The sequence below is a fragment of the Epinephelus lanceolatus genome, chromosome 4, assembly GCF_041903045.1.
Source record: "Epinephelus lanceolatus isolate andai-2023 chromosome 4, ASM4190304v1, whole genome shotgun sequence".
Classification (NCBI taxonomy): Eukaryota; Metazoa; Chordata; class Actinopteri; order Perciformes; family Serranidae; genus Epinephelus; species Epinephelus lanceolatus.
Window position 1 is genome coordinate 9,812,870 of NC_135737.1, and position 144,179 is coordinate 9,957,048.

Genomic DNA, 144,179 nt, shown 5'->3' on the forward strand with positions numbered 1-144,179 from the left:
TGTTAAACAGTCAAAGTATAAGGTGTAAGAAAACCCAAAATGTAATGTCCTCATATGAGGACACAGGGTCACAGGAGGTTTAATATTGTAAACATGAAGGTCATTTGCAAATAGATTTCACTGGTTTTGCATTGTTGATTACTGAGAGGGCATCAGGAATAAGTGTCATTTCATCTACTTAATAATCACCATCTACCAGCTGTCCTGAGTGTTCCCACCCCTCTTTGTGTCCTGATCCTTCACCTGTGTGCACATCTTCCCCTCATCAGCCCTTTAACCTCCTCAGTATAACCTGTGTACCTGCCCAGTATCTCTCCTTTGCCATGTTTTCTGCTGTAGCTCCTGGCTTTGTTTCTTGCCTGTTTTTGATCTGCTTGTGTGATCCCCTTTGGTTTCGTTTGCCTCTGCTGACTCTGCACCTCGAATCAGAGTATCTGTTTATACTGACTACTGATCAGGCACCAGTGGTCTGTTCTTCCCAAATTTGACTCTGTATTTACAAGGGATCGCTGTGGCAGTAGAGCTTAAAACAGTAGAATGTAACTGATAAAAGAAAAAGGAAAACGTGTTTAATGTTGTCACATTTTGCCTAAAACCTGATCTATGTAAAAAGGTCTGTATCAGTGCCATAAGTGTTTTGGTGTTTGAGATCAGTGCGTACTACTGACAAATGAAAGCCTGCCTTTATCCTACTTGAGCTGTCTTCCCAGCCTCAGTTTTGAATTGTAACACTGACTGGGTGCCACTAGGTGGCAGTATTGTCTAAACATTTGATAGCAGTGTTCAAGGATACAGGAGGGAAGTGGACATGTTGTTGGTTAGACTACAGATAATCCATGCAATGCCATGTATTTTGTAATTCATGTCAAAGGTATTTGAAAACTGAATATAGCTGAAATGTGCTTCTAGACTCTCTTTAGTGCAGTGTCACATTGGTGTCCAGCCACTGCTATGTGTGCGTATCATATCACTGGGTCAAAATGGACACAGTCTGGGTCACTACAGCACCAATGAGCCACAGTTAAAAATTGATTGTTGTACAAAACAATGTGTACATGTTCAAAACAGCAAAGGAAACAGATTATATTAGCTAACAATAACTGACATGTAAATTAATTAGATTATAACAGTTTGCAACTGGAGCTGCAATGATAAGTCGATTGTAGTTGTAGTTGTTGTTTTCAATTATTACATTAATTAACTAATTTGATAATCAATTAATTGGTTTAAGAGATTTTCAAGAAAAAAAAAGCTAAAATTCTCTGATTCCAGCTTCCTAAATGTGATGTCAGACCAACGAGAGAGTGAAAAAGAGAAATGAAAGAAACAATAAGAGGCAAGAGCTGGAGAGAGTATTTCAAGGTAATACAGAGAAAAATGGATGTGGGAGAAGACTGATGATGAGAGAGAAGATTTAAGGAAAGTTGGAAGAGAAAATGGAGAGAGGGAAATGAGGGTGATGAATATAAAGGGGGCAAGAGAGAGAAGGAAAAGCAGAGGTTAGACAAGGGGTGGAGGTAAAGGTGAGGATGAAAGAGAGACAGAGAGGTAGGGAGAGGTGGAGGGATGGATGTAAAAAAAAAAAAAGATATCAAAATGAGTGAATGAGAGTTCCAGATGTAACTGGGGCTGTCAACCAGGCTCAGTTTGTCAGTTTGTTGCTGTGGCAGCAGCAATGAAGCTGAAAAGCACTGCAAGACTGACATCTAGTGGAAAGGAAACTAACAGCAGCTTATCTGTATTTATGGGCTGGGTGGTACCACTCTGGTCAGTCTTGTACCATGAAATCTGCTTTCTCAGGCATGAAAATAAATGAAACTTTGCACATAGTCCAATGCCAAACTTCCTCAACTAAAAATTTGCTTATAGTCCTGATAGTGGCACTACTGCAACTAAAGTCTAAAATGTACTGACTACTAAAATGTAGTCCAAATACAGCCAAAATTTTACACACCTGGATCTGGCAGGAATGATGAAGCTTAACAGCCTGTTTTTGCAGAAACTGTAAACAAATTACATCCATCTCATCTAATATTTTTTGTTCTGTCAACACCAAATTCACAACCCAAAATCTTTAGACTGTCCTCTACAAACGATCCAGCCAGGTTTTTGCAATATCACAGATTGATCCCACATTACAAAATGTTTTAGTACAAACAACATAAAGAGCGACAACAAATTCTCATTACATGAATCTCCAGTGTTCACTGAAAAACAGGACAATATTTTGACATCATGGTAGGACTACTTTGGTCAATTTCAAAAATATATCTCAAAAGCTGAATTTTTGACAATATTTTGACTTTTATCCTCATGTAAACTATCAACATCAACGGGAATAAGTGCATCTTTACACATCAGTTTGTGTATTATGAAGCAATCAGTCCTGTCGTCCTGTTAACTGATTTTTATTTATTTATTTTTTTTAACAGTAGTTTAAACTATGTCTTTATATGCAACCCTTGTGTCATTGTGAAGCCAGTATGTAGTTTCTCACCTGGCAGGAAGCTCAATAAAATCTTGATTTGCCCTTGGGGTCTAAGGTTGTAAGTTTGAGTCCTGATGCCTACTGAAGCATTGTCCTGTGTTGGTTAGAGATAAGTAATTTCTAAGATATTTTTAATTCAATAAGTTTAAGTTATGGCCAGGATTGGTGCATCTCTGTGATCTACTTGTTTACTGCCCAGCTACAATGTATGACAATAAAAATGAAGTAACTGAAGCAACAAATTTTATCTTCAGATCAGACATTTTATTCCATACAAGTGCAATTTATTGTAGAAATTTAAACAAAATTAATTCCATGATCAGATAAAGTAATTGTAGTGAACCAAGTAGATTAAGACAGTGTCAGTACATTAAATCAGCCGTCTCATGGTGCATAACTATAACACCTGCTCCACAGGTCGCATCTGAATGTCGCCAATCTAAAAGTAAAGACATGTAAAGGTTATCTCAGTATGTGTCGATTAATGATATGTCAGCAGTGAAATAGCAAAGGTTGAACACGTGTGATAAGTCACAATAGAAAGCACATGAACTGACATACCTGCACATGGGGAGGGGCACTTAGGACATATGTTACAGCATTTGCAACATCTATTGCTTCCAAAGGCTGTAAGAGAAGTGAAAGGTGAAATAAAAATATGTACTGCTTAAATGGTTCAGATACTTCTTCTATTCTGGTGAGAATGTAGGAATAATATTTTACCCTAAATTTAGTGTATACAGCAGCAGCTTTGTCAGCATTGTCACTGTAGAGACGTGAAGCAAATTCTGTCACCACCACACCAGGAGAAACACACTGCAAAAAGAGTGGATCATATCAGACATGAACAAACTTTCTGAAATACCGTGCTCTTATAACAGCCAATACTGGTGTTAATGATGCTGTGGTAGATTTTAGATTTATCTTTAGACATGTTAATTGTTTGATAAAGCACAATGCAGAGTTGCAGGTGTGTAAATGTGTAGGGTAAAAAGTATTTTTTAGGATCTCTTACTGTGGCCCTGATGTGGGTGTTTGCTTCACGCAGCTCCTGTCTCAGACCCTCCGTCAGGGCCATCACAGCGAATTTGGTGGAGCTGTAGAAATGTACATCAGTACTGGGGACAACACGATGTCCGCTCATGCTGCAACAGAAGAAGATACATGAGATGCAGGAAGAATTAACCAGCACCAGCATTTATTGATATGATCTCAGTCTCTAGTAGTTGTAAATGTAAAAAAAAAAAAAAATGTAAATTTGACTGATTTGTTCTCGAGAATTATCATTTAAAGTGACAGTTAACCCCAAATCAAAAATACATACAGTCCCATGCAAAACTATTGGAACGCAGGGACATTTCCTCTGTTTTTTGTTGTACACTGAAGACATTTGGGTTTCAGATCAAAAGATTAATGTGCGACAAGAGTTCAGAAATTCAGCTTTTATTTCCTGGTATTCAAATCTAGATGTGTGCAGAATGAATTCAGAAGCCACTTTACAGAGAAATGCATCCGAACTAATCGGGAGGAAATTCCTAATGCAGCAAGACAATGATCGAGAACACAGTGCCAACACAACAAAAGTTAAAAGAAAGGTGTAGACTGGCCAAGTCAGTCACCGGACCTTAACCCTGTGAACCCTGAGCAAATTAGCTTGAATTTCTTTTAAAAACATGGGATGAAAACAATGAGCAACGGAAGAAGAAATGACCCACAAATTTGCAAAAAAAATCAGTAAAAAAGAGAAAATTAAAACAAGAAAAATAGCTTAAAAAAAGGAAGAAAATAAAAACCAAACAAACAAGGAAATGACATAGAAAGAGTGCTAAAAAATTATAGTAATTCTACAACATAATTTTAAAATGTAAAAATATTAATTATTATAAATATTTTTTTTTCCAATTTTTTTATTTTCAAAAAATAATTTTCTGAATCTATTTTTTTCTATTTCTATATTCTTTTTTTTTTTTTTTTTTTAACAATTTGTGACACATTTCTTCTTAAGTTACTCATTGCCTTTTTTCCCATGTTTTCAAAAGAAAACCAATTTGCTCAGGGTTCAAAGGTTTAAATACTTGTGGAAGGCACCTGAAAGCAGCACAGGATAAGTGATGTTGCTCCAGGTTTCAAAGGGTTAACCCAATACAGCATGCTCTTCACTTTCTGAAGAGGAGACTGGGTTCAAACAAAAGGTACTATGTCCTCCTGAGTTGTTGAACACATCTAGATGTAAATACCAGGAAATATATATAATATTCTGAACTCTTGTCTCATATTCACCCTTTGGTCTGAAACTCAAATGTGTTCTGTGTACATGAACAGCTCTACTTTGGTCCATACATGGGTGATGCTTTATTATACTTATCAGAATAAGATGATAAAATACACAGCTCTATTGAGTAATGTTGCCATAGTGGAAATTTGAATAGAGATGATAATAATATTTGAAATTTTAGTCTAAAGGAAACAGATTGTGGGACAGGCCCTGAAATATTAATTAAACTTACTGTACTTCACAAAAACTGTACCTGTTTAAGTTTATGATGTGCCCATCGTCAACATTTCTTTCTTTCATTGACTGATACGCTTCACGGGTGCATATAGACAATGCAAGAACATTCACCTGCAAGACACAGAGAAGGAAAGCAACAAGTTAAGACATCAATACCTTCCAGTAAATGGCCTCTAGTCTGATGGTGGAGAACAACTGGCAACAGAAATTCCAATCATACACAGAGAGGTAACTCAACCATTCGTTAACATACACAAGAAAACTGCTATTTTAGCCATTTTGAAAACTATAAATGAGTCAGCCTAAAGGTGTAGGAGACATTTCCCTTTTTTCAGTTGATACTGAACTCAGTTAAAACCTGTTCTGCCTGGGATAGGCTCAGGTTACACATATGAATGAATGAACTCAATGTTTCCTTTTAGATTTGCTGCATGTTTTCTTTGTGTGCAATTTGTTTTGCTTAGAGGTCACTGTATCTGAAAACGTGAAGCTTTACTGATCTATAATCTTGTCATGTTTCCCTATTTTTGACTTGTCATGGTGGAAAAAAACCAAAGATGTAACTAATAACATTAACAATGTCTCTGTTCAGTTCCATGCAAATGTCCCAGTGAGTCATGACAGAGACAGTATGACCAATACCAGAACCCTGAAACTGAGGCAGCTAAATTTGTACTGTATTTTACAAACATATATTTTTATCATATTTGATTTCTAAAATAAAAACACTTGTGATGATCTTACATCCAGCATGTTCTTCCAGCCACTGGTTTTGCCATCCAACAGTGACTCTGGATGAGCCAGCCCAGCGTTGTTGATGCACACATCCACCCCCTTGTGCTGCGCCTTGATGGCAGCGAACATGGACAGAATCTCTTCCTCGTTGTTCAAGTCACACTTGAAAGGCACCAAAACACCACTGTGGCCTGCACTTTGACACTCGGCTGCCAGTTTCTGAAATCAAACACAAATAAAGTTGACAGACAATCAGCTTTATAGTCACCTCAGCTGATTACACAATCCACCTCATGTGTCAATCAAAGGTTTATTTTGACATGAACACGATTACTGTAGATCTGTAGATTTAGGGAAAACCTGGCTTTACATCTAATGCAACTGCAAGAAAAGTAGGTGAATACATAATCACCTTTTGGGATTTTAGGGGCTCCAGAGACTTAAATATATAGGCTAAAGTTGATCACAGAGTCTTTGGAGTGTGTGTGTGTGTGTGTGTGTGTGTGTGTGTGTGTGTGTATGTCTTTTGTAGCCAACAAAGATACATTTTACAAGTTTTAATTAGTTAAGCTACTTTGAGTAGGTGAAACAACAGATGCATTTATCAACAGTCACTTCCGCTTTGGAAGTTTAGCTAGACAAGTTAAACTTAACTTGGACGGACTGTCTCACCTCAGGGTGCAGAAAAGTATGCACTATGAAGTTCAGAACAAACCTGTATTTTTTCGACGTCCCTGGCACAGCCCACCACCTTCATACCGTACCGGACCAGCTCCTTCGCTATGGCCGCCCCGATCCCGACCGAAGCTCCGGTCACCAGAGCCACTCTGCCCCTCCAGCGGTCCATCACAGTCCACACACCGGTTACCTGCTGTGAATACAGCCTCACGTTGAATGAGGAGAGGGACACCGAGTTTGGCAGCAGAGACAGAGGCTATCCTAAACTCCTACAGTGGGGGGGGCTCCTGAAGGCAGCAAAGCGGAAGTGGTTCAGTTCCGCTCATGCTCATTACGTCATTGTGCTGCATTCAGGGAAAATGCGCGCTGTAGGATTGCATGTGGCGTCTCATATAAAACCCCTTGACAGTTCCTACAATTTTATTCCATTAATATTCTATATTTCCATGTTTGTTTGTTTTATTACATTTGATTTATATTATTGCCCTCCCTGTAATTTTACTCATGCATTTAGCATTATTTATACTTGTATTTCCTTTATTCTGCATGTACAGCAGCCTACATGCTTTTTGTACTTCTATATTATTTTACTTCATCTGTATATTTCATTTCAGCATGAATTAAAATATAGTACATATGCCTACATAGTTTACTATGTATATATATATATATATACATATACATATACATACATACATATATATATATATATATATATATATATATATATATATATATATATATATATATCTTTATTTTACTATATATATTGAGTATCTTTGGCACGCACACACACACACAAACAAAATTATTTCGAGATGACTGTATTTTCTCGTTATTGCTTATTTTATCATACATTCATAGTGCACCTATATTTCATGATGCAAAGAGAGTTTTTTTGTATGTAAATGTCTCCATATGTGTATATGTGTACATTGTACATCTGTATTGTATTTGTACATTTATGCCACTGTTTCCTTTCTCTGTCTTGTGCAGTTGTGGCACACGAATAACCTAAACTTTTGTCCATCTCCCAAGACAGAACTAATTCAATTCAAATCAACAAACTATGATATGTAAAGGACAATAAGCTTAATCATTTTAATATCCAGCCCTTGTGACAGATGCTTAGAAATGCAAATCATTCATTACACACACACACACACACACACACACATATATATACTAATTATATATATAGTTTTTTAATGTTGAAACTACATCCACTTTATATCAGATACCAATTACTGTCTTCACTTAACATAAAGATTCAAGTGGGAAAGGCAATTTTTTCTTAAAATAATTTGATAGTGAGTTCCTCAGCTGGTTAGGCTCTGTACATAGATATTAAAGGGACTAATTTAAGCATGCAGATCTTATGAAACAAGTCATTACACTGAGGAATATGATGTATCATGTATATAAGTGTCATATTAGTGAAAATGTTCTACTATATGCCGTCATGTAAGTGCTAATATTTGTGCTACACTAAAATATCATTAATGATATAGAAATACAGACAGAACACATTGCAAGTTAAATGGCTATATGAAATTTAGCACAAATACATATAAAAAAGTAAAAATAGCAATACCAAAAACAGCAGTGCACCTATACTGACAGTATTACTTGTACAAGGAGTAGCAATAACAAGTAATTTAAGATGAATCACCATCTGTCATTTACTGATAACTTTAACTGCTAGAAAACATCAAAGAAATAGTTTACCCACAAAATGACATTTTGCAGATCTATAAGTCATGCAGTGTTACCTTGATTTCATAAGGAAAACTATTTTTCTCACATGGCTCCAAGGAAATATTGATATAGAAATATTGATATTGATTTAATGATTGATTGGGGACTGTGTTTAACAACAGCAAAACTGTATCAAAACATCCACCTATAAAATCTCTGACAACTCGTGCAGTACAATCCAAGTCTCATTTATCCAGTCGTACACTCAGTAGTTCCCAATCACATGCATTTTGTTTTGGGTGAAGCATTCCTTTAAGTAAAGAAAATCCATGCTGCACCTAAATAAGTTCACCATACTGTATCTGATCAGGTGGAGATTTTTCTGTCAAACAAATCTAAACTTCATCATTCAAGCTGTGAGTTTTCAGGCCAAACCCCTGTGAATAAGGGTCCATTCACTATCGTATGGTTATCCGTCTTCTTCAGTGTTTGCTGTGTATCAGCGGTCATAGAGAAATCAGGAGTCATAGAAACTAAAGCATGCGGTGTGGGCGGGATTGATAGGTGGGTCTATCTGTCTTATAAGAGGCTGATTGAACTCTCCCCTGGCATCATCCTTCACAACCCTCAATTTTATTAAGGCACACTCTGACAGCTACAGTACAGTCACAATGTTGCTTGCACCTGTTTTATTTTTGTTTGCATCTTCCATGACGATTGTCTCAGGTATGTTGTCTAAGAAAGAAAAACAAATGAATTAATTCAGGATTTTAAAACTGTATTCAGTGTGCAGAGGCTTTTTTTGGTAGCATTTTGTTTGTTAATAAGTTACATGATATGAGATACTAATGTTTGGGCTTTTTATTTACAAATGAGAAATTTCAAATACATATTTTCGCTTAGTTTGCTCTACGGAGTATTCTGCAGCTGCAGGTTTGGATTTGTTCTTGCTGTTTTTATTTTTAATTATGACTTATTTCAAACCTGTTCTTGTAGATTGGTGTTACCAGTCCCTAGTTACATGCAGTCACGCCTGCACAGGTACACCTCAAGATAAGCTGCTGACCATAATATTTTTAAACAAAAGAAGAAAACATACAGTAGTAAAGTTACCTTTTTCACCCTCCTGCAGGTCCAGCGGTATGGGAAGTGGTTTCACAGCATTGCAATGGCAGACGTCAGTCTCTAGTTAATATTGTTACAAGGAGAATGAAACCAGATGAATCTCTCACTCCTTTTGAGTTCATTGGCTATCAAGAGGCTTTTCATGGACGCCTCCTAAACACCGGCCACACTGGTACAACTTTGTAATAAATGTAGTATCATTTACAGAAGAAGATTTGGTAAAAGCACAATAAGTCAACTAATGATTTTAAATCAGCTGTAAAACTGTCATAAGGCAGTTACCTCAGCCATAAACCACTGAGATAATAATCTTATATGGTATACAAGGCAGCAAAAAGGATAATAATATGATAATGGTATAATAAACTAGAATTCCCGCCTTACAGTTGTATGCCTCCAGACTCATATGTAACCATGACAGTAGACAATGCTTCAAATATGGATGTTGCTGCAAAGTAGTTACATCTTCTGAAACATGGATGCTTCACACACATCTTAAATATGGCAGCACAGAAGGTCTATACAATCTGCACAGTTTTAAGGTGGACACCCATGATTACAGATTACAGTCACTAATCCTGTATCTGACCGAATGTCTCCCCTTCTGTTCCTGAGTTATGATGTTGAATTATGGCCAGAAAAGTGTTTCTGCAGAACATTATGATGTTACAGTGAAACTGACCTTTGACCTTTTGGATATAAAATGTCAGCACTTCATTATTTCATTCTATTAGACATTTGTGTGAAATTTTGTCATAATATATAAATTAGTGAGTTATGGACAAAAACATTTTGTGAGGTCACAGTGACTTTGATCTTTGACCATGCACACTGATAATCTTTCTTTCGTGATTGCTGCAGCAGCTCTATAATGTCTTCCTGAGGGCAGTTTTTTAAATTCTTTAAAAGGTGGATGAACAGGATCAGCCCCAATTTGAACTATTGTCTATTTGTTTTACCCATGTTTAATGTATTGTAATATTGTGATTTCTGAATATTTTACCTGCATTTGTCATTTTATGTTCAGTACAATGTTTACTGAGTGATCTTATAAACTCTGGTCCCATGTGATCTTTTATGTGTTCTTTTTATGTTCTTTCACAAAACACTACAGTTAATGGAGTGGGCCATCTGATTAATTGTAGACCTTTACAGCTTTTGTTTTTAATGAAATAACTGATAAATACGATGGTCCTGAGGGTCAAAACACATTTCAAAACATGCAAAAAGTGGTTTGTTGTGTTTTGTGAATGTTGTTTTTTTTTTGTGAAATGTTTTGTGAAATGTCATGTGTTTTATGAAATAGAATAGAGTAGAATAGAATAGAAAAAACTTTATTTATCCCAAAGGGAAATTCAGTTGTCCAGCAGCTCATAAAAGACACAAAAAACCCCATCAAAGGACCTCAGTGTCCACAGGAAAAATAGGCAGCTCTGTCAGTATTAGAGAACCAGTCCAGCTTATCATCCAGGAGGACCCCCAGATATTTGTAGGTGTGCACCACCTCAATGTCCTCACCCTGTATGGAGACTGGTTGATGGGGTGACCTCTTTCTTCTGAAATCCACCACCATCTCCTTAGTTTTGGCTGTGTTCAGGTTGAGACAGCACTTACTGCACCAGCCCCTGAAGGCATCCACAAGGTCCCTGCTCTCCTGTTCCTGAATGCTCCTGATACAAGCTACAATAGCTGTATCATCATAGTATTTTTGTATGTGGCAGGATGCTGAGTTGTACTTAAAGTCCGCTGTGTAGAGTGTGGACAGGAACGGTGCTAAAACAGTTCCCTGTAAAGCACCAGTGCTGCTCCTGACCATCCCAGAGACACAAGCCCTTTTTTAAACAGGAATTGTGCAAATTTGCAGGAAAGCCCAATCAGTCTTTTTCAGCATTGGCAGTATGAAAACAAAATTGGGGAGTGCAGCAAAATGTCGCCTGCCTACTTTTGTTCATACAAAATGTGCATTTTTGGGGGGGCATGAGCAAGTAACAAAATGTGTAGCTCAGCGTGTGATGTAAACAGTGACGTACTCCGAGAGAAGCCGCGGCCGGCCAGTCCTTCAGCGATTCTCTCATAAGTTGGCCCGTCCTTCACCGTTCCCGTCACTTGACGGTTAATGGCCTCTTCATTTGCAAGAGCAAGGAAGGCACGCAATTTCTTGTCTCCCCAGTTGCTCATCTTAACAGCGTCTTTCAGATTTGCGTTTCCCTACTAGCTGCTCATTCCTGCTATCAGCTGTTTCCTGTTTATCCACACCAGTGGGTTGCATGTGCAGCATCATCAACAGCTCCTCCCACAAGTCATCAACAGCCCCTCCCTAGGTGGAAGGGCGCCTCATTCTTTTTAAACCAAAAAGGTTATGCCAATATGACTACCCTACGAGGCGGAAAATTGGGCACCTTGGATCAATTCGCAAATCCGGCTCTGTGTGTCTAAATGCTTGCAGCTTGCCGGCAAAACGGCCCAACATTCACTGAAAATCTGGCAGTGTCAAAGGGGCTACAGCTTCCAAGCCTGACTTACTGAGGCCGCTCTATCAGGTAGTCTGTTATCCAGGAGGTCAGGAAGCAATCTACTCCCATCCCCTCCAACTGGTCTCTCAGTATGGGGGCTGGATAGTATTAAAAGCCTATGAAAAGTCAAGGAAAAGGATCCTCACGCGACATCCCGGCTCCTCCAAGTAAGTGTAGGCCCAGTGCAGCATGTAAATGTGGCGTGAGCAAGGGGAGAAGGAGGACTGTCGACAACGCCACCTAGGGGTATTTCCCCCCCAGGAAATTATGAAACTGGGTTTAACCACTTAAGCACAGGACACACAGGTTCATCGACACCCAGGACGGGAGACGTGTTCCAAAAAAGTACATTTAAGTAAATTAAATCCAAATTCATTTAGAAGTGAGAAATGAGTAAGAAAAAACACAAAAGTTAAAAAAACAGAATGAATTTCAGTAAGAGGCCATCATTTGTTTTAATTTAAAAAAAAAAAAAAAAAAAAAAAAAGCAGCAGCAGCAAACATTGGAGAAATGTATTCAGTATATTTAATGTTACTTAAGTGGTTGAAGTAAATGTTTTGTTTTGTTTTGGTTTGGTTTGGTTTTACACAAATGTATTGATTGATGAACAAATGAATAAAACATTCATGCTTTATTTTAAAGTGATGAAGATTTTGACTGCAAAGCACACTATTAGGGACTGCTGCTCTATACAATACACTATGTGCACTATCTAAAGGCCTAGGCCTGGGTCAAGCAAAAGCTCTACAATTAATACTCTGTTGCTTTAAAGCAGCATTCTGTACAGATGACCTTGCAAAAGTCAGACATGCACCACATTGGTTCATTATCAGTAGTCATGGGGACTCATTGATACAAAGTACTTCTATTTGCTGAGTCATGTCTGAAAGCACAGATTTTTCCATGGCGTTTAGATCTTAATCCTGAATTGTTTGTTGACAGCTCATTTGCACAGCCATGTTTCAATGCACTGACTACAGTTCTGCGACATGCTTTAAACAAACAACTGATTGTGACTTTCACCATTCAAGAAGCTGAATTGCCTTGTCATAGTTAGTCTCTGATAAATGATTTCAGATTGCCTGAATTGCTGCTTCCATTTCCCAACAGAGACCTTTTAATAATGACAGGCAGCGCTGCATATCATTCCCACCCTTCAGAAAAATCTCAAAAATGTCAGCTTGTCACAAAGAAAAGTTTGTCTTACATTTATAGACATGCATTTTTGATGTTTTGGCGAAGAACTTATATTGTTTGGCTTTGTCCCTGCATAATACTGGACTTTCTGGGCCTTGGAAATAATACAGGCCTTCAATAAGACTTTGAATAGTTTAGATAACCCTTTTACCGGCCATCATGTGTTGAAGCAGAACCCTGCACCTACATGTACATCAGGACCTCAATAAATCTGCGTTTATGTCTGGAACCTCCCGTCTACAACAGGCTTGAGATGTGCGCTCATTGAGGACTTGGCTCAGATTCTGGAGTTACTCTCTAATCCTGAAGCAATCTGATCCCGTTTGATTAGGCGACAGGAACCTCTTGCGACCATATGCCTTTGCTGATGTCGACCCCAGCAGAATTTGAACCCTGGAAGACATGGAAGACGAGTGCTCTAAACTAGGGAGGCCCCAGCTCCATCATTGAGACCCAGTAATTCATTTTTGTACACTGAAGTATACATTCAAGTTTTACACATAACTCTCATACTATACATGCCACTTTACTAAGTCCTCTTGTTTCTAAGAGAATACAAATGTAGCTTTAAAATGATGTCCCATGTGTGGGGGTGTGGCCTTGCCAACTTTCCGTTTCCTGTCTTTTCAAAATGGCTGCCATCAGCACAAGAAAGGAAGAAAGGTAAGCATAAATTTTTTATTTATAGCAACACTTTCTTTGTTTAGGTTAAAATGCTATGAATAAGCTGATGGCACACTAAAATGTAAGTGAATTCCACCAGAGATAAAAAATTATACCATTCTCATATGGTTCTAAGAAAACTCCGACCGCAATGATGCAATGATTGGCTGAGCATCCTATCTGTCTTCCCCACGTGGAGGCCTCCAACTTAACGTAACCGCTCCCGTAACATCTCTCCTCGCCTCTAATGTAACATATGCTATAATGTTATATGACAACACAGCATCCAGTTGCTCATGGCTAACGTTAGCCTACTGTAGCGTAGCCTCTGAAACATTAACATTATCTTCCTTGTGCGTTTCCACTTACTAGTAACGTTAACACTACTATCTATGGGTCCATGTCATTGGTCCGACAGCCCATTGGTCCGACATCCCATTAGTCCGACGGCCCATGGTGCTGAACGGCTCCCGGCGGGCATATTTCTACCTTGATGGTGCGCCGCGACCGGCTCTGGGTCAGCTGGGAAAGGCTTGAAGAAAAGCAGGCTCACGGCTTATGTGTTTGTCACTTTCTTTTTCATTTTAACCCACACCATGATCTTTTCCTGACCCTAACCAAGTGGTTTTTGTGCCTAAACCTAACCAGACCTTAACCACAGGGCATCATGATGATTTCGGAACGGACTTTGCAACAATGGGTTTAATATGGTCAGAACAATGGGATGTCGGACCAATGGGCAGTTCCCCTATCTATATCGTTAGCACTGTAACCTTATTCTAAAACTCATAAGTCATCACTGACTCCCGTTTGAACTCCGGGGTTGCATTTGACTGTCTTGGTTGTAACTTTACACTTGCTCTCCTCTTTGGTGTATCTAACGTTACCTTGCCAACACCTACGTCTAAAAGTGTGTATTGTTAAGGCCCTGTCTATACGTAGGCATATATTTTTTTAATCGATATTTTTCTGCTCCATTTTAAAATAATAATTTTGTCCACACGACTTTCGTTATACAAAATATCTGTGTGCACTAGAATGCAAAAAAAAGAAGAAGAAAAAAAAATCCAAATGCTGGCATTGCAGTGTCCATACAGACAGCATTCTGCTGCAGCGCCACATCAGACCTGCCTGCTGCTCTGACTACGTTATTTCCATAATTAAAAGCCACTCATTTATGTAGCCATGCAAGCCACTGCATTGTCAACACCATGGTTCTTTCACAATAGAAAGACTTGTGTTATCAAAATGAAGGGATTTTGTCCACAAAAAGGTTGTCAGGGAGCTGTGATGCTCTTGTTATGCAAAAGTTTTCCTTCTATTCCTCACTGACAGCAATCCCACTCTGGAAAGTATGCCACCATCTGCTGGTTTGACTGGAGGCCTGTACTACAAAGCAGGTTTTGCTGTTAGTGAGGTAACTTTAGGGTTAAAGGAGCTATATGTAAGAAATCTAAAGCAAATAGCCAGAAAATCATCCTAGTTCACAGAGACTAAGGAATAATGTTCATATAACATACTGATCTCACGGAAGACAATAGTATAGCCAGAATATTCGCATTTAAAAAACATTTTTACAGTCCGCAAATCATGTTTATGTTTTGAATTTGTGTTTTGGCCTGTTGCGCCACCCACCGCCATCTACCAGTCACACAGTCAGTAGAGTCTCAGCATCAGTTACAGTTACGACTGAGCTACAGCAGCACAGCAAGCAGCATTAGCAGTGTCTTGGTACATAGCATTAGCAGCCGGCTCCTCCTCAGCTGTATCCCGGCAGCAGCGTTAGCAGTGTCCCGGTACATAGCATTAGCAGCCGGCTCCTCCTCAGCTGTATCCCGGCAGCAGCATTAGCAGCAGAGAAGCCGGACTTCCTCGAATGGTCTGCTGGAAAATCGAAGATCACAGCAAAACACAGCCCTGCCACGGCAGCCACCCGTGGGCAAACAAATCAGTCTCCAGCGTGCTGCTGTCCAGCAACCTTGAATCTGTAGGGGAGGGGGGGCGGACACGACTCGCGGCAGTATTTTGAATTTGAGTACAGTAACCGTTTTGGCCACATTCTTACATACAGCGCCTTTAACTCTGGGTTGTCAGTACTTAAGCTGGTTCAGTTTTTACACGAATAAATCACGTGATAACTTGTACTGAACAGCTAACCTGCTCCTGAGCAGGTTCTGGAGAGAGAAAAGGCGCCCAGCAAGATCCTGAAGCTAGGGAAAAAAATCCATTGGAAGAGAAAGCAGAACCTTGGCTTGGCCAAAATGAAGAGGGGGCCCTTGGGTAGTAAAGATATTCTCGTACACACACACACACACACACACACACACACACACACACGCACATACATACACACAGTTATATTTAATTTACCACCATCAGCAGTTCTTTTCTAAAGTAATTTGCCTTTAATTTAGCAAAAATCCCTGCAGAGCTCTGGTACCTGTTGCACTGTCTACGTGTATAGCGTTACTGACAATCAGACTAAGCTAAATCTGTGGCTTCTACGACAGTGTTAAACATGCACCCAGAACAAAAAGGGATTGTTCCTGTAACCAATGGTATAGGTTCAATCGCCCGCACTATACTGGATTGTCCCGTATTGAGAGGTAAGATGCACTGTCCTTTATTCAATCAATACAGGAAGTGATCTGTCCCGAATTTTCTTGTACACCCTACTCTTAACATATACACTGTTTTCACACGCTTGGAATGACATAAGAAATAACACAGCAAAAAGTGTTTTGAGAGCGGAGAAGTATTAAATCAGAATTTGTGGAAGAGAATGACATCCAAAAGGCAGGTTTGTCACTAAATGTCAGTTCATGATATTCCTCTTTCCCTGTCTAACTGCTTTTTAGACCTACATTAGAAAATTGCCCATTATAAAATTAACTCATCAGCTTACACTGAATTATATATTTAACATGAATCATCTTGGTTGAGATTGTGTTACTGATTTATTGTACCTCTCTTTCCTGTCATATAAAATAAATGCCTTAAGTTATTTTACTACTACTTTATTAAGTATATTACTTATATTCCTTTTCTAAATTTGACCTAATGTTTCATTCGGTACAATTCAGATTTATTAATTATGATCCCATCACGGTTATTCATTTTACATGGAGCTAAAGTTAATACTGAATTATGTTAAATGTTTGCCAAATGTGTAAGTGTCTGTGAGTAATGACAAATCATAAATCATCTTTTTAGAAGGAGTAGGTCTTACCTTAAGCTAGCCTAGGCTGTGTTAAATTTAACATGTTAACATAGGAAGGCAAGCTAATCGCTAACGTGTTTTGTTAAAAAGGAAAACAACCAATACTTTGGTTTGCTGTCAGTATTCCCCTTCTATTGCTGTGATTTCGCTGCTTAAGTTCCACCAGTTGCAGGCCGACACACCCAAGCTTCTACACCGCTCTCCTAGGAGGGTGCGGGATGCCTATGGCTCGGCGACAATTGGCTTCTATCTTAAGGCAAATTTACACAGCTTCCTCTTTTTCTTCCCCACAGAACACGACCACCGCTCAGGCACTGAGAGAGCAGGAATTTGAGTCACCTCTAATAGACTCTACACAACTCTCTCGCCCGTAAAATAGCTGGTTGTTGGTAAGCCACCCACACAACACTTTTCCCTTATTTAAAATACTGTTTTATTTACACTCCCAATATCAGGGTGGTTCTGCGGACCATTGAATAGATGTCTCAACATGAGCGATAGTATTCAGTGTTAGGGATCACATGGAAAACGCTCCCCTGCCCGCAGAACTCCGTAACCTCTTTTTTGTGTTGTAGCAATCTACACAAAGGTCTTTCAACCTCAGACAACCCGTGTCTTCAGACTATATTCTCAGCTGTCCAAGGAGCAACCTTATGGGTCCCCCCCGAGCTTATCGACCTCAGGACACTCGTCTTTTTCTTTTTTAGAGATTAGATGGAAAACCTAGTCTCAGGGCTTTTCACCCGACTATGTTTTATATTTAGGAGTCAAATTTATGATTTGCTCCAGGGCCTTGCACCCTGTCCTGTCGAGGTGTTGACTATGTTTCGTATTTAGGAGTCAAATTTATGATTTGCTCCAGGGCCTTTCACCCTGTCCTGTCGAGGTGTTGACTATGTTTTGTATTTAGGAGTCAAATTTATGATTTGCTCCAGGGCCTTTCACCCTCTGCCCCGGGGCATTTCACTTTTGTGTTTTGTTTTAATTTTATTCCTTTACATTTTAGACTAGGAGACTTTAGTACAATGACAACACAAGTTTTAGCATTTCAAATTGCAGAACTTCGATAAAACAGGCGTCTGCTTACCTTCTTTTTAGGCCGCGGCAAGTGTTGTCACAATACCGCTGTCCTCCGCTGTTGAATGTCTTTTGTCCCGTCACTTCTCTGGCTTCATCACGTCGGGGTCACCAATTGATGGACTCGAGGCTCGTCCTACTCTCCAGTGTGCTATGTGTGAGCTCAGTCCTGCGTGTTCTTTAATGAAGCAATAGGAGAAGATATTCGGTCTCAGTTAATGTAGTTTATTAAGCAGTAAAGGAATAAAATTACAGAGCTCTGGGTCTCAACTTCACGTCCCCGACGAACAACAGAGGTGTGTCAGTTCACGAAGTCTGACCTCCTGTCCTTTCCCTGACCCAGTATATTTGAGCGTAACAGAGTGTCATTGTGCACGCAAGGCGTTGTCCTCTTCTCATTGGCAGTTCCACTTCCTCCTTCACCACACCACGCCCCTGCCTCGTGTTAATCTGACTCCTTCCCGCTGGCGGTGGGGGCGTGGTTCCTGTTTTGAAAGACAAGAGAACAACACAACTCCCTACACGTGCTGTACCTTACTATCTGTATATCACTTTCTATTCTTTTTACCATATATGAAACTAATTATCTAAGCATTGCGGTATGTGCTCCTCAGACTTCATGTCTCTTCCTCTCCTGTACTTCTCCACTTCTGCAAAGCAAACACATTCAGATCAGCTGAAATCATCTCAGTATTCTCATTGTTCACACATCTAAAACTTATATAGTGAAACATAACTTATAGTAAAACACATAAAATCATTCTATTCCCAACAAGGACTTTTTAAAAGTGAAGATCTCACTGTTTTCCATGAGGCACAGCAAGCACTTTGTCATGTAACTGCTGTATTTTAGATTTTGGTATAAAAAGCCTCCAGTAAAGCTGTTAGTCCCAGTGGCCCCCAAAAAACAACATTTTTCATAGGGCTCCCAAAAAGTTAGAAACAGCCCTACTAGCTGATGGGTCATTATACGAAAACGTGCCATTTTGTGTCTCTCGAACAAAACTGTGCTATAAATGTCAATAAACAATAAATACACTATAATCATTTTAGAATTTATTTTCCATGATATCTCTTGTAACATTAAAACAATGTAAAATTTTATTTATTTTGTTTTCAAGGAGTTTTAAACACCTTTTTGTATGAAGCATCATTCAAAAGCTGTAAAAATGGCCTGTCGCTCAATATGATTGTTCTACTTTTACTAGTTATTAAGGCCCAAAAAAGTCAAACTATCATAAAAACATAAACTTTTATATAAAGCCTCAAGTGTCCTTTCATTACTCATGAATGGGTTTTATTCTTAATATATGTAAAATGTTGTAAAAAAAACCATCAGTTTAGCTGAGTCGACAGGTAGTCGTCAACCCTGTTACTTTTAATGAAAACACCACTGTTGCCAACCCCTCAGTAAGAAAAGTAGCTATTGGCTGTCCTCAAAGTTGCTAGAAGTCGCTAAATGACGTCATCGCCTAATTTGCATAATTGTCCATATGCATGTAATTGTAATGGCTGCTGTAGGAGAGAGGAACAACGTCGTGAGAGAGACAAAAACTGAGTAAAAAAACACCCTGAATATGTTTAGAACTACAAATGAACCTTCTTTCAGTGATTTATATTAGACAAAGAAAATTTTACATTTACATTCTGCCCTGACTGTAAGCCAGGTCGGGATCATCAGCCAGCGGCGGTTCCGCGCATGCGTGATTCACTTGCAGTCTGGACGTGGAGGGATTAACATCTCCTGCTCTGACTGCTGCTGGGAGGGAGGACTGGACCGCCTTTGAGTGCTTTGGGGCGAGAGAGGAGCCCACGGCAGCATCTGCTGCTCGCTGAAAAGAATACAAACGATATGTGCTCTCACGACAGAGTCTCCAGAAGTCTCCAGTAACATCAGAAAAAGTCACTAGATTTGTCGCTAGTCGCTTTTTTGAAAAAGAGTCACTAGAGGGGTCTGAAAAGTCGCTAAATGTAGCGACAAAGTCGCTAAGTTGGCAACACTGGAAAACACCCCTTTTGAGATAATGGACTGCTCCGAAAGTTGCATCATTTCCTTGGAGTCAAATCAGCTTCCTTTTGTGAACATGATGAAAAGACAATTAAGTGTCCTCTTATTTTCATGATTTTTCTAATAGTTATATAATGTTTGACAGAAGGGGACAAGCTTATTGTGTCAGCCCTGTTTCCACAAAAGGACACGTTAAAAAGATTTTTAATGTACATAAATAACATGATAGAAGCCTCTAATGAATGCACACCATGTGGTCTCATGACCTTCACCGCATGGCTAGTAATGGCTGCCAAGAACATTTTTCGTCAGCCCTGTTACCATTCTATTCTATTCTGTAAAAGGGTTGATGGTAACAGGCTTGACAAAAGTATGGTTTTGTGAGTACATGAAAATATACTTTCCTTATCAATAGTATTTACATGATATTCATGGTTTTACAAGTTTAATCGTTAGCTGAGAGGGAAATCGAAAAAACTGTGCACTTGGTGACAAGTTTTTGAAATTTGGCATGGTGTTAAACTTGGTGGAGAGGTATAACATGGTCCAACATGGAACCCATTACAATTTGGAGCAGATCCAAATCTCCGGTGAGAGCCATATTGAAATTTGTGGCTATCCCAGCTTGGTTTTTGAAAACCTTATACCCATACCTAAAGCAGCGTTCACACTGGGCGCAAGTGACGCGAATTAATCGCGCGTGACACAAGTAACGCGCCGCTCGTAACGCACCGCTCGTAACGCGTGTGTTTAGACGCCGGACCATTTTGTTAATTTGCGTTATCGCGTCAGTCGCACGAGTAGCGAACCCGTCCATTTTCACTAGATAAAAACATCTTGCCTGCCATTCTCTCCTCAACCATGGCTGAGATAACCACCATCGCTGCGTTGTACCTGCTCTGGAAGTCCCAAATGCGTCGGAGGGCCAAACGCCGTCGTTTTTGGGTTCACCCTATCCTGCAGAAGCGCATCCAGCTCTGCGAGTTTCACCACCTCCTCCAGGAACTCTGTCTGGATGATAGCCGCTTTCAGCGGTACTTCAGGCTGACTGGGGCCCAGTTTGAGGACCTGTTGGCGAGGGTTGGCGCCAGGATCTCCCGGCAGGACACCAACTACAGGCGCTCCATTTCAGCTGCGGAGCGTCTGTCCATCTGTCTCCGGTGAGTAGCAGTTTATTGTTGTGTCAAAATCAGTAAATATTCACTATATCTAGCAAGTCATACGTCGGCTTATCTGACACTATAGTGGTATGAACCTACATTTTGCTGTGATTCAATTTCAATAAACAGATCAAAAGTATAATCATGTAATAACGGCATAATATAATGATAATCTTTATTTGTATAGCACCTGTCATACGCGAAATGCAGCTCAAAGTGCTTTACAACAAAAAACTTACATGCACTGTGTGCTTCACTTTAAAAATAGACATAAAATGAACAAAAAACGTGTTAAAAATGTAATGTTACATAAAATTACACACACACACACACATATACAGTATATAAGATAACAGCATGTTAAAGGCTGATTAAATTACTAGTCTACTTCATGATGTCGATTTATGAAAAGTCTGAATTCATGTGCAATTTGTACAATTTATGGGTAAATCCTAGATCTTGACCTGCTTGTCATGCATTTCAATAGACAATTAGCTCATTTTATCCACTACAATAATTCAATTCAATTTTATTTATAAAGCCCAATATCACAAATCACAATTTGCCTCACAGGGCTTTACAGCATACAACATCCCTCTGTCCTTATGACCCTCACAGCTGATCAGGAAAAACTCCCCAAAAAAAACCCTTTAACGGGGAAAAAAAACGGTAGAAACCTCAGGAAGAGCAACTGAGGAGGGATCCCTCTTCCAGGACGGACAGACGTGCAATAGATGTCGTACAGAACAGATCAGCATAATAAATTAACAGTAATCCATGTGACACAATGAGACAGAGAGAGAGAGAGAGAGATGCAGGTAATGACAGTAACTTACAACAACATTAATGAAAGTAATAATATTATAGTTATAGTTCTGGCTACTGTGGTACAATATGTTGAAAGTATGTATTAATATCTGGCAGTATACATGTGTGACAATAGTCATATGTGTATAATAACAGTAGAAGTATGACTAATGACTAATGATGGCAGCAGCAGCAGGAGGAATAGCATAAATACTTGACTACTTTCACCTGTTCAGCCATATCAATATAATAGTACAATTAACAACAGATTTGATGTAGACTGCCACCTACATTCACTTCAGCTCAGCTAAATTTAATGTTTTCTTCTATGCTGCAGATACCTGGCCACTGGTGACTCATTCAGGACCATTGCGAACAGCTTCCACGTTGGGGTCTCCACTGTTTCTCTGATTGTTCCAGCTGTAGTCACAGCTATTTGGGATTGCCTCGTGGAGGAGTTCATGGCTGTGCCCACCACAGAGGAGTGGTGGTCCATCGCAGAGGGGTTTGAGGAGCGGTGGAATTTTCCTCTCTGCTGTGGCGCTGTGGATGGGAAGCATGTGGTCCTGAAAGCCCCTGCACATTCGGGATCCCAGTACTTCAACTACAAGGGGACATTCTCGATAGTCCTCCTTGCTGTTGTGGATTCCCGGTACTGCTTCAGGGTGATTGATGTCGGGGGCTACGGCAGAACCAGTGATGGGGGTATCCTGGCCAGCTCAGCCTTTGGTCGAGCGCTTCGCTCTGGTACCCTCCAGCTGCCTGCTGACCGGCTGTTACCTGGAGCTGACCACAGAGGACCCCAGCTACATGTGTTTGTCGCGGATGAGGCCTTTCCTCTCCGGAGAAACCTCATGAGGCCATTCCCCGGGCGCACACTTACCAGAGACCGGCGGATCTACAGCTACCGTCTGTCCCGGGCACGGCTGGTGGTGGAGAACACCTTTGGGATCCTTGCATCCCAGTGGCGGATGTACCAGCGTGCCATGGAGCTCCAGCCCGACATTGCAGAGAAGTGTGTGAAGGCGACCTCTGTCCTGCACAACTTCCTGCGGAAGACGACCCCAGCGCCTGCAATGAGGGGGAGCATCTCCGATGGTGTGGTGGAGCCTCTGCCAGGTCTGGGAAGACTGGCTGCAAACAACTTGGCAAGAGAGGCCATCAGGGTTCGGGAGACCTTCGCAGCTTACTTCTCAGCAGAGGGAACAGTCCCGTGGCAGGCCAACGTCTAGTGTGCAAGCACTCACAAAACGGCTCTTTTAAGAGCCACCTACACATTACTACTGAGCAAACATCATGCAATATTTATTTACTTTTGTGTACTTTATGTTAAAAGCTTCTGCACAGCTGGAACCTACACAATACAGTACACAATGTTCTGTGTGTGCAATAAATATATGAAATCAGATGAGAATTGTTTCTGTAGGAAAGAAGACGAAAGACAGCTGAGTTAGATTATTTTTTTTTAATATATATATATATATGTATATATATATGTATATATATATATATATATATATATATATATATATATATACACACATACATACAAAAATAAATAGTCACCTGGTAGTTTTACTTTAACAAGCACATGCACACACACATACATACATACACACACGTACACTCACACACATTGATTGACAATAGTTAGAAAATATCTCAATGTATAGTAAACATGATACATAATATGCCACAATGGTTAATGTTCTGCGAAGTAGATTTTATATGAAGTAATGTATTATTGTGTTCTCCTAATAATGAAAACCTGTCACTAAGTATTGTTTTGTTGGTTGACTCAAAGTTTCTGCTATCACTTAGACTGGCTTCGGTGGCTGGGCTAACATTAGCCATGTTAGCTAAAGTTAGCGCTTTCATTAGCTTTAAGTAGTTTATAGGCTGACATTTAGACATATTACTTAACTATCATATTGTAAGAGTCCCACGTGTAATTACTGTCTATATGCGTACATCCCAACAACATAACATACATACGTTCCTTTACTTGCAGTAAAGTGTTAAGTTAGCATTGTCAATAAAGACAAAAAAAAATGTATACATTAACAGCAGTACTTGTCGTCAAACCAGCCCAGTGGCATTACATTTGCATATTCATCAGGGGACGGTACCCATCCAACAGTCTCTCAGTGCCGTAACAGTTTCAAGTGGCACATACTGTCGTGTGTCGGTGGAATAACAGCGGCATAATAGCAGCATACCACTCCGAGAATCTGTATGCCAGTCTGGGGATTGGTATATACCAGTCTAGGGATCTGTATGCCAGTCTGGGGATCGGTATATACCAGTCTAGGGATCTGTATGCCAGTCTGGGGATCGGTATATACCAGTCTAGGGGTCTGTATGCCAGTCTGGGGGTTGGTATATGCCGCGGAGCAGCAATCGACATACCTTCAGCCACTTTTTCGATCTCGGCGCTACTGATAGCTGCAGAGACCAGAGAGTTTCCGAGCTTCTCCAGGGAAAGCCTCCTCCTGAACAGCTTTCTCTGGTTCCAGAAGGGATCCACAGCCACGAAAATGACATATCCATTATATGCCAAGTTGTCCAACATGTTGAAAAATAGCGCCCGTGGCCACCGATTGGTCTTGCGTTTGCAGGTGTATGTGCCGACAACCTGCAAAGATAAAAGAACAAGAAAACAATAAGTGATTTTATTCTAAAGCTGCATATGAATAAAAATAATCATGCAAACATTATCAAAACACAAAATGTATCTTCTAAATGTATCTCTTATGAATTCAGTAAAAATTAACAGGAATATGATGCATGTAGTAACAAATTTGTAATGGTACTGTATATACCTTGTCTAGATTGTCGACAGCACCCTTGCAGCGGTTGTAGTCGGTGTTGATCTCTGGCTTCTTCTTTGACCCCTCTGTCACCGCTGCCTCCCGGTACCTTGTGCTTATAAGGGTCACATTCCTCCCCCGTCTTGGGATATAGCTTATGGCCATGGTGTTCCTCGTGAAGGCGAAGACAGAGGAAAACACACCTTGTCTTTTAGCTCGCACAAGCTCAGGTGGCAGTTCCGGTTTGCTTCTGCAGATCGTCCCAACCAGGGCTATCTTCTTTCGCAGAAGCTCCTGGGCAAGTGGGTGTGAGGTGAAAAAGTTGTCACACGTACAGGGGTTAAAGTTCTCCAGTACAGTGCCGGATTTCCGGCGTGGCGAAGTTTCTGTCCGGTACGGGCAGAAGTGCTCTGCAGTGCGAGCATTTCACTCGCATTTGCCCCTAAAAATATATATATGTGTGAACCGGGAAATGATTTAGACGTGTGAGTAAACACAACCTACTGTTTACCATAATCGGCATCGGATGTTTTTTCATTGATAACTGATCAAATAAATGTATTTTAAAACTCGCTCCTTTGGCTCTGATACAGCCATCTCGCTCCCTGCCTGCAGTCCCCACTGCACTGGGCTTTGTAACAATGTCCCGCCTACAGCTCCCTCTGATTGGTTACACGGCACAAGTGATAGCCAATCAACACTGATGCCTGTGCATGCTTTCACATCATGTCACATTGAGACACAGAGCACAGATGGAGTGGGAGAGGCTCCGGTAAGCCAGCGGTAATTTTGAAGGTAAGCTAACAGAAACCAGACAGAAACTAAAGTTGCAATAAAAGTCCTCTATGCTCAAGTTTTAAAGTCACCACCACAACGTTATATGATCCATTTCAATGATGACATGCTTGCCCAGAGGCGAAATTTTGACGTAACTGCCTGTTTAATTCACATCAAGTGCGATACAATTTTGCAAACAGCCTAAATGATTTAGCTTAACAGTGACGCGGAGTCCCTCTGTCATTTGCATGACCACGCGCTTGCCCTGGCCCACCTCTGCAGTACCACCTGTTTTCCCCAGGTATATCTCAAATCTCCAGGCGTAGGATGTCTCCAAATCAGCAGTGACCCAAATTTTCAAGCCGTACCTGGCCATTTTTTTCAGCATGTACTGCCGAAATTTGCATCGCCCTTTGAATGGCACGAGCTGCTCGTCAACAGTGACGTCTTTGCCAGGGTTGAACAGGATGGGGAGGCGATGTGTCTACATTTCCCACAGGGACATGATGGGGGCGAGCTTGTCATCCCTCTGACGAGCTGGTTTCTGCAGTTTGTCGTCAAAGCGCAGAGCTCTGCTGATGGCGTGGAATTTCTCCTGGGACATGGTGGCTCTAAAGATCGCACGGCCGCTGTGATCGTCCCACAGGTAGCGCGTGGACTCGCCTTTGGACCTGTAGACTCCGGCCAAAATCAGGAGCCCAATGTAGGCGCGGAGATTGATGGTGTTCACATCGGTCTAGTTCCTCGCTGTCCAGCGCCGCTGAAGACTGGACATATTGACCAGCAGGTCAATCGTTTGGGCAGTAAAAAACAAACTGAATGCGGATTGGTGGTTTTGCACCCTCACGGTGGCATGGTACGTCGGCCCTGGATTCACGCCTCTGGCTGGCTGGAAAAACAGGATCGTCTTTGTGTTGGTGGGGCACCATACTTCTCCATTTCTCCCAACCCACCCAGATCCAGGATCCTCTGTATCCTCCTCGCCTTCAGTTGCAGAGGCGGTAGAGGATGATGAGGGTGCCACAGCAGAATCAGGATCTGACTCTCCTGAGTCGGTGGTGTTAGACGAAGAGGAAGAGAGAGACTCTTCCTGCAGTTCGCTAGAGGAGTCAGACACCATAATTGCTGAACCATTCTCGGCTGAGAGCCTGTATACAGATAATATAGATGAATAAACAGGAGAAAAATGAGACAGTCGGTGTTACTACTGTCCAGTTCAGCCTCGCTCAGCAGAATGCTTTATTTACAAATATTAAAAAAATGAATCTCATCATAACTCTTTCTGTATTTTTTTCCAGTTTTCACTGTTATTCCACACAAAGATCCTCAATATCAAAAACAAAAATGATGTAAAAATACAAATAAAATTAGTATTTCTAATCTCTTTTTCCAGATAAAACACACTTTTCATTCACTATTTAACAGTACAATAATCCTCTGTTCAATCAGTATACTGCTGCTTTAACAAATTATCATTCAGTCCTTTCACTGAGCTTACATTTGCATTTTAATTGACATCCAACAAAAGAAAACACTCAAATACAGTTTCTCTCATACGAAAGCGTATTGCATTCACTTGACAATAAAAAAAGCCCTGTTTTTCTGAGTAATTTTTTCTGTTTTTCTGAGTAATTTATTTATTTTTCTGTTTTTTGGTGTAATTTTTTGCTTTTCTGAGTAATTTTTTCCCTGTTTTTCTGAGTAATGTTTTCTGTTTTTCAGAGTAATTTTTTCTGTTTTTCAGAGTAATTTTTTCCCTGTTTTTCGTGGTAATTTTTTTCCGTTTTTCTGTTGTTGTCTTTTTTGGGGGTTTTTTTGCGGTAATTTTTTTCTGTTTTTCGTGGTAATTTTTTTTCCTGAACGAGGAGACGAGATACTTCAAAATCTCGCGAGAAGCTCCCACCTGGCAACTGCAAGTGACCGGTGCCTGCGTAAAGTCGACAAATTAATGATAACACCATCTATATGACTTAAAGACAAGAGTATCTCTCAGTGTCTCAAACCCAAAACAAAGTAAAACTGGATTAAACTAAACAAGCGGACCATATTTGCTTCCATTATATCGAGCTCTCAAGAAAGGAATGAAAGCGTCTGTTGTTCTATTGCTCTCTTAAGTCAGAAAAAAATACTAAAAAAACAGAAAAAACCCACGAAAAACAGAAACAAAATTACCGTGAAAAACAGAAAAAAAAATACCACGCAAAACAGAAAAAATTACACCAAAAACAGAAAAATAAAAAAATACTCCGAATACAGAAAAAAATTACTCAATAAAACAGTTTTTTTTTTTTATTTGTCAAGTGAATGCAATACGCTTCTGTACTCTCTACCCTCTGTCAGTGTGAAATCAAATAAAAAAATAGCAAAATACTTATAATGTATCAGTTAGCAAAAACTCATGACCTGCTGCCTGGCAAAGTTAACTTCTCTTAACAACACTTAGATTATGTCATATACTTAAGCAATATCAAACGTGAGGGAGTGATGTTGTACTGTATATCGTCACAGCTGTGATTTGGTAGTAGGCACTCGGCCTACGTCCTCGTGCCGAAGACAATTACATCCGTGACGATATACAGTACAATGACACAATCTCGAGTGTGATATTGCTTTTATACAACATTTCAACAACAGCTTAAACAGCAATGCTGAGTAAGGAAATGTTAACAAAAGGTGATGAAATAAATTATTTAAGTATGTTATGTAGCTCCGCAAAAAAAAACAGTTCCCCCAGTCTGTTGCCAGGCAACGCAGCACACACGCCAGGAAATCACAAGCTACTTTGTATTTACATTGATCTGCAACTGTGTAACTTCGTCCAGTTCGGCTACTGAAACGTTGGCAAACCTGGATGTTGGCACGGCCGCATTCAGCTTCCACTCTCCCTCATCCTCATCAGTACCTCATCAGATGATCATTGATAATTCCTGACCGCGTTCGCTTAATTTTTGCTCCTCTCCAGTTTGTCGAGCTCGGCTGATGTTACACAAACACACCTGGAGGTATGCACAGAAGAGTCCTGGCCTTTCTTTTGCTCGTCCTCTCCTGACGACCACTCGTAATTTAATTCAAATGTAATTTTGGGGAAAATAGCCATCTTCTTGGTGTAACGCTATAGTGTCAGTTTGCGTCAATGTAGCGAGTGTGACAGTTGGTTAATTAACGGTTGTATTTATAACACTTGTGAGCGGAGTGATTTTACTGTTACAAGTCCCAGTGATGTTGTACTCTATATCAGCACTCATGGAGAGTAGCATCCAGCTGCAGCCCCAGAGCAGAAGCCTCTGACGTGACACAAGCCCCTGCAGGGCTCGACAGTGCGAGTTTTTCACTCACATTTGTGACTAAAAATAAGTGTGTGCGAACTGTAAAAAATATTTAGGGGCACATGTGCACATAAAAAAACAGCCGAAGCAGCCTATATTTCTGTCAGTAAAAAAATATGATAATCTAACTGCAAATGTTGGAGGAACTCCAGCTGCCTTCCCTCTTCCCCGTGTGACACGGTTATGGGCAGTTTTCCAAGCCACTGTCGGCACAATGAATATAAGTCCCACTGTCGGCAGCGTGGAAATAAGTCAAAGTGTGGAGGAAATGGCGGACCTCTGGGGAAGCCTGCTGGGTGGGTGGAAATAAGTTCTGCAGAGTTTCAGAGGACCTGGAGAATGTTTTAGGATAGTAATAACCAGTGTTGGGTAAGGGTTACTTTAAAAGTAATCAAAGTACGTTACTGCGTTACTTTTTAAAAATGTAACCAGTTACTTTACTGCATTACTCCCTGAGTAAAGTAACTCAATTACTTTAAAAGTACTTCTAATGTTACTCCCTGAGAAAAGTAACTAAAGCACTTTTAAAGTACTTTTGAGTATTCTACATTTCCTATTGGGCAATGGACCACAGGGCGCTAAGCCTACATTTTTTTGTCTCCAAAATTAAAGTTATGGACCACTTGCCCTTCACTGAGATCCAGTTCTCCCATCACAGCACATCACATTCTCCTGCCATCTGCTGACGCTTTTAGGTGACTACAACAACATGTCGGCTGGCACATGAACAGACACAAATAATAGTAAAAGTGATAAAAATAGGACAAGAATTTAGGATAGTAATAACATTATATAAGATAACCATATTGCAAAGATAATATATATAAGATAATAACATTAAGGACAAAATTAAATTGCAATACTTTTCCAAAACTTGATGATTTTACCTTTCTGTACATTTTGTATACAAATTCATTAAATAATTTTGCTTGTAAATGTCTATTTGCATCACGTTTATTACGGAAAACACATTATTTGATAAATTTACATTGTGCCTAAAGTTCTTTGTGCGCTCCTTACTTTTTCAACTTAGGAGCACATGTGCTCCTTGGGAAAAAAGTTGGCGTCAATCCCTGCCCTGGCATGACGGAAGTGACGTAGAACACCAGAAGTTACTTTTTTGCACACAGTAATGGCGCAGGGCATGACGGGAGTGACGTATTTTGTATTTGAGCGCGCATTTATTGGCACCTTAGTATTTGCTGCTTAGTAGTGCTTCTACCACACCGTCCGTGCCATGATCCGTGCTCAAAAATGGAGACATTTAAAAACAAGGTAAGCTTTGCTACGTCGATAATGTTGCCTTTGTGTAGCCTATTTGTGTGAAATACATTCCAACCTCTGTTTATGGTTAAACGTTACCCAGTGTTGGCTAGCAAGTTTGCTAACGAGATAGCTAGCATTCTGCCGATGTGACGCTAATATTAGTTCACAGTAACAGATGATTGTTTATTTGATAAATGTTTTTTGCAACCTGTGAGATGTGTATGGGTGCGGAGCCAAGGTTTTTCCTGCATTGAGATTTTTTTCAGTGTAGAAAGTTTCTTTTTTTCAGACAATGAGTTTTTAAGGAGATGTAGTTTACCTTGACATGTTTCGACTGTCACTTCAGTCTTCAGAAGCGTCATCTGACGTGCGTCATGACGTGTCTTTATCAGCTGGTAGTATCCCAGAGGCGTGACCAGCCTGGCAAATCGGATTGCCAGATTTGCCGATGAAGACACGTCATGATGCACGTCAGATGACGCTTCTGAAGAAGACTGAAGTGACAGTCGAAACATATCAAGGTAAACTACATCTCCTTAAAAACTCAATGTCTGAAAAAAATAAACTTTCTACACTGAATCTAATTTGAGTGGACAAAATGAACCTATTTACACTATTATGTGGAAGTTTTGGACAAGACTGTGTCAAAGCTTTCCGCCGGCTGGAGAGACTCGAAAGAACACGAGCACGCCACAAAAACCACCTCAGATTCAACCTCCGTTGCAGAGATGAGGATAATACACCAGCAAGCCTCAACATCAAAAACCCGATCCATACCAACAACGTGGAAAAAATCATCCAACAAAGCAAGAAAGGATCTTATGAGAGAAAGGATAAGTGAGTGAGTGAGTTTTTAAGGAGATGTAGTTTACCTTGACATGTTTCGACTGTCACTTTAGTCTTCTTCAGAAGCGTCACCTGACATTCAATTCAATTCAATTTTATTTATAAAGCTCAATATCACAAATCACAATTTGCCTCACAGGGCTTTACAGCATACGACATCCCTCTGTCCTTAAGACCCTCACAGCGGATAAGGAAAAACTCCCCAAAAAAAAACCCTTTAACGGGGAAAAAAAACGGTAGAAACCTCAGGAAGAGCAACTGAGGAGGGATCCCTCTTCCAGGACGGGATGCGTCATGACGTGTCTTTATCAGCTGGTAGTATTCCGGAGGTGTGACCAGACTGGCAAATCAGATTGCCAGACTGGTCACGCCCCCTGCCGCCCAGTGTTCTTTGGAGGAGAGAGTCCCAGGTGTGTGACAGCATGAAAGCCCCCTCATCCCTGTTGATGGTGTCCCTGGCCCGCCTCCTGATCTCCATGGCCTCCTTGATCCAACGTATGAACTTGCTGCTTTCCGATCTGATGATTTTTGCGTTGTCCCAGTCCATGATGTGATTATTTCTTTTGCAGTGATCTGATATGGCTGATTTTAGGTTCACCTGCTCTGGTTTTTCTTTTTGTGATCTTGTGAGACGTCCTGTCGTTTCCTTTTCGCATTCTTTTTTATGTTCTGTTTTTCTTGTATTAAAGCTTCTTCCTGTTTCTCCTGTGTATGTTTTATCACATGTTAAGCATGGGATTTCGTATATTACGTTACATTTTTTGTCCATGTTTATCCTGTCTTTTGGGTGGACTAAAAGCTGGTGGAGCTTTGTGTGAGGTTTTACTATTGCGTTTATTTTGTGTTTTTTCATTGTCCTCTGTATGCGCTCGCTGATCCCCCTGATGTACGGTATGGTCACCATGTCTTTGTAGCTGCTTTCGTTTTTTTGTTTGGGTTTTGTTTTGTTTTCTTTCTGTTTTTCTTTGTTTTTGACTTGCTGTTTCCCTTTGGTTATGGCCAATTTTGGATACTGGCAGTGTGTGAGTGCGTGTCGTATGTGTTTTTCCTCCTCCTGTCTGTCCTCTTCCTAGGGGATGATGCTGGCCCGTTCATAAAGTGTTCTGACTACGGAGAGTTTGTGTGCTGTGGGGTGTTCCGATGTCCAGAGAAGGTATTGATCTGTGTGTGTGTGGGTTTTCTGTATACTGTGATTTTTATACTGCCGTCATCTTTGTGATGAATTTTTATGTCCAGGAAGTTTGTGGTTCTGTTTGTTTCCTCTTCGTGTGTGTCCACGTATCTTTTCCAGAGGGTGGGTCTGTATTGTGTGGGTGCTGTGGTTAAGGCTTTTGCTTCCAGGTCCTCCATAAAAAAAACTGCTCATGATAGTGGATCTCCCATTGCAAAACCTTCTTTTTGTCTGTAGATTTTGTCTCTGAATTGGAAGTAGGTGGATTTTGCAACGAAATGTAAGAGGCGGGATGTGTTTTCAACTGTGAGGTTTGTGCGTTTCTTGAAGGTCCTGTCATTCCTGAGGCATTCCTGTACAATTTATAGTGTGACGTTAACGGGGGTTTTGGTGAAAAGTGATACGACATGTGAAATGAAGGTCTCGTTCGTTTCTATTTTTGTGTTTTTGAGTTCTTGTGCCAGTTGTTTTGAGTTTGTGCTGTGTTGATCTGTGAGTCCGAGGATGGGATTGATGATTTCGACCAGTGCTTTTGATAAGTTGTATGTAACGGAGCCAATGCTGTCTACGATGGGGCGTGGTGGAGTGTCCTTTTTATGTACTTTTGGTGTGCCGTGGATCCGGGGATGATGTTAGCTGTCAGTATTAAATGATTGTACATGTCCTGTGTTATTTTCTTTTGTTCTAACAGAGGTTTTAGTAGCGCTTTCAACTGTTTTTTCTTTTCTTCCGTGGGGTCTTTTTTGAGCGTTTCATATGTGTTATTGTCTCCTAACATGGTTTCCATCTGGGTTGTGTAGGTTTTCGTGTCCATGACCACTGTTGTCCTGCCTTTGTCTGCCGGTAATATTGTCATAGTTTTGTCTGTTTTTAGTGCGTGTATTGCCTTCTCTTCTTCTTTTGGGACAATGCTTTGTGGTAACTTTGCTGTTTTTAAAATCCCTGCGACGGCGTTGCGTAGTTCTGCTTTTTGTCCTTGATCATGTATCTTTTGGCACGCTAGTTCTGTTGCTAATATGAAATCTTCATGTGGGATGTTTTTTGGAGTGACGGCAAAGTTTAAACCTCGAGCTAGTACTCTTTTTCTGTTTCGGAAAGTGTGCGCTTTGATAGGTTACATACCCATTGCTCATTTATTTTTCCCTGTGTCTTTCTGTTATTTTTTCTTTCAATGAGTTTTTCTAGTTTTTTGATTTGTCTGTTTTTGGTTGTGGAAAATTCCTGCTCATATTCATGTTTTAGGTGTGCATTTATTTCATTTTCCGTTTTTTCTTCCAGTGGGGAGTATTCCTTGAACGTTTTTCTTTCCTCTTCTAGTTCCCTGTTAATTTTTTCGATCTTGTTGACGGTTCCTCTTGTCCTTTCTCTCATAAGATCCTTTCTTGCTTTGTTGATGATTTTTTCCGCATTGTTGGTATGGATCGGGTTTTTGACGCTGAAGCTTGCTGGTTCAATATCCTCGTCTCTGCAACGGAGGTTGAATCTGAGGTGGTTTTTGTGGCGTGCTTGTGTTCTTTCGAGTCTCTCCAGCCGGCAAAACTTCCACGTAATAGTGTAAATAGGTTAATTTTGTCCACTCAAATTAGATTCAGTGTAGAAAGTTTATTTTTTTCAGACATTGAGTTTTTAAGGAGATGTAGTTTACCTTGACATGTTTCGACTGTCACTTCAGTCTTCTTCAGAAGCGTCATCTGACGTGCATCATGACGTGTCTTCATTGGCAAATCTGGCAATCCGATTTGCCAGGCTGGTCACGCCTCCGGGATACTACCAGCTGATAAAGACACGTCATGACGCACGTCAGATGACGCTTCTGAAGAAGACTGAAGTGACAGTCGAAACATGTCAAGGTAAACTACATCTCCTTAAAAACTCATTGTCTGAAAAAAAGAAACTCTCTACACTGAATCTAATTTGAGTGGACAACCTATTCACACTATTGAGATTTTTTTGTCAGCCGCCAAAGGCTTATTGTAATTGCCAGCGCTAATGAAAACCCCAAGCACCACAATGATGAAAAGACAAGCCAGGCTCGGCGGATTTCACTTTAACCCTTGTACTATCTAATAAAAAATGCAACGTTAAAGGTCTTCAAGCGCAAAAAAATATATACAAAGACTGCCATAGAAATAGTATCTGTTTTTTTTTTTTTTTTTTTTTTTTTAAGTGATGTTTATTTGCAGGCCATCACCACTGGCTATCTGCGTTCGCTGTGGGAGGGGAAAAAGGAGAGGGCCACCACCTACTTCAGTGATGACACGCAGTTTGATGAAGTGGTCTCTTTTCTATTTGGAATCCTTAAGGACACACCAGGAGCGAGACAACTTCTAGATCCTGTTGCCTTTGTCTTTGACGTGCTTTTGCCTGAGGTAAAATGTCATTGTTCATCATTGAGATCCAGATTGGTAGAAACTGGTATATTACCTTACCCTTATTGAGTTCTTTCATTCTGCTACAGACCAGTGTTCAACATAACATTTTTTCCCCACTGGCCCCCTGGGCCAGTAGTTCAGAGTTTTACTGGCTCCTTGTATATTCTTACTGGCCCAAGTAAAAAAAAAAAATAAGAGAGAGAGAAAAAATGTCCATAAAGCTTCATTTAATTCAACTTAATTTAACTCCATTTTTCATTTAATTTCATTTTCATTTGTGTGTACATATTGTACAAACTAAACAATAGTAGAGATTAATTGTTAAGTTCTTTTCACTGAACGCACACAAGGATCCACCAGTCTTGCTGCAGCCTGGAGCACCTGATGAGACTCAACTCCCTTGAATCGGTACTGCAGTCCGTCAGTCACACTGGACAGGAGCTTTCTCTTCACGCTGTGGGAAAAATCTTTTTAGTCTTTTTACACAAGTACAATATGGTTGAGAAAACTACTCTCATCCTTCCTGTTAACAAATCTACCTGTCAAGCTCCTCTCTGCTCTCCCTGAACCTCAATGGCTCCACATTGTGAAAGGTTCCATTCTGGGTTTCTGCTAGGAAGCCCTCAACACACTCACCTGCCTCTGTCTCCATGGCTGTCAGCCTAAGCACTGTCGTTTCAAACCCATACAGTGCCTCTGGCAAGGTAAGCCCATCCCCCTGCAGCTTGAGACTCACCCTACAACACATTACTCAGGTACACCACACTGAACCTTACATTCAAAATCAACAATCAACTCAATCAGTGGAGCCCTGTCCTATGGACTGGTTTTCTAGCCTGTGTTTCCCAGATGCAAAGTTGCTCAAAAATCCAACCTTGACTGTTTTGTTGGCCTTCACCTCCATGATGGAGCATGCCCAAAAAACAGTCAAGTTTGGAGTTTTGAGCAATTTTGCATCCTGGGAAATACAGGCTAGAAAACCAATCCAGTTAAGTTAACCTAGCATGACAGTGTCCCTTTAATAGAAGCTTACCACCTCAAGACTTGGATTATGTCTTGGACCAGTACAATGAAGAGCAGGTGTTGGAAGTCCTTCAACACCTGAATGCACTGCTTGGCTCGTCCAATCACGTTAGCATTTGCTGATCTGTTTGATGTAAACAACCACATAAGAATAAATGTTGAAATTAGTTTGACATTAGTAAGAGATTCATTGCATAAGTATGATTAAGTTTAAGTTTATTTACTTTATCAATCCCCCTGAGGGGAAATTCAATGTTTTCACTCTTGCTTGTCAATTACACACAGGTCCGAAAGACACACACATGCACAAACAGGACCTATACATGCACAAGGTGGAGAGATGTCAGGGTGAGGGGGCTGCCCTTGGTGAGGCGCCCCGAGCGGTCGAGGGGTTTGGTGCCTTGCTCAAGGGCACCTCGGCAGTGCCCAGGAGGTGAACTGGCACCTCTCCAGCCACCAGTCCACGCTCCATATTTTGGTCCGGACGGGGACTCGAACAGGCGACCTTCTGGTTCCCAACCCTTCTCCTTCCACTGGGATAGGTCTGCCTTATCCAGGGCTATTGGCAGAGAGACAATTCTGTCTAGTGTGGTAACGTTACTCAACAAGTATTAACACGGCAACACAAACAGATTCAAGCTAGGCTTACCAGTGTTCATTGCAGCATAATGCCCAGGCGCTGTGGCATGCTGGAGCTCCTCAACACCAATGAAGATGTTCTTGGGCTGTCCATGGCTCAGGATCCTGACAAAAACCCCTTCCAGGTCTCTGCCACTCACATCAGTAGAAGAGTCTGACAGTACACTTAAAAAATGTGCTGCTTTGATTTCTGCTGCAAAGCCCTCCCATAGATCAGTGAATATAACATCCGCAAATCTGCACATAGTACATAGTTATATAATGTGGCTTGCTGCTAGCCGACTAACTGCATGAAACTCATAGCTAAGTTAACGTTACTATGACATGACTCAAGCAATCGCGTTTAAGCAGCTAGCAGTAACGTTAGCTAGCTAGCTAGCTGAGTAGCCATTAGCACTCTTGCCTGCTACATCGGTGATGTACTGAGAGCCAATGTCTTCTCCATTTTTTTCAGAAGGGGAGCTCACTTTTCACGATGTGGTAAGCTGTGTTCACTAATTTTTCCACTGGTTGGATGGTCTCGCTGTTTGCGCGCTAGGTCCAGACATGAAGCAGCCCCTTTGACGGGTTTTCTGCAGCCCACTTTGCCAGCACACATTGCAAATGCTGGCGGCTCTTGTTGTGTGCATCTAACGCCTGCTTTCTGTAGTTTGTTGTCCCATTGAAAAACGAGCCCATTCGGTCAGCTTTGGCTGGGAATCTGCAGCAAACTGAACAATACATGCCAATACCATCACCCTCCTCCACCCAGGTGTACTCCGTTTTCCAAGAGGCAAGGAACCCTCTCTTTCTCTTCGTAGCCTCGTACACATTCTTTGACATCATTTTCGATCATCTAGTAACGTTATGCTGTATCAACTGAAAGTTTTACTTACTGCAGGGCTTGACGCTAACTTTTTTCCCAAGGAGCACATGTGCTCCTAAGTTGAAAAAGTAAGGAGCGCACAAAGAACTTTAGGCACAATGTAAATTGATCAAATAATGTGTTTTCCATAATAAACGTGATGCAAATAGACATTTACAAGCAAAATTACTTAATGAATTTGTATACAAAATGTACAGAAAGGTAAAATCATCAAATTTTGGAAAAGTATTGCAATTTAATTTTGTCTTTAATGTTATTATCTTATTGTAGCAGCCAAAATAATATATATTTGCTTTTGCTTACTTATAATGAACTTTAAGTTTAAGTTATGGATAAGTTTAAATTATAGAAATTGTGCTTATGTTACGTCATCATGTTGGGGCTTATGGGTGTGGCTTTTTGGGTTTTTTTGGTGGGTTGTGTGGTGGCGGGAGTCGGACAAAGGAAAGCGTTCCTATAGTAGGCTGATATATTTTTTGTTGACCATCACCGTTTCCCATTTGTTTTAGCCACATAAGTACTTATTGTTTGTTATTTTATTTTTGCATTATAATAATTGATTGCTAACAAAGCGTTACAAAGTAACACGTTAGAGTACTTTGATTACTTTTTGCAGTAACAAGTAACCTAACGCGTTAGTTTGCTGTTTGAGTAACCAAATACTTGAGTACATTTTCAAACAAGACATCAGTTACTTCCGTTACTTTTAGAACGCTGGTCCTTCAGCTCCGAAACAGCAACGGCTGTCGTTTGCTTCTAATAACGGAGATAACGTCTGAAAGAAGCCACAGAGCTTGTGGCTCACTACGTGGTCGGAGAAATGCTGCCTTTGTCTATGGTGGAGTCTAAGTAGGTGGAGTAGGACTCGCTGACAGACATATTTCAGACTCAGGACTTGCATTATGCCTGGTACACACTACACGCTGGTACTCACCAATTATCCCCGGTCGTCTCTCACGGCGGGTGATATCATCGGGTTATTCTTGTCCTATTTTTATCACTTTTACTATTATTTGTGTCTGTTCATGTGCCAGCCGACATGTTGTTGTAGTCACCTAAAAGCGTCAGCAGATGGCAGGAGAATGTGATGTGCTGTGATGGGAGAACTGGATCTCAGTGAAGGGCAAGTGGTCCATAACTTTAATTTTGGAGACAAAAAAATGTAGGCTTAGCGCCCTGTGGTCCATTGCCCAATAGGAAATGTAGAATACTCAAAAGTACTTTAAAAGTGCTTTAGTTACTTTTCTCAGGGAGTAACATTAGAAGTACTTTTAAAGTAATTGAGTTACTTTACTCAGGGAGTAATGCAGTAAAGTAACTGGTTACATTTTTAAAAAGTAACGCAGTAACGTACTTTGATTACTTTTAAAGTAACCCTTACCCAACACTGGTTATTACTATCCTAAAACATTCTCCAGGTCCTCTGAAACTCTGCAGGACTTATTTCCACCCTGCCCAGCAGCGGTACCGTGGCGAACGGTCCCTAACTGCGGGAAGAACAGAGCAGGCTTCCCCGGAGGTCCGCCGCTTTTCCCGGTTCCTCTTCTCCGGCACACTTTGACTTATTCCCACCCAGCCGACAGCCTGGCCATGGAGAATGGTCCCTAACTGCGGGGAGAACAGAGCAGGCTTCCCCGGAGGTCCGCCGCTTTTCCCAGGCCCTCGTCTCCGCCACACTTTGACTTATTTCCACCCAGCCGATAGCCTGGCCGTGGAGACCGGTCCCTAATTGCGGGGAGAACGGAGCAGGCTTCCCCGGAGGTCCGCCGCTTAACCCGGTCCGTCTCCTCCACACTTTGACTTATTTCCACGCTGCCGACAGTGGGACTTATATTCATTGTGCCGACAGTGGCTTGGAAAACCGCCCATAACCGTGTCACATGGGGAAGAGGGAAGGCGGCTGGAGTTCTTCCAACATTTGCGGTTAGATTATCATATTTTTTATTGACAAAAATATAGGCTGCTTCGGCTGTTTTTTTTATGCGCACATGTGCCCATAAATATTTTTCACAGTTCACACACACCTATTTTTAGTCGCAAACATACAGTCTTGTGGAGGTGCACTTCCTGTCAGTACAAAAAGCCACTGAGATGTACAAACAGGGCCCACAATATCAACCATGGTAAGATAAAGACAAGAGAGGTTTGATGATATTAAACATTGATGTTTTCATATATAATGAAGAGTATAATAATTTAATATACTACTTGTTTATTGACTCTATTGTCTTCCTTTTGCCAGTGAGTGGGACCTGTTTCAGATCTGCCTCCAGAGAAATCTGAGCGTGGACACCACCAAAAGGCTTCAGGAGTTCAAACAAAAAATGAGAAAAGTCCTCCAATCAGAAACTTTTATAAATCTATTGTAAATGTATGAAAAAATAGGTGCCTGTTAAGGATATACAATAAAGATGAGCAGCTGGTCTCAAATAGTTTTATTTTTCTTCTGCAGAGGGATCAGTTCTTACACAGCATATGGATTTTTGTACAAAATGACACATCTGACTGAGTGAGTGAGGGTTTATAGTATAGACCAAACAACTGGTTCTCCTGGAAATTAATACCAAAACATGGTCATGCATAGGGAGCTTGTTTATACCTATGTTCTCAGATTTCTTTTTTTTTTTTTTTTTTTTTTATTACCACTGAGCATGTATGCTTCAGTAACTTTACCAATGGTCAGCAAAAGTGGTTTTACAGAATGCAACAGTCATAATGCTGCGGAGTATAAAATTTCCATCTCATACCCCAGTAGTTCAGCTGGTAGAGTGCATACGACAAACTTAAAGCTGAGCCCTTACCACACTGGCCTGGCTTCCAGTCCAACCTCAAAATTAGACCAAAACGGCGCCATCTTGAGAAAATAAACGACATTTCTTTACTTGTTCAGAAAAGCACTACATTCCCCATAATCCTTTGCATGCAATTGCATGCGCAGGTGAGAGCAGACTCGTGCAGCTCAGCCTCTCAGCCTCCGATAGTGTGTCCAAATTCACACCTGTTCTTCTCTATGGATTTTCTCCACAACTGCTTGTCATAGCACATGTTCAACTGTGTTGATTTGTTTATGATATGCTTCCAAGTTAAAAATAACATGCTGTACAGTGTACATGCAATAATTTTGAATAAAATAACAATAACAATAATAACAATAATAATGTTTAACAATAACTTCTCTTTTTTCCCCTTGTATAAATATCGTGATATCGTATCATGGACTCTTTATCGTGATACTATCATATTGTGAGTTTCTGGTATCACTACATCCCTAGAAGTAACGTTAAAGTTCCTTTAAGTAATATCTGTATTGCTTGTTGAAACTGAGTGGAGAGTATGAACCCGTCATCCGTGTCACATGGGCACCGCGTTCATGTGTGTTCACGTGTGTTCACGTGCTTTCACTGGTCTCACATGCAAGCACGCACACGTGAGCACAGTACACAGAGAGGCAGTTAGAGCTACAGGCTACAATGAGGCTAAAAACAGAGTTCAAATGACATTTTTTCCAAACAACTTTTTATGTCGGGGCTTCAGGACACTTGGATCACTATGGACGAGAATCCGTGTATGGTTCGTTCTTTCATTATTCCGTTTCAAAACAAAATCAAAAAAACAAAAAATTAAATCCGTTTTTCCGTTTTTCTGTTTTGAAACAAAAACCGAAAAACACAAATACAGATTATAGCTGCTGCGCAGCGATGGGTTGGGTCTGGGCATTTTTAGGCAATTCTGAGCAACAAGCAGAAGAATTGGAAGACATTTAGCACCACAATCGGCCTTTTACATCAGCTGAGGCTTGAACTCACAACCTCTGAGACTAAGAATCAATTTCTATCTCACTGAGCTAATTAGTCAGTGACAATTCATGTGTAGCTTCACAAACTGACTAAGCCAGATGTGCAGGTTTAGCAGCCGTCCATGCATGGAAAAGCACATTTCAAACCATTGTAAAAAATTCAGTTATCGAAACAAAAATCTGAAAATACACATATTGCATCTAGACAGCATGGAGATGTTGGTAATTTGTTTGTAACAATGATTGATTTGCTTCATAAGTGAAAAACTGATGTTTAACTAGTTGAGCTATGTGCAAAGTGAGAAGCCTCAGATAGTTTCACACACTGAAGTATTGACACTGGATCTTTGTGCAAAGTTTGGTTTATTTTCATGCATGAGAAGGCAGATTTTCAAGCAGAAAAAGACTTGAAGATGCTGCACAGTGATCAGTCACGCTCAGGCATTTTTTAAGCAATAAGCTGGAGCACAAGAAGATGATTACATTACAATGTGGATTCTGCACCAGTTGAGGCTTGAATCCGCAACCTCTGGAACCTAAGACGGTCATCTACCCTTCTGAGCTAATTGGCAAGTAGCAACTCAAAAGTGGCTTCACAAATAGAGTAAACCATTCACTGTTGTGTAGGAAAGCAGCCATCCGTGCATGGAAAGGCAGATTTGAAACCACTGTAAAAAAAATTCGGTTATTAAGACAAAAATCTGAAAATACACATATTGCATCTAGACAGCATATAGATGTTGGTAATTTGTAACAATGATTGATTTGCTCCAGAAGTGAAAAACTGATGTTTAAAATTGCCATTTTTACATTGACTCCAATTGTTCACATTAGAGCAAAATTTAAAATGCTGTCAAAAATTCAGTTTTTGAGATAAAATTCTGAAATTTGCCACACATCATCTACCATGACTCTAGAATTTTGTCATTTTTTTCATGAACATTGAAGGTTTATTTAGCAAGAATTTGCATGTATATGTTTACAGTACCGTTTACAGTCGAACAATTTGATGCACTGTAGGCTCAATTTTTGATAAATCAAAAATCTGAGAAACATAGTTTTTGTAGGACAGTCTGAAGATGCTCTGAAGCAAGCAAAAATTGTGGCAGGAGATAGGTTCAAGAAGTTTTACAGTTTTCTTCAGTATTGGGGCTACAGTTTGATGAAAGTTGTGAAGTTGTAGCACGTATGGTTGATTTGTTATGAATTTTCAAAGTTTTGAACTCTAGACGCTTGCTGTAGCGCCGCCTTCAGGACTATTGGCTTGAGTTTACAGCTGAGGATATCTGGCATGAGACTGGACCTTTGTGCAAAGTTTGGTGAGTTTTCACCCATGGGAAGTATGATTTCCTTGGAAGAAGGAGAAGAAGAAGAAGAAGAAGAAGAAGAAGAAGAAGAAGAATACCTAAGATTACAATAGTGTCCTGGCAGCTTAGCTGCCCGGACCCTAATAAACAAAAAAACGGTGTTTTTCAGTTTTGGAAATAAAAATGGAAAAACCAGACTTTGGTTTTTTGCAGATTCATTTTTTCATTTATTGTTTTGGACAAAAAGTAGAACTGCGGTGACATCAGAGGCGGAAGTAACTTCAAAATAAAAGACAGGAAGATAAGATTGCCTATAAAACTTATAAATATCCTATACAACTTTCCCATGTATGTTTTATTTCCACTTACACCTGATGTTTTGCACATTTTGGAAAGCTGCCTGCCATTGCTGTGAGGAACTGACGGCCACGGGCTGGACTCGAACCCTGACCGCAGCCTTGTACATGGGGCGCCTGCTCTGCCACTACGCCACAGATGCCCCACTGTGAGGAACTTTTTATTCATAAAAATAGACATAAAATGTTATGATCACAAATTTTATGGCTACAGTAAAACTTGTTGTTCAACTATAATGTTGCTGTTCAGAGACTAATAAGGAAAATCGTCATGCATATTGTTCCCAAGAAGGACGTATAGGGATTCCCTCAAAGGTTGTGTTTTAATATTCGAGGATATAATAAAATCGAAGTAATCGAGGATATAATAAAATTATTGTATGTGCTGCGTTGTTACTGTTAATACTGGCTTTCTTCATACTGCATCGTTGCATCAGTGAAGTTTCAAACTGATGTTTGTCCTTTTCACCAGCAGATGGCAGTAGGCCTATGGATTTATTTGCTGTCAATGAAAGCCTGGTTTTCTCTTAGTTTCTGTTGGATTATACAGACCTGCAATTCTTCAGGTTATTGATACGGACAATTCAAATTATATGCAGCATATATTTACTTGTATTCTTTTATATTGTTGTATCACATAGGCCTATGTATTGTTGGCAGAGATGGGCAGCATTTTAATTACATGTATTTAAAACATCCTGTGCCTTTTTTCAAAATCTGATTAATCGAATAAAATAATCAATGATTAATCCATTATTTTTTAAAAATTATACAAGTTAGTGGCAGCCCTAACTGTATGCAACACATCTGATATTATACATATTTATAATATGTATATATAACATTATACTTAATATTTTAACCTGTTGGTGTTTATTGCTTCTCACAAATAAACTAATAAATACATGAATACAAAGTTAGCTGCTGTTGATCTGTTGAAGAATGTGATGAGGAACCTTTAATGTTCAGGCAAGTGAAGGAGCTGCTATGTTACGTAAGGGATAATGTATAATGAGCCGGTGAATACTGGGAAAATAACTCCCGACAGGGGAACCCCGATGCACTTATTACATGGCTAATTATCAGTTCAATAAATAATTTGATACAGAATATTGATTAATTATACGATTTTTATTGATTTAAAAATTAAATCGGGAGGAGAGAAAATAAAACTGCCGGCAACGGCTGAATCTGTGCTACAATAGCTACAGGGAATCAAGAGAAAATGAAAAGCAGCATCTCTAGCAACGCTGGGCTACATAGCAATGGTCATTACACAGTAATATCAGACCTCTGAATGCTGCGACTGACCAATCAGAATACAGCATTTAATAGAGCCGTGTAATAAGTTCTAATAACCTTTCCTATTTTAATTTAAACTTTTTTATGTAACCTCCCAGTGAGGTGCAGTTTCCTCATCGCTGCCCTGTTCATTGAGGCCCCTCCAGACTGGACTGCTATGGACGGAGTGAAGGGTGGTCCGTTTGTATATGGACAAAGTGAACCTGTACTGGGATAACATAGTCTTGTAACAGTGAGCCTCGACAAATATCCACTTCATGCAAATCGGGATTAAAAAGCACAGCTATGTTATCATTTATGACCTGGATGTGATTGCAAGTCCATAAAACCAAGCAAGTGTATTGATGTCTGTGTTGTATTTGTTTAAATAGTCCTATAGAATGATGCTCCAGCATTGTCACCCTTATGCTCCTCAGTTTGTTTATACTTTGAATATAATCTGATGATCCAAACTGAATAATATTGAAGTGGCACAGTAATGACAGATTCAAAATGTAGTGTGTACCAGTTAAAGTTACTAGTATTAAGGCCAGGCTTGTGTTGACCACAACATGCGTAAATTGGGGACCACAAGCAGTTTGATAACAAATCTTTAACAAATCTTTACTTTTCAATGAACACAAGAAAAAAAACTCCTGTTTTGTCCTGGCTGGAATTAAAAATGAAACGGTCAGGAGACTCTCGCTGTGCTCAGTGTTGCCAGGGACGTGTCCACCGGGAGGTTTGGACCAGTGATTCTCAGGAGCAGCACATACTGTGCGGAGGCCCCATCTTCATCCTGCCTGAGCCATGATGACTGATGACTCCAGTCTGCTGTGCACGAAGAGAGACGGTGTGGAAAATTATGGCATGAAAGCAGACTAAAGTATGTACGTAATTATTTCATGTTTTTATTTGAAAAAGTCAGATCAACTGATTACAATAATCAAACATACAAAGGCAAACTTAAGACAAAAGGTAACATTTATTCATGCTTAACTTGCACAAATGAAAACTGAATTCTCAGTGACTTCAAGAATAATAGATTCAAGTTATCAAAAAATAAATTAAAAGTGCTGCTTAGGGTTGGGCATCGAGAATGGAATCGTGAGGTACCCAAAGATTCACATCCCTGGTCATCATGGCTCAGGCAGGATGAAGATGAGGCCCCCATGCAATAAGTCTCTTTGTCTGTCTGTCTGTCTGTCTGTCCATGTCTGTCCAAGTCTGTCTGTCTGTCTCCATGTCTGTCTAAGTCTGTCTGTCCATGTCTGTCTGTTTGTCTCCATGTCTGTCTAAGTCTGTCTGTCCATGTCTGTCTGTCTCCATGTCTGTCTAAGTCTGTCTGTCCATGTCTGTCTGTCTCCATGTCTGTCTAAGTCTGTCTGTCCATGTCTGTCTGTTTGTCTCCATGTCTGTCTGTCTCCAAGGCTGTCTGTCTGTCTCTCTCCATGTCTGTCTGTCTGTCTCTCTCTCTCCATGTCTGTCTGTCTGTCTGTCTGTCTCTCTCCATGTCTGTCTGTCTGTCTGTCTGTCTCTCTCCATGTCTGTCTGTCTGTCTGTCTGTCTCTCTCCATGTCTGTCTGTCTGTCTGTCTGTCTGTCTCTCTCCATGTTTGTCTGTCTGTCTCCATGTCTGTCTGTCCATGTCTGTCTGTTTGTGTCCATGTCTGTCTGTCTCCATGTCTTTCTGTCCGAGTCTTTCTGTCTGTCTCCATGTCTGTCTGTCTCCATGTCTGTTTGTCTGATTGTCGTCTGTCTGTCCATGTCTGTCTGTCTGTCTCCATGTCTGTCCGTCCATGTCTGTCTGTTTGTCTCCATGTCTGTCCGTCCATGTCTGTCCAAGTCTGTCTGTCTGGCTGTCTCCATGTCTGTCTGGTTGTCTGTATTCATGTCTGTCTGTCTGTCTATCTCCATGTATGTCTGTCTCTCTCCATGTCTGTCTATCTCCATGTCTGTTTGTCTGATTGTCGTCTGTCTGTCCATGTCTGTCTGTTTGTCTCCATGTCTGTCTGTCTCCATGTCTTTGTGTCCAAGTCTTTCTGTCCAAGTCTATCTGTTCAAGTCTGTCTGTCTGTCTACATGTCTGTCTGTCTGTCTGTCTGTCTGTCTGTCTGTCTATCTGTCAGTCAATGTCTGTCCAAGTCTGTCTAAGTCTGTCTGTCCAAATTGTTCTATCTTTCTGTCTGTCTGTCTGTCTGTCTGTCTCCATGTCTGTCTGTCTTTCTCTCTCCATGTCTGTCTCCATGTCTGTCTGTCTATCTCCATGTCTGTCTCCATGTCTGTCTGTCTGTATGTCTCCATGTCTGTCTGTCTCCAAGTCTGTCTGTCTGTCTGTCTGTCCACGTCTGTCTGTCTGTCTGTCTCCATGTATGTCTGTCTCCAAGTCTGTCTGTACATGTCTGTCTGTTTGTCTCCATGTCTGTCCATCCATGTCTGTCTGTCTGTCTGTCTGTCCATGTCTGTCTTACTCTGTCTGTCCAAGTCTGATTGTCTGTCTGTCCATGTCTAAGTGTCTAAGTCTGTCTGTCTGTCTGTCTGTCTGTCTGTCTGTCCATGTCTAAGTCTGTCTAAGTCTGTCTGTCTGTCTGTCTGTCTGTCCATGTCTAAGTCTGTCTGTCCAAGCCTGTTTAACTGTATGTACATGTCTGTCTAAGTCTGTCTGTCAAAGTCCATCTGTCTGTCTATCCATCTCTGTCTCTTTGTCTCCATGTCTGTCTGTCTCCATGTCTTTCTGTTGAAGTCTTTGTGTGTGTCTATCTGTCTGTCTCCATGTCTATCAATTTCAATTTCAATTTCAATAAGCTTTATTGGCATGACTGTAGATTAACAATATTGCCAAAGACATTAAAAATTTACAAATAAAGTACAATAATAAAAGTAAGTCAGAAAACATTAAAAAATAAAAAAAAAAGATTAAATATATGATATATAATACAAAATACACCAATCTACAATACAATACACCAATATATAATATAGGAAAAAAAATGAATAAAGAAAAATGTAGGTTGTGAGTTACAAGGACTGTAAATATAGACAGGTGTGTCAGGTGTTGTGATGGTTGTCCCTCAGGCTGTGGCATAACCTGACATATTTTGCTGCTGCTAAGCTGCTGACTCTGTTCTCTCCAAGGATGTGTTGCATTTTAGTTTGATCAGGCAGAGAATCAAAGTCAGTGACTTTATGTTTTATTTTTGAGAGGAAGTCGGCTCTGATGTGTTCTTGCTGCAGTGCAACAGGAAGTGTGTCTCTGTCTCCGCTTGTCTGTGTGGACAGAGCTCACACAACCTGTCCTCTCTGGGCAGCCAGGTCTGCCTGTGTCTGCCCGTCTCTATGGCCAAGCTGTGGTCACTGAGTCTGTACATGGTCAAAGTCTTCCTCAGTTTCTCATCTGTCACGGTGCTCAGATATTCTGCCACCGTGTACTGTCTGTTTAGAGCCAAATAACACTGAAGTTTGCTTTGCATTTTTGTGGTCGATGTCTAATAGTTAATGTAATGTTCTTTTTGTTTCTCTATAATTTGGTGGGTCCAGATTGTGTGAGGGCTGTCCTGAGGTCTTGTGCTGTTAGAGGAGCTGCGCCTCAGGACCAGCTGGCTGAGGGGGCTCTTCTCCATGTTCTCCTCTTGGCATTGCAGAGCTTTGTAGTGGTAGGAGTTGGGGTCACTTGTTTTAAGGTGTTTATAAAATTTGATGGCTCTTTTTTGAATTCTAATTAAAAGGGGGAATTGGCCTAGCTCAGCTCGGCGCCCGTTGTTGGGGGTGTTCCTGTGCACTCTGAGGATGCTCTTGCAAATCTCTGTATGCAGGATTTCGATGGGGTGTTTGTCCCATTTTTCAAAATCTTGATTTGCAAGAGGACCCCACACCTCACTACCATACAGAATAATTGGTTCAATTATAGATTTGAATATTTTGAGCCAGATTCTAATGGGTATATTAATGTTTGAAGATTTCTTTATAGCATAGAAAGCCCTTCTTCCCCTCTCTCTGAGATCATCAACAGCCAGGTTAAAGTTTCCCGTGGACGTGATGTGTAGTCCTAAGTATGTGTAGTCGTGTGTGTGCTCCACCTCATGAGAGCCCAGGAAAAACCTGGTTTGGTCTCCCTGACCCCTGGGTCGTTTCTGGAATATCATAATTTTGGTTTTGTCCAGATTTACTGTCAGGGCCCAGGTCTGACAGAAGGTTTGCAGATGATCCAGTTGCTGTTGTAGTGCTTCATTTGATGGAGCCAGCAATATGAGATCATCTGCAAAAAGTAGGCATGTAACCTGTGTGTCAGACAGAGTGAGACCAGGGATGTCGGATAGTTCTAGTGATTTGGCCAATTCATCGATATAAATGTTGAAGAGGGTGGGGCTGAGACTGCAGCTCTGTTTTACTCCTCTACTCTGGGGGAAGAAATCTGTTTCCATGTTGTTAATTTTAACAGCACATTTCATATGACTGTACATGGTTTTGATGATGTCATAGACCTTCCCCCCTACACCCTTCTCAATTAATTTTAAGAACAGTCCATCATGCCAAATTGAGTCGAATGCTTTTTTGAAGTCCACAAAACAAGAGAAGATTTTCCTCTTGTTTTGGTGGACGTCTTTATTAATGAGGGTGTGAAGGGTGTAGATATGGTCTGTTGTTCTATGTTTGGGTGTGAATCCTATCTGGCTCTTGCTCAGGACATCATGTTCTCTGAGGAAGTCTTGCAGTCGGCTGTTTAGGATGCTGCAGAACAACTTCCCCAGGTTGCTGCTGACACAGATGCCTCGGTAATTGTTTGGGTCGAATTTGTTTCCACTTTTAAAGATTGGTGTGATGATTCCTTCACTCCAGAGGTCAGGGAAATGTCCGACACCCAGAATAAGGTTAAATAATTTTAATATGGCAATGTTAAATTTATGGTCATCAAATTTTAGCATTTCATTTAAAATGCCATCAGGACCGCTGGCTTTCTTTGGCTGCAGTGCCTGGATTTTAGCCAGCAGCTCTGCTTCAGTAATTTGGTAGTCTAGAGGGTTCTGGTTGTCTTTAATGACTGATTCTAAAATTTGTAATTTGTTGAGAAGATTGTTTTGGGCCGAATTCAGGGGAACAGCAGTATACAGACTTTCAAAGTGATTTTTCCAGATGTCACCATTTTGAATAGCCAATTCTTCTTTTTGTGGTTTGCTGAAAGAGTGCCATTTCTTCCAGAAGTCATTGGAGTCAATGGACTCTTCAATTATTTGTAACTGATGCCTCACATGCTGTTCTTTTTTAGTTCTGAGTGTTTTTCTGTATACTCTCAATGTTTCCCAGTACTGGAGGCGGAGCTCAGGGTTGTCAGGTTGTCTGTGTTTTTGATTTGACACATTTCTGAGAGTTTTTCTCAGTTGTCTGCATTCTGTGTCAAACCACTCGTCATTGGTCGGGTCTCTTGGTCTGTGGTGCTGGCGCTTTTTCAGACTGGATAAGTCTGCCACATGGTCAAACTTGTTGTACATGTCCTGTACAGCCTGTCTGAGGCCGTCCTGATTGAGGGGATACGAGGTGGAAAGAAAACAGTCTAAATGGGATTGAAAGATTGGATTTTTGATTGCTGTCTGATATTCGTCTTTGCTTTTGTTTGTCCATTTATAAGGTTGTTTTCTGTAGGTCAGATTGCAGGGTTCTACTGTGTGAGGGTCGTTTGCTGTCGTTTTAATGTAGAGTGTGATTTTACTATGGTCTGATAAGGGGGTTAAGGGGCTGACTGTAAATGCTCTCAGGTAGAAGGGGTCTAGGTCAGTGATGCCATAGTCTACTGTGCTGTTGCCAAGAGGAGAGCTATGAGTGTAAAGACCGAATGAGTCCCCTTGAAGCCGACCGTTAACCATGTACAGACCCAATGTTCGGCAGAGCTGCAACAGTTGCTGCCCACTTTTATTGACAGTTTTGTCAAAGTTGTTTCTGCGGGGGTGTGAAGGGAGGGGGATGCTGACTTGACCAGGTATATGTTTGTCTCCCTGTGTGCTGATAAAGTCTGGTTCTGTACCAGTCCTGGCATTCAGGTCTCCACAGATCAGTACACTTCCCTGGGCCTGAAAGTAACTAATCTCATCTTCGAGAATGGAGAAACTGTCTTCATTAAAATAAGGGGATTGTGATGGGGGGATATATGCTGCACACAGGAATACATCTTTATCTGTGGTGATAAGGTCTTTTTTGATTTTGAGCCAAATTGAAAATTCTCCTTTTTTGATTAATTCAATGTATTGTACAAGGTTTGCCTTATACCAGATCAGCATTCCCCCTGAATCCCTTCCTTGTGTTACTCCCTTTAGTTTGGTGGACGGGGACATTATCTCTATGTAGCCTGAGGGACAACCAGTGGAGACATCTCCTCTACACCAAGTCTCTTGCAGTATAAACACATCTGCATTTTCTAACTCTCTAATAAAGTCTGAGGTCCTGCTCTTAAGGCCAAGAGCAGAAGATCTCAGACCCTGAACATTCAAACAAGAGATGACAAAAGATTTAGATTTCATTTAAAACTCAAAAGGCTGCATTTGGTGATCAAAATGAGATAAACTACTAAGTCAAAAAAAATAATTTAAGAGTATCTACATGACATATTATAAAAGGTAACAAATCAATAACTGGTATATTAAATAATCAATACTTATGTACAATGTAAATGTCCTTTTTTTTTAAAAACTGTATGAGAACAAGAAATACTCTAATAATAATAATTCATACAGTGTCTATTGTGGTACCTGTCCAATCAGATGAGAGCAAAGCAGGCTGAGCATCTGCTGAATGTCCTTCAGTTCATTGTGTGGGGGGGTGGTTAAGGTTGGTTCTGCTGCTCTCCGGACCACCTGGGCATAACTCAGTGGGCCAGGGTGTGGCTCTTGTCGCTGTGGTTGGGGTGGGGCCCCTAGGGACAGGAGTGACTGTGGTCTGGCTTGAGGGGGATCATGGTTGCCTTGGTGGGGTCTGATTTGGACATGATGTGGGTGGGGCTGAGGGTGGTCTTGTCTCCATTGTGTTGGTCTGGATGTTGGTTGAGGATGTCTTGGTGTTCTGTGGGGGTTGTGGGCTGATGTGCTCTTTCTGCGGGCCGTGGATTGGTCTCTGTTGAGAGCGACGCTTTTCAGTGTTAGGGCGAAGATGGGGACTGTGCTTTTAAACAGATGGACGTGGTCGTAGAGACAGCTGATGTCCAGGGTGGGGTGGTGGGCTAGGTGGACATTGGGTCTCCGTGCACAGTCTCTGGACAGGCTGTTGTTGATCCTGTGGATGGTGTCAGGGTGGAAGTCTTTCCTTGGGAGCAGAGTGGATATGACCACTCTGCTGTTGGGGAAGGTGGTGGAGGCTTTCTCTATCACTCTCTTGAGTGACTCTGACACCCTCTCCTGCTGGCTCCGCAGATCATTGGTGCCAGTGTGGATGATGATGTGACTCGGAGATCCAAGCCGCTCCTCTGACAGCAGGTCTATGGCTTGGTGGGTATTTGGACACCAGATTTTAGCCACTTTGTGGGTGGGGAAAAGTTTCTTTTCATTAAGGAATTTTCCATTGGAGTCGATGAGGAGGACAATGTCTGTCTTCTCTCTCTGTTGTGCTGGTCTGGTGGAATGAGGGGAGGTGCTGGTCTGTGGGCTGGATGTGGAGCTGGGGGTGGAGGTAGGTTCTTGGATTGGTGGGTCCTGGCTGCTCACAGGGTCCTGGTTGTGGTCTAGTTTTTCATCCAGGTCCTGTGTAGCTCCACCTCTCTCCTGAAGCTGTTCTGACAGAGTGGTGAGTGCTCTGCTGTGCTCCCCTCTCTCTCCTCTGAGCTCCTCCACCTCCTTTGACAGAGAGGTAAGTTCTCTGCTGTGCTCCTCTCTCTCTCCTCTGAGCTCCTCCACCTCCTTTGACAGAGAGGTAAGTTCTCTCCTGTGCTCCTCTCTCTCTCCTCTGAGCTCCTTCCCCTCCTCTGTCAGAGCTGTCAGTGCTGCTAGACGCTGCTCTCTGTCCTGATGCAGCTCTCTGATCTCAGTCCTGAGCAGGCTCAGCTCTCTCCTGCAGCTGTCCCTGTCCTGCCTCAGCATGCCCAGCTCTGTGCTGATGGTGCAGGGATCAGGCTGAGCTGTGGTGGGCTGGCATGGCTGTTGGATGATCAGCTCTCTCAGTTGTACTAGTTCTCTCTCCAGCTCTGTGAATTTCACCTTCAGTTCGGTGATGGTGCGGTTCAGCTGGGGGTCCTGGACCTGCTCTGGGCTGGTGGGCTCCTTCTCTTCAGGGGGCTGCTCAGTAGTTAGGCAGCTGGGAGCTGGGACCTGGGAACTGTCAGTGGAGCTAGATCTCTCCTGCTGGGCTCTTTCCTTTATAAGGAGGAAGTCCATCTCAAACAGTTTGAGGTTCCCCTGCACCATGATAGTCCCATTCTTGTGTAAGTTTACTGTCATCATGAAAGTATCTGAATCCTCTGCTTCTTTTACTTTTATTTTCCAGCCGTTACAGATCCCCTCTTTTTTGACAGAGGGGTAGTGGGCACTGATGGCAGAGTGCCATGCTAGAGGCTGGTCTGTGAAGAGGATCAGGTTGCTGACCTCCCCGGTCTTGTAAAGATCAGAAAACAGGGTTTCTGGTCTTTCTTTTAGCAGTTTTTGTTTAAATGCCTTCCTGGCAGTCTCATTGGTTACATCAGGAGGATAGAGGAGAGGAACAGCCTCTGTACAGCCTTTGGTGGATTCCATCAGGCTCTGCTGCTGTTGAACTGCTGCTATTTAAATTCCTTGGCAACAGTTGCTAAGGGTCTTGTTTACAGCTAGCTGTGTTATGCTAGCTTAAGTTTATTTAGTGTTCAGCAATTTTTTGTTTCCTCTTTTTAAATGTTCTATTTTCTTTCTGATGGTTTCACTCACTGGCGTCTTCAGCTGTTTTCCTCCTCTTTGCTTGACCTTTTTTTTTTTTGTTGCTGGTTGGACAGTCAGGCTAGCTGTCAGTTTGGCAGTTGGTTCCGCTGTTTTCCAGTCTATCACTGTTTTCTGAGGTTTTTGCTGTTTTTTTTTTCCTTCTTGGTAGATTTTTTTAAAAACAACAGTTTTCTCTTCTGTTTTCTTCCAGCTCTTAGAAGAACAGTAGTTTATTTCACTTTAAAACATCCAAAAAAGCAAAAATATTCAGGAGCTCATGTTCATGCTCATCTTCAGGCTCATGGAATCTCTCTGTCTGTCTGTCTGTCTGTCTACATGTCTGTCTGTCTGTCTATCTGTCAGTCCATGTCTGTCTAAGTCTGTCCGTCCAAGTCTGTTTGTCTGTCTGTCCATGTCTGTCTAAGTCTGTCTGTCCAAATTTTTCTGTCTGTCTGTCTGTCTGTCTGTCTCCATGTCTATCTGTCTCTCTCCATGTCTGTCTCCATGTCTGTCTGTCTGTCTCCATGTCTGTCTGTCTGTCCATGTCTGTCTGTCTGTCTGTCTGTCTCCACGTCTTTCTGTCCAAGTCTATCTGTTCAAGTCTGTCTGTCTGTCTATATACTGAATTTAATCACAGTTATCATAGTTTGATGAGAAATAGTATGTTCACACTACATAAGGGCACAAGCTGCCATTTACAAACTCATACAGACAAACTTAATCTCATGCAATCAATGTCTTGCATTTGAGGTTTCACGTGAAAGAGTTCATATTAGGAATAAGTGTTGAAGGAGGTTCAACAAACTCTGAGTCTAACCTTGAACTCTGAGTTGATTTACCCTGAGATGGGAAACTCTGAGTTACCAGTTCCAGAACAGCTGATCTGAGTTAGTTCAGTCAACTCTGAGTATGTTCACTCTGAGTTAAGCCAACAATAAAAAGCCATCATCAATGGAGCTCCGACTCCACGATTCACCGTGGCAACAGGTAAATAAAAGACAGCGCCTCCATTTTAATCCAGTGGATGTAGAGATATTAATGCATGTGTAGCAGACGGTGCACGTTTATCTTTAAAAGAAGAGCCTGAGTCAGAGCGAGGAAAGTGTAAATAAGTTAACCATGAAGTTAATAAAAAAGTTTCATTCAGTGTTGTCCGTTTATTCATCATTTATCAGACTTACATTTCCTTAATGAAAATAAAGTGGTGGAATCTGACTGTGTATCAGGCTAGCTGTCTATCTGACCATGTCTAAGTCTGTCTGTCTGTCTGTCCATGTCTAAGTCTGTCTGTCCAAGCCTGGTTGTCTGTATGTACATGTCTGTCTAAGTCTGTCTGTCAAAGTCCATCTGTCTGTCTATCCATCTCTGTCTCTTTGTCTCCATGTCTGTCTGTCTCCATGTCTTTCTGTCCAAGTCTTTGTGTGTGTCTATCTGTCTGTCTCCATGTCTACCTTTCTGTCTGTCTCCATGTCTGACTGTTCATCTCCGTGTCTGCTTGTCTGTCTGTTGTCTGTCTGCCTGTCTGCCTGTCTGCCTGTCTGTCTGTCTGTCTGTCTGTCCATGTCTGTGTGTGTGTGTGTGTGTGTGTGTGTGTGTGTGTGTGTGTGTGTGTGTGTGTGTGTGTGTGTGTGTGGGTGTCTGTCTGTCCATGCCTGTCTGTCTGACTCCATGTCTGTTTGTCTGTCTGTCATCTGTCTCCATGTCTGTCCAAGTCTGTCTGTCTGTCTGTCTGTCTGTCTGTCTGTCTGGCCATGTCTGTCTAACTCTGTCTGTCCAAGTCTGTCTGTCTGTCTGGCCATGTCTGTCTAAGTCTGTCTGTCCAAGTCTATCTGTCTGTCTCCATGTCTGTCTGTCCAAGTCTATCTGTCTGTCTCCATGTCTTTCTGTCCAAATCTTTGTGTCTGTCTGTCTCCATGTCTGTCTGTCTGTCTCCATGTCTGTCTGTTTGTCTCAATGTCTGTCTGTCTGTCTGTCTATCTGTGTGTCTGTCTCTCTGTTTGTGTGTCTGTCTGTCTCCATGTCTGATTGTCTGTCTGTCATCTGTCTCCATGTCTCTCCAAGTCTGTTTGTCTTTTTGTCTGTCTGTCTGTCTCCATGTCTGTCTGTCTGTTTTTCTCCATGTCTGTCCATCCATTTCTGTCTGTCTATCTGTCTGTCAAAGGCTGGTTTTCTGTCTTTCCATGTCTGTCTGAGTCTGTCTGTCCAAGTCTGTTTTTCTGTCTGTCCATGTCTGTCTAAGTCTATCTAAGTCTGTCTGTCTGTCTGTCTGTCCATGTCTGTCTTAGTCTGTCTTAGTCTGTCTGTCTGTGTGTCTGTCTATGTCTGTCTGTCCAAATCTGTTTGTTTGTCTGTCCATATCTGTCTAAGTCTGTCTGTCCAAGTCTGTTTATCTGTCCATGTCTGTCTAACTCTGTCTATCCAAGCCTGTTTGTCTGTCTGTCCATGTCAGTCTCAGTCTGTCTCCATGTCTGTCTGTCTGTCTATCTGTCTGTCTGTCTGTCTGTCTATCTATCTATCTATCTGTCACCTGTCTCCATGTCTCTGTTTGTCTCCATGTCTGTCCATCCATTTCTGTCTGTCCATGTCTGTCTGTTTGTGTCTATGTCTGTCCATCCATGTCTGTCTCTTTGTCTCCAGGTCTGTCCGTCCTTGTCTGTCCAAGTCTGGTTGTCTGTCTCCACAGTCTGTCTGTCCATGTCTGTTTATCTGTCTGTCTCCATGTCTGTCTGTCTGTCTCTCTCCATGACTGTCTGTCTGTCTGTCTCCATGTATGTCTGTCTGTCTCTATTTCTGGTTGTCTGTCTGTCGTCTGTCTCCATGTCTGTCCAAGTCTGTTTGTCATTTTGTCCAAGTCTGTCTGTCCAAGTCTGTCTGTCTGTCTGTCTGTCCATGTCTGTCTGTCTGTCTGTCTGTCTGTCTGCCTGTCTGTCTGCCTGTCTGTCGGCCTGTCTGTCTGTCTATCTGTCTGTCAACTGTCTCCATGTCTTTGTTTGTCTCCATGTCTTTCCGTCGATTTCTTTCTGTCCATGTCTGTCTATGTCTGTCTGTTTGTGTCCAAGTCTGTCCGTCCTTGTCTGTCCAAGTCTGGTTGTCTGTCTCCAAGTCTGTCTGTCCACGTCTGTTTATCTGTCTCCATGTATGTCTGTCTGTCTGTCTCTCTCCATGTCTGTCTGGTTGTCTCCATCTCTGTCTGTCTGTCTGTTGTTCTCCATGTCTGTCCGTCCATATCTGTCTGTCTGTCCAAGTCTGGTTGTCTGTCTGTCCATGTCTGTCTAAATCTGTCTGTCCAAGTCTGTTTGTCTGTCTGTCCATGTCTGTCTAAGTCTGTCTGTCCATGCCTGATTGTCTGTCTGTCCATGTCTGTCTCAGTTGGTCTCCATCTCTGTCTGTCTGTCTGTCTGCCTGTCTGTCTATCTATCTGTCTGTCACCTGTCTCCATGTCTCTGTTTGTCTCCATGTCGGTCCGTCCATTTCTGTCTGTCCATGTCTGTCTGTTTGTGTCTATGTCTGTCCGTCCATGTCTGTCTCCTTGTCTCTGTCCATGTCTGTCTGTTTGTCTCCATGTCTGTCTTTCTGTCTGTGTGTCTGTCTGTTTGTGTGTCTGTCTCCATGTCTGTTTGTCTGTCTGTCGTCTGTCTCCATGACTGTCCAAGTCTGTTTGTCTTTCTGTCCAAGTCTTTCTGTCCAAGTCTGTCTGCCTGTCCATGTCTGTCTGTCTGTCTCCATGTCTGTCTGTCTGTCTGTTTTTCTCCATGTCTATCCGTCCATGTCTGTCTGTCTGTCTGTCTGTCTGTCTGTCCAAGTCTGGTTGTCTGTCTGTCCATGTCTGTCTACATCTGTCTGTCCAAGTATGTTTGTCTCTCTGTCCATGTCTGTCTAAGTCTGTCTGTCTGTGTGTTTGTCCATGTCTGTCTGTCTGTGTATCTGTATGTTTTTCTCCATGTCTATCTGTCCATGTCTGTCTGTCTGTCTGTCCAAGTCTGTTTATCTGTCTGTCCATGTCTGTCTAAGTCTGTCTGTCCAAACCTGTTTGTCTGTCTGTCCATGTCTGTCTCAGCCTGTCTCCATGTCTGCCTGTCTGTCTGTCTGTCTGTCTGACTGTCACCTGTCTCCATGTCTCTGTTTATTTCCATGTCTGTCCGTCCATTTCTGTCTGTCCATGTCTGTCTGTTTATGTCTATGTCTGTCCATCCATGTCTGTCTCTTTCTCTCCAAGTCTGTCCGTCCTTGTCTGTCGAAGTCTGGTTATCTGTCGCCAAGTCCGTCTGTCCATGTCTGTGTATCTGTCTGTCTCCATGTCTGTCTGTCCATGTTTGTCTGTCTGTCTGTCTCCATGTCTTTTTGTCCAAGTTTTTCTGTCCAAGTCTTTCTGTCCAAGTCAGTCTGTCTTTCTGTCTCCATGTCTGTCTGTGTGTCTGTTTCCATGTCTGTCTGTACATGTCTGTCTGTCAGTCCATCTGTCTGTCTGTCCATGTCTGTCTAAGTCTGTCTCTCCAAACCTGTTTCTCTGTCTGTCCATGTCTGTCTCAGCCTGTCTCCATGTCTGCCTGCCTGCCTGACTGTCTATCTGTCTGTCTGTCTGTCACCTGTCTCCATGTCTCTGTTTGTCTCCACGTCTGTCCGTCCATTTCTGTCTGTCCATGTCTGTCTTTCGATGTCTGTCTTTTTATGTCTATGTCTGTCCGTCCATGTCTGTCTCTTTATCTCCGAGTCTGTCCGTCCCAGTCTGTCCAAGTCTGGTTGTCTGTCTCCAAGTCTCTCTGTCCATGTCTGTTTATCTGTCTGTATCCATGTCTGTCTGTCTGTCTCTGTCCATGTCTGTCTGTTTGTCTCCATGTCTGTCTTTCTGTCTGTGTGTCTGTCATCTGTCTCCATGTCTGTCCAAGTCTGTTTGTCTTTTTGTCCAAGTCTTTCTGTCCATGTCTGTCTGTCTTTCTGTCTGGCCATGTCTGTCTGTTTGTCTCCATGTCTGTCTGTCTGTTTTTCTCCATGTCTGTCCATCCATTTCTGTCTGTCTGTCTGTCTGTCTGTCTGTCTGTCCAAGTCTGGTTGTCTGTCTATCCATGTCTGTCTACATCTGTCTGTCCAAGTCTGTCTGTCTGTCCATGTCTGTCTAAGTCTGTCTCTCTGTGTGTCTGTCTGTCTGTTTTTCTCCATGTCTGTCCGTCCATGTCTGTCTGTCTGTCTGTCTGTCCAAATCTGTTTGTTTGTCTGTCCATGTCTGTCTAAGTCTGTCTGTCCAAGTCTGTTTATCTGTCAGTCCATGTCTGTCTAAGTCTGTGTGTCCAAACCCGTTTGTCTGTCTGTCCATGTCTATCTCAGCCTGTCTCCATGTCTGCCCGTCTGTCTGTCTGTCTGTCTGTCACCTGTCTCCATGTCTCTGTTTGTCTCCATGTCTGTCCATCCATTTCTGTCTGTCCATGTCTGTCTGTTTATGTCTATGTCTGTCCGTCCATGTCTGTCTCTTTGTCTCCAAGTCTGTCCGTCCTTGTCTGTCAAAGTCTGGTTGTCTGTCTCCAAGTCTGTCTGTCCATGTCTGTGTATCTGTCTGTCTCCATGTCTGTCTGTCCATGTTTGTCTTTCTGTCTGTCTCCATGTCTTTTTGTCCAAGTTTTTCTGTCCAAGCCTTTCTGTCCAAGTCAGTCTGTCTTTCTGTCTCCATGTCTGTCTGTGTGTCTGTCTCCATGTCTGTCCTTCCATGTCTGTCTGTACATGTCTGTCTCTCTGTCTGTCCGTCTGTCTGTCCATGTCTGTCTAAGTCTGTCTGTCCAAGCCTGTTTGTCTGTCTGTCCATGTCTGTCTAATTCTGTCTGTCTGTCTGTCTCCATGTCTGTCTGTCCATGGCTGTCTGTCGCTATGTCTTTCTGTCCAAGTCTTTCTGTCTCTCTGACTGTCTCCATGTCTGTCTGTCTATCGTTCTCCATGTCTGTCTGTCTGTCTGTCTGTCTTTCTGTCTCCATGTCTGTCCGTCCATGTCTGTCCAAGTCTCTTTCTCTGTCTCCAAGTCTGTCTGTCCATGTCTGTCTGTCTGTCTCCAAGTCTGTCTGTCCATGTCTGTCTGTCTGTCTCCATGTCTGTCTGTCCATGTCCGTCTGTTTGTCTCCATGTCAGTCTGTCGCCATGTCTTTCCTTGCAAGTCTTTCTGTCTGTCTGTCTGTATCCATGTTTGTCTGTCTGTCTGTCTCCATGTCTGTTTGTCGTCTGTTTCCATGTCTGTCTGTTTGTCTCCATGTCTGTCCGTCCATTACTATCGAAGTCTTTTTGTCTGTCTCCAAGTCTGTCTGTCCATGTCTGTCTATCTGTCTGTCTCCATGTCTCTCTGTCCATGTCTGTCTGTCTGTCTCCATGTCTGTCTGGTTGTCTCCATGTCTCTCTGTCCATGTCTGTCTGTCTGTCTCCATGTCTGTCTGGTTGTCTCCATTTCTTTCTGTCCAAGTCTTTCTGTCCAAGTCTGTCTGTCCAAGCCTGTCTGTCCAAGCCTGTCTGTCCAAGCCTGTCTGTCTGTCTGTCTGTCTGTCCATCCATGTCTGTCTGTCTCTCTGTCTGTCTGTCTGTCTGTCTGTCGTCTGTCTACATGTCTGTCTGTCCATTTCTCCATGTCTGTCTGTCTGTCTGTCGTCTGTCTACATGTCTGTCTGTCCATTTCTCCATGTCTGTCTGTCTGTCTGTCGTCTGTCTACATGTCTGTCTGTCCATTTCTCCATGTCTGTCTGTCTGTCTGTCTGTCTGTCTTTCTCCCTGTCTGTCTGTCTCCATGTCTGTTTGTCTGTCTCCATGTCTGCGTGTCTCCATGTCTGCCTGTCTGTCTCCATGTCTGTCTGTCCATGTCTGTCATCTGTCTCCATTGCTGTCTGGCTGTCTGTCTGTCTGTCTGTCTGTCTGTCTGTCTGTCTGTCTTTCTCCCTGTCTGTCTGTCTCCATTTCTGTTTGTCTGTCTCCATGTCTGTGTGTCTCCATGTCTGCCTGTCTCCATGTTTGTCTGTCTGTCTCCATGTCTGTCTGTCCATGTCTGCCGTCTGTCTCCATGTCTGTCTGTCTGTCCAAGTCTGTCTGTCTGTCTGTCTGTCTGTCTGTCTGTCTTTCTCCCTGTCTGCCCGTCCATGTCTGTCTGTTTGTCTCCATGTCTGCCCGTCCATGTCTGTCTGTCTGTCTGTTTGTTTGTCCATGTCTCTCTAAGTCTTTCTGTCCAAGTCTGTTTGTCTGTCTGTCTATGTCTGTCTGTCTGTCCTAGTCTGTTTGTCCATGTCTGTCTAAGTCTGTCTGTCCATGTCTGTTTGTGTACCTCCATGTCTGTCTGTCCATGTACGTCTGTTTGTCTCCATGTCAGTCTGTCGCCATGTCTTTCTTTCCAAGTCTTTCTGTCCAAGTCTTTCTGTCTGTCTGTCTCTCTCCATGTCTGTCTGTTTGTCTGTCTGTCTATCTGTCTGTCTGTCTGTCCATGTCTGTCCAAGTCTGTCTGTCCAAGTCTGTTTTTCTGTCTATCCATGCCTGTCTTAGTCTGTCAGTCCACGTCTGTCTGTCTGTCTGTCCATGTCTGTCTGTTTGTCTCCATGTCTGTCTGTCTGTCTGTCTGTCTGTCTGTCTCTCTCCATGTCTGTCTGTCTGTCTCCATGTCTGTCTTTCTGTCTCCATTTCTGTCTGTTTGTCTCCATTTCTGTCCGCCCATGTCTGTCGAAGTCTTTTTGTCCATCTCCAAGTCTGCCTGTCCATGTCTATCTGTCTGTCTCCATGTCTGTCTGACCATGTCTGTCTGTCTGTCTGTTTCCATGTCTCTCTGTTTGTCTCCATTTCTTTCTGTCCAAGTCTTTCTGTCCAAGTCTTTCTGTCCAAGTCTGTCTGTCCAAGCCTGTCTCTCTGTCTGTCTGTCTGTCTGTCTGTCGTCTGTCTGTCCATGTCTCCATGTCTGTCTGTCTGTCGTCTGTCTGTCCATGTCTGTCTGTCTGTCGTCTGTCTGTCCATGTCTGTCTGTCTGTCTTCTGTCTGTCCATGTCTCCATGTCTCCATGTCTGTCTGTCTGTCTGTCTGTCTTTTTCCCTGTCTGTCTGTCTCCATGTCTGTTTGTCTGTCTCCATGTCTGCGTGTCTCCATGTCTGCCTGTCTGTTTCCATGTCTGTCTGTCCATGCCTGTCGTCTGTCTCCATGTCTGCCTGTCCGTCTGTCTTTCTGTCTTTCTCCCTGTCTGTCTGTCTCCATGGCTGTTTGTCTGTCTCCATGGCTGTTTGTCTGTCTCCATGTCTGCGTGTCTCCATGTCTGCCTGTCTGTTTCCATGTCTGTCTGTCCATGCCTGTCGTCTGTCTCCATGTCTGCCTGTCCGTCTGTCTTTCTCCCTGTCTGTCTGTCTCCATGGCTGTTTGTCTGTCTCCATGTCTGCGTGTCTCCATGTCTGCTTGTCTGTTTCCATGTCTGTCTGTCCATGTCTGTCGTCTGTCTCCATGTCTGCCTGTCCGTCTGTCTGTCTCTCTTTCTCCCTGTCTGTCTGTCTCCATGTCTGTTTGTCTGTCTCCATGTCTGTTTGTCTGTCTCCATGTCTGTTTGTCTGTCTCTATGTCTTTGTGTCTCCATGTCTGTCTGTCTCCATGTCTGTCTGTCTCCATGTCTGTCTGTCCATGTCTGCCGTCTGTCTCCATGTCTGTCTGTCTGTCTGTCTGTCTGTCTGTCTGTCTGTCTGTCTGTCTGTCTCCACGTCTGTTTGTCTGTCTCTCTCCATGTCTGTCTTTCTGTCTCTCTCCATGTCTGTCTTTCTGTGTCCAAGTCTGTCTGTCTGTCTGTCTGTCTGTCTGTCTGTCTGTCTCTGTCTCCATGTCTGTCTCCATGTCTGACTGTTTCTGTTTGTGTCCATGTGTGTCCGGCCATGTTTGTCCAAGTCTGTTAGTCCATCTCCAAGTCTGTCTGTCCATGTCTGTCTGTCTCCATGTCTCTCTGTCCATGTCTGTTTGTCTGTCTCCATGTCTGTCTGTCCATGTCCGTCTGTCTGTCTCCATGTCTGTCTGTTTGTCTCCATGTCTTTCTGTCCAAGTCTGTCTGTCTGTCTGCCTGTCTGTCTGTCGTCTTTCTCCATGTCTGTCTGTTTGTCTCCATGTCTGTCTGTCTGTGTCCATGTCTGTCTGTCTAAGTCTGTCTGTCTGTCTCCATGTCTGTTTGTCCAAGTCTGTTTGTCTGTCTGTCCAAGTCAGTTTTTCTGTCCAAGTCTGTCTGTCTGTGGGTGGTCTAGGGAGAATTGACTCTCAAGACTTGTGTTGTGTTGTGTTGTGTTGTGTTGTGTTGTACACATATTCAGCAGTAAATACATTTCTTAGGCTCTAAACACAATACACATACATCTGTTTTACATCATTGTTTCATGTTTAGACAAAGCCAAATAATTAAGGTATTGATTAGACACATCATGACGAGAATAGTTTTCACGTCTCCTAAAGTATGTGGCTTTAAAGTCTGAACCTATCTCCGAACTAAAAGGGATAAATCTATAGTACATGCTGAGAATTTTTTATTTTTTATTTTTTGTTTTTGAAGAAGGAAATTAAAGTTCAAAGCTGGATGAGAGCATTTTAAAAACGTATATACAGTGCCCTCCAAAAGTATTGGAACAGTGAGTCCAATTCGTTTACTTTTGTTGTAGACTGAAAACATTTGGGTTTGACATCAAAAGATGAATATGAGACAAGAGATCAACATTTCAGCTTTTATTTCCAGGTATTTACATCTGGATCTGATACACAACTTAGAAGATAGCATTATTTGTAATGGAACACAAAATTTTTAGGTGAGCAAAAGTATTGGAACATATAAACTTAAAATAGATTAAAGTGAATGAGACTTAATATTTAGTTGCAAATCCTTTGCTTTCAACAACTGCATCAAGCCTGTGACCCATTGACATCACCAAACTTTTGTATTCTTCTTTTGTGATGCTTTTCCAGGCTTTCACCGCAGCCTCTTTCAGTTGTTGTTTGTTTTGGGGGGTTACTCCCTTCATTCTCCTCTTCAGCAGGTAAAATGCATGCTCTATTGGGTTTAAGTCTGGAGACTGACTTGGCCAGTCTAAAACCTTCCACTTCTTGCCCCTGATGAACTCCTTTGTTGTTTTGGCAGTGTGTTTTGGGTCGTTATCTTGCTGCATGATGAAGGATCTCCCAATCAGTTTGGTTGCATCTTTCTTTAAATTAGCAGACAAAATGTTTCTGTAGACTTCAGAGTTGATTTTGCTGCTGCCATCATGTGTTACATCATCAATGAAGATGAAAGAGCCCGTCCCAGAAGAAGCCATGCAAGCCCAAGCCATGACATTACCTCCACCGTGTTTCACAGATGAGCTTGTATGTTTGGGATCATGAGCAGATCCTTTCTTTCTCCAAACTTTCGCCTTTCCATCACTTTGGAAAAAGTTAATCTTTGTCTCATCAGTCCATAAAACTTTTTCCCAGAATTTTTGAGGCTCATCTCTGTACCTTTTGGCAAATTCCAGCCTGGCCTTCCTATTCTTCTTGCTAATGAGTGGTTTGCATCTTCTGGTGTAGCCTCTGTACTTTTGTTCATGAAGTCTTCTGCGAACAGTAGATTGTGATACCTTCACTCCTGCCCTCTGGAGGTTGTTGCTGATGTCACTAACAGTTGTTTTAGGGTCTTTCTTGACAGCTCTCACAATGTTTCTGTCATCAACTGCTGATGTTTTCCTTGGTCTACCTGTTCGACGTCTGTTGCTTAGTACACCAGTGGTTTCTTTCTTCTTCAGGACATTCCAAATGGTTGTACTGGCTATGGCCAATGTTTGTGCAATGGCTCTGATTGATTGTCCATCTTCTCTCAGATTCACAATTGCTTCTTTTTCACCCATAGACAGCTCTCTGGTTTTCATGTTGGTTCCACCTCTAAATGCAGTCTGCACAGGCAAAACCTATCGTACCCAATCTGAAACTGAGCTCAGACATTCAGTGCTATTTATTGTTTGAATAATCAATGTAATTGTGAGACACCTGGGCAACAAAACACACCAGTCAATCACATGTTCCAATACTTTTGCTCTCATGAAAAATGGGTGGGTTCAAAAAAAAAGGTGCTATCGTCTAAGTTGTGTATCAGATCCAGATGTAAATACCTGGAAATAAAAGCTGAAATGTTGATCTCTTGTCCCATATTCATCTTTTGATGTCAAACCCAAATATTTTCAGTCTACAACAAAAATAAAGGAATTGGCCTCACTGTTCCAATACTTTTGGAGGGCACTGTATCTAATTAACAAAATGTCACTGCATTTAAAAGGTTAAAAAAGAATCCCTCTCACCCATTTCAAACCTTTTTGTGTTCCCGCCAGACTGATGTCATTACGGAACAATCTATAATGGCGGCTCCACTCTTCTTCCTCACCATCGTCAGATAGGCATTCACGATCTATGAGAACAGCAATATGTGATCCAATCTGAAAAAGACAAATATCAATCCAATAATATATTTTTTAAAGTACCTGACTCTCCAACTCCTTTCCTGGCGCTAGGTACAATATATCCTCAGAATATATTTTGTATGGCCCCTTTGGTGACCATAGCATCTCCTTTCGCTTCCCTACCCATACGTCTCTGATTATTGTAAACAAACAAAAAAAAAACATAGTAATGGCAGTTATTCATTAAATGCATAATTTGGGCGCTACTTTGTGTCAGTTTACTTACAAATTCCTGGATCGTTTGATGGTCCTTGGGCCTTGCAGCTCATCGTTGGCCTTTAGGTGGAGGTTGAAGGTGTCATGGCTGTGGTGGATGTGTGTGTGTGCTGTGTATGTGTCTGTTGTGGACCAGCCAGAAAAGGATCAACATGTTTTTAAGTTTGGCAGGGATCTTTTCTTTTCTGGCTGGATATAATGTGTCAAATGATCTATACGTTAACTTAAATGTTTTGTTTCCCCTTCTCTGAAATCAGGTCTGCAGTCTTGTCCTCAAGTTTGATTATTCTAAATGGCCCCACCAAGTAGGCTTCCAACTTGACCCCTTTTCTCAGTTTCTGTTGTAATTTTTTTTTTTCCCCCCAGGACAAGGTCCCCCACTTTAAAGTTGTCCTGGCGTCTTTCCTCCATCCTCTTGCAGACCTTTTCCTGTCTTTTTTTGATATTGGCCTTGATCTCTTTGTATACACTTTACTGATCCCTCAGTCCCTTGCAGATCTCCTCTCTTGTCAAAAGGTTGTGGACTTTGTCCTCTGTCACCTGCCAGAAATCACAGTTAAAATTTAGAGGGCACAGATGATCCAAATTCAAACTCTTAAAGGATAGGAACAATAGACAGTCTTACTTCCTACTACTTTGGGACCCCTGAGGGATACCTCGTCTCCCTTCCAAACATCATATAATAAGGACTGTGTTTTGTAGTCAGCTGCTTTTTTGTCCACCAACCAGACATGGTGGATAGCAGATAATAGTCTGATTGTCTGAGGTGCTCAGCCAACAGTTTGTTCAGGGACCTCAAAATGCAGAATTCAAGTATGGGCATCAGGAGTCAGAAGATAATTTGGGTTGTCATGTGTGACACTGACAACCCAACCTATTTTCAGAATTTGTCATTAATGATTACCTGTTCAGATTGGAACAGAAAATGAGCTTGTTATGCTAAAAAGCTCAAAATATACCTGTTTTGTGCCATTCAGTTTTTCAACAAGGCCATTGGTCTGTGGATGACAGGGGGAGCACAGGCTTCTCTTGATGCCCGACCTTTAACACATACAGTTGCTGACCTTAAAAATTATCATTTGAACAAACGTGATGTGTAAAAGAAATCAAAGATAAAATTGCTCACCTCGTCTGCTGTTTTGCTCTTTAGTGGATAGGCCCCTGCCCATTTGGTGAAATAATCAACCATGACACATAAGTACTGGTTGCCACCATCTGTTACAGTGAGTTTACCCAACAAGTCCATCCCAACCAGCTCAAGAGGCTCTGTTGCCTGGGGAAAAACCAATCAATCATGAGCATTACAGTAGCCTGTGACAGAGCCTAATGTTGGCTCTCTTGGCCTGGCACTAGGGACTCTGAGCAATCTAAAGACATGAACTTCTTGAAATTAATGTTTGTTCAGATAACTATTTTGATATACACCGATCAGCCAAAACATTAAAACCACTGATAGGTGAAATGACTAATATTGATTATCTTATTGCAATGCAGTGTTCTGCTGGGAAACCTTGGGTCTTGACATGTATGTGGATGTTTTTATTTTTATTCATTTATTTATTTAACCTTTATTTTACCAGGTAGATTGGCTTGAGATCAAATGATCTCTTTTACGAGCAAGGCCTGGCCAAAATGGCAGCACAAAACATAAGACACACATAAAGAAGAATGCACAGACATAAGAAAAAGAGAGAAAGGCCCAGAGTCCTATGGAGGGGTTATGCCCTACAAATACAGTCCGGTGGGGGAAGGGGGAGGAGAGGGCTGGATGGGGGCAGAGAAGGTGGTAATAGGGGATCCTGAGGAGGAAAAGTTCATGTTAAACAAAACAGTGTACCACAATACACACTAAAAGAACACTTATGTGAGGATGATAAAATACTATGCAGTAAAACATTTACACACTCCAAAATTTGTTTTAAAATCATTAATGGTGATAAGTTCCTGCAATTTTAGTGATTTTTGAAGACTGTTCCAGGCGGAGGGAGCAGAGTACATGAATGCCCTCTTCCCAAACTCAGTACGAGTTCTGGGGACAGAGGCAGATAGAAAGTCCAGAGAGCGGAAACTGTATGATGGATTTGATGTAAAAGTGAGGTAGCTGCAGAGGTATGAGGGGAGTAGTCCAATAATTGCTTGATAGATGAAGGTGTATCAGTGGAGAAGCCTGCGAGCAGACAAGGACAGCCAGCCTACAAGTATACATAGTACAATGATGGGTGAGTGATTTACAGCACTTACTTGTCACACTCCACTCACCCAAACACAGTTGCAGATCAAGAAAACTCCCTCATGGCAACAGCACTCCCTGATGGCAGTGGCCCCCCCAGCAGGACAATGCACCATGCCACACCACTAAAACTGCTCAGGAATGGCCCAAGGAATGTGACAAGGAGCTTAAGGCATTGACCTGGCCTCCAAATTCCCCAGTTCCCCGCACGACTGAGCATCTGTGGGACGTGCCAATACCCCAGACTACTGCCTATCCAAAGTGGGGCCTCTATGGATTGGACATAGCTCTGACATATCAAGGTATGGACATGGGAAGTCTGGGGATGCCCCATGGTGTCTGGCACCAGGCTCTTCACAGCATATCTTCACAGCAAGTCCTGTGGGTTGCGATATGACATACCAGCATGTCCCACAGATGTTTGGTCAGACGGGGATCTGGGGAATTTGGAGGCCAGGTCAAGGCCTTATGCTCTTTGTCAAGTTCCTCGGGCCATTCCTGAGCAGTTTTTGCAGTGTGGTGCATTGTCCCGCCTGGGGGGACTACTGCCATTGGATAGTGATGTTGCCATGAGGAGGTTTGCTTGGTCCGCAGTGGTGTTTGGGTGTCATCCACATGAATGCTAGGACCCCAAGTTTCCCAGCAGAACATTGCATTGTAACAAGATGATCAGTGTTATTTACTTAACTTGTCAGTAGTTTTAACATTTTGGCTGATCTGTGTATTACATATTGAAAAGTAATGGTAGGCCTTTGCACATAGTGACACAGCTCTGGCTGTGAACATAGTATTTTCCCCTTTTCCAGCCCTGCGTTCCAATACCCATACTACCATACTATTTAGTATGCCAGAAAAAGAATTAGTGTGTCCCAATACATAGTATGTCAGATGCAGTATGCCAAAAGTACCAGCATGTTCTACTACATCTGGCCATATTTCGCAGTATGCATGTCAGCATGCTTCTTTGGCCATTCTGACCCACAATCCTTTGTGCAGCGGAAGTTACGTCACACTGACTGAGCTGCGTGTACAACCAACGCCCACACTTCCTTTCATACATGGTTTATTTAATTTGAGATACTAAGACACTACATATTAGGACTGCAATGATCTGATTATATACTGTCACATATCATACAGTTTTGCAAGAACACAGTTACAACATTCAACTTTATTGTGATTATAGTATAATCAGTGTTAGGGTTCAACTATGACTACAATATAGAAGATTCTACCAGTATAGGCAGTGGGGTAAGTGTGGTATAAATAATGAATGCATATGACTAAATATGAATACACTATGGGCCAGGTATGAGCAGTATAGACTAGTAAATATATAAATAGTAAAAGTCAAATACATATTAAGTAATGTAGTAAGAATGTGCAGGTATGTTACACTACAAATAAAAGTAATGTGAATGTAAGGCTGCTTCACGTGCAGACAGAATATAGTGCCAGCAGCTGCACAGCTGTAAATATATTCAACATCAAACATCTGCCAGCAACAGAGAGCTGTGTGTGAAGGGGTTAATATGCCTACTGGTGACTAGTTCAATAGACAGGTCACTAATAATAGGCTTGGGACTGTTTATTAGAACCAACAACATACATGACGACATAACAGCAACAGAGCTCTCCGGCACCTCCGACGGTATGCACGACTCTGGCGAGCTCGACGAGAGGAGATTTGCTACATCTCCGAAGTACAACAACACAAAATATTCAAATGTGGCGCTACGGACGGCGGCGGAGGTGAGCAAGAGGGTCGGAGTTTGTCTCAGTCTGCCTGCCCCCTGCCATTTTGCATCAACCTGCCTGTCTACAGCCTCCACTCAGCCTTGATCATTCAGCCTTCAGCCCAGCACCAAGCCCTACTGATAAACTCAATGAACTCTTATTTGAGTCTCCTTTTGGGTTCCACATGTTACTACAAACCTCAACCTTCACGATTTTTAAGAAATACACATATAAAATACACATTACACTCCTGTGCTCTACTTTCAGACCTGAATGTGTATTCCACCTCAACATTATGAAAATACCAACTCACCCACTTGTGAATGTCGTCCTCCTTGCCAGGCCAATAGCAGTGGTTGATGATTGCACTGTGGGTTTTCTCCACACCACAGTGTCCACCTAAATGACTACAGTGAAACTCCTCAGCTTCTTCAGCAGTAGAGACAACATTGGCAAGGTGCTTGGTTCATAAGAGTCATCCTTACCCTTTACCCTAAAGGTGTCAGTTCTCCTCTTAATGACATATTTGTCTCTGCTGGTTGACCCATCTGAATAGCGGCAATTCCAGTGTGTTTAACAATGCTGGATGCATTTTTGGACCACCCTATGCATCTCCAACTGTCTCACTAACTCCTCCCTACTCCTTCCTACACTTTACTACTCCCACCTGCTCATACTTAGTCCGTCCTACCTTACTCTGACCTGCTCCTGTCTCCTTCTTCCTGACCTTATGTCCATGGGTTATTAGGTTAAATTTATCCGCTGGCGTCCTCTCGTGGACAACGTAAGAACTACATTTGTTGCAAAGCCTTACTTAATATAAATTAGTGTCGATTATCTACGCCGTTATTTACAAGATAATTTTAAAAAAAGGCCATTAAATAAACCCTCGCTTTATTATTAAATTGGTAGCAGGACGAAGTTTATGTAGTAACAGTTACTGTCACTTTAAAACCACCGAGACGGGGGGCCTTATTTGGCAGGAAGTTAGCCAGCAGCATACAGGAAGCCGAATAACGAGGACACAGTGAGGCGCAGGAATTGGCAAAGAGCAACGAGTCCTAACATTGCTCTTTACAACCGCCACAACTCCCTCTGATACAGGTAATACAAACGAAGTGCAACTTAAACGCATCTAAATGTTTATTTTTGCTGTTTTGTTGCGTGTCGGTGGTGTCGACGGTGTGTGTTTCCATTGTGGGGGCTCGGCTCTTTGTATCGGAACAGACATGGCTCAGTGTGCTTACATTACTTCCCAGCAGAGTAAAATAATTAGATGGATGTAACTGTTTATAAGAGTAAAGTAAAGGTTCAGTGTTCTGGGCAGTCTGTGTGCTGTGTGTCATGGTTGCTTGTTGTGCCTCAGGTAATTTATATTCCGTCCGCAGCTCTAATACGCTTACAGAAGCTTTGGTAACGCATGAAGGATTTATTCATTTGGATTCTTATGTTACACACACACACACACACACACACACACACACACACACACACACACACACACACCTGGCTGTAACCTCACCTGTGGTTATCTGAAATCTTAACTTGATTTGAATGTATTTGCCCTGTAGGGACAATGCAATTTAACAGTTGAAATACAGAGTATGAAACTTGGGTGCTGCACAGAGAGGTCACAGCTAACCTATTGATCTTCCTATTGATCAGTCCACATGGCATGGGTAAGAGGGGTTACTCAGTGGGCCCTTCAGACAGGAGCCAAGTGGGAGTGAGTCTTGTTAGCATTTTGTTCAGGCAGCTGTAGAATATAGAGGGACGTCAGTTTTCTCATGATTATTAAATTACCTACAAACATCTGGTATTTTTTCTGGCTAGAATCATGAATCAAAATTTATGATCAGCTCCAGACATGTTTTGAGACGTATTAAACACTGTGCTTGGAGTTTTGAGTTATTTATTGCCGTGTAAAAAAAGAGAGAAGCAGTTGTTGGCTATAAAAATCCTCCATCTCAGGCTCCCCTTTTCAATGCTCATATACATATAAAACAAACGTACAAATAAAAAGTGAGAATCTAAGATACAAAGTAACAGAATCAGAAATATATAATCAAAATAGTCCATGAATTAAATATCTGTCAGGGATGCATGATATTGTTTTTCAGTTGATACTGATAATAATAACATGCTTCTCATTATTGACAGATAATCCATCAGCTCAATATATATCGTGCATCACTGATATTAGGGGTGTAACAATACATCGATCTGAATCGGTATATCAGTTCAGTGATTAACTATCATTGATGTAAAGTGAAAACCTTGATCAAGATACTCCCCTTTTTTAATTCCCATGCTATGTCTGTGTTACCATTTCCCTCTAAGCAGACCTCCTTTCTAAAGCCTCAAGCAGCCTAGCACCAGGCAGATAATGGCAAGCAGACAAGAAAAATACTATGAGAATATTCACTGATCGATCTATAGATCACAGGCCCCTGAACTGAATCAAATAGAAATAGTATTGTGGTATCTTTGTTATATGTGCAAATATTGTATTGTCATAGGTATGATATCGTATCATGACGATAGATGGATGATGGATGATGGATGTTTTTCCACAGGAAAAAAAAAACATTATCTCATCATTAAATCTACTTGTTGTCTCTTAATGAAAAATTCAGAATCTTTCAAAATGCAAACATTGTTCAGTTCAAAATTTGAGCACCAACACAAGATGAAAAGTGTACTCTCTGTGTACATGAACTTAAAGCTTTAAGTGTCCACATGACACATTTTAGTTGAATATTGAACCATGATTGGCTTTTAAGCTAGTTATAATGTCACTAAGTTACACGTCTGAAAATCAGATTTAAGGTGAGCTCAGAGAAACCTTCCCCCTTCAGCAGATGAAAGTGAAAACAGCTTCCTAGTGTCAAACTCTGCACAGTGAAGTTCAAAATATCCAAGTGAAGATACAATAATACATACATAATACATTTTTGTGTGGAGGGAAGACTGATTTTGTATAAAGCAGCTAACAGACTTATCCTTGACTGGTTGTCACTGCATCTTCTCACACGTCATCTTCCTCACCACAGGAGGAACAAGCAGTCAGCTACCTGTGCATGAAGACCAGTCAGAGGCAGCTATGGTGAGTAAGAGAGTAAAACAAAAGACTGAAGACAATATTGTAAACTCAGGTGAAGTTGGGCTTCATGCTGTCAGGAAGATAAGTTAAAACTCAGTGATGTTTTTAAAGTGTTTATTAATTAACAATATAGACAAATGATGCTTGTTTTCATCTCAAACAAAAGCAGTGTTTCTGCAGACTTTTGACCATCTGTAGTGTATTTAGTCCAGTGGTAAGTTTGTGTCATTTAGCACAGACTGGCCTCCTCCTCATCATTTCAATACTCTGCCTCTCTGTGCCAGTCTTCAGCGGTGGATCTCAAGACCAAGGAGGAGAAGGATGCAGAGCTGGACAGACGAATCGAAGCTCTGAGGAAGAAAAACGAAGCTCTGGTCAAGAGGTACCAGGTACGCAGTACTTTTACACACAAACACACACAAAATGTAACCTGTAAAGTACAGACTGTTTAAAACTTGACAACACAAACATTTGAAATGGGTCCAAGGTTATTTCCTGCAAGAATGTTTGTTAATGCGGTCACCAAAGAAACATAGTAATTATAACAATAGTTTCCTTGGTAGCTCACAGGAAGTAAACATGGGACAGAGCTGTTGCCTGTGCAACAGAATATCAATAAAATGATCTGTAATCTCACAGCCCCCGTGTGAATCAAACTGCAACTCGGGAGTGACAAAACCAGTTAAACCTAGAAACTAAAAATGTTTTTTTTTTAGGATGGAATATTTATTTAGTTTTCTGTGGTTTGAACACACAACATATTCAAAACCTGCTTAGAAGAAGTCAGGAGTTAAGATTTGGGCTCACAACTGTAGTTTTATCTCACTCATTCTGTCACCTGATGTTAACAGGAAATAGAGGAAGACAAGAAGAAGGCAGAGCAGGAGGGCATCGCCGTGACAACGCCTCGGAAACCCCGCCCGCATGAGCCGGAGACGGACAGGAGGAAGACAGAGAAAGAAAACTTCACCGTCACAGTCGACGTTTCTAAGCCGACAGGGGTAAGACATTATGTGAGACTTTTCTCCAGGAGCTGTATGTGGCATTCAAAGCACTGATATAATGGCCACCTCTGTGTTGGGAAGTGTGTACAGACTATCCTGCCCTGGATTCTGATGCTCTGAATGTTGCATACAGCTCCTTTTGAATCATGCCACTTTTTCAGGAGGACGATTGATCCTAATTAGAGGTCAGATTTTTTATTTTTCATTCATTCATTCATTCATCTTCTAACCGCTTCATCCTCTTGAGGGTTGCGGGGGGGCTGGAGCCTATCCCAGCTGACATCGGGCGAGAGGCAGGGTTCACCCTGGACAGGTTGCCAGACTATCACAGGGCTGACAAATAGAGACAAACAACCATTCACGCTCACATTCGCACCTACGGACAATTTAGAGTCACCAATTAACCTAGTCCCCAATCTGCATGTCTTTGGACTGTGGGAGGAAGCCGGAGTGCCCGGAGAGAATCCACGCTGACACGGGGAGAACATGCAAACTCCACACAGAAGGGCTCCCACACCCGGGATCGAACCGGCAACCCTCTTGCTGTGAGGCGACAGTGGTAACCACCACACCACTGTGCCACCCAGATTTTTTATTTTTTTTTTTAAGATAATTTTTTTGGGCTTATTACCTTTATTGTAGAGCAGCTGGAGAGTGACAGGAAGGGAGGAGAGAGAGGTTGGAAAAGAACCTGCAAAGGACTCAGCCTACACGGGGCGAACATTCTACTCACTGAGCTAGAGGCTGACCCTGATAGTGGATTTTTAATGGATGATTCAGTAACAATAGTTTACATGGATCTGCACTTGAAGAGTGCCTTTCTAGTGTTGTGTGTCTAGTGTCTGACCCCTCAATGCGCTTATTACACAATATACATCACATTTATACACACATTTACTCAATGGTGGCGGAGGCTACCATACAAGATGCCACCTGCTACTCTGTTTTTTAACACACTCACACACCAATCGGGCGCAATTTGGCGTTCAGTATCTTGCTCAAGGATACTTCGACATGCAGACTGGAGGAGCCAGGGGTCGAAACACTGATATTCCGATTAGTGGACAACCAGCTCTACCTTTGAGCCACAGCAGTGAACAGGAAGAACTGACCATGGATTAATCAGTTAACCTCTAGGGAGCCGTGTCCATCAAAGTGCTTTTTTTTCTCGCTGAAAACATCAGGTTCTCCTCATAAAACACCCAGCAGGGAGAGTTTGAGAGCGCTTTGGAGGCACAGCGTTTTCTCAGCTGAGACACTTTGGTTGCATCTGGTTGGTATGATATGGAATATCTGCAGAAGTAGACATGTCGGCATGAGGTAGAGCTCTGGATGATAGGACAGACCCGCTGATCTTTTTAGGTTTATACAAGGAAACATATATTGATTTATATCAGTATATTAACATACTTCTCTTCCATCATTGTTGTTGTTCTTCAGCACTTGTACATGCAAGATGTGACGGTTGGTGGTGGTATTTGTCCCTCCTCCACTGTGACTGAATGGCTGAATAAAAAGTGACAGTGGGGAGTGCTGTGTTTGACCTTGAAATTGAATGTTTTTGACACACAAAAAAAACACTAGACAGGCAGTGCTCAGGGTATAATAGACGTTAAGCATTGAGTCGCAGATGTTTGTAGCGCAGCCTAAATACGCAACACTTCATTGCAAAACATTCAAAGATATGCAAGTCTCAGGAATTTTTTTTTTTTTGCTAGATGCAGCCCCTAATTCCAGTCACACAGACACACATTCATCCATTAACACCATAAAACAGCTCTGTGAATATCAGTTCTAAGATTGCTGTGACACGTCTTTCCATCACTGGTGTTGTTTTGTTGTTGTAAAAATAACCTCTTCATCTGGTTTATGATGATCCTGCAGACAGAAGACGCAGCTGATAAACTCTGACAGGTTCTCATTACTGTGTTTATCAGTTTACCATCCACATGCCTGCCAGTCTACCCATCATGCCCTGCATCAGTCCTCTACCCACTTCTTGTGTTACATGTGTAGGCTGGCAGTTGCATTTGGGATACATAGTGCATATTTTCAGTAATACACATAAAAACCTACAAGGAATATCATTTTATAAAAAATGAGTTCAGGAAGCACTTAAAATATTACATACAAAAATTCGCAGTCATTCTCCAGCTGCGTGCACATTAATGGTAAAGAAGTAGGGTCTTTAATTACAAGTACGGATGCATAATAATATCTGCACATTATCAATATCGGCTTTAAAATGAACTATCAGAATCGGCCAACATGCTTTTTCTTAGTTGGCACAATGAATGAATATTACACACACTGAAAAGCCCTCTATTTCATGTTTCCATTTGCTGGTGGGCCATCGTGATAAGACCATGCACGCATAATATGATGTTAATTCCACCACAGAAGAGACTTGATGATCACTAAAATTAGGTGGGGGGGGGGGGGGGGGGGGGGGGGTGGATATATTGATAACGGTATATCGTCCAAATAAGTTGTAAGATATTGGCAAAAAAAATCCAATATCGTGCATCTCTAATTAAAAGCCACAGAGGTGAAGCGAGATGTTGCAGCCCAAAAATTGAAGTCCACAGAAAAAGAAGCAGTGCATCTACAGATTAATGCCATACATAATATGTTATGATCCACTAAAGTTAGGCATGTTACTAGATGAATAAATTCCCATTTTTGTCATTTTTGCTGCCATTTTAACTGTAAGGAAGCTGGGAGGGATTTGTCCAACCATGTCTGCGACACGTTTGTTCCCTGGTCCCTGCACCTCTTCATACCACACTGAGAGCATTTCAGGAGCGGAGTGTTTTACCTGCCTGATTCTGTAGACTTACAAATTTTGTTGATTTGGTCATTTTCCTTGATATCTCAACTTCCACCATGAGTAAATAAGTAAGAAGCAGGGTTTCTTTTTTTGTCTATTTTAATTGTTATTTCTTGTTAAGTTAAGTTAAGTTAATACTGTTGAAGTCAGTTATGAACAACATGGATTAAAGATTTATTGCTGAGTTTCACTTATTTAAACATTCATTCTCTTAATTATATTGTATCTGTATTTCATCTACAGTGTTAGGAAAACTGCTCTGCGCAATGTGTTGCAGCTTCGGCATAAATAGACGAGGCGTGTATTTCTGGGACGCTTCTGAAACATGCTGTGCCGCATCTGCTGGAATAATAAGGATTGTCTATGGTTGCCGTGTTTAGCTCAGGCGGTCACTTACTCACCTGATCTGCACTCTACTCAGTCCCTGTAGATGTTCTCATTTATCCAGGTCATATTTATCTCAAGGCAATTGAATTGAACGCAGCTGGACTTAGTTTTGTCTTAGAAGACGTTTCACCTCTTATCCAAGAGGCTTCATCAGTTCATGCTTGTCTGACTAGGCTGGAACTAGTCTGACAAACTGGTGTGGAAACAACCCAGGTATTTAACCTCTGGGGAGGTCTTCACAAGGCCAATGATGTCACTGGTTCATTAGTGCTCCAGTGGTGTGCCGACGACGGTCGTTGAAACTCCTGCTGCAACGGTGGTCGTTGGAGTCGTTAGAATCATATGAGGCATTTGTGAACGACTATTGTTTTCAGAGGTTAAGCTGTTAAATCTCCTGCAGCATTATAGGTGGTGTCGCAGACCTCCTTCTCTGTTGAGAGATGGTTTTTCCAAATTTCACATAGATGGCTTCTTTTACACCTTTTTCAAACCATCTGTCTTCCCTGTCCAAAATATGCACATTGCTGTCTTCAAAGGAGTGTACGTTCTCCTTGAGGTGTAAATAGACAGCTGAGTCTTGCCCTGACGACGACATGCGTTTGTTTAGTGGTGGTTTTGTTTCACCAATGTACAAGTCTGGGCATTCCTCGCTGCATTGGACAGCGTACACCAGGTTGCTCTTCTGGGTGTGTGGTGTACGGTCTTTTGGATGTACCAGTCTTTGTCTGAGTGTGTTGCTGGGTTTGAAATACACCGGGTTGCGGTGTTTGTTGAAGATCCTCCTGAGTTTTTCAGATACCAATGACACATAGGGGATGACAATGTTATTGCATTTGTTCTTTTCTTCATCACCCACCTTGTTCTTTCTGGAACGGGCTGCTGTTTTCACAAAGGTCCAACTGGGGTAACCACAAGTTTTTAGAGCCTCCCTCAGATGTTCATGCTCTTTCCCTTGGGCCTGAGTGCTGGTAGGTGCGTTATCAGCTCTGTGTTGTAGGGTCCTGATAACACCTAGTTTGTGTTCCAGTGGGTGGTGAGAATCGAACAGTGCACTTTTTTTAGTTAAGTATAATAGTTCTTAATGTTGACTGAATGAACCATTTATAGATAAAATAAACAGATAGGAATGTCTGTTCTTGTTAAATCTCGTGATTTTAACATCACATCACATTGAGGCAAAAATCTTGTAAATTCAGTTTTGCCTTAAAGCAGTCCTACTGAATAATTTCCCAAATCGCTCACGTGAAACGTGACACAGACTGAAAATATAAAAGTTCGTATGTGAAAGTTTATGAGATGAGTGTTTTCATTAGTTTAGTGTGTGCTCCTGTGTTGGTTAGCCATCCATGTAGCTCTGCTTATCCTTGATTTGATTTGATTTGAAAACATTTCTGGCAGCTGTTTTTAAAAACAGAGCTGAGATGATTGTACCAACCTGTTACAGCAACATAATGTTGTAACAGCAGATTGTGGTGCAGAGTAGTCAACATATTTAAGTGCACAAACATCCTGAAGAGCTCTGTAATCAGTTTATCCAACTCGTAATGCTCAGTATGCATTTCAGTGTAGTTCTGTTTTCATGTACAGTGCGGTAACGCATTAGTGTACCAGCAGTACTGTTGGAACATATACAGGTCATGTTGTGAGCTACATTCTTTTCAGTTTTTCCTAGAAGTCTCATTTTAAAGGGTGAAAAAAGGAAAACAGCTGGAGTGCATTGATGTTGGTTTCACATAAATCTCCCTTGCACCGTCTGAGAAATTATATCCAGAAAAAAAAACAGGTCAGCAACAGTATGCATGCAGATCATGCATCTGAAAAATTAAATGATAAATAATGATAACAGAATAAGATGCTTGTAGTTGCATGTTTTGAACATTGTGTAGACGTTCACATTAAAAGCACTGTCCTTAAAGGAATACTTTGCTGATTTTCAACCAGCTTTATATCACAACAGTGTGGGCGGTATGTGTAAATGAACTATGGTAAACATCCCTCCATCTTACTAGCGCCCAGATCTCCCTGATCATCTCTCAGCTCAAAATTTTCGCTGGCTGTCGCTCGAACTACAGATTGCATTTTTGTATGCCCCCCAGCGTAGACACAAAGACTATGGAAGCTGATCGAGAGAAAGAAACCCGCCCCTCTCTCTCATAAACGCAGACTGAACTCTGATCAAACAGTAAAACTAAGCAGTGCTGATCAAATATAAACCAAGATTCTGTTACTGCATTTCCTTTTTCTCACCTGAAATGTTTTCAGAAACATATTTTAGTGCCCTGTATGGCTGTAACTTGAGATCGCTTATTACCAGCCGGTTGCCATATTGTCTCCTGTTGTATGCCTGTTGGCATGTTTGCATTATGTCAACCACCAGCAGGGGAATTCATTGGTCCGGTGCAGCACAGTGCATTCTGGTAGTGTAGGAATTCTGCTTCTTGAGCAAAAGCAAATGCCAAAGCCCTTTTCCTGTGTTTCCTCTAGTCATGTACAGCAGCACTAATACTAAAAGTATTTAGTTTAGTTTGTTCGTTTTCCAACTTTTATACCTCAGATACACACACACACACACACACACACACACACACACACACACACAATAACAGTAAGCCATTACTTCTGAAGCAGTGACAAACCAAAGTAGGTTTTGTTAATCAAAAAGGTTAAAGCTCAAGCCTTGGCTTAAAGCACATACCCTTTTACATGAATTGTTTTATACTGCTCTCTTTAGAATTATACATTTAAATAAATGAAACAAGCAAACAAAATGTATGTCTACTCTGTATATCCCAAAGTCCCAAACAAATATTCATATACACACACTGGCTTTAGTAACTCCATTTTATATTTCTTAATCATCTTACATTTGTTTATTTATTTATTTTTTTAATCTATCAAGTGTTTCACACCGTTTCAATTCAAAACCATTCCACAAATTAACTTCTTTAAGTGTTACACAAGTTCCTTTTAGTTCATACTGACTCTCTTTAATTTTGAACAACTTCTGGATACAGTCTGGAAGCATCTTAGTTTTTACTTTATACATTATTTGTGTAGTTTTTAAGTCCAACAAATCACTGCATTTGAAAGCTTGTGAGTTATGTATAATTTGTTGGTGGTTCTCGATAATCAACTCAATTTATGATTCTTAAAGCTCTCTTCTGTAACATTACAATGGGATTTGTGATTTGTCCGTCCTCCTACTGCACAGACAGCCCAATTTTATCGTAAGACCTTCTTTTCCAACAGTGAAATGTTTCTTTTACAAATAACTACACTATTTTGGCCACTTGGGGGCAGCAGAAACAACATTTACATATAATCACCTTTTGTTGAACTTGTTATCGAACAGTTGCTTATTCACACATCCAGCAGAAGTCAGAGCAACATGATCAATCATTAGTAATCATGTTTGTGTCCAGCTGATGAATGTAAGTCCAATACTCCCTCTCGTTTCGCTATGTTTCTTGTCTTCAGCAACTCTTGAGAAAAACATCCATCAAATGTCTCTTTAGCTGCTAAATGCTCCACTACGCTCACCAGCTAGTCTCCAACTGTGTCTGTCTGCTGTCTGATGCTGAGCAGGTAGTGTGCAGTGGGTTTTAGAGCTTTATCTCTGTAAACAGCTGCCTGCTGCAACCGAAAACAGCGTAATGATAGCGGTGACAATGAAACAAAACAGTAAAGTTGTTGGCCGGACAGCTTAACAGTGAACTGAACATACAGAGCTCTGTAAAGCCGAGAGGGGCTGCAAATTCAGCTGATACTTCTCTGTGTCTATCTGTTGGACAGCTGAAGTTTTTGATCATCAGGTCCAAGAGGGTTGGTGGTGTAATAGTGCCATCAGCGCCTGCTGAGGTCCACATTGCTTCAGAAATGACCACTGATGACTACAGACCCCTGGTGTTCAACCTGCAACAATTACAAGACAAAAACAGGTCTGAAGGGCAGCAGGGTGGCATTTGCTCCACATGTGTACCAGTCTGAATGATATTTAATCCGGCTCAGCAGGTCATATTTGGTTCATTAGTCTGTTCAAGCTTCTCTACAGCTTGACAACAGACTCCTGATCCCTGAACTTTAAGAGCTCTTTGAAATGATGATGAACAATTGCTGCCTCTCCCTGTCTCACTCTGATTTCTTCATGTTGTAGATTTGCATAATCCATAGCCCTGATTCGTCTTTTGTCCTTTTTATATGGCACCAACCCCTCAGATTGAGGAGACTGAGTCTGTTTAACTGCGAAGTACAGGGATAAATCAAGGAGGGGATATCCTTTTTTTTTTTTTTTTTTTTAACCCCATTAGCCAATTGGCTGCTAGAATTTACCACCTCAGACATTTACCACTTTATTACCAGCCAAATATAATTTCTAGAACAGGATATGATAGTCGTGTTCAAATGATTTGCATTTGTTTACAGTCTGTTTGATACATGTGACCCAAGATGAGTTTTAATGCAGAGCAGCGAACAGTACTGTTACAACATCCTAAATGTGAAATTGCTCTGTGGTTTATTATTAGTGCGAGAGGGTTGAAATCATTATTTCTTTATTTTCTACAAGAAAATCATGCATGTTTTTCTAATTGTTCTAATTGTTGATTTTAATTTTAATTTTCATATCAGTCCTTATTAGAGCTCTGATTGGGCCAAAAAATCAGGCCCAACTCTACATAAACCTGCACAGTTTCTGTGCAAGCCCAATACAAACCCAACCCACAGCAGCGTTTTGGGCCTGAGCCAGATTTAAAAACCCAAATTAGTACTGTTAATTATATATTATTTACAGTATATGTGTATTATATTTTTTTATATTTCTTTTTCAAATATTAAAATATTTATTACAAGGTAACGGCTGACATGTTTCCTTGTATCAAGTCTCCTCCTGTTCCTTCTGTTTTTTCAGTAGTCTGTTGTCTCATTTAGGACAGGTTAGGCAGAGCGGGCTGCGCCCCTCGATGCATCTAGTGTGCTTGGTGGTCCATGGTGATGCAGTGCACCGATGATGATCACTGCTTTTTCCCTGCATGCTACGCACATCTCTCCCACTGCTGGGAAGGCAAAAGCAAACACAGTCAAGCAAGTCACCTTGCAGCCCGTCTCTCTCTCTTTCTCATGTTTTCCGTCCCTCTCTAGTAAGTGTGCTATCTCTCAACCCAGTTCTCCAATGTATTGCTCTGTTGTTCCATCACTTTTGCCTCTCTCAGTCTCAGTCCACCTCTCTTTCTCTCTCTTTGCCTCTTGTTTCAATCCATTACATTTCCTGTCATTTATACACAAAAACTAGCATTTTTTCTTTTCAAGAAAAAAACAGTAAATTGGCAAGAATATGATTTGATTCAAGCCCTGAGGAAAAATGAGAAACAACATTCCGCCCTGGTCTTATCCTGTTAGGTCGGGTTGGACCCAAACGTGCTTAATCAGACCTCTAATCCATATCATCTTGTTCACCATGCGAAGCTTTTTTTCTATGGCTCCTGAAGCTCCTGCTTGTCTTGTTGAGACCATCTGCTCGACATGCTGAATGAAATTATTTAAATGTGGCACTCAACTAAACTTACTGTCCATACTGTGTTATATGTGTGTGTTTCCTGCAGGACAAGAGAGTGGTGAACGACTGGAAACCTGGGACGCCTCGTGGCCGGAAGACATCTGAGGAGAGCGACGGCCACCGAGGAGGGCCGAACGACAGCCACAGCCCTCCCAGGAGGATGGGGTCGGGACGAATGGGTCGGGGAGGTCAGAGAGGTGGAGGCCGCCAGGAGAGGAGAGAATGGGAACCTAGGACACCCAGAGATGGAGAACATGGGGAGTCAGGAGGACCAGGGCGCAGAGGAGGAAGGAGAGGAAGGGGAAGAGGAGGAGGAGGGGGTGGAGGAGATGGAGGAGATGGAGGGACACCGGTTGGAACACCAGGTGGCATGGACAGGAAATCCAAAGTGAGTGCTGATGAACTCTGATACTTAGCTACACAATGTCTGATACACCTGTTTTGTTTTGATTTTCAACACACATTACGTTACATGCACAAAATAATCCAGTTTTTGCCCATATTCTGAGAAAGACAGTATTTCTTCTGAGCTGTTTACTAATAAAAATTAATATTCCACTAATATTGTATTGTATTGTAAATGGAAGGCTAGAGCTGTGTGCAATTTTGCACCATTTCATCAGAATAGCATTTTTTTCAAAGTTCTCTTACCAGTGGCAGACTTGTTGGACCATGCATACACATCCTCCCTCTTTCCTTTCTTCAACCACCTTCTTGAAAAGGTCGGTGTTGTGATATTTGCGCACGTCCAAAAACCTGATATCCAAGTCTTTAATAGCATTTAAAAGTAGGTGTGTTTCTCCTTCAGACCAGAAATGTGGGCTTTTCTTTTGGGCATGTATCTATAGCCTTGCAGACTGTTGGCGAGTTGGTTTGTGTATAACGTCTGCATGACGACAGAAAGAGCCAACCAAACCAACAAGCAAGAGGCAGTTTGTCGCAAATTGCGGTTGAAAATCTCAGTTCAGATGCGTTTTCTGAAAGGGCTGTATACATGTCCAAATAATGCAATTAAAACCCGGTTGATAACAGCATATCTTACTTGTCTTAATTGGAAAATGCTACGTTTGAAATATGGTTTAATAGAAAAAATCCAAACAATATGTTGTTTACCTGACCCGTAATAAATTTAGAATATTGTCATATTCAGAATAATAGGGGAATATTAGTGTGCATGTAAACGTACCCAATGAAATCGTGTTTCATCTGAGAGAGAGAGAGGTGGATTATGACTAAAGCTTCAGACCAACATTTTCTTTTGCCCAACACTCATTCATTTTAATGGAGCCAGTCCAGCAGTGTAGCGGGGGTGTTGACACAGAGGGCCGGGCAAAAGAAAAAAGCAGGGTTGTCCTGTCCCAACTTTTACCACAAAGCAAGGCAGTGTCATCTAGTGTACATGTGTGGTGGATTACTTTGTAATCTGAAATTTGCATTTCTGGTAATTGACACGATGAAAGATAGAAAACTTGCCGCCGTGAACTTCCCTGAGTTACTAACATCGTTGCTGTCTTCATTCTGAATGCCAACATTAATGTCCTGTATTTGTGATCTATCACTAATGATGCATCCTTTGGTTGTTGTTTTTTTGGACAGGAATGGGAGGAGAAGAGACGACAGAACATTGAGAAAATGAATGAAGAGATGGAGAGAATAGCGGAGTATGAAAGAGGACAGCGGGTATGAGAGTCACTGTTTTTAAAAATCATTTTAGGGATGCACAATATATATTGGGCTGATTTATTATCAGACAGTAATGGGAAATTATTTTTATTAGTCATCATTCTGATAATAAAGCTATAGCTGATAAATGGAGCTGACAATACAGAGCCAAATTGCTTTCATTAACTTTACTACTGCAAGAAGAGCAAGCGCAGCATGCCAAACAGTGCGCCAAACATGTTGTTGCCAGTGTGGACATTTTCCACAGTTTTAGAGAACATCCAACATTGAGCTGTTAAACAGTCTCAACAAACCAGCTCGACTCTGTCGTTAAACCCGTTAATAGCTGCTAGGTAACGTTAGCAGTGTGATGCTAACAGTTAGTCCTGTCACAGTGTGTGTGTGAAGGTCTCATTATAAACAGAGAGGGAGAGAAAGTGAATCAAGGAGGGGCTGAGTGAATCAACGCGCTGCGTGCAGCTCTACATTAAAAATCAGAATTTACCCATTTCAAATTGTAAATAAAAAGAAGTGGAAAATGAAAATTTGCCAGGTCAGTGTTGATATGGTGACAGGCCTTCATAATAGATCAATGTGTGGGAAAGGCAGGGCATTTATTTTTGCAGTGAGGGATGAACTTACTTCATTACTTGTTAACAATATATTGACAAGTCTGGGTGGATGGATTATGTCAAAGCATTTCATGTGAAATCTTAGACAAAACACTCATAAAGCATGGTTGTGAAGTTTTTTTGTACTTGACTAAAAAGATAAAGAGTCAGAACAGTTTTTTGTGTTTTTGTTGTGTGTGTCAACAATAGTGATGTCAGTTAGATTTGTTTAGGTCAGAGTTTAAATCATTTAGCTTTGCTCACTACATCTTCGCCTTTCTTACCCTCAGGTGTGCATAAGCTGCAGGTTATGAACTTCTGTTTAAATACAAAAGGTATCAGCCATAAGAAGTAGGTAATTATCGGTTATTGTATCGGCTGAAAAAAATTCATATTGTGCATCCCTATTTTATTTTTTTTTTTTTTACAATAATTTAGCTCATCAGTTAATTCATTAATCATTTAATCTTGAATTTTCATTTGTTGTGTTTTGTTTTAATGTCCTCCGACCTTCTACAATGTCTGTTTTTTTTTGGGGGGGGGGTTTAGACTAAAAGTACAAATTCTTAGTATTTTTGGGGCAAACTAACTAGACTTCACTTTTTATAAGATATTCATCTAGCATGCTGTGGTGTCAGTGAACATGGAGTGAACTTGTCAATGTGACAGAGCTGTACATTTATAATTCCTTTCCTTAGCCGGATGGAGACAAGCCAATCCGTAACTTCCTGGATGATCCAAGACGTTCAGGCCCAGCACCAGACACGGACCGCAAGGAGGGGAGCAGGAGACATGTACGAAACTGGGGAGGGTTGGACTTTGACAATGTAAAGACAGGAGCTGAACTGGAGAAAGAGTGGACTGTAAGTAACATTGTTCCTTAAAAATATCATACGAGAGCTTTTAACAGCCAAACCACTCTTGTACTCCCTGCTGTAGCGACATTAATGTCACTCCTTTTGTGACCCCTCATGTCTCTGTAGAGCCGGAGGCCAGGTCCGAAAGGCTCTGTGGACATGACCATGTCCATGACAGGCCGGGAGAGAGCAGAATACCTGCGCTGGAAGAAGGAGCGTGAGCAGATTGATGAGGAGAGACTGGCACGCCATCGAAACGCCACAGGCCAGTGGAGACGAGAGTGGGACGCACAGAAGACAGACAACATGTAAGGAACGAAGCATTGAACCATAATTTGAATAGATTTTTTTTTGAGTGTGAGGAAGAGCACCTAAAGCATTTTCTGTGTTCTTCATACCATTTAATGTCCATGTTTGTGTCTAGGTGCTAGATTTCTTTGAACTTAAGCTGCAGATAACAATTATTTTTTATCACTGATAACCCTGCCAGGCATTTTCTTGATTAACTAATTCATTGTTTTGTCTATAGAATGTCAGAAAATAGTTAAAGGAACCTGTAACAATTTCCCAAAACCCAGGATGATATATTGAAAATTAGTCCACAATATTCAGTTTACAATCAGACATGACAAAGACAAACAGCAAATCATCACGTGAGAAGATTTAACCAGCAAATGTTTGTAAAATGACTAAAACCATTATCAAAACAGATGATGATTAATCTTCTATTATATCAATTAATAGACTCAACGTAGCTGCTCTACTTAGATCATACGAATTATGGATTATGCAAAATCGTGCATCTCAAAGGGACTATCAAGACAACTAAATCACAAAACCAAGATGCTCAAATCAAAGTCACAAATTAACTTCTTCAAATGTTCTCTCTAATTGTGTTTTGTGAAAAATGTCCTCTCCACCAGAGAACATCCCAGCCATATGTGACAGTTTTATTCCAGCACACACACTGAGGATCAGATATTTAGCACTACACAGGACCTGGTGGCACAATGGGTTAACTTTTTAAATGTGTTTGGTGTCTACAAGCCAATAGCTGGCTTCAGTGTACAGATTAAGTGGGTCAGTTTTTGACTTTAATTGAATACGACTGTAGTTTGACACTGTGCTCAAATATAAATCTGTGGTACTAGTACTTTACTTTAGTATTTAGTCTCATACCACTTTATCCTTCAACTCTGTTACAATTCAGAGGGATATGTTGTACTTACTGTTCATATGCAATTCTTTGAAAGCTAAATGCAGTATGAGGCAGTTATTTACCGATGTTATGAGCACTACTGTCAGTTCATCTCAGTGTGAGAGTCTCTTGCATTTCGTAGTCATCTATTGTGCATGGTGTTTCAACACGGGTAGAGCCCAGCCCGTGCTCGGAGGAGACAGACGGCAGTGCAGAACCAGCAACAGCCAGACTCACAATGCCACTGCAAGTGCAGCAAAAGCCTCGCAAGCAAAAAAACCAATAGAGTAATTTATGTACGTAATCTGCACATAAGATGTACAGACAACAAATATATACATATATACATGCGACAGAATATAGTTACATTCAGGTAACTCAAGCAAAGGCTGCACTGAAGCAACAAACCCTGGAGAACAGTCTCATAAAGGGACAGAGATGTCCAAAAAGATATAGAGACGATGTAATATTTTATACTTGGATATTTTGTAAAAGAAAATAAATGAATAACATTTAGAAACAGCTTAGATACCGGGATTTTTTTCTCAGTGCATTGCTTAGTTGTCAAGTATAGGCTGTACATTGGATTGATTTTAATAACTTTAAAGTACTTGAAGTGTACACTGCAGCTGTATTATCTTGAAGAATAGAAGTATTGGATCAGGACTCTGTATCTGCAGATACTTAATATTAAATTACTCAAATCAGAATTGGTGACAAAAGACTTTGAGGACATCCTTAGTTTGGACTGTTTGGTTGGACAAAACAAACACTGCGAAGGTGTCACTTTGAGCTCTGGGTCATTGTTACAGCATTTCTCACTATTTTTACAAACCAAACAATCAATCTTTAATGGAGACAACAATCAGCAGATTAATCCATAATGAAAATAACCATTAGTTAATGGTTCAGAATGAGCTCCACCTCAGCCAGCTACAACAGTTAAATCCTGCTTTTACATCAGAATCATCTAATAAGATCATATATAATATAGAATAGTCACAGGGGACATTTTTTACTGCCAATACTTCAATTACATATTCATGAGTATACTTACATACTTCTACTTACATAACATTGTCAATGCAGGACTCTTACCTGTAGTGGAGTATACAGTGTGGTATTAGTACTTTTACTTAAGTAAAGGATCTAAATACGTCTTCCACCACTGGACAGAGGACAGGTGAGGATGATAGGAAATGTTTTTCGTCATCTTTATTCCTTCTGACAGGCGTGATGAGAAGGACACACTGATATTTGATGTGCGTGTGTCTAACCCTGCGGCTTTTTTCACAGGTTTAAGGAGGACCCATATGTAGCCTCAGAGGGCATTGCACCCGAGCATGGCAGCAGGAAAGGCAAGTAGACACACACACACACACACACCACTAGTTTGCTGTTACTGTGGTTACACGACAGCTGGCAGGACTGTGACACCACCTCCGTCCCGTGTCTCTGTTCATCCTACATGATGTCACTCCAACATGCCGTCACAAAGACACACATCGTAAACACACATCACAAGACACAACACCATCTTCCTCCTGCAGCTAATTAAGGCTGTTATGTAAATGACAGTTGATTAAGCTGGTTATGTAAGTGCTTGCCGTATTTCCCTGGAGTCCAAATCAACCTTTTGAGCTGCGGTCATGCTGATGTGAGAGGGACCTTCAGAAGGACCCAAGACTTCTTTTATGGGTGCCAACTGAGTCTTTTTCAGTGAAGTCAAGGTAAACAAGTAGATAAACAGCCCCGACCACTATAACCCAGCCAAACAGAGAAAGGGTTTATATGTAGACTGATGATATGTAGACTAAGTGCAAGTTGTGAGGTTAAATGAAATACCAGTGCTTGAGGACCCGCTTGTGGGTTCCTAAACAGCAACAGAGTGAGAGTTGTGTATGAGACGAGGACGGTCACCTTACAGTGTCAGCAGGGGAGCTTTATTATGGCTTAATTTTGCTCATGCATGTTTTAATTTCAGTCAGTCATCCGGATGATAAAATAATCCACTGTGGGACTGTGGTAATCCCAGGACAGGGAAACAAAACAAGTCAAACTCTGTTTGAATGGCTTTGCATCTTTAATGCTGCTCTTCCTTTCTACTGTCTGCTTGGTGCTCGTAATGCAGATCTAAGGAGCACAACTGGATGTTCTAATGAAACAAGCAGTCAGTCTGGACTAGTTATCAAAAAAATTAAAGAATATAAAAAAGGTGCTTTTTGGAAGTTTTGCTATAGACGCTGGAGGAAAAAAAAAAAACAAGACAATATTTTTTTTTTTTTTTTGCCTCTGCGCCGGCAATAGCCATGGCTGGAGGCATTATGTTTTCAGGTTGTCTGTCCATATGTCCATCCAATTCTCGTGAACATGATATATTCTGAACGCCTTGAGAGAATTTCCTTAAATTTGGCACAAATGTTGAATTGGACTCAAGGATGAACAGATTTGTTTTTAGTGGTTAGGTCACAGTGACCTTGCATCTATCACATTTTTGTGGAGGCGATATCTCAAGGACAGAATTTCTTCAAATTTCCACTTTAAGTCAGGGTGAACTGATTAGTTTTTGGTGGTCAGGGGTCAAAGGTCATCGTGGCCTTGTGCTGTATCATTTCATGAATGTGATATTTCAAGAAGGCCTGGAGGGAATTTCCTCAAATTTGGCACAAATTTCCACTTAAACTTAAAAATGAACTTTCTAGAATGTGGCAGACGAAGGTAAAAGGTCATGGTCACTGTGACCTCACAAAACATGTTTTTGGCCATAACTCAAATTTCACACAGATGTCTAATAGGATATAATGATGATGAAGTGACATTTTATGTTCAGAATGTCAAAGATCAACTTTGCAGTGACATCATAATTCCTGCAAAAACACTTTTCTGGCCATCATTCAGTGTCATATCTCAGGAACAGAAGGAGACATTTGGTAAGATACTAAACTGGTGACACTAATCTTGAAACTGTGCTGATTGTATAGATCTTCTATGCTGCTGGGGGGAAGATGTGTGTGAAGCATCCGTGTTTTCACAGACATGGATGTAAACTATAACTGCAACTTGACAGGTTCGCGGAGGCATACAACCGCAAGACGGTAGTTCTAGTTTAAAATCATATTTCCACGGCTGCACAATCATAAAATAATTAGATCACAATAGGGATGCATCGAAATGAAAATTTGTGGCCAAAGCCGAAGCCGAATATTATTAAACGCTTGGCCAAATACCGAGTACCGAATATCGAATATCATTGTTTAGTTTTTCATTAGTTTTTGCAGATGAACCCCTTCGAAATTAGTGTTGTCACGGTACCAAAATTGGGACCCACTGTGCGATACCAATGAAAATACCATGGTTCTGAGTAGTATCACGATACCACAGCGAAAATGAGGCAGATGTGTATTTTGTCATTTATAAAAAGATAAATCACTTTTCTATAATACATCAATGATATTTCAATGGAATAAATTACTTATTGACTTATTCATACTTCAAAAACAGCATCAATGAGTGATGAACATGGGGGGGATCAAAATAAAATAAATAAATAAAATAAAAATCAACCAGCCACCCTCCTCCCCTGACAAGTAAAGAACAGTCCCTAAAGTGCGGTGAGGTTTGTGGGCCGTTACTGACTCAAAGACAGAAATGTGAACGGCTCGTTTCTCCTCTGACACGTCGCATACCTGTGTTCGGCTGGCTCGGCTGTTCAGGTACTTCTGGGCAGTCATGACACCAAGAAGAGGATATTATTGGAGCCGACTTCTCCATCGCCCGGTAAACCGATGGCAGCCGTAATTGACAGGAATGCAGTCCTGTCTGTGTCTGTGACCCCTGTTCAACCCACAACCGATGGGATTCGCCTTTCATTTCTGCTGCTGGTTGAAATCTGTAGGCTGCTCGCACAGCGTGCTGAATGATTTAAGCCTATTTTGCTTGCTCAAAACTATTTTTAGTCGCAAATGCGAGTGCCGTGACGGACGGATCGCCACACTGCTGACATTTTATTCCGCCCGTCACGGCACGCTGTTTGATTGCGTTATCAAAACATGCCGCTATTATTCGGCCTTGCTTTTAACTTATTCCACCGAATACCAAATGGGTGTTTTTTGCAATATTCGGCCGAATATATTCGGTTACCGAATATTCGGTGCATCCCTAGATCACAATTGTGACCACTGTTCAGGTGCAGAAATAACATTTTTTGTTTAGAGTGACATTTATATAAAGATACAGCCCAATGTTTTGAACAGTACTATGAACCAAGCATCTAAAGTAAGTCTTATTCAAACTGCAGTTTTAGAAAAGTGCAGCATGTCAGTGAAGAATGTTTCTTGTCAATTTAAATTTTTCAAATGCAGAAATACAATCCAATAACTAAAATAAATTAATTATGAGCATGAAAAATATCAAGATTATATCATCAGGATGTTATAAAATAAAAGCTGTCATGTGGACTTTTTCAAAGGTAGTGTGATTGAACTTCTTTGCAGCCTTTGCCCTGCGATTCATCTCACACCTCAGTGTCACTCATGTGTTAACCTCACCAGTGATAATATGTTTAGGCTTAGTGGCAAAATAATGATGTTTTCATGGTTATTGTATATTTGATTTATGTTGGTGTGTGTGTGTGGGTGGACGTACTATAATGTGTTTGTGTCCTCTCTGCAGCCCGGGGGCGTAACTCTCGTGCAGAGCCTCAGGGCAGGGCCTCAGGTTAGATCACAGCATGGGACTGAGATTGCATTGTGTGTGTGTGTGTGTGTGTGTGTGTGTGTGTGTTATTGTGTTCTATTTGTGTGTCTGTCTGAAGCACAGCAGCTGTGCCCGACCCCAAACACACCCCAGATCTCACCCCTGATTCACAAACCTTGCACTGTAGTTAGGGCTGAGTGATATGGCTAAGAATGTTATCACAATGAAAATGCTCATATCAGTCCATATTGATAACTATCAGGATGTCAGTAATTATTTCCTGATTTTTGCTCCTGGAGTAAATGTTGAAGAAATCATACATTAAATTTAAACTATTTCTTATTGTCAGAACATGACATTTGCCAAACAGCTGAACATTTTTCAAGTCTGAGTTGGATTTAAAACAACTATAACAGGGATATCCTGATTCGATCTCAAAGATCGGGACTAGGGGAGGGGTTGGCTGTATTGAACCATGTAGAGGATCCCATCCTTTGTTTAACGTCAGCAGCTGTCACACAGCTGTTTATACTCACGGAGCTTTCATGCAGACTGACTCTCTGCTCTCCTTTTCTCCTCCACTCAGCTTAGCTCTTGTGTGTAAGAGCAGGGGCTGAGCCCCGCCTGCAGTGAAACACCACTCGCCATAAGCGACAGAGAAAATTCAGTATGAGAATTTGTTTTTGACCAAAATTGTGAGCACTCATTTTATTTCAGTTCAGTGAGAAAATCTTTTAAGTCTATATCCGAAGGCACTGCAGGTGCAACAAAAGCCCCATGAGCAAAAGGCACATAAGAGTTTTATGTAAATGTAGCCTAATCTGCACAAGAGACGTACAGAAGATGAGAATAAACACTGAATGGCCAAAAAGAAGACCTATTTGGACCTATTACATATTTTGTAAAAAAAAACAAAACAAAAAAAAAAAAAAAAACGGTACACTTGGATGCAGGGATTTTTTTCTTAATGCATTACAGAGCCTTTCGATTGTCAAGCATATACATGAGATTGATTCTGTAATGTGCAGCTGTATTACCTAAGAAAATAGAAGTATTGGATCGGGACTCGGTACCAGCGCATACTCAAAATTAAGTGACTAAGAACGTGACCATAACATCCCTAAATTATAATGTCAGTTAAAATTAGATAGAAAAATGTTAATTCTGGTCAGGAGCACGTCAAACCCCTTTCTACATACAGTTTAAAACATTTTGTGGGTGTAAATAAAATGAACAGACACAATAAAAATCTCAATCGTGGTCAGTTTCACACCCACTGTATGTAATTTCTGCTGTTTCTCAATCAAAACAGTAACAAAAGATGGATTTGTTGATGTTGTCAAGTAACCTGAGGTCATTTATTGCCAGTGAAAATCTATCTGACGTTACAGACCATTACCGACCAGTTAATGTATTGACGTTTCGTCACATTATGTCATTTCATTGATTAATATAGCATAAATGAAAAAGCCGCAAGTCAGTACCATTAACTTGCTGACCTACCGTTAGCATTATCTGTCGACTACACAGCTAACGTTACTATAGCTAACATTATGTGGTGAATTCAGTCGTGGGGTAGCCCAGCGCTGTGTGAACAAAAACAGTCATACTAAAAATAACTTTATGAGCATTTTGAACATTGTTCTAACGTTATAACATTGCAGTGCACATTAGCTTGGAGGCTGGTCTTGTCGTCTTCTTCTACTTCTACTACTACTACTATTACTACTTAATGGCAGGTGGCGACTAGGGCTGTCAACGAATATTCTAAATTCGAATTTAAATTCGAATTTGAAAAAAAATGGACCTTCGAATGTGAAAATTAATATTCGATTGTGGAGGGAAAAAAAACACCACCGCAGCTGTCCTCTTTGCGAGTGGGCGTTGGCATCAGACGCGCATTTCTCCAGCCTGGTCGACAAGCGGTCCTGCTCCCAGCTGTTGTCTCCGTCACCTGGCTTGACACATTCGCTCGCGGCTCGCGCAGAAAATAGACCAGACGCCGAAACGATCGCTGCAGGGTGCGAGCCGGTCACGGTCCGGTGCTTCAAGGCTATTCACAGCGCTTCCGCGGGCAGTGTGGCCACGGGTCAGAGAGGGGGGGCGAGTGAGAGGTCCGCGGTTGTTTATAACGTAATGTTATAGATTATTGTTTTATGTGTTTTAATGTGTAGGTATGTAAATGTTTTCAAAGACGTTTATGTGGAAATAAAAATACCTACAAGTAGTTATGTTTCCTTGTATTAATACATATACAAGTATGTTTCCTTGTATTAGTTTGCCCTCTTGTGGACATAATGCGGAAAAAAAAATATTCGAAGGGTTCGAACCTATGAGTTATTTTTAGAAGGAATATTCGAACATCATTTTTGAGCAATTTTGACAGCCCTAGTGGCGACTGGCATTTAGGGTGCATTACAGCCCCCCTCTACGGGCTTATTGGTGGTTTAATTATATCGAAGATGTATAGATTCATCAAACGTTTATAATACCTCTATCAAGGAAAATTACATTGAGGTAATTATCATTATTGTTTCATTGCCCAGCCCTAACTTTAGTCATCATTTCCATTAATTTAGTTCACTGTTATTGATATTCTTTAATTGTAATCTGTACTTTTCTTACACCACGCATAAATCTTAAAACCTAAATTGTTGTCTTAAAGACGTTTGTTACTAATTTTATTTTTTAACCAAAACAGTTTTAATGTGCTGTATAAGTACATTAGTAAACATTAGTAAATAATTGAACACTGTACATTATTTTAATATATGGTAATTCCTGATTTAATTTTTTTCTTCCAATTTGTTTTTTCTTACAAACTAAATCTTGAATGTAACCTTTTGAAACTTGCATGTTTTCCTGGATTTAGGCCTTGCCCTGCACATTAACCTACACAGGCTTTATATAAGTTTTAGCCATTTGTATCACTAAAGCCAGTTGGTGAGTACTCCAGCTGTACAGACTGTGAGAGTGGAGGTTTGACCTCATACACAGTCCAGTCCGTCTCAGGGTTATGCGTTGGAATTACAGAGCATCTTGACTTGCTAATCTTTCCCTGAGGCTGACAACACTTAAACATCCTGAGGCTGGTGTGTGAGCAGTCAGAAGCTTTCAAACTGTATTTGTAAATAGTTTTTAGGCCTTATCCACATGCAAACAGTTTCACCTCACTTGAACTGAGATTTTTGAAAAGGTGGGTTTCTGCGTATCCATGTGGACATACTCATTTATTCTTTGTGTTATGAGCACGTACCTAAAGGTTTAGGCACTCCGAACAGAAAAAGGCCAAAAAGTTGCACTTTAACACACTGCAAAGACTATAGCCAACGGCCAACTAGCATGTATGTTCTGCACCTGCATGAGAAGAAATAACTCCACACCAGCAGGAGACAGTAGTCTGTATTCATCATTCAAAAAGGGAAACAAGACGACCTCAGGACAGATGTAAGACAAGTTACCCAGTTAACAAATTATAAACACACAGAGGGAGATGTCGCACTTTCTATTCAAAAGCAATTCTTTGAAAGCTTTTCGTTAAATTACAAATAAAAATGTTTGCGCACAGTACATATGAAAATGTATGTGTACACCTGAAACAATTAGTCGATTGACCCAAAATTAACTGGCAATTATTCTGATAATCATTGAAGTCATTTTTCAAATAACCACGAACTGTTTCTTCTTTAGAGCTTAATGGCTAAAAATGACCTAGCATTACGTTTGTTTAGAGCTCACTCGTTCTTGACTTTAGCTGTGTTTGTTTTCCTCTCTTGTGCTTCTCATCTTGTGCACTAAGCCAAACTGCCAATCAGAGTGATTTCAATCACTGATGGGCTTTGACGCCAATTCAACATGCTGAATCTACATGGACCAAATAGAGCCAACAGTGCGGGATATAGGGCGACAGACACTTACCAACAGCCTGACATTGACCATCAGCCTACTGCCAACCTGTTGTGTCAGGGCCCTGAGACAACAACAACAGTAGTGTGCTACAAGCAAGTAGCAACTCCACCTCATTGCAAGAGGCCAGAAAGGTTTTAAAAGTCCAGTGTGTAGAATTTAGTGGCATCTATCACTGAAGTTGCGGAACTGAAACTTCTTTAGTGAAGCTTGTAGGAGAACTACGGTGGCCGACGCAAATGGCCCTGTCTAGAGCCAGTGTTTGGTTTGTCTGTTCTGGGCTACTGTAGAAACATGATGGACTCTGTGGACGAGTAGATATAAACCGCTCATTATAAGGTAACAAAAAGACAATTCTTATCTTCAGGTGATTATACGCAAAAAAAAAAAAAACTTTATTATATTATATTCCATTTCTACCAATATATCCCCCTAAATCCTACACACTGTACCTGTACATAAATAAAGGTGAATAAACAGGTGTCAACTAACTATAAATATAAAATTAATGAATAATGACTTTGGGTTTTAAGCAATGACTGTATAATAGGATGGACAACATGTCTCCACTCTCTCCCACTGTACAATAACGAAGCCAAAATATCCCAGATACAGCTGATGCCATCTTGTGTTGGAGACGTCATTTGGAGCCAGAGTCTGCACAGTGGCAATATCTGCCGGTATTGAGTTCCTGCCCATATACCCCTCCAACCAATCGTGAGCAGTGCCACTGATTGAAAGCACACACAGAACTGTCAGTCACGACATCAACCCCCCTTTATGTACCATCAAATAACCAACTAATAACAAACTTGGCATAAAAACAAACACATGAACACATCAGTGTGAAAAGAACTGCCTACAATGACGAAAAAATGAGGAAAGTTTGACATGCACTTCAATCTTTTAGTTTGGCTTATGTTCTGTCCGCTAACGTGGAGGGGGCAGGGTTTATGAGCTATACTGCAGCCAACAACCAGGGGGCGATAGAGATGTTTCGCTTGACTTTTGGGGAGCTGTTATTTCATCCATCTTTATTGTACAGCCAACGGTTTTAAGTGACTACCAACAAAGGAACATAAAATCACTACACATGCTCAGAATGTTCTTTTCTGGTATTTTAGGTATCGTTGATGTAGACTTTATCGCCACCTGCTGGCCTGGCACGGTCATTTGAGCGCTTGTTTTTGCATTCCGGTATGGACACAGATATTTTGTAAAATGTAGATGGAGGGGTGGGAACCATGGTTTTAAAAATATCTGTTATACGTGCAGATAAGGCGTCAAAGTCAATCATCAGTCAGATCTTCCAGGGTGTTTTGTTCTGTGAGAAGGTTCAAACAAAAGCTGAGAATTATTTCTAACAGCTGTTCAGTCCTGGTTTCTTTCATTTTCTTTGTGTCTGACTGGCGAGTATATTACAGACTATGACATACACCTGCCCCACATTAAAGCCTGCAGTCGCTTTAGTTGTATATATCAGTGTGTGTTTCTTCACCATTTCTAATTTCTGGAATGACTTGGGTGTCCTCTTCACAGCCCCAAGCTGCTCTATTCAATCTCTTCATCTTCATCCTCTCAGTTTTTTGTGTTTTCTTCTCACTGATCCCTTCATTTCTTTTGTACTTGTATCTTCCTCTTCTTGCCCTTTTTTTATCTCATCCTCTCGTCCTCTCTCCCTTCAAGCTCTTATCCTCCCCCCTCCCTCTCTGCATCTCCTCTCTGACCTTCTCTCTCCTTACTTCCTCCATCCTCTGCTCCTCCTCCTTCCCTCCCCTCCTCCTCACATCTTTCCTTAGCTGTGACCGTTCTCATTCTTTCACACCTTTATCGTTTACCTTCTCTCTCTCCTCCTACTGACAGGCTTTTCTTTCCTCTTTTGGACCTTTCTGTTTCCCTCATCCCTTCATCAGCTGTTCATCTGTTCTGCTTCTCACCTCTTTTTATTTACTTCACCTGGCTGTCTCAGTCATTTCCGTTCTCTGTCACATCTCTCCCATACTAGCATCTTTCTCATTTCATCCTCTTATTTTCCTCCATGATCAAATCACTAGAGAGATGGGGTGATCTGCCCAAGTTGAATCACACTGATTGCGCCTGAAATAAAAATTGCCAGAATTATTTTAACAAGGTTCGTTACAGTACACCACGTATACAGTATACAACCCGTTATTGTGTTATTCACCGCCTTTTTAATTGAAAGAATAATCTCTCTGTCTACATTTTTTTAGTATCAGATTTTTGTTGTCAGTTCTTTTGTCATTCCTGATCATTATGTTGATATAAAAACAAAATGATTCACCATGTCTGATAAGGCAACAGGGCAGTGTAGACTACCTAAAGGTACAGTGTGCAGGATTTAGGGGGATATATTGCCAGATATGGAATATAATATAATAAGTATGTTTTCTTTAGTGTATGATCACCTGAAAATAAGAATTGTTGTTTTTTCATTACCTTAGAATGAGCTATTTATATCTACATGGGGAGCAGGTCCTTGTCCATGGAGATCACAATGTTGCACTGCTATGTTCTTACAGTAACTGAGAACAGACAAACCAAACACTGGCTCTAGATGGGACTGATTGTGTTTTCACGTTGGCCACAGTAGTTAGCAGCTCCTCTGTAACGAGAGCATCAGAAAAACACTTATTTGTAAACTGAAACTGCTTTATTCAGTGTTTTTTATCAGTTTAAATCACCTGTTCTGTTTTTATGGAGAGGAAGAGAACGTCGTGTATAATTCGACTCCCGGTAAAACCCTTCTGAACAGTGAACACTGATGCAGTTAACGTTGATCATCCTGTTACAGTGCAATGTTCTGCTTGGAAACTTTTGGTCCTGGCATACCTATGGATGCCACTTGAAGCCCTGCACCTACCCAAACACTGTTTCAGACCAAGTGTACTCCACATGGATCCAATACTTCCTGATGGAGCTGCCCCCCCCTAGCAGGACAGTGCACTATGTTACACAGCATAAGCTGCTCAGCAGTAGCTCTAGAAATGTTACAAAGAGCTTAAGGCATCGACCTGGCCTTCTGATTGAGCACCTGTTGGATGTGCTGGTAGCCTAGAAGTACCCCAGATTCACAACAAGGCCTGCTTGGATCACACTTGGCTCTAACTTGTCAAGGCATGGACACAGGACCTCTGGGGGGTGTCCTGTGGAGTCTGGCACCGAAGCGTTGGCAGCGGATCCTTTACAGATACTCAACCACATTGTTATCTGGGGTATTTGGAGGCAAGGGCGATCAGTGCTGTTCACTTCACCAGCCAGTGGTTTTAATGTTGGCTGATTGGAGATATGTTGTATTCTTGACTCTCCATGTTGAAATTACAACCTCTCATATGCTGCCCTTCACTTGAACGCAGCATGTTTGTGCTCTGTTTCAACATTTTTATAACTGTGATGTTTGTCCTAAAAGGAAAACTGTCTGCAGCTCTCCTTATTCCTCTTTTAAATCAGTCAGATCTCCTCTCCTTCCCTCCCCCTCAGAGCCGTCCGTCACCCACTAGCTAGCAAACAAACAGCCGCTTGACCTCCTTCCCGAGTTCAGATGGACTCTGCATCAGTTTGACGCTGCAGGACAGCTGCTGTCATACAAGTGTTGACTCTGATGTTATATAAGACATCAACTCTCAGACTGCAGCAGCAGAAACAGGAGAAACATACTGTTTTTGTTTATACTAAATCCTCATTTAAATCTCTTGAATACTGTGACTTACCATTGACCAGTTTATATTTATGACACTAACAGTTACCTGTTGACATTTCTGACATTGTGTACATTTGGGTTTTGCACCTTTTTTATTGATGATCTTTTTCATTAATATTTTTTTTCTACTTTGTACTGGAACTGCTGCAAAACAATTTCCCTCCGAATGAATACATTTTTATCTAATTCTATCTTCAGTACAGTTATTATAGGACACCACTCTAGATGTAGAAAATGGTTATAACATAAATATAGTGCACAATTGTATTTTTATTTTTGTATCTAAATTGGATCTTAAATTTAGTTTTATGTTAATGCAATGATACTGTATATTTACCTGAGGTAAAGTCAACCCTGTGGACACACTTTATGCCCCGTTTGGATCATGACTTCTTGTTCCTACCTTTTAAAAAAACAGCCTATACGTTTCACTTGTTGTAAAGTATTTCACCTCAAATCCAACAACACATGTCTGCCATCTCTTATCTCATCTCTCTGTTCCTCTCCTCTCTGATTCACCCTAACTTTTTAGATCAAGATAACAAAACAACTGGATTTACACTAACTTCCTGTTTGTCCTCTAGATGACAGTAAGCGGCCTCCTAAAGCTCCGACATTTGGTGACTTCCTGTCCCAGGGCAGGACCCCGGGACAACGAGGGGACCGAGGTAGAGGGAAGGGCCGAGGACAGAAACAGAGCTACAGGTAAATCTGTCAGGTTATCCAAAGATTGTCAGTTTATGCTCAAACAAGTTTTTTGTAGTACTAATAAGGTTGTTTTTCTCTATCACTGTTAACATATTATTATTTTCAAGTTGAATGTATTGATGACAGTTTCCATTTGTTGGTCTTTCACTGTGTATCTCACTTTAGTGGAATGTAGCTAACTACATTTACTCAAGTCCTCTACTTAAGTACAGGTAGAGAAAGGCAGAAAAGATCCCAGGAGGTAGAGCGGATCGTTCACTAATTGTGGTTTGATCCCCGACTCCTCGTATCCTTGAGCAAGATACTGAACCCCAAACTGCTCCTGATGGCGGTTCCATCGGTGTTTGAGTGTTAAAAACTAAGCAGCAGGTGGCACCTTGTATGGTAGCCTGGGCCACAAGTTTATGAATGTGTGTGTGTGTGAATGGGTGAATGTGACTCGTTTGTGCGTGCTTTGAGCTGTTGGATGACTAGTAAGGTGCTATACAAGTGCAGGTCCATTTACACTTTCCCATCTTGAGTATGTCCATTGTTGTGCTACTTTCTACTTGTACTCCCCTCCATCTTATTGTACTTTTTACACCACTACATTTATCTGACAGTTTTACTTAGGTTGTAAATTCAGTTTATTAATACAGTACTTTTTTTTGTTATGTTTTATCCGCGCCAATTTTTTTTACTTCAACATTTGGTGTGTATATCAGGACTTCTCATAATTACAACAGCTTTCAGTGCTGTTTGTGAATATAAGTTAAACTAAATGTGACCGTGTAAGTTACTAAAAAAAAAAAATCCAGATTTTTTTTTTCTTCATGAAAATACTTACAAAAAGTAAAAAAGCAATAAAATTCCATATAAAGAGGTGTGTCCTGTGTAGTGATACATTTTGGTCCTACATTTTCCATAAAGATATTAATGTAAATAGAAGAAGCACTGAAATACCATACAAAGAGATGTGTCCTTTTGTTCCACTGTAGTGATATATGTTGATATTAAATTGAATGTCTGTCAAATATCCAACTTCAAACTAACCTCGCTGCGGTCCAGCGGCTGCAGCAGGCTCTATCTCAGGGGTTACACGGTGCTGCTGTTGCGCTGTGCTGCTCTGTCTCATCCATCCATACGCTGTCAGTATCCTTCTTTCCTGCTGCAAAGTCACCCATTATAAATATGTACTTTACTGTGTGAAAAAATGGACATGCAGCGTGCAAAGACTGGCATGAAAGCGAATGTTACAGTCAATGCATGAGTTGGCAGCTGTCCCAAGTTGCATGCACCGGTGCATGCAGAGCTGAGAATCACGTGCACGACTCAGATTTTACATGCACTACCATCTATTTACGTGTATGTGGTATTCTGACCCTTGATTATGATGTATCATTATAAAACTACCCAGAGGTATATGAAGTTTTTAAAATGAGCTTTTTACTTGTAACAGAGTATTTTTACACTGTGGTATTACTACTGTAACTCGGGTAAAAGATGTGAATACTTCTTCCACCGCTAGAATATGGCACCGTACATCAGGCAACACTGAGTATTGGCCAACAAACCAGTTCTGTGTTGTGTTTTCAGCCACTGAGGCACTGAAAAATTTGAATGTTTCCCATACTGGGTGATGGTTCTAAATGTTTTTTCTAACACTGCAGCTGAATGTTGTTGTTGTTGATGTAGGAACATTTTCTTCTATGATTTGTAATATTTTGTTAACTTCATAAAATGCCATATAGTATAAATATGTTTTGTTTTGTTTTTTTGGTAAGTGTTATTTGTGAGTTTGGTATTTGCTACTTCTAACATATCTTTGTGCCTTTTACAGCATGCATGACAACCGCTGGGAAGGAGAGAAAGAAGAGGAGGACAAGACAAAGAGAGAGGAGAAGACTAAAAAGAAGGAAGAAGAAGAAAAACCCAAACCTCCCACAGTTAAGGTAAAGGGGTTTCATCTGGAATAATAACTAAAGCTGAAGTCAAACCCAGGCAGGGAACTAAACTAGACCTTTTTGATACACATTTCCTTCAGATGAGAGGGAAATCCTAAAGAAGTGGAACTCTCAGCCAACACTGTGATAATCTCGAGCACATAGACTACATGTACACACATGTACTTGGTCAAAGAAACAGAGCAGTCAACCAACATATCATGCCTAATGACAGATGATAGATGCAAGGTCTTGTATGTAACTGACAAACTGACTGTGATTGACTGCCATCATAGTATAGAAGGCTGAAAAATAGTTTCAGTCATACTTAGAGTAATGCTACTATCTGCAGTGTTCTTTTGGACCATTGGCTCCATGATACTAATTAACTTACTGTTTGCAAATCATAGTATTAGCTGATGTTACGAGCAACTGTGTGAAACTGCTTAGTCACAGCTAGCTGGCTAAAATTAGGTTAGGTTACAGTTAGTTTGTTGGCTGCTACTGCATCATTCTTGGCTAGTACAAAGTGCATTGTACCATTACATCATTGATTGTTGGCTAAATTAACACCAATTGCCATAATACATAAATTAGTATCATGTATCACATTAGCTGGGGAAATAATTTGGCAAGCGATCCAACTGACACATCCACTCAAGTAGTATTCTGCGAGTGATAAAGTTAGTGAACAAGCAAGCTAAGGTAGCCATCTAACTATCACTAAGCTGAGTTGCACTGATCTGGTATTGGTTGCTTCATAACTTTATCTGATAAGTAAGTTGCAAACAGCAAACTAGCCAATTTATAGCCAGATCAGCCCTGGAGTCAAGATGAAATAAATAACTTTTACTGCGGACAGCGCCTCAGTGTTGCTGTTGTAGCAACTCGCATAAACCCCAGCCCTTGGGTTCACAGCGGGCTGGTGGCCAGCAGCAGCAACAGAAGTCTGCCAACCTAGTGGCTGTAAGGGCAGGGCGCTAAGTGAAGGTCTCTGCTGGGCCTTCACTGCAAAATGTATATAATGGAAACACAGCATGTGTGGACTCTGAGTTGTGGAGGATACGACTCCATTTCTTAGCTAACATTAGCCACTGTTGCACACTGGTAGCAATGTAGCAAGCTGAAGGGATGCAAGACATTCAGGGACTGTGTTGCCAAGTCTTTTCCTGTGAAACTAGCTAGCACTAGCTCCAAAAGTTGCTAGAAGTTGCCAGATGATGTCATATGCTCATTTGCATATTTGTGATGTAATAGCTCATTCAGTTGAGATAACAGGAGCAGCTTAGTTGAATTAGATCCAACAGAAAAACCCTTACCAAAACATATGAATGCAATGGGAGCTTTCTCGCATTTCCAATCCAGAGAGCGAGAGCCTCAGTTTAACTACAGAAACTCACTTCAACTGAACTCTCACAGTGCAGCGAGCGGCATCTCCTCTCCTCCTGCCTGTCCCACACCTACTGGCTGCCTGTGCAGTGCTGCTACATGTGTGGGAGTGAATTACAATGTAATCTATTTGAATATAGTTCTTGCTTTTTCCCTGATGATCTGAACAAGTCGTTAAATTTGTCGCTAGTTGCTTTTTAGAAATACAGTCATCAAGAAGGTCTTTTGATTTTCTGGGGAAAAAAATTGGGCCCGAGTTCTTTACATAGACATCAGCCCACATGCTGCTAGAGCCAACCGAGAAAGGCAGGAAAGGTCTCAGTTTTTAACTTACATTGCAACCTGTTCACCCATTGGCAATAAAAAAACAACTAATATAATATTTACACGGTCTGTTGTGACTAGGCAACCGTTTGGAAACAGGCTCAGCTTGTCAGCAGCTCATTTCACTACCCTGAAGTGGCCAGACAACTCTGCTGTTGCAGGTTGCAGATTGCAGACTCTTTCCACTTACTTTGATCCCCTCCTTCCATCTTTATTCAGGTGGAGGCGAAGAATGCAGATGATGAAGATGATGACGAAGAATGGGAGGATGCCAGTGACGGAGAAGATGTTGAAGGCAGCGACTCAGAAAAGGACTCAAGGGGCGATGAGAAGAAAGACACTGGGAAAGAGAAACCAGCCAAGAGCAAAGACAGCTCCCCTACATCTCCCACGCCTCGTTCACGACCGGTGTCAGCAGGAAGCCCCAGAGAGCAGCGGACTCCCAGACCGAGGGTCCACATTCCGCCGCCAGCAGCCGTTCAGGACCCATCGGAGGGAGGCAAGCCCCTCAGCCCCTTCTCCCCGCTGGAAAGCCACCAGCCTGTATCAGACTGGGGGGAGGAGATGGAGCTGCAGTCACCCCGGAGCAGCATGGGAGGTGAGAGCCCACCGAAACCCCCCAGTGTGGAGGCCAGCCCACCCCAGATGAAGGAGAAGGAGCTGGAGGAGGAGACGCAGAGTCAAGCTGCCAGCTCAAATGAAGCTGCTGAGCCACAGAAAGAGGAGGACACAGGTAGGTTAACCCTAACGTAGTGATCTTTCTTTGTTGTCTCCTTGGCTTTTCTTTCGTCTTATCTTGAAGCTTCTCTACTTTCTCTTTTACCTTCCTTTTACTCTTTCCATCCCTGCCACCTTACCCCCTCCCCTCTACTTTCTTCATCCTTTTCTCCCCCAATCTTCACCTCACCCCCCTCCCACCATCTCTGTCTTTCATGCTCAGCCATACACGTTTCCACTTCTTCAGAAAACACTGAAGCCCAGCAGACTGTGATAGTATCAGAACCAGAGTCCGTCCCAGCAGACTTCTCCACCGCACCGCCATCTGACCCTGCCGCACTTGAGAGTTCTGAGGTCGGTGAGGTTGCCATGACGATCGACCAGGATACACCTGCTGCTCCATCACGAGGTAACAAAAACCAAAAAGAAAACAAACAAAAAAAACTAAATACATGAATTGCAAAGGTTCATGGTGTACGATATAGGGGCATATATTGGCAGAAATGGAATATAATATAACAATTATGTTTGTTTTAGTGTTATTTTAGAATGAGCCATTTATATCTACTTAGGGAACAAGAACAGACAAACCGAACACTGGCTCTAGATATGCGTTTTCACATCAGCCACCTTCGTTAGCAGCCCCTTTGTTATGAAGCCGAAAAGCTTTGGAAAAACACTGAGTTTTAATGTGAAACTGCTTAACTTGGTTTTTTTTTTTTTTACCAGTTTAAACACCTGATCTGTTTGCTTTAGAGACGAAGAGACCTCTGCCGATAATTCAGCTCCTGGTAAAAACCTCCAGAATGTCTGGATCTTAATTTATCAGAGAAAAAAGTTGAGCACACATAAGCAGGTAATGGGCTAGCAGCCCGTCTGATACAAACAGTGTCAGAGAAACACTAATTTGTTTCATGAAACTGCTTTATTTAGTTCTTTTACCAGTTTATATCGCCTTGTTATGGACCTCTGCAGATAATTCAGGTCCTGGTAAAAACCTCCTGAACAATGAACACAGAAGGAATACTAACTGAAAGTTCATGCATGGCACACGGGGGAAGTTTCAGCTGGTTACAATCTGCAGTCCTCACCACTCGATGACACTAAATCATACACATTGCTCCTTTCAGTGTTCTTAAATGGTAAAAAGGCAGATTGAAGAGATAATTTGTGTAGATCAGACCATGTAATGTAGACAGTTTTTTCTTTCTGACAGCAGACAAACTGGACACTGCTCCCTCTTCAGCCATCCCAGAGGCCAACCAGAGCTCCTCTGAATCAGCTAGAGAGGAAGGTGACGACACAGTACCCACTGTGGCCGACGCGGCTCCAACAGCAGAGACAGAGGAGCCCTCAGAGCAAACGTCTTCTGATCAGGCGTCTTCAGGTACGGTCCATTTCAGTGACTGTAGCATACTGTAAGAAACCCCCTGCTGCACACTGCTCAACGTGTGCTCATGCTTCACTTTAACTTTTTATTTTTGTGAATGTGTTTGATATCTTGTTTCCCTGGTTGTGGATCTCACTCAGCCTTGCCTTTTTTTCCTTCCATGTTGAAAAAATAATGGTGGGAGCTGTTTGCTGGCATGAAGAATCATCATATATATGTTAATATACTAACACACCGCGTTTAGCCTGTTTTTTGGACCTGACTGTCTTCCTGCCCCTCCTGTGATGGACTGAAAGTACTAACTCCACCTCCTGCCTTTGTTGTATTCACTCCCTGTGTGGTGTAAACTGCCCCACCCCCCCTCCTTGTGTTCTCATCTTCCACGTGATGTAAAACCTTTTGTTTCCATCCTGTTGTGGCTGTGATGAAAATGCTTACATCGCTGCATGGCGTGCTGCCTGCTTGACCAAATCTTGGCGTAACACCTCTCATTCTCGCTCCTTCAGTTTTCTTGGTGCTAATGCAAGTTTTTAATCAAATGAGAAATTTGTTACTGCTGAGGAGGAGTGATAAAAGAGCGATCAAAGTGAAATGTGGGCTTGTTTGCTGTATATTCATGGTGTTTTGGGAATCAGATGTCTCCAGCTGAACTGCCCCATCAAATAATCCAAATAATAATATTAATATATTATCAGTCAGAGCTAATGACTGTATATAAAGATGGACAACGCGTGGTACAAAAATGAAGCCAAAATATCCTGGATACAACCACTGCCATCTTGTGCTGGTGACATCATTTGCAGCCAGTCTGTGCAGTGGCACGATATCAGGTTCTCCGCCCATGCACCCATTCAACCAGTCGTGAGCAGCACCATTGATCCAAAGCACAACAATTGGCACACACAGCTATCAATCATGACATCAGACCCCCTTTATTTAGCATCAAATAACTGATTAAAACCAACCTTATCAGCAAAATGAGCACTTGAACAAATATCAGCGTGATAAGGGTTACCTAAAATGACAGAAGCTATCTTTGGGAAAAATGTATTTGACCCATGTCCCATCTGCTAGGGGGCAGGGTTTATGACCTGTACTGCAGCCAGCCACCAGGGGGCTGTCGAGATAGTTTAGCTTCACTTTTGGGGAACTGACATATGGTGCATCTTTATTATACAGCCAATGGTCAGAGCCACTTTGCTTTAAAAGTTTCACACTCATAAATGAAATGTATGTGACTGTATCCAGGTCCCGAGCAGCAGTCTCAAGAGATGAACCTGTTATGTTAGGTCTCAAAGAGTTAGCTGCTAATGTGTCAGCTGGCAAGAGTTACCGCTGAATGTCCCGAGCAAATCTGGACTTAAGATGGTGCACAGATTGAGAGGGTGATGCCTCAGCCAACACAGATGACAACATGTATCTAAGCAGAGCCAAATTAGAGCTCTATTCACAAGTCAGGGCCTGTATTTATTTATTTTTTATCAAACATCTGAGAGCAGGAAATCAGTTTAAAGAGGGATGCATTTTTAGTCTTTCTATAGGAATTGGAGTAAAAAACTTTCTATCCGTTTAATTGAGACATTGCCACTGTGAGGTTGGCAAGTTAAATTACCTGCTGTTTTATTTTATATAACTGCATTGATTTCTAAGAGAAGTATTTCACTGTTGGAAAGATGGTCTGTTTATAAAACATGGCTGTCTATGCAGTAGACAGATGCAAAAACTTTTGAAATGGGTGCAACATAACCAGGAAAAACAGAGGTAAAAGGGCTGTACCAGCAGTGTTCGAAGGGGCTGGCAGTTTCTTAGAAATCGTGTCAGCTAAAAACAACAAGCCTTACCGTCTGTTGCAGGACACATTTTTGCCTTCGTTGTGGCTCTAAAACTGACAGCCATTGAAAAGTTTGGTCTCATTTTGAACCTGAGCATCTGCACATTAGTTTCAGATCAGGTATGTTGTGATCCACTAAAGTTAGGCATGTAATGAGATGAGAGGAAGCCGGTTTTGTTCTGTCTGCCGCACGGCATCATAGCACAGTGGGAGCACTTCAGAAGCGCAGCGGTTTGCCGACCCAATTTTGTTGACTTGGTTATCCTTGATGTTTGTGCTTCCACCATAAGTAAATAAGAGTTCTATAGTTAAATTGTTGAGGGTTTTTTTTTTTTTTTTTGGTCAGTCTTAATTGTGTTCATTGTTTTTATTTCCTACTTTGTTGTGCTGTAGCCTACAGACAAAGTTGATAACATTAAAAGTACAGTTATGAATGACAAGGTTCAAAGATATCTGGCTGTGTTTTACTTATTTAAAACACATTTATCTTAATAATTACATCTTACATTCTGAAACATGCTGCGGAGAATTGTCTAGAGTGGCCGTGTTCAGTCTGAACGCCTGCTTGGCTGCCAGGCGTAGATCTGCACTCTACTGACTTTTCTAGTTGCTGTTGAGGTCGATGAAGTAGATTAAGCACCTCATCATACCATGATTCATCAGTGTTTATCATTTTCAGCCACCAATGGGAATAAGAAGCACTCAGCCTGGTTAGAGTCATCTTTATTTGATCTATTTCTGCTTTTAAAAGTGATTTGAGTGAGTAAACCACAGTCTAGAGAAGGAAGTCAAGTCATTAGACGCTCTCCGTACAGCCACTTAGCTAGTGGTTGTGGTGTTATCACTTTGGCTAATGGCTTAGTTTTCGAAAAATAAATCAGTGTTCGATCAACTTGTTCCAACTGGAAGCTTGAATTTGTGTGAAACCCATTCCAACCTGTTTAGACTGACATAGTAAAAAAAACTCAGATATTAAAGGAAGAATTGAAAAACCACAAAAGGACCAAAGGACTCTTTTCCTACACTTTTAAAAATTGCTCCCAGTAATCCTTAAAACGGGAAATTAAATTAAGGTTCAGCCAAAAGGCTTCATTAAGGAGTGTTTTAGATGTTGACAAGCCAGCCCCTGATCAGTGAGGGAGTGACCACTCCCTTATAATTCCAGTTGTAATAAGGTCATAAGGACACTTGAAGAGTTTAAACAACCACAAAGGGAAGAAGTCCAGAAACACCTGTCGTACTCAAAGCAGAACAGAAGGTTGGTTTTTGGTCAGTTAGAGGTGTCTGGGCCTTTTGTAGCAGTCCTTGTTGCAAGACTCTGTCAGCAGCCTTTACCTCTATAGCTTGTGTCTATTTGAGTATTTATGTTCATATTTGTCAACCTGTTGTTTACTTCGACTCTCTGACGAAGACTTTCTGAAGCTGAATACTTATGTAATTCTTAATTTCAGATGTTCAGCAGAATATGAAAATGTCAGATAAAAAATTGTGAGGAGAGATTTCTGTTGTCGTCTTTGTTCTTGGGTGTAAAAGCCACTCTGATTGCATTTACACTTCTTCTGATGACTCATGTGTGATAAACAGCAGAAGTCAGATGAGCTCATGTGGGCATTGTGTGTGTGTGTGTGTGTGTGTGTGTGTGTGTGTGTGTGTTGTAATTGTGTGACAATGTTATTGTGTGTATGTGTTGGTGTCAGGGTGGAGATCAGGAAACCAGGGAAATTAGAGGCACAATTAAGTTTTTAAAAGGCTTTTGAGAGGAAATGAGCTGCAGCCTGCTGGACAGATGATTGGGCAGACAGAACGGAGACTGTTTGAAGTCTGATTGAATTAAATCCTGTGATGTTGGTGAGGCTCCACAGTGCAGTATCTGATACTCAAGCACCAGCAAACACAAAAGAAAATAAAATTAAAACTATTGCGGTTAGTTTGCAGTATACATGTCCAGGGAACGAAAAGATGAGAAAAAATAAGCACATTGGGAGTTAAAATGAAAAATCATCCTTTACTAAGTAGAATTTTCTGTATTCAGTTAGCTTTTTAAGGCCACAACAAATTAGTAGATTCATTGTCGACCTAGTTCATTTTGGGAAATACACTCACGAGAGTTAGATGAGAAGACTGATACCACTCTCGTGGCTGTACGGTAAATATGAAGCTACAGCTAGCAGCAGGCTAATTTCGCTTAGCACCCAGACTGGAAACTGGGAAACAACTAACCTGGCTCTGAAGCTCACTGATTAAAGAATATATAAAATTCTATCTATTTGTTTTATCTTTTTAAAAACGGAGGTGTTGAAATGACAAATCACGAGCCCTTTTTACACAGAGATGGTGCTAAAGAGCTCCTATGAAGTCCCCTCTTTAAACCACCTTTGCATATTTACACAGAACCAAACAGTGTTGGCATCATGTTGCTCCAGTGTGTGATTTCAGACAGCATGCCGGCATCGCAGAAGCAAAAGAGGCATGATGTGCATAATGGTTAACACAACAGTGTCGGCCTCCAGTGTGACATATAACATACGTGTCAGCAGCGTTTTATAAAGATTAACAATGGCATAACATGACAATAGCAATCATTTACTGTCTGTGTTATATGATGGCTGAGCTTGTCCTCTGCTCGGAGGGTAAGGAGCTCCTGGACCTTATTGTTTTCACGATTTTCAGACATTTTCGACCGCTGTTCTTTTTTGAGTTAGCTGCTAACTGCTGTTAGGTGGGTTGCACACAAGTGTCAGCGCAGGCAAGACAGCTTTGTTTTCCCATTCCACGACTGTTCCGTTTAAAATAATGGCAAGGCAGAATAACACCATGACATTTTCACCTTGAGCAGGAGTTGTAAAAGGGTCTACAGTTTTGTGGGGATTTGTGCTGTATTCTTTCTTGGTCCAGACCAGTGGCCTTATAAAGCTACTGGTCGTAATCAAGAAATAGTCTGGGACATAACACTCTGAGAAACAGCAGGTTTTTTTCTGTTTTTACTGGGATTGTAGCAATAAATGGAATGATGATGAAAAAATGTCTCGATACCGTTGTGGGACTGTTGATGATATCTGCAAATATATTACCTATTATTTCACTAGTATAGATACGTTCTACTATATCTTGAAAATTGGCAGGCCTCAACAACATTAACGCTTGCCTGCTGGGCAAGCTGTTTCCAGTCCTCATGCTAAGCTAAGTTAGCCAGCTTCTGGCTGTAGCTTCATGTTTAGCATACAGACCTGAGAGTGGTATTGATCTTTTCACTGGTTCATTTTCTCAAATGTCAAACATTTCCTTTGTGTCAAGAAACAATGAAAAATGTCCTTCACAAATTCACAGAGCCCAAAGATTTCAGGATTTGTGGTGACGTTAAACTGAGAAAAGCGGCAAAACTTCACATTTTAGAAACCAGAGGAAACCATTTATTTTACATTTTTTGCTTGATGTATAATTTAAACAGTTTATCTCTTGTAAGAGTTGCTGTCAGTGAATGTTAGGAGGACATTTTATGACTTCCTCGGACAGTGACAGTAGAGAGAAGATATGGAGAGGGAGAAAGAGATGGGAAACGGCAAATGTCTCCTGAGGATGTTGTAATAATTAATGAACACTTTTGATTTGACGGTTTGTATGGTAAGTATGCTCAACTGTTAAAGCTACAATATTTGCATATCGTTGTGATTTCAAAATAACTGAAGGAAGCACACACAGATGAACTATATTCTTGAATCCTTTTCATATTGTGTAGTCTGTGTAAATGCTGTATTATTGAGAGCGGCTTTGTGGAGGCACTTGTTGCTGGGCTCCTATCAGTCTCTTTCTTTCTATGAGCCATACAGTGTTCAGATTAGGCTTGTGCCGGTTTGAAAATTTTCCAACCGGTTTGATTTAAAGCCAAATATGTAACCGAACCGATATATCGAATTATATACCTAATTTTACCACTGGGGGTCGCATTTGAGCTATTTTTCCCAATAAAAGCCCATTATAGGTGTAATGTGCTTCCAATCCACTGGGTGGCGGTAATGCTGTATTAACCGCCAATACACACAAGGTTACACAAGAAGAAGAAGATGCAGAAGGACACCAAGGAACCTTCCTCCGACTCCGCTCTCTCAGTGAAGACACAGCGTTTGAGAGGGCCGAGCGAGAGGACGTTCCTGTAGTAGTTCCAGCCCCCCAAATAATACCAGGAACTTCTTCAGTGGAAACGGGTTACTAGGGCAACAAACTGAATGACTGCTGACTCCCTCGCACTTTTCCCCGCCCCAATTAAATTTGATCTCTTGCAGCAGCAGCAGCAGCAGAGCGGAGCTGCGGAGTCCCTCTGCAGCCTCTGAGACAAACTAAACAAAACACTTGTAGGCTCCTCCACTGCATTTATAAACAAACATAAACCTTATTAAGTTGTCATAATGCATGTTACAATGCAAGATAAGTCCCTTGCCACGACGCCGATGTGAAAAGCTTTGTTTTTTTGTTTGTTTTTCCCCCTCCTCCAGTGTATCAGGTTGACGTGAATTAAACCCGGTGGACCTCTTAAACCGGACCGAACCGGTTAAACCGGAAATCGGCACAAGCCTAGTTCAGATTCTGTAAAGTCATTGTGCTCCAAGTGCAGAAGCACATTGGTGGTGTTACCTTTGGGCGCTGAAATGTTTTTTCTGCAGTGTTTACATTTGATTTTTTCCTTTTGGGTGTCATCTTCACGAAAGCCAAAATGTGTCCAAAAGACTGACACAATAATTCTCTTTGGTACAAACTGCTCAAGTTGCTCAGTTGGCTCGGTGTTTGAGTTCCATTTTCCATGTTGCTTCAAGGTCGCGGACTGGGGGGCGGCGTCACGTGATCACATAGACCGTTGTATGTTTTTTCAAGGGGACAGTACATGAACACATGCAGTGGGAAAGTATTTACAGAAAAGCAAAATTACCGACATGGACAGTTTTGATTAATCTTTGCATAAATGCCCAGCCCTAGTTGTAATCATATTCTTTTTTTTATGTTTTAACTTCCACCTTAGAAAGCAGCGTGTTCTTCAACTTACACTTAAGTCTTCTCACTGTTACTGTATAGTGTAAGTGTCAACTGGCTGAGACTGTTTTCTTTGTTGCAGCACTGCATTCGTGTCCCAGAGAGTAAAATTAATGACAGGATAATGTTTAATGTATTATTGAGCATAGATTCAACAACAACATGTTGAATTTTAAGGATCAAAATGTTGGTTGTAAGTAAAAGATCAGGAAAGTGTTGGTATACATTTGGTACGTGAGCATGTTTCTCTGGCTGCTTGATTCAGTATTGATTATGAGGCGCTCGTCACTGTATGCGATTATTTTTCCCATTCGGCAGCAGAGGAGCTGAATGAGCAGAGTCACGTTAATAATGCTGCTACAGTCACAGTAAGGGACTCTCCCCCGGGGCTGCTCGCTCTGAACATGTTCACACTTTATGGTTACTGTGATTTGCTTTGGCTAAAAGCATTAAGCACAATAACACACACACGCACCACCACTTCATCTCTGTGTTTGTGTCAACAGGCTGAAGCTGCTGGGAACCAACACACACTTCTGAGGAGGATGGACAGATGAGATGGACAAAGAGCATCACACTACTCATCCCTGGAGTAACCGCCACACATTGAAATAGAAAAAAGAAGAAACCATCATGAGAAGGAGGAGGGACTGTGCATCGCCGCCATGAACCGGCCTCTCTCTTGCTGTTTGTTTTAAATCGGTGGGTCTGACCACCTCTGGGCCGCCGCCATGTTTGTCTCACTCTGTTAAGTATGAAGAGTCAAATCCCCGTCACTCACTGGTTTTCAAAATGTTATGTTGTCTTGAAGTTTTCTGCGCTGGAAAAAAAAATGACCTGAGCGTGAGCTGACTTTGTACAAAAGTCCACATGTAGAGATTTTATCACAGAAGATCATTATAGAAAAAAAAATCCTTTTTACACCCAGAACTTCAGTAACGAGCAAAGTTTTTGCTCTTTTAGATTTTTGAGTTTATGAATTAAGCCCGTCGAGCCCTGAATGAACTGATCCATCAGTGAGTTATAAGAGGTGTTTAACAATAACTTATTTTACAGCACTAACTGTTGTGGGCTGATCCAGTTTATTTTATTTTTTTGCCTGTTGATAGCACCCCTGAGCCGAGCAGGGCTGTGCAACACCAAGCCCTAACTGATCTGATATCAGTTTATAAAAAGATCTCAGATGACCAGTTTGGAGGTTCACATCTTTTTTAAACATGCGGCTTGGCTGTCTCAGGATCAGAACAGATGTGGATCATGTGTTGGTTTCATCTGGAAAATAATCACTTCATCAATGATCACATTAGTTCAACCTCTCAACAATGCCAGCTTGTTGGCTAGTGCATGTGGCGACCTTCTGTCTCGTAAACACACAAATATGGACTAAATGAACACAGTGTACGGACAGAAGGCTCCACTGTCTCTTTATCTAACGTTGAGCATAAATGAGCCGTCACAACAGCAGTCACTTCTGGGTGGACTAAAGGCAATTAATTTGAATTGTACAGACATGAAATCAGCAAACTTGTTTTTTAAAGTTATATAGTTAAACATGGTGGTCCAACTTATCTAACATTTATATACTGAGTTGTTGCTTTGCTGGTGTCTCCTAGAAACCAAATCTGCCATTACCGAACAGCAGACATGCCCGAAACTGCCACACGTATGTTTTCGGTTCACGTCACGATGACAGGACTATCACAAGTCATGCACCAAGTAGGAATTAAGTAGGCGGAACCAATGTGTTTTCATGAACAGACAGTAAACAAGCAAACCAATGAAGAAAGGAGCGTACAGTTGATATATTATGTATGATATAAATGATTTGATGCTTATAAATGATAAAATATGCACACACACACACACGTGCACACAGCAGACAGAGACAGAGCTTTACATGTGATTTCAAAAGAGCAGATGAGCAGAATCGCTCACTGACCAGCGCAGAGAAATGTGCTTATGAACAGTTGACATAACAGGATGCCTCTGCGTCTAGTGTGAACATGGCATAAAAGTCTGAGCATTTCAGTCTTATCTTAGTGAAGAAAACCATTCTAAACATCTTATTGATTAATGCATTTACCTATCAATTTGTGTAACCAACCGCTCAACCAACACACTATTTGCCGACCAGTCTCATATTTCATCTCCTCTGACTTACATTTTAGTCTGTTTTTAATCAACAGCGTTGCACACTGATGTCATCACAGTTAGTGCTGAATGACGTTAGAGCCGTCTCATCTTAGCTGCGGAAGAAAGTATTGATAACTGACATATTTAGTCATAGTTTTCATTATCGAAATTAACACTGTCCTCAACACCTGTGAACAGACGTTAATAAAGCTCCAGTGTGTAGGATTTAGGGGGAAGTATGTCTTCTTCAGTGTATGGTTACCTGAAAGTAACAATCCTGCTTTTGTTACCTTAGAATGAGCCGTTTATATCTACATAAGGGAGCAGGTCCTCGTCTGTGGAGATCGCCATGTTGCACCACCATGTTTCTAGAGTAGCCCAGAATGGACAAACCGAACACCAGGCCATTTCACACAGATCGCGCTATAGAGCTGCTACGAAGTCCCTTCTTTATGTGACATTTGCATTTTTACACAGAACGGTGACATCATGCCGCTCTAGTGTGTGATTGTAGACAGCAAGCCAGCATCACGGAAGCAAAAGTGGCACGAGGCGTGACTTGTAACACAACAGCGTTGGCCTCTAGTGTGACTTTATAAACAATAACAATGGCATAACATGCCAATAACAATCATTTACTGTCCCTGTTATCTGGCAGATGACCTCGTCCTCTGTTCAGGGGTAAGGAGCTCCCAGACTTCATTATTTTCCCAATTTTCAGACATTTTCGGTCATTGCTCTTTTTTTTTTCTTTTTTTTTTTTTTGAGTACGCTGTTAACTGCTATCAGCTACTACTTAAATCTCCCACAGTGGGTCGCATGCATAACATGACGTCCAGACATCACACCCGTCCTGCCCATGATCCCATCCTGCTGCCTGTTGTGTTTAAACAGACATTTTTTTGGCGTTGTTACCACCTCTGTGTCCCATTCCGCAATCACACCTTTTACACAGGAATATGTGGAATAACTCTGTGAAGTACCCACTTTATAGAGGCAGTGTAAAAGGGGCTGCTGGCTCTAGAAAGGATCATGGGTGTTAGAAGCCTATCTGCGAGGAGCAGCGTCAGAATTTGTCGATTTGTTTTGGAGAGGAAGAGACCTCTGTGATAATTCGTCTCCCAGTAAAAACCTCCTGAACAATCAACACATAAGAAATTCTAATAAGGAGAAGTTTCAGCTGGTTGCAATCTGCAGTCCTCACTGCTAGATTCCACTTAATCCCCCTAAATCTTACACACTGAGCCTTAAATTAATATAAAGTAGCCAGTTTTTGCCTGTTGGCTGATTAGCTAGCTTACAAGCTCCAGTGTTAGAGACTCAAACAAGACTGTTAGTGTGAGCTGCATTTGGAAACAAAGCTACATGTTCAGACTTCATGTTAACCTCCACCCTCTAAACACTCACACTGTGAACTCTATCACTTTTATGCAAACATTGTCTGCACAGTCTTTTCCAGAGTTGCTCTCTTTGTTTTATTGCAACTTTAAAGCTTCTGCTGTGAGTGATTGTGGTGTCCAATTTATGCCTGTTCACCATCTCCATAATATCCATTAGTGTTCATCATGTAGAGATGGGTCTCCACCCCCCAGCCTGCTCTGCTCTTTGGGTTTATTTTGTGGTTTTTAATGACTTAGCTGGTATATGTACAGTACTTTTTTTTTTTTCATCAGACCCACTGACTACACACCGAAGATCTCTCAGAATAGGAACCTTCAGCCCAACATGTTTACATGAGCTTCACTGCATGTAGATGATGATGTATTAAGTGTGATTTATTATATGCTTTTCATCAGAGCCGGCTGTGCAGACCTGCTGTTATGCAGTTATCAGACATTCAGTTCTTTGGCTGATGCTCTCCCCAGATAAACTTCTAGGATCAGGTGTGTTGCTTGAGGGCACTTTGAAAGAAAACACCATGTGACCTCCTCCTCCTCTAAAATCTATCAAAATACCAATGATGTACTCAGAGGCGGCGGTCCGTTTGCTGTTTTTAATTATGTCATTCTGTGTCACAATCAGACAACATTTGATATTTCCACTGATGCAGACTTTGCTGTCATTTTGTGAATTATCAGTTGGACAGAGAAATCTGTTCATATCCGTCTGGTAAGAGTTCCCCCCTCTCTCCTTAGAGGACACACTGCCTCTTTTAATTGTTTTTAAAAATCCAATATGGCTTCATGGTTTGAAAAAAACAACCTGTGTTATTGGCTTTACATTAAATATATATTTTTAAACAGCCATGTATCTTATTTGGAAATACAGACTTGTGTTGAATTACAGCGCAGTAATGTGAATGACTTCTTGAGTAAAGACCAGTTAACTCTGGAAATGAAAGTCTTCACTCATACCTCAGCAGATCAAGGGCTTTTAGTTTGCTTTGTTTTGTGCTTTGTTTTCTGCAAAGTCTTTAAATCATGCCTGTGGTCGCCTGTGGCGTTTGAGGACACTGGGATAAATGGGTTGCTTTAATCTTTTTGTGTTCTGTATCAGAGGAATAAAAATGATGCATTTGGATTGAAAGGAACTGCAATATGTACAGCTTTTAAATGGAAATGAACATTCCACAGTTGGGTGTTTGTGCAACATGTAGCCTGTGAGCGATGAAAACGTTTTGTTTTTTTTTTTGTTGTTTGTGTTTTTTGATTACGTGTAGATGTTTGTTTTTCTGAGCTTCGATGACTGATTGTAACTAAGGCAGGAGATGCTTCAATGTATATCCATTTCTACAATGTCTTCCTGTTTGATACATGAAATCGCTCTGAGAACTAACAAGGTTTGGTCTTTTTCAACACGTTCTCATCCCAACTCATCAAATACTGCCGCCCTGTCAGTGGACCTAAACATCTGAATATGGCGTGCTAGGTACCCTACTGCGTTTGTTTTGAATGTTCATAGAGGGCGTCTCAATTGACGTTTGTTACATGCATCAACTCTTTTTAAAATAAACTTCAGTTTTCATGGGAAGTGTACAGCTCGTCACAGGCATATAGTCTTCATCAGAATAAATTTACAGCGGAGGTAAAACATTTTGATTTTAGGTTAATTTCCTAAAGGCCCAGATACACCAAACCAACATCAAAGACCCAGCAGTGATGAAAGCTGACTGTTGGGTCACCTCACATCGCCTGTGTCTCATCAAAAGTTGCCAACCAGCACATAAGTTCTGCACCTGCATTAGAGGAGATAACTTACCTAGCAGGCGTCGGTAGCCTGTATTCAACACAATCCAATGTTAAATGAGCAGAGCATAATTACCGTGCACCAGTGAAATATAACACCGACCACAACGAAATGTTTGTGCTGAAGAGCTCAATGGCTAAAGAAAAATAATCTCACATTATGTAACAAGTTTTGTTTTGTTTTGGTCTCACTCCCTCCTGACTTTAGTTCTTTGTTTACTTTCCTCACTTCCCGTGCACTGAGCCGAACTGCCAAACAGTGCAATTTTATTCACCGTTGGGGTCTGCCATCTCAGACGTCGATTCAACATGCTGAATCAGCAAAAAAAAAAAGCGACGAAAAGATGACTGACGGCTTGGTATGTCAAAGCCTTTATGTTTAGGCAACCAGAACACTTGGTTAGTTTTAGAAAAAAAAACATGTCATGGTTTGGCCTAAAATAAGTGTGTGTCTTACTAACGTGATGGCACCTGATGTGACATATATTACCCGTGTAGTGTGCTACACATATTATCACACTACCTTGTCATCAAAATAACTCCACTGACTTCTGGTTTCACACAGGAAACAAACAGTGGACTCCCGGGTGAAAGTCCTTTGTTTGTTTGACCCACCTCTCCTCCCGGCTACCTCATATGGACTTTCTCTTTGTTCATATTGCGGTACTAACCGGCAGCGTCAGAAATAGCTGCCCCGGTACCATACCGCTGCAAAAGGTGCCTATGTGCGTCGATATCTGACGCAGAGATCACTGACACAATGGCAGTATTTGACAAGTTGGGAGAGAGAACAGGCTGTGTTTTTGGAGTGGAAGTGTGCAGCTGTTTTCATTAAGATTATCAGGACTAGCATGAATCCAAAATTGTAGCTTTTTAATGTTGTCAAAGCCATCAATGAAATACGTGTTCCCCATCAGCTCACAGGGAAAAACAGCCCTGATGTTTGTAAAGCACACTGTTGCTTTATCAGTTTTTTGTTTCTCTCATTTAGCCAATAAATGTTTTTCTCTGACATCTGGAGTCAGGTCTGATTCTTCTGCGGGTGTGAGAGCAGTGGTGGACTCAGGCCGTCTGAGGGGCAGCGCTGATAAATAGAACCAGGGCACCAGGTGCATGCAGCGGGGCACCAGCACGTAGAAAGTTTGCTAGCACGAAGGCCACTGCATCATGCTTCACCACTGGAAGGGCACTTACACTGCATTCTTTTAACACAGGGCACCAGCATGTGAGACATACAAGTAATATTCAGTGTCACGTTGAAGGCATTCATTTAAGCGATAGCGTGCAGTCATGTTGGATTAAAAAACGCCCGATGCAGATGATTGCATCCACTGAAATATGTGTGCTGATGAGCTCCCTGCTCTTCTATGCTTCCACCACAGAGATAAATTCACGTCCCACTCACCAGGCAGCGTGGCAGTATAAAACCATTCTGCCTCGTGCACATATTGAATACCCAGAGTGCCTTGTTGTTGTGTTCGAATCCTGTCTGTTGCATGATTTTGACCTTGCAGGCTGCTGCAGGACAGGAAGAAGAATGGCCCCATCGCTCTTCTTTCCATCCCCTGTTAACAGCACCCAATGCACAGCCTACATTTTATGGCTGCAGCCGGTGACTCATCTGTGTAGGGAAAGCTGTTTTTTTTAGTGGTTTCAGTGTCTGTTTATGAGCTCTCGTGACCCACTGCTGTGCAGATTTTGCAGGCTGGAGGAGAAAATCAGAGATGGTGATAATTTGTGGATGAAGACTGCATCTCTCCCATCTTCTGCTGCGGGACGTTTCTCTCAAACTATGACCCAATCGTTGGGTGTTGCGTACTTTCAGCCCCTCCTCGTCTGAAGCTGCGTCAAGTGAGAGACAAACAGGCGGAGCGGTGCCGGAAACGCGGCGAAATTACCTTCAAAATAAGAGTAGTCCCTCCATTTTTAATCACAAAATAAAGGTCCCTTCACTTTACTTTCATCCAGAGGTGGAAGAAGCTCTCAGATCCTGTACTTGAGCAAAAGCAACAATACTACAGTGTAAAATTACTCTTAAGTGTTTTCTTCTCTCTCAAGTAAATGTACAAGAGAATTAGCATCAAAATAAAGACCCATAATTACAGTCTATCACATTATCGATGCATCAATATGTTCGTCACTCATTTTAAATACAATATGGGAATTCTCCCTGGGGATCAATAAAGTTTTATCTTAATCTATAATATCACTAATAAGAATGTAACCAAAGCTATCAACTGAACGTAGTGGAGTAAGAAGTACAATATTTGCTTCTGAGATACAATGTAGTAGAGGGTATAAAGTAGCGGTAATTTGGAATACTCGAGTAGTGTAAGTAATTCAATTTTGTATTAAAGTACAGATCATTAAATGTCATCAGTAGTGCCCTTTTCATGTCTGTTGACAGATTTGTTTACTCCCCAGGTTTAGTTGCTGATCTTAATTTTCAAAAAATTTGACACGTTGCAAAAACCTGTTCCTCTCAAACTTGTAGGCTACTGTCTGTCAGATTAGCATACTGGATATTATCACTGTAAGTCAATTGAGCTCCGATTGAGTCATTAATTCACTCATTAATCCTGAGAAACAAACCTGGCCATTCACATTTAAATGTTTACATGTTTACGTCTGTTTTGGATTTGATGTAGCATTATTTTGCACATTGTGCCCAGTTCTCACATTGGTCATATTTTGCTCTCATAAAGCAAATAATAATCCTGTAGTCTACTGGGTTTAGGCATAACTGAATTATTTCAAATCGGTTTAAGATTCCAGTATTGGGTTACAGGCAGGTGATAACTAAATATGACCACTAGGGTGAAGTCAGGTAATTTGGGACATCAGGTAACATGGTGCCATTAAAACATGACTTATGCTGTTGTGTGCCACCCAGTAATATTACAAACCTCTATAGTGATTTACAGCTGGCAGCAGTTAGCTCCACGAAGAATAAAAGTCCACAAATTAGTTAATGATTTAATAACCTAATAACTGAACTGATAAATGGATTTAATGGATTTAACCATTTTTTAAAAAAATCAAACATACATGACTGTCCCATGTTACTTGAACATATTATCTGAGGGGCAGCATTGTGGTGCACTGGTTAGCGCTGTCACCTCATAGTAAGAGGGTTCCAGGTACAAACCCACCAGCCATCTGTGGCCCTTCTGAGTGGGTTTTGCATGTTCTCCCTGTGTCAGCATTCCTCCGGGTACTCCATCTTCCTCCCACAGTCCAAAGACTCTAAAATTGTCCATAAATGTGAATGTGAGTGTGAATGGTTGTCTGTCTCTACGTGTCAGCCCTGTGATAGTCTGGTGACTTGTCCAGGATGTACCCCGCCTCTAGCCCAGTGTCAGCTGGGACAGGCTCCAGTCCCCTGCGACCCTTAACAGGATAAGCGGATACGGATAATGAATGAATAAATGTCATCAGAGTGGGGTAGGGGTTCTTGATGTGTTTGAACCTCCCAAGTTTCTAAAGTATTTTACTTAGCAACATATTTTCTTAGTAGAAATTTAGCAGAGATACATAACAAGTTCCATAAGTGACACTTCAGGTAGTCCTCAGTGTTTTAGGTGGTTCTTGTGGTAATCTACCAAAAAGTATACCCTACTATTAAAATATCAGTTATTATCATTTTTACATAAATAATTGATTTCTTTCTTTTGATTTCTTTTTTAATCTTTTTTACTTTTTTAATCAATAGTTAGGTCTCTGTCTTTGAGCAGCTGCAGCACCTGAACACCCCTCTCTACTTGATGGTCGTTACTGTTTTGTGATTTTGCAGTCACACCTTGTCTTATTTTGAAAAGTCCTACCGGAAACAGCCTCTGTGAACATGGTGAGCTTGACAGCGGTCCCATCCAGCTGATGCCAGAGACAGCCTCCTTGAGTTCAGTTTGCCCGGTGCGCACTGAGGACTCAGAGGGGTCAGAGAGGCTCATCGTCCTGCGGACACGGCAGCGGAGGAGGCTGCGGGACCCGAGCAGCTGCCCTGCGGTTTACAGCGCGTCCTAAACCCGGATCGGAGGAGAGGAGAGCCGTGGAGGGGAGAGGGGGGCATCTGGCTCTGCTGTCCGGACTCAAATGAACACACAACACTCCGCAGAGGAGAAATCGTCGGATAAGGTTTTAGTGGTAATACCAAGATGAGAGCGGCCGGCAGGCAAGTCACTGTGACCGCGGAGAAGCTGAACGGGGACATGAAGCGGAGGCCGAGCTATCCCGGCGAGCTGCGGGCCAAACACGCCAACATGTCAACTAAGATTTGGGTGAAAGTAGCGATGGCGATCGCCTATTTCCTCTGCGTGTCCGTGGCTGCGTTCATCCTGGTGATCTATTATGTGTTTTTCTGGACACCGGACACGCAGAACAGCACCAACGGCACCGAGGCACCGAACCGCACCGACTGCTTGTCAGGATGACTATACTGCACGCACGCACGCACGAACACATCTACACACATTACGTAGGTGACTGCACACACCTGACATGCGGCTGCAGCGGGGACGGATGGGAGCGCACAGAGAGACATGACTGCATCCAGAGTTTGGGATGCTGACTGAGGACCTGAGGGAGGACAGAGGGGGCACGCGCTGCCGGGATGCATCAGTGTTCCGCATGCAGGATGCAGGTGGGGAGGGGGTGCTTGTTGTTTTTGTTGCCAGCTTTACCCAAACACCTAGTCCTGAGGGGGTTTATATGTTTTAGCATGTTCTTGTCACCAGACCTGGAGGACATGTTTGCTTCCCCGGCCAGTAAGAGTCTTAAAACCTCCATAAAGGGTTTTTCTGTTCTTGATTCACTGTTGGGATGTTTCACTGTGTGAGGGATAAAATGGTGGTTCTTCTGAAAGTCATACATACATCCTGTAACTCATGGGCGGATTATGAGACAGTAGGCCCCTGGGCACAGAAATGTAAAAGGCCCCCCAGACTGAAAGAGACTCTTTAAATGCTGCTGTTGGTTCAAAAACTGCAGCTGAACTTTAGTGTTTAGTTCATGCTGGAGATGAAGAGACACTGTCTGACTCCTGACCTCTGCACAGATATTACACTGAACACCACAGCATGCCGTGCACAGTGCTGCAGGAAACTGTCATAGAAAGCTTTAGATGCAGGGGCCGCTTTCATAAAGCGGAGCTGCTCTCCTGTCAAACTGATTTACATGACTAATGTTGCTGTATGGGGATGAAAATTTCGAGCCAGCAGAGCTGCGACATGAATTGATTAGCCAATCGTCAAACCTTTAAACATTGTATTTGACTCTAAATCTTTTGATTTTGGACTGTTGGTTGGATAAAACAAGTCATTTTTAAGATGTAACCTTGGCTCTGGGAACTAATAAATAATAGTTGATGATTATTATAATAATTAGATGCAGCCCTAAGCCTCAGTATGGAGTGCAGCTGTAATATGAAGCCAAAACAAAATCTAAATACAAAAACAAATATATTTATTTTTAATTCTGCACATTCTTCATCTTTGTCAAACCCTGATGCCTACATTACCTACAATGCAACTTGACCGCTGACAGTTCAGCAAGGGATTTGGATGTGTTATACTAGTATAGTGGCTAATGTGGCCTGCAGCAGAGATGAGGAGCGGGCTACAGAGGTCTCATTTCTCTCTAACTACACATACAGATTTTTTCTGTCAAACCTCTAGTCTTCAGCTCCAACCATCACTGACTTGAGTAACATCACGTGGGGCAATTTTGTGCAGCTAACCTCTGGAGACACGAGTTTATACAACTTTTTTACATATGCAGCTGTACTCCCCAGCACCTGTAAACACACCTTGATGTGTAAAATCATTGGAATTCTCCTTTAATATTAATTTATTTCAAACATACCCCTTTTCCACCAACATGGAACTGGTTCTGCTCCAGTTCCTGACACCTAATATTGAACCGTTTGGGGCATTGCAACAAAAATGAATTGGTTTGGAACCCGAAAAGTTGGTTTCCGGCTGAAACCAAAAAATAGCAAGTTTTCCTTGATCTGCAGTGCAAACTGTGAGTACATCTGTGGGCGTGTCATATTCTACAGGATGGAAAGAGAGGATGAAGAAGGCAACAATGGAGAAGTAAAGTGAGAAATCAGCAGAGAAAAGAGCAGGCAGTGGTCTCATTATTAGTTGGTTCGTTCTTGTTTTTGGATAAAAGCAAATATCTGGAATAACAGAACAAAATTTCACAGTTACCAATGCGATCCCCATCCTGCTACTGCTGTTTCCTTCTGTTGTGCATTGTGCAACGACCTCTGTCGATGACACATCATTGATTACAATTGTTCTAATGGAAACTGGTGGAAGCACTGGGCGACCTCTAGCTCACCTGGTAGAGTGTGCGCCCCATGTGGACTGACTCCTTTGCAGCAGCCCAGGTTCAACTCAACCTGCGGCCCCTCCCTGTGCATCCTCGGCTGCACCATCATTAAAAGGCAAAGATGCCCACAAATAAAAATCTTAAACTGGTGGAAACACTGTTTTTTTGTAGATAGCACAAAGGTTCCAAGAATCCTGAACAGAACTGGTTCAAGAACCAGAGCTGATTTTGTGGAAAAGGGGTAACAGAGACTCTGGACCTGTGCCCAGTGGGCCCACTCAGTAATCCATCCATGCTTTAACTCGTTCACTTTACAGTGATTTCAAAATATAATTTCTGCCTCCTTAAGAAACCCAGTCGATGTCTGCTGGATCCCCCACAAGAACCCCTTAATACACTTAAGACCTCCCCCCAAGAGCCCCTTATTCCCCCCTAAAAATCTTGAATTCCCTGAGTAACATCCCCCTCAAAAACTATTCCACCCTCTCAAGCACTTAAGAGAACCCTTAAGAACACCCTTATGAAGGTCTATAGCCATTGCAACTCCTCAAGAACTCTTGAACTCCTAGATAAATCATGCAACCCCGCTGAAGAACCCCTTATAACCCCAAAGATCCTACTGCACCCCCTTAAAAATCCCCTCAACATCTCACTTCAAGAACCACTGAGACCCCTCAAGGACGTCCCCCATGAGATCCATCGCTCTGCACTAATGGAGACTTGTTTTTTAAAGATATGCCTATAGAAGAATGATTGACTCTTCTCTCTTTTTTTCTTTGTTTCCACAGCAGGATGCTGTTTTTATTCAGGTATCTAGAGGAACTTAAAGCGATACTGTACTGTAGCAGAAGTAGCCTAAATTGTGATCTCTGGTAGCTCGTAGCTGTATGAAATGCAAGGCGATCACTCAGTATACTCTCAGTAGTTGCAGCAATTTAACCTTTTTAGAGCAACTTTTGTCTTGCAGCGCCTCACAGAATGAGCATAAATATTCAATGCAACGTCACGTTTGTACCTCTTCTCGATGACACGGTTTGTTCACCTCACTTCCTGTTCATAATTTAGGCTACAGTCCCTTAATCTACTAGACTGTTTTATTTACGATGTAGCCTTGAGAATTTATTGTTATGATATGATAAACTATGCATTTATTCCAGCGTGGGTGTGTCGTCATTCTGACTGCCGTTGAGGCGGTGTGTCATTCTGCACTGAAATAACAGACGGACATTTCATTAAAGGGCCAAGCTGATGTCAGCTTTAGTTATTTTGCGGATTACAGTTTTTCATAGCCTTCCTGTCCAGTGAAAACCATGTACCTCCAAAGCTTGCCAAGTGTTGACTTTATAGAGATACGTGGCTCTCAGAGGACAGCCAGGCTATAAACACATGATGATTTTATAGAATATGATGCTTTGCTGTAGATTAAACTATCCAACAATATATAAGAGTTAAAATGAGCACAACCATAAACATCTACAGCAGTGAAATAAACATACACATGAATGCAGCAGTAATATTAATTCACAAACATCAGATAGAATAGGAAAACACTGACAGGGAACATTTAAATGCACATTGAGTACTTTTACTTCTTATATACATTTTGCTGATAATATTTACTCACTTTAAGGTTTTGAATGCAGGCTTTTCCTTGTAGTGGAGTATTTTCAGTACTTCAGTTGTATTAGTACATTTACTTGAGTAAAGGATATAAATACCTCCTCCACCACTGCCTCTGTGACCTTTTCTGACAGCCACTAATTGTTTCTGTTTTGCCTGGTTTCCACCAAGTAGTCTGGTTCAGTTCAGTTCAGTTTGGTACACATTAGGTCTTTCCATTGTGAAAGGTTGTGGATTGTACCGATAGAACTGTCCCCATTTGTGTCACCTCTCTGTCGGGGTGCCTAACACACTGATGCGGTACTTAAAGGCTGAGTTAACCCTTCAGTCAATTGGTGAATAGAGAACTGTCACTTTAGGGTGACAGTTCTCTATTTAAGGGTGAGCTGTGGCTGGTTTTGAAGCTTATGTGACCCCTGTTCATACTGTGGCAACATTTTTTTATACTTTAGTAAACTATAACTATAACATGAAAAGATGTTTTGTGCCTTTTCATCTTTACTAGTTTACAGTTAGCCCCTTTAGACTGAGAAAAATATATTTTAATTCACTATGCCGACTGCTGGCAGCCACCAACACTTTAAAGAGGAACATTTTCATGCATGTTACTCAATGCATGAGTTGACGACACGAATTGAACACACCTTAAGTGTCAATATGACAACTTTGCCCATTCCATTTGTTTTCATCGTCTCTCATGAATGACTTATGCTGTAGTAATGATTGGCTCCTCAAGCATTTAAAAACTAAATTTGAATTTCAACCAGTTTATGTGAACTGCGAATAATCTGTTTCTTCTCTTGGAGAAAACAAACGTGTTGGAACATTGTTCTGGTGCGCTCTGGCAGCACTACACCACTGCCCTTGCTCGACAAGGATTCAATGCACAAACCCACTATTTTTAAGTATACCATCAAGAGAGACTCTCACTCCAGCCTGTTCTTTTTTGTTCTGAAATGTCTGTGTGCAAACCCATTCTGTGGATGATAAACGAGGTGCAGACGTTCCTCTATATCACTGGCGAAGAGGAAATACAGCAAGAGCTGGACAGAGCATTGAGTACGAGTAACAACAAACTCATCCACATTTAAGAGTACTGTCTGTGGTGGAAACATGTACGTAAGGGTTACGTATGGTTCTAAAGGTACTATACCAAGAGTTTTTGGTGGAAATGGGGCTTTAAATTCGCTAAATGACACCAGGAAATAATAACACCGCTGCTTGGCCTTTTCCTCAACCCTCCAAATTACCTTACCTTCCTCATGTTTGTTGAATTATTATGGAAACCTGAGGAGTGTTTGTGAAGACCTCTTCACAGTATAGTAACAAGGAGAAGGAAGTCACATATCCTTTTTAATATGCAGTGATTTTTACCTTTTAGATTCTGACTGTCTGCAGCTAATCTGGCAAACTACTGGACCAATCAGCCTTATATTTTTTGTGTAGGTTGATGTCTGTGTGCTCAAGGACCTCTTGTTGTTGTAGTGATTCACAATTGTTAAAAAAAAAAAAAAAGTTTTATTTACTGTTTTGTATCGTCATCGACTGCTGACACCTCACTCCTCTTAACCGGCCGGTAAAGGGGTTTTCCAGTCATCGTCTTGACTGAAACAACAACTCTTACCCTTTGTTGCAGGACACATTTTGGCTTTGGTTGAGGCTCAAAAACTGTCATCTACAGAAAAAATTCCATCAGCAGATTAATCCCATACGTTAGGATCCACTAAAGTTAGGCACATTATGAGATGAATTCATTCTGTTTTTCTTATCTTTGCCACCATACCACCCTTTTGCCTGCCAGATTTTGTAGACTCGCAGATTTGGTTGATTTGGTCATTTTTCCTTGATAATTATGCTTCTACCGTAAGTAAGTCAGCAGACTACGTACTTAAATGTTAAATTTCTTTTTCTGTCTGTTTTATTGTGTTTATTGTTGTTATTTATGTTATTGTTGTGCTGTAGCTGACAAACAACGTTAATACTGTTAAAAGTCCAGCTATGAAAGACATGGATCAAAGATTTTTTGCTGTGTTTTAGTTATTAAAAATACATTCATCCTCATAATTATATTGTATCTATATTTCACATACAGTGCCTGATAGCAGGAAAACTCGATCTGCTCTGTGCAACGCACCAAGGCTCCTTCAAAAATAGACGAGGCGTGTATTTTTTATCAGTTTCTGCTATGCTTTCGGGACGCCTTTGCTGAAATGGCGAGAATTGTCTCGAGTGGCCATGATCAGCTGCTTGGCCGCGTGGCGGAGATCTGAACTCTACTGAGTGCGGTTTTCTAGTTGATTCTGTTGCCAGTCTCATATTAACTTTCACCATCCAGCATCTCAAACTCTTTGTGTCTTTGTGCCAGATGATCACCTCTCCCTCCAAACACATGTTTATGTCTCATTAGGACTGATCAGTATTTAAGTATTATCTATTGATAATGCTGTTGTTTAGAATAATGATTTTTTTTTTTTAAATTACTTTTGTTAATATAATGTTTTTTAGCCCTGGTGGTTTATAAAGGACATCTGTATGAGCAGGAGTAATGGTAATACCACAAAATCTTTTTCAATGATCATTTGTTCACCTGAAGACAGAAACTCTTCTAATCTGCATCTGGATCAATAGAGTGCCCCATGAATGAATCCTAAACCCACAAATGAGTTAGCATTTCTGCTCTCCTGGTTCCCTTGTCTTCAAGTCTATATGGGTTTTTGGTCAGATGTCTGAAATAAGGTCTGTGGTTAACACAAGCTAAAGAAACTTTAAGGTTTTGTTCTACAACATGAAATACTCCAGTAAATACCCCACTCATGAACTCTGAAGCTTTTATATGTCTTAATTAAACGATTGGTAACAAGTGGCTAAATGAGCCTGCAGAACATCATCACCCTCCAAACCGCTTTGTGATCTTGATCAGGTGGTGATGTTTGGTCATGCCTCTGTAGTGTAATTTGTTTATAACCTAAAGTTAGCTTTTTACTTGTGACGATTGCATTTAGGCTTCAATAATCATAAAAGTGATGTTCATTTGTGAAGATTATCTTGCTGAACAAAATCTGTAAGTATCACAACTGTTTGTTTGCCGCACAGCTTATCTTCAGCAATAATCCAAAATCCAGTGGAAAAACCTGGCAGGCTTTTTGATGAGGAAACCAGTGCGGTGCTTACGTTTCCGTCGGCCTAAAGAAAAGTGTCATCCCTGCGGCACTCTACAGCAGCAGCATTGAGTTTGACACTACCTGCAGCCTGGTCTCATGTTTCAGTAATTGTTGTTGGATGGGAAGCTGGTGAGGGATCATGTCCATGTTGTCACCTCAGGGATGATTCAGAATTTTGTGATGATGTTCATCTTCTGTTAACAAACAAACAAACTTAAGAAAAAAACAACACATCCCTGTTGGACATAGAAACATTTTATAACGTCCCACAAAGAAATCATTGAATAGAATTTTTGAATACTTTATATTACAATGTTGTTTAAGGTATCCTTGATTGTAAAGGCACAGACACACCGAACTGTCATCAAAGAACCAGTGGTGACAAAGGTACTCTGTTGGGTCTCCTCATGTCGCCTTGTACACATCGCAACGACTACAGCCAAAGGCCAACTGTTACGTACATTCCTGTTAAGTCTGTATTTGTCATTCAAAAAGGGAAATCAAAAGACAGACAGGACGGCTTAAAAAACAGTTAGCACATTCACAACACAACCTCATGTTGAAAGAACAAATGAATTACTGTGCACTAGAGAACAATAACACAAACAAAGAGGAAATAAAGAACTCAGTGGCAAAAAAACATAATCTTGGGGCACCCAGTAGCTCACCTAGTACCCCACGTGCAAAGACCTTGTCCTTGCTGCAGCAGCCACGGGTTCAATTCCAGCCCATGGCCCGTTCCTGCATGCTGTTCCCCTCCCTCTCCCCCTCTCACCCTGCCAATAAAAAAAAGCAAAAATCAGTCAAGTAGGACTTCTCGTCTTGTCTGAGTACACATGCAGAAGAGAAAATGAAATTTCTGACCAAGAACGTCTGACTCCACCTCGATAGGTGGTGCTGTGTCCTTTTTAATATAGTGTGTATTGAACTAGTTCCGGTTCTTGTTCAGAAACATTTTTAAATAAATCCGCGTTTCGCGTCTTCCGACCATCCATAAACCTCAAAATGTTTAGCTCCTTTAGCTGTCGGAGCATGAATGTAGTTTCCTTGTCCGTCCAGAAGTGCGTCTTCTGCTTCTCAGTCACCATGGTGTTTGTTTGCGTGTTTATCCGGGAGTTACTGCACTGCTGCTACGTCATCTCCTTCTTCTTCTGGGTGAAAACCCGCGAAAGAAAAAGTGGTGCATACGCAGAATGCTGAGTCCAACTCCAGTCAGACTAAGTGGATACATGCAGCAACAGTTTGATTTTCAATCGAATTATCTAGGTGTGTTAGTTGAGCTACGGATAGTCCAATTTCAGTCAGACTAAGCTGTTTACATGCATTTAAAAGTCGGACTAAGCTCTCAAGCAGCATGTAAACATACTGACTGTGTCATGACTTTAGCTGTTTCTCTTCTCGTGTGCTGAGCTGAACTGCCTATCAGAGTGATTTCATACGCTAACAGACTCCAACATTGATTCAACATGCTGAAGGGCTGATTGACTGGTTGATGGATTTAACAGTTTCATTGGGTTTGCCAACATTAAAGTGTGATTACTCCTCTGGTTTTGCAGGAATGATCCAAGTATAAATAAAAGGGAACGCAGTGGTGGAAGATGCACTCAAATCTTTTATTGAAGTAAAAGTACTAATACTACAATTTAAAAAATACTCTGTAAAAGGCCTGCATTAAAAATCTTATTCAAGTAAAAGTACATAATCATGCAGAATGGCCCATTTCAGAATAATATGTATGACATTATTGGATTATAATTAATGATACATTAATGTGTTTATCACTTTGATGTTGCAGCTGGTAAAGGTGGAGCTCATTTGTATTATTTTATATAGTGCTGGGTATCTTAACCTATAATAATATATTATAATTTGTGAATTGATTTATATTTTTATTGCTAATCTGAATCTGCAAAGTTACTAAAGCTGTAAAAAATAAATGCAAGTAAAAAGTACCATATTTCTTACAAATCAAATTTATAGAGCAAATTAAAGAAAATGTGAGGCGCTGACCATTTTAAGATAAATGATTAAAACAAAAATCTGTAATAGCAACAGACAAAGTTGAAACCATTTCATAGTTATTAATTCTTAAAGGGACTTAGAGGCACACACACACACACTGCCCCCTCAGAGAGAGTTTACTCGATGTATTATTTGTAATAGCACAGCACAAACAGTCACTGTGCCTCCTTCAATCAATAATTAAATCACCAGCTGAAGTTGTCAGCAGTCGTTCTTCCTCCTGAAGACGAGTCTTGTATGACTCAGCAGCGCTGGCCGTCCCGTCCGGCCTGCAGCAACAAACACTCTGCTGCAGCATGAACCTTGTTCACACCTCTCCATCAGTCACAGGATTCACTGTTTCTTCCTGTTCTCTTCCTCTCTCTCTGTCTGTCACTCTAAAATGAGCCATATGGGACGAATGGGAGAAGTTTTTCAATGAAACCTTGAACCTTGAATAAAAAAAAATCCAGCAGTGGAAAGCAACTAAGCGCATGTGCACCTAGCACATGACACCTCCTCTCTCACCACCACTCTCTTATGCTCGCCACGTACACTTCACTTCATCATACCCATCAAAGCTCTAGTCAGTCCCTCTAGGATTTCACAATGTTAAGATCTCAATAGTTAATGCAAATTCAGCCGGTCCCCAAGAATTCTGCGTCATCTTATAATTTTGTCCAATCACCACAACTGTACCGCAAATTTGACTATTTAAAAGACGCAAAATTTCCTTTCATTGTAGAGCTGCATTATGCCACCTCACTGTTCAATATAAGAAGTACAATTGCAAAATTGGAGAGAGAGTTGTCCCCTTTAAGACTATGAGATAGTAACAGTGCTGAAACAACGTCTGTGTAAAAGGGGCAGCTGGCATCACCAGGAGATTTACAAAGTAGCTGTAGCAGTTAGCAGCTAACTCAAAGAAGAAGAATAGCGGCTGAAAATGTCTGAAAAGTGGGAAAACAATCATGTCCAGGAGCTCCTCACCCTCCGAACAGAGGAGGATCAGCCCCCATATAACAGGGACAGTAAATGATTGTTATTGGCAAGTTTTGCCATTGTTATTGTTTATAAAGTGCTGCCGACGCGTGTGATATGTGTCACATTAGAGGCTGATGCAACTGTGTTATATGTCACACCCGTCCTGCATCTTTTGCTGCCACAATGCCAGCGTGCTGTATAAAATCATTCACTGGAACAGGATGATGCCACCATTGTTTGGTTCTGTGTAAAAATGCTAAGGCAGCGTAAAAAGGGACTTTATAGTGCGATTTCTGTGTAAAAAAAGGGCATCCCATATTTTTCAAGAAAGCTACCATGGCCACAACAATCTAAAATCAACCTGGGAAATCCTGGATGGACTGATATATGACTGGTATATTCTGACTGTGATGATCACTTACTAATAAAGATATTAAGGTGAACTTCGTTGCCAGGACTAGCGGTGGTACACCAACTACAGCCCGACTGTTAGCATTAGATCTTTGCATCATTTCCCCTTTTATTTGATTCAAATAATAATAACAATAAATATGTTTTTTCTTTGGTATCATTACAGATGAAACTACCCAGCAGAATATGAAGTAGTTAAAAATGACCACCTTTACCAGCTGCAACATTAAAGTGATGACCATATGAATATATTTATGATTATTATCCAACAATATATAAAACATTATGTTGAATAGAGCTTTTCTGCTTTATGTATATTTTGATGGAAATACTTTTGTACTTGAACTTGCAACAGAGTGTTTTTACACTGTAGTTTTGCCACTTTGACTCAATTGAAAGACTCGACTACTTCTTCCACCACTGCATCAGGTCTCTCTCCATCACATCCCTTTACCCTCAGGTCATGTGTTTATCAAACATCAGAGTAAAATCAATGCATTTCCATCCTTCAGTTATGGTTTCCTCTCACTGAGAACATTAAAGTCTTTCTCTCTAACTCACTTTTTTTAACCATTTTCAAAAGATAATTCATAAATGACACATTTATGATACACCAGCAGTGGACTGACTCTGTTGCAAACTGCCCTTTTGCACTAAATGTCATGAAGCTGATCTCTCCTGCACTGCAGTTTCACACTGTAGAGAAGGACAAGTGATTCTCATTCAGCAGAGACGCGTGATGAACTCATCAGAGGACATTAGCGGGTGTAAAGTGGCTGAATCAACACAAAGCTGATCTCCAGTCAGGCCTCCCAACTGCAGCGTGACAGGAATATGTCTCAGGTGCATAGCAGGTTTCTGTCTGACAAAAGAGCTGCAGCTCAGCGTTGGAAGAAGACTTCAGATCCTTTACTTCAGTAAAAGTACAAATACAAGCCTTAAAGTACTCGCACTACAAGTAAAAGTCCTGCATTCAAAACCTTACCTGAGTAAAACAATGTATCACCAAAATCTACTCAAAGCATCAGCCATAAAAGTTTTCATAGTGCAGGAAAATGTTCCATCAGTGTTTTACTATCATATATTGTAAACACATTTCATCAGCCAAAGGTTACAAGAGTGAGAAACATTTTATCAGCAGTAAATTCGATGCTGCAGATTCAACTCTGTTGTTGGTGATGTGTGCAGCAAGTTGAGGATGAGGAAAATTGAAAAATTGAAAAATTAATCAACTAAAATGCAAAAAGTTTTATGATTTGTTTTGCGGATTTTAGTGGGTCTGAGTACACAACATCTGTGAATACAGTTGCTGTGGGAAAACCCTAGTTTATATTTCCTCCTAATATTATGTTATGAAGTTTGTGTTAGAATTCTGCCCATCCCCTAACCACTGTGCCCACAGATACTGTAATACCACTTTTATTTTGTTAACATCCCCAAAATATTGTGCAAATGACAATGATAAATGTCTGAATTTATGGTTTTACATTTCATGCTGTAAAGCCTGATAATTGTGAAGTGTGATGAAACAGGCCAGGCTGTACTTTACAGTGAATTTTCACCCTGTTCTCCACCACCTCCGTCCGATACACTTGACCCCCTGTTCAAGTAATTAGCCGGCCAGTGGTCACTGGTAGGATTGATGATGAAGCTCTGCTCCGTACGATCCAATCAGGACTTTCATTACTTCAGAGGAGGATGGAAATCAGTGAGGCTGCTCCACAAACTGCTGAGCTGTGGAGTCATTTTGGAGCGAGTTTCCTGTTTGAGCAGTTTTGTCCAAAGTGTTTCTCATTTTAAACATAGTTTAAAAGTTTGCAGATCCTCTACTTATGTAAAAGTACTCATACCGCATCATTCACTTCTTTATATATTAAAAATTAACTTGTAAAGTGACTAAAGCTGTCAGACAAATGTAGAGAAGTAACAAGTACAATATCTACCTATGAGATGTAGTGGAGTAGAAGTTTGAAAAAGCATTAAATAGAAATTGTCAAGTTAAATACAAGTACCTTCAATTTGGACTCAAAGGGATAGTTCAGTTTTTTGAAGTGAGCTCATATGAGGTTCTTATTCATAGACAGTATATTACAGACAGTCAATGTCACACTCCCAGTTTGGAGAAGCAGGCTGGAGTCCAACATGGAAGCTAAATAATGTACTACTGTGGAGGGGTCAGCAACAAAATGTGTTTTAGCCACCTAAAAAAAACCCTCCCACCTGAAAACATCAGTATCAGTTTAAGTGTATGCTATATTTAGAATATCTTCACCGCTGTACTTTGCTGTAAGACAGTGATTTCCAGCAGGAAAATGAAGCCATTATATCGCTCTCTTCAAAGCCAGACTCCATAGAGAAATATAGAGAAATACAGTAATTTAACATATGCTGCTGGGATACCACTGCCGCAGTCAGGGGTTTTTTTTTTTGTTGTTGTTTTGTTTCGTTTTTTTATGTGATATTGTCCGACTTGGGCATTTAATGAAGCTCAGCGTAAGTGCAATCAGGAAGACTTTCTTTATGCTACATCCATTCACAATTCTCTCTCTGTCCCACTCCCAACCAGCCACCAATAGCCAATTAATCTTTGCCACAATCTCCTTCAGCCCTTCATGTTGCTGCTGCCAAACCTTAAATCTGTTCTCCTCTCTGCTCCTGTCAGCTGTCATTTTAGGCAGAGTCACCTGCCACCTTGTTCACCTCCAGTCACCTCATCCAGAGCACAGGACTAGCTCATCAAAAGCCCACTCCTCTTCACATCCAGATCCTCAGCTCCCTCTTCATCTCATCTCATCACCACCACCAGCGTCTAGACTCCATAAAAGGAGTTCCCTAATCTATTACATCTTTACCACCCCACTGGAATAGATGACATCACGATGGGATCTAATCACCAAAGCCTTTCCACATTTCTCATACATACTATGTGCATATGTAAATAAATATACTTTTCTCTCAGAACAAGTCTCTCCTGGTTGAAAAAAAGGTTAGTTCAGATTCACCAAAGTCACACAATAACACAAACTAACTGATCCAAGCATGCAGTAGACCAGCAGCTCCTGTGTTCAGCAAGCTAAAATTATTGTATTTGCTAATGGAGTCTGGCTTTGGCAAGAGCACAGATGGGGAACTGATGCTGTTAACTGCTTTATTGTCAGAATGGGTTGTCTGGTAAAAGGTAAAGCAGTGAAAATGCTTTCAATATAGCGTACACTTACAATGACATTGATTTTTTTTAGGTGGCTTCAACTTTGTTGCTGACCCCTCCACAGCAGTACATTGCTTAGCTTCCGTGTCAGATGCCAGCCTGCTTCTCCAAACTGGGGGTGTGTCGATCAACATCTGCTGTATGTAATACACTGACTATGGATAAGAACCACATACAAACCAACTTCCAAAAACCTGAACTAACCCTTTAAGCAAAATACATGAGTAAACAACATTCCACCACAGAACCTAAGATATGTCACTGCCTTTACTTTTAGTTGTTCTCTAGTTTTCCTCCACATCTTCTACACAAAGCAAAAGAGGAGATGGAGATAAAGACATTCCCTTTTTATAATTTGTTTGTTTGTTTGTTTGTTTGTTAGGATTCCCAGTAGCTGTGCCAGCACAGCCAGTCTTCCTGGGGTGCCTGATATTTATAGATAATAGGTTTACAAAAATATGCTTTTAAAGAGGACTTTTGGAGGAGGAGAATACAGATAATTTAGCCAGCTTTTTCAGAGCTTACAACCTGCGATATTGTATGACTGCTTCACCTTTGACATTCAACATGACCTTTATTCAGTTCACATCCAAATAAATTCGTATTTACAAGAATAGCTTCATGTTCAACCACACAAAACAACTTTTTACAGTAAGAGGGAAAAAAAAACAACAAATGTGAACACATAGCACAAACACATGATATTAAAGGACAAACATGCGTCACGGTGTAAAAGGGTATATATAAATGTATACAGGAAACTACTGAATGCAGCAAAGCAAATGGAAATAAAACTTGGAGAATGAACACAGGGAATCAGCAGTTTCAGCACATTCAGAGTGTATTGATCTTCATTTGCAGGGTGACAAGAAAAAGTCGCTGATACCTGAGAATCACCAAATTTGCTTCCACTGCAGGATTAACTGAAATGAAGCCAGACACTTGTAAAGACACACACACACACACACACATAAACACAGACATTGTTTGAAATCATACAGTTGTTTTATTATATAAAGGTCTCATCCATCCATTTTCATCTGCTTATCTGGGGCAGAGTCAAAGGTGCAGCAGGCTGAGCAAAGTACGCTAGACATCCCTCTTCCCAGCAATGCCCTCCATTTCCTTCTGGGGGATCCAGAGGTGTTCCCAGGCCAGATTAGATCTGCCCTGGGGCCTCCTACCAGTTGGACATGCCTGGAAATCCTCTAACTGGAGGCGCCCAGGAGGCATCCTGATCAGATGCCCGAATCCCCTTAACTGGCCCGTTTCGACACAAAGGAGCAGCAGCTCTACTCCGAGCTCCCTTCGGATGTCTGAGCTCCTCACCCTATCTCTATGGCTGAGCACGGCCACCCTATTGCATGTCAGTCTTTTAGTCACTACTCAAAGCTCATTACCATAGGCGAGGGTTGGAGTGTAGCTGGACTGGTAAATCAAGAGCTTTGCCTTCCAGCTCAGTTCCCTCTACACTATGACAGTCCAGCGCAATGACTGCATCACTACTGACACCAAGCCAGGGTACCTATCCATCTCACGCTACATTTTGCCGTCACCCCCGAACAAGACCCCAAGATACTTGAAATGCTTTGGTTTGGGGGGGGGGGGGGGCATTAACTCTCTCCGATCCCAGAGGGGGCAATCCACCGTTTTCCAGCAGAGAACCATGGCCTCAGATTTGGAGGTGCTGACTCTCATCCTGACCGCTTCACACTTGGCTGCAAACTGCCCCAGTGTGTGCTAGAGGTCATGATACAATGAAGCCAACAGAGCCACATCATCTGCAAAGAGCAGAGATACAAATCTGTGCTCCCCAAACTGGACTCCTTCCTGCCCTTGGCTGCACCTCGACATCGTTCCCATGAATTTCTCAAACAGAATCAGTGACTAGAAACAACCCTGGCAGAGGCCAACACCCACTGAAAATCTGTTTGACTTTGTGCAAAGTATGCAGACACAGCTCTCACTTTGGTCATACAGGGACCGGATGGCTCATAGTAACAACCCTGGTATCCCATATTCCCTCAGTACACCCCACAGGACTCCCCATGTGACACAGTTGTAAGCCCTCTTCAAGTTCACAAAACAATGTAGACTGCATGGGAAAACTCCCACAACCCCTCCAGCAGTCCTGCAAGGGTGAAGCTGGTTCACTGTTTCACAGCCAGGACGGGTGAGGCTTCCTCTGAGTCCTCAGACTTTGCCTCCTCCACAAAGGATGTGTTGACTAGGTTCAGGAGTTCCTCAAAGTGCTCTTTCCACCACTCAACAGTATCCCCAGTCTGGGTCAGCAGTTCTCTCCTGCTGAATGTGCACCACTCTCAAATGTTTTATATCCATTTCAAGAAAAGCTCATTTTTATAACTTAATACCTTTAGAAACAGAGGGTGAACAAAATGATCTATATTAGTTTTAATAAACTCATTGTAGTATACTCAGTAGAATATAAGGAAATATACGTTATTTCAAAATAAAACTCTATGAATATAAGAAGGCCTTTTAAAGTTAGTATAAGTTGTTTGCGGGAAGGTTATTAGATTGTTTTAGGTAATGTTTTCTGAACGTATTCAAGTCAATAAAAAGTACACATGCCGTTAAGGGACTTGAACTAAATTAGGTTTTGTATCAGTGAAGAGAAAAACTTGTGATGAAATGGTTTTGATTTTTCAAAGCATAAAATCATAGGAGAGAAATAACTTATGGCACCTCAAACCCAAAATTATACTTAATATTTTTCATGTTTATAATCTGTCTTAAATAAACATTAAGTCCTCAATAGGCCCAGTTTTGTATGCATTTACCCCTAACATGGTTTTCAGACTCCACTTACACTTTAATTTTCTGGAGAAAATGTTCGTAAATTAAAACTACTCTGATCTGTTCTCTTCTTACTGATACTGAACCCTAATTTCAGATTAGGTCCCTCTGAAGAAAACTGTAGCCTTAAGACTATTTATTAACAATTTTATCCTTTTGTCATGGTGTATTGTCTGTATGTTTTTTATGGTACCTGCCTTAGGACAATGGATGAAATTTAGCAACTGTGCTAACTCTGACATATTCATATTGATGCTTTTTGTTGATATGTTGATTATTGTGCATTGTCCTAATCAAATAAATAAATAAAAAATAAAAAAGTTCAGAAAGTATGACCAAAAAATGTGAAGACATGCCAAACATCCAGAGACACACAATTGACACTAAGATTAAAGTTTTATTTTGAAATTACACCCAAAAACAACATTCATTCACACATTCACTCATTCAATGGGCCAACTGATATTAGAGGACATTAAAGTGAACACTGAGCCCCTGCATGTGTTTCTATCCCTATTAGGAAACAGTGCGGCATTACAGTGCAGTGTGTGTGTTGGATCACTAGAGGTCAGTGTTACACAGGTTAAACTCTGCAGTGTGACAGACAGCAAAATGTTTTATACAGTAATGTAATAAAGTACATTCACTCAAGTACTGCACTTAAGTACAATTTTGAGGTACTTGCACTTCATTTGAGTCTTTTCTTTTCATGCACCTTCATACTTCTACTCCGCTACATTTTGGAAGCCAATATTATACGTTTTATTTAATAACTTTAGCAACTTTATAGATTCAGATTATTAATACAAAATATTAAACAACTAATAACTTATAATGTATTACATAGGTTCAACAGCCCCACAGTATATTAAGTCATTAAAATGAGCTCCACCTTTACCAGCTGCAACACTGATGTGATGAACACATTCCTGTATCAATCATTATAATACAATAATATAATATAAATTATTCTGAAATTAAATATTCTGCATATTGAGTACTTTTACTTTTGGTACTTAAATAGAGTACCAGAGTAGCAGAGTATTTGTTAATACTATTACAACTTCTACTGACATAAAGGATCTGAGTGTTTCTTCCATCACTGGATGCTGTAAATATTGTAATTGTAATTCAGCAACAAAGTGAATTTTAGCCACCTTAAAAAAAAAGTCCCACCTAAAAGAACACAGTAGATGCCAGCCGGCACACCCCCAGTTTGGAGAAGCAGGCTGGAGTCTGACACGGAGGCTAAGCAATGTACTGTTGTGGAGGGGTCAGCAGCAAAACATATTGAAGCCACCTAAAAAAATCAATGTCAGTTTAAGTGTACGCTATATTGAGAGTATTAACACAGATTTACCTTTCCACCAGACAGCCTGTTCTGATGGGGAGACCGTTAACAGTCTCAGTTCCCCATCAATGCTCGTATCAAAGCCACCAGACTCCATTGAGAAATACAGTAATTTTAACTTGCTGAACACAGGAGCTGCCTCCATCAGTTAGTTAGTTTATATTATTGTGTGACTTTGGTGATTCCAAACTAACATTTTTAAATGCCAAAGTCACACAATAACTCAAACAAAACAATTGATTGAGGCAGTGGTAGAGCAGCAGCTTCTGTGTTCAGCAATCTTAAATTACTGTTTTTCTCATTGGAGTGTGGCTTTGAAGAGAGCAATATAATGGCTTCATTGTCCTGTTGGAAATCACTGTCTGACAGCAAGGTAAAGCAATGAAAATCCTCCTGTCAGACTCCAGCCTGCTTCTCTAAACTAGGGGCGTGTGGACTGACATCTACTGCATGTAATATACATTCTACAGAGAAGTACTCCAAACAACCCCACTTCAAAAAATTTGAATCATCTCTTTTATCTGCAAAGTAACTAGCTGTAAAATAAATGTACTGCGGTAAAAAGTACATTTCCCTCTGAGATGTAGTGGAGAAGAGGTACAAAATACAAAAAACAAGTACCTTGAATTTGTACAGTACAGAACATTAGTCCAATTTGTGTAACAAAACAGCACCAAAAGTAATTATTTTTGTGTGCTGACCTGTGTGACACTTCAATTTGAAATCATAGTTTATGAGCAGCATTGAAAGGCAGCACTATTTCACACCACCTGTCTCTCTATTGATTCAGTGAACGAGGAAACAATCAATAAAATCACAGCTGTCCTGTTGACCTACAAAGGAAACAGGAGCAGAGGGTAGGGGAGTGTTGTTGGGCTGTTTTTACCCTCTAACATGATGTCTAACATGAGGCATTAGCAATAACAATACTCGCCTAAGATTTCTAGACTATATTTCCCTTTAAGACAGTTTAATTTGTGCTTTCTACAGACTTTATACCCAACAAAACTGCCCTGAAACAATCACCCAATGTCCTTATTCCTCTCAGTCTGTGTCAGCAGCACCATCAGCATCGTCTTCATCCTCAACCAGCAGCTCCTGCAGGTCAGAGTCTGATTCCTCCTCAAAGTGGAGTCTCAGTTCAGGAGCGGTGTGACGACGGAGAGCCCTGAACATGTTACAGGAGCCTGGTGCCTTATCTTCATCTCTGTTATTCTCAACCTCTCTGACTTTCTGACTTGTGTCAGAGGCAAGAAGTTCAACAGGGCTTAGTCCGGTCTCCAGGAAAGGTCTCCCAGCTTCTCTGTCCCAATGTGGCGCCATAACACGTTCTCCATCATCCAGGAAACATCTGTTCCTGAGCATCAAGGGGCTGCACATCAAGCAAGGTTGCAGAGACTGACACATGTGCAGGTGGTCACTGGCTGCAAGATGAGGGTGTCCTGATCCAGCCTGGAGCAGCAGATGTCTGAGAGTCAACCACCTCCAGAACCCACTGAAAGGTTTCTTGGTTGGCTCTTTGGAGGTGTATTTCCTCTTCAGCCAAAGAGAGTGCCACCTTCTCCAGACTGTTCTGACTCGGCAGCCGAGTGGAGAGTCAACGCTCTCCTTGGTTTCAAGTTTGTCTTCCTGGATGGTAAGCATGCTGTTGCAGCCCTCCTCCTCTTCCTCATCCTGGCAGAGCAGCAGAGTGTTTGGCATGACTTGTTTTGGATAAGGAGACAGCTGGAGGAGAGGTGGTATGATTCCTCCAGCTCTCCTTCTCCTTACGCCCACTTTGCCACTCTCCCTCTCCCCAGCCAGCTTTTCCTTCAGTTTGAGGGGTGTTAGGGTTGCAGATCACATGCTCGGCCCAAAGCAAGTCACACACTTTCTCACACAGGAAGCAGCCCGAGTGACCTGATTTAGTGAGAGACGGACCCTGAGCCGTTCCTCTCTCATTTCCCAGCTCCAGCTCTCGTGGCTCTATCTCTGTGTGATTGTTGACTGTGAAGTCACTGCTCCTCCTCATCCTCACTGGGCAGCCACATCTGCTCCTCCCACCTCCTATCTGCTCGTTCTCAGCTCCTGCAGGAGGACCGCCCCACAACGCTGTGTTGTCACCAAGCCATAATGATCCGCATCTGCTCCATGCACGAGGACAGTGCGTCTACCTCCTGAAATGTGCGCAAAGGGTGAACTAAGAGACATCAGGAGCATCTGTCTCTCTGCTTCTCTCTCCCAGTGAATCAATAACCAGTCCTGTAATTTCTTCAGCTGTGACAGTGCAGTTTATCACAGTTTGACTTGGTGAAAGTAGAATAAAACCACTGGAACTTTTCCTCCTGTCACAGACTGGAGTAACTCATGCACTTATGGAAAACTTTTCTGTGTCTCTCTACTTCTTCCATCCTTCTGTCACCCGGTGCCCCGTCTTGTTTAGTGTCAGTAAGCTGGATGGCAACAGCTCGTGATTCTCTACCACTCTCTATTTTGATTTTGTGTTGTGCATAACAGAAATGCAGATGGCACACAGTAGTTTAAAATGTTTCAGTTTGCTTGCACTGCACTGCAGATGTGGGTGAGGTGCAGGGTCGATCGATAATGGGACCTAATAACAAATTGATTTGATGGAAAAGATCCCCAGGCATACACCGACCTCTGATCCCCTTTAACCACCTTATTACCCTCCATACTGACTCAGAAAAATACTGAGCCATGTTGAGCCATGTTATGAATTTGTATTTTTGTGTTGTACGTTTGTTGTGAGTTTGATTTTTTGAGTGCAGTGTAAATGGACTTTTTCATGTCAGGATGCAATGTGAAGTGAGAAGATTAAAAACTTGCTCTTACCTGGAAAAACACTTTTTGCTGCGTGTCTTGCACAGTTATTTTTGCCACAATCATTGTGACAAGATGTAATATGGAGCTGTGCAACATGGGGAAGTGAACTTGGTTGCTGTGTTCAGTATTTGATAAATAAATCAATATTTTGAGAGTAAATAATCACAATAAACTGTAGTAAATGTATAGAATTTAATTGCATATTTGTGAAATAACCTTTTGTTTTTTTATACTATTATAAGATGTTCATTCTTCTTATTTTTGTAATAGCATTTTATAGGACTCTCTGTTTCATTAACAGACATTTTCATGAAGTTGTTGAGCTTGCTGCAGGCGGTATGTGATTGGCTGAAAGGTGAGAGGACAGTAGTGATGGAATGGACCTAAGTACATTTACTGTAGTATTATACTTCATTACATTTTCTCCTTACTTCTACTTTACTTGAGTATTTCCATTTTATGCTACTTTAAACTTCTACTCCACTGTAATTTAGAGGCACCTTTTAACCTCACTGATCGGAGCCTTACATCTCATCTGCTCCTCTGCTCTAAAAACTTCAGATCTTTAGTATTTATGAGATCAGTATTTCTCAAATTTGTTTTTTTATTCATAAGATACATTCAAGTGAAGGTACAATTCCCAAGCATTTCAAGAAATACTTTAAAGCCAATACAAGGTTCATTCTTACCCAAATCATCAATCTCCAGATCTTCATCCGCCCAAACTTGAGCAGGTCAATTTTCGATTGCCTGATTATGGAATGGCTTTTCCCATCTGGCATAAAAGTTGTCCTCTATAATAAACTTACATGATAATATGTGTATATATAGTTTTCATATGAAAAATATGTGGAAAGCATGGCATGGCGAGAAAGAGAACGGGAAAAAAAATGGCCTTAGTTTAGAATTTTATATTTGCTGTGCCTTTGCTTTCTACTTTCTGTTAGTCTTTTTTATTGCATGCTTTGCTTCTGCACTACTCTAACTTAGTATTGCAGCTGCTGCACTGAAATTTCCCTTGGGATAGATAAAGTTCAAACATATTTATCTTATCTTATCTTGTCTTATATTATCTTATCTTGCATCTGACATTACTTGTGTAGGTAAGTTATGGAATCAGAACATTCTTAAAAACTAAAAAAGCGTGAGAATGGCCCATTTTGCAATAATGTTTATTATATCATTATAAGCGATGCATTCTCCATACTGCTGGTAAAGGTGAAGCTTATTTCAAATAGGCCTACTTTAGATTGGCTATGTTTATGTTTTGTTATTGTTTTTCTTTTTGCACGATTTAAAACACACAAAATGTAAAAAATGAATATAGAATAAATATAATAGTAACACTCAGTATACAGTGCAGGGAGAGGTAGAAAACTGAGGGGGCTTATTTTAAGCCTCCACCTAATAAAAGGTAAGATTTCACAATGTTATAAGAACACAAAAATGAAAGAAAGAAAATGATATGATTACATAAAGGAAATAGCAAACTAATAACATATATACAACAATGATAAAACAATAACTATGTATATATATATATATATATATATATATATATATATATATAAATGTAATGACCCGTCGCTGACTCGGTTGCCATGGTGCTTAGCTGCAGTTTCCCGGATGTAGTATTTTCCCCTGTTCAACATGGCGTCGGGAAAGTGAGACTTCGGCTAATGTTACACAGTTTGCCCAAAGTTAGCCCGCGTCTGCTCTACACAAACAGTGTAAAGTTTATATCCATACCGCGGTGGCAGCAGAAAAAAGTTTTCCTGTGAGTTTCGGGGTGAGTAAGCACATTTGTTTTTGATAGTTGTAGTTTGTTGTGCGCTAGCTTGTGGCGCGTCTCTGTTTAGTTGCTAACAGCGGCTAACATTAGCCGCTTTCAAGTCTGGGTTTGAGGAGACCCCAGTAACCTCCAGTATGGTCTCTCTCTCTCTCTCTCTCTCTCTCTCTGTGTGTGTGTGTGTGTGTGTGTAATGTTAATAGCACCTTGCTGTAAGGTGTAATGCTGGAAGTTTTAACGCTATGGCCAAGGTACAAGGTGATGAGTCAGTTGTGAAAGTTGTGAAGCAATTAAAAACCGCAGCCCTGGGCACCTAACCAAGCTAATTTTACGTTAACACCGTGTTTCTTTGCTAAGACCCTCTAAGCTCGCTGGTAGGCTTATAGCAAATCCAGGAGAAAAGCTGGTTCTGGTAATTGTGGCTTTTCTTATCTGTCTGCCTTCTATCATGAAACAGTGCGGCCAACTTGTCTCGTTGCTTCATTTCTCTATTAATGCTAGCGGTGGGATGATTTACTCCACTAGCATTACATCTCAGAGGTTAATATAGTACCTTTCACTGCACTACATTTGTCTGACAGCTGTAGTTAATTTCTGAGATGACAGTTTTTCATTCCCTTCCTGTTCAGTGAAAAACACGTATCTCTCACTAATCTATTTATTGATGATGCGTGTTTGTCATAAAATGAAGGATGGAATGTTCTTTTATGCGAAAATTTTAATGCGAAAATTCTCTTATTCTTAATTTAAATAAACTCTTCAGAAACCCTCTTGGATCAGCTGGAAAATGCATCGTCACAAAGCTGAAACAGGGCTGTTTTTCTGACACCATGAAAACTTTTAGAGATGCGTGGTTCTAATAGGACAGTGATGCTACAGACATATGATCGTCTAATAGAATACAGTGCATTGCTGTAGCTTAAACTATCCAACAGTATATAAAGGAGTTAACATGAGCACAATCATAAGCATCTACAGCAGTAATATTAATCCAACAGTATCAGCCAGAATAGGAAAACACTGACAGGGAACATTTAACTGCACAATGAGTACTTTTACTTTTCATACTTTAAGTATATTTTGCTGATAATACCACATACTTTTATTAAAGTACTTAAGGATCTGAGTACTTCTTCCACCGCTGACTGATAATATTACAGCACACATATACGGGTGCATTTAACTGGTTCCTATTAGCCACGGCCCACGATTGTGTTAAACCTTTATTTTCACCTGTGAAGCAGGTGTGTGTCTCAGTCCTGTCTGTCCAAGCTGAAGGAGGAAAGAGGATATTGTCTGTCTGGGATTATATTAAGTTACTTTCTCCCCTCCGG

General features: G+C 41.2%; 4 protein-coding genes and 1 pseudogene across 9 annotated transcripts in view; 3 read left to right on the top strand and 2 right to left on the bottom strand.

Moving 5' to 3' along the window:
* Positions 1 to 2,730: 2,730 nt before the first annotated feature.
* On the bottom strand, positions 2,731 to 6,712 carry LOC117260047 (dehydrogenase/reductase SDR family member 11-like). The gene is made up of 7 exons (XM_033631916.2): positions 6,451 to 6,712; positions 5,745 to 5,954; positions 5,017 to 5,111; positions 3,504 to 3,633; positions 3,212 to 3,304; positions 3,050 to 3,115; positions 2,731 to 2,927 (listed from the first exon to the last, which is right to left on the bottom strand). The coding sequence occupies exons 1-7, from the start codon at positions 6,580 to 6,582 to the stop codon at positions 2,886 to 2,888; spliced, it is 768 nt and encodes a 255-aa protein (XP_033487807.1). The 5' UTR covers positions 6,583 to 6,712; the 3' UTR covers positions 2,731 to 2,885.
* A 37,901-nt stretch (positions 6,713 to 44,613) lies between these two features.
* Positions 44,614 to 68,950, bottom strand: LOC144462725 (uncharacterized). Its single transcript, XM_078166891.1, has 6 exons — positions 68,518 to 68,950; positions 65,364 to 65,510; positions 65,197 to 65,278; positions 64,248 to 64,777; positions 63,863 to 63,997; positions 44,614 to 52,793 (listed from the first exon to the last, which is right to left on the bottom strand). Exon 6 carries the CDS (start codon positions 52,419 to 52,421, stop codon positions 50,442 to 50,444), a length of 1,980 nt encoding a protein of 659 aa, XP_078023017.1. The 5' UTR covers positions 52,422 to 52,793; positions 63,863 to 63,997; positions 64,248 to 64,777; positions 65,197 to 65,278; positions 65,364 to 65,510; positions 68,518 to 68,950; the 3' UTR covers positions 44,614 to 50,441.
* On the top strand, positions 52,785 to 63,658 carry LOC144462724 (uncharacterized; annotated as a pseudogene). The gene has a single exon (XR_013490941.1). The product of XR_013490941.1 is annotated as an uncharacterized LOC144462724 (transcript).
* A 257-nt stretch (positions 68,951 to 69,207) lies between the features above and the next one.
* On the top strand, positions 69,208 to 111,657 carry ccdc9 (coiled-coil domain containing 9). 4 transcript variants are annotated; one of them, XM_033631458.2, is made up of 16 exons: positions 69,208 to 69,308; positions 71,258 to 71,310; positions 71,592 to 71,696; positions 72,159 to 72,308; positions 81,126 to 81,467; positions 82,676 to 82,759; positions 84,051 to 84,215; positions 84,336 to 84,517; positions 86,704 to 86,765; positions 90,079 to 90,123; positions 98,311 to 98,431; positions 100,254 to 100,365; positions 102,289 to 102,802; positions 103,010 to 103,195; positions 104,003 to 104,173; positions 111,536 to 111,657. In XM_033631458.2, exons 2-16 carry the CDS (start codon positions 71,308 to 71,310, stop codon positions 111,538 to 111,540), a joined length of 2,247 nt encoding a protein of 748 aa, XP_033487349.2. In that variant the 5' UTR covers positions 69,208 to 69,308; positions 71,258 to 71,307; the 3' UTR covers positions 111,541 to 111,657. The 4 variants fall into 4 exon arrangements, with proteins under 4 accessions (XP_033487349.2, XP_033487350.2, XP_033487351.2 ...); XM_033631459.2 differs by having other exon boundaries at positions 104,006 to 104,173; XM_033631460.2 differs by having other exon boundaries at positions 103,034 to 103,195.
* A 31,046-nt stretch (positions 111,658 to 142,703) lies between these two features.
* Positions 142,704 to 144,179, top strand: part of pak4 (p21 protein (Cdc42/Rac)-activated kinase 4) — a 61,182-nt gene continuing 59,706 nt past the window's right edge. The window contains exon 1 of one of the 2 annotated variants that reach the window (XM_033631386.2): positions 142,704 to 142,845. The gene's annotated coding sequence lies outside the window, so the exon portion shown is untranslated. The remainder of the gene's footprint in view (positions 142,846 to 144,179) is intronic. The other variant, XM_033631388.2, reaches the window with a different exon arrangement.

Coding starts and splice junctions, on each gene's coding strand:
- LOC117260047 (XM_033631916.2), bottom strand. CDS start 6,582: ATGGACCGCTGGAGGGGCAGAGTGGCTCTGGTGACCGGAGCTTCGGTC. Junction 3,305..3,503: donor ACACCCACATCAGGGCCACA/GTAAGAGATCCT, acceptor CTCTTTTTGCAG/TGTGTTTCTCCTGGTGTGGT. Junction 2,928..3,049: donor GTGCCCCTCCCCATGTGCAG/GTATGTCAGTTC, acceptor CTTTACTTTTAG/ATTGGCGACATTCAGATGCG.
- LOC144462725 (XM_078166891.1), bottom strand. CDS start 52,421: ATGGAATCCACCAAAGGCTGTACAGAGGCTGTTCCTCTCCTCTATCCT.
- ccdc9 (XM_033631458.2), top strand. Junction 90,124..98,310: donor GCCTCAGGGCAGGGCCTCAG/GTTAGATCACAG, acceptor TTTGTCCTCTAG/ATGACAGTAAGCGGCCTCCT. Junction 102,803..103,009: donor ACAGAAAGAGGAGGACACAG/GTAGGTTAACCC, acceptor TTTCATGCTCAG/CCATACACGTTTCCACTTCT.